Here is a 123,849-nt window from a genome sequence, read left to right as displayed (position 1 = left end):
CAATTAATATTAAAAAAAGCTTTATTTCACACCGTATATAAAATAATTCAATTGAGTTATTGTATAATTTAGTTTCTTAATTCTTTTTGTTTATATTTAGTTCTCATAATTTCTTGGTTGTTGAAATTAAAATTGAAACCACCGTTCTAGATTTGATTTAAAAATTTTACAACAAAATTAATAAATGTGTTATTTATTTATGCAACAAAAGGATCCTAAAATATTTAAATAGAAGTAAAAAAAACATAAATGGGTAAAATTTCAGCATTATTTGTTTAACTTTTAAGTGTTCATTTTATTCTTGTTACTTGAGTTTGAGATAAAACAGTTAAGTTTTACAATTAAGAAATTAAAAAATTATTATAAGTAAATTCTAACGAAATTGACTATATTAATATTTTAAATTATCCAAAATACATTCAATTATCATATAAATAAATAATCAAATATGTTATCTACAAAATTAAAGTAAAATATAGCAACAAAAAAAACTTGCAAGAAAGCATGAGTTTAAGAAAAAAAACTAAAAGAACAATTAAGTGGTATAGAAAAAGTAAAACCATCTGAATATAATTAATGTTCTTCATTAAAGATGTTAATCTCCAATTGTGGTAAAACCAATATTTTGAGGTAATGAAAATTAAAATTATAAAAATGTTTTTCACATTTATAGAAGCTGAATACCAACTATTTTTCTTCAGTCTAGGCATAAAATGGTTTTCAGGAATAATTTTTTTTATAAGAACAATGAACTGAAATATTATTTCCAGGTAAATAAAAAAAGGTAATTAACATTAGTTAATATTTAATATCCTGAGTTTTTAATAAAACAGGGGAAATGTAATTGAAGAAATAAAAAGAGAAAACAAAGATGGAGTTATATGGTAGAAAGTAGTAGGGTTTAAGGTTTGTGGAAGAGTGTTGATGGAGGTTTTAGGTTTGCAGTCGATACTCTCATAATACCAAACACAGCACTGTTGTGATATCTGTAATGGCTTCTGGTTATGGTGCGTTATCTCTTCTACTAACCAGACGCCTCAATCTATACCCTAAACCCTTTTTTTCTCACTCTCACCTTTTCACCAAACCTTTCTCCTCAACTCCACCAGACCCTAACCCTAATCCCAAACCTTCTTCCCTCTCCGCCCGTCTCAGCTTCGTCTTCGATCAGATCGATGCCATCGAAAAAGAGCGTTCTCAAAAGCACGAAACGCTTCAGCGCATTCGAGCCTGGCGCCAATCCAAGGATGAACCCCCTCAAAACGACATCCAACCGGAGCCAGCACTCTCCCTCGCAGATGAAACCCCCCCGGAGCCGCCGCCCAAGAAGGCGGTGGAGCTGGAGCACCCGTGGCCCGAGTGGATCCAGTTGATGGAAATGCTCGTGCACCAGAATTACTTCGACCATAAAAGGAGGGACGAGGATAAAATGGTCCAGGACTCAGGGTTCAATCCGCCTGAGGTTGCTGAAGGATTTGATTTCACCAAGGATTTCAAGAGCGTTCACATGGCGTGTCTCAATCACGGAAGAGACCGTTTTGATATATTGAGGTTTGTGCAGCCAAGTTTGTTGATTCGTTTTAGTGATTGAATGGATTAGGTTATGCAACATAGTGACAGTAGTGAATAAATGTTTTACATTGTTAACCAATAAAAAATTAGAAATGACTTTTAAGATAGTTATTGTAAAAGCCAACGATGATATTGCTATTCAAGGCAATTTCTGATTGATTGACATTTTAAAAACGCATTATGAAATCAGTGATATTGTAGCTGTTAGGGCTTTGTTTTGTTGCGGAATATGTCTATGGGAAGATTCTATGCGCTACAATGATGAAAATTTAGATGATTGATTTCAGGTCCTTGTCGAGGAAGGATATTCAAGTTTTGGTTGGTTATGGATGCCCCTCTATGGACAGAAAGGTGGTTTTCTCTGCAAAACTTTTAAGAAAGCATGTTCACCTTGACGAAGGAGATGTAAGTGTTGCACGATTTGTTTGGTGCCAAACATAACTGTTCATTTTTTTAATGGTTGTGTGAATTGTGAATGTGGAAAGTTTCTTTGTTTGAGTTATTATTCCATCTTCATGTGTAAGTGAAGGGAAGTTATGATCTAGGCCATTCAACGGACACTGCATATTTATATTAGTATCTGTGTGTGCCTGTATTTGTGGTTGGCTGGCAGCAAAGGAACTCTTTTTTTCTGTTAGCATTCTTTTTATCCCTCTCCTACTCATGCATAGATGTCACTTTTTTCTTTGTTAGATCCCCTTTACCATCTCTCTTAGTTGGTCTCATTGTTTAATCCCCAACACATTACTCAATATTTAAATACGTGTTATTTATAATTTTGATGAGAAATTCATTGATATCAGGTCTGTAGTTCCTGCAGCTTGAGAAACAATTGTGAAAGGGCATATCTGCTAACAAACAAAGAGGATGAGGCACGGACTCTTGATGTCATGCGGCTCCTGCTCACTTTTGGTTTTGATCCTGTTGATGGTTCAGTCATCAATAAGTCACTTCTTAAGCAGAAGTCTGTGAAAACAGTGGTTCGTAAATTGCTTCACGAGGTTGTCAAGCTGAGTTCAGTTCCCATTGATCCAAATCTCCCCCCTCCTGTGATTAAAAAAGCACCACCAAAAGTGAAACAACCACCTCCTCCTCCAAAGAGACGAATAGGACGGGATGATGTTGAGATGAAAAAAGGGGACTGGCTCTGTCCTAAGTATGTTCCTTAATCTCTCTGATTTATTTGCTATAACAATAACAGTTTTACCAACTGACCAGTGACCACTGTCAGTTTCAAGTGAAAATTTCATTGTTTTAACAAATTTGTTATGCTTGGTACACTCCTTCTGAACAGAGTGCCTTTATTTTTGGGCATACCCCTGATGGCTGTCGCTAGTCGATTTTTCTTTTTATTTTCCTTCCTCCTTCTAGTAATTGAATATATAGGATTAGGCTGGGAAATAAATTGTGATAAGTCTTGGATGATATCACCAAACTTGATTTTTCCTGATATTGAATTAACATATTACTGAACACTTTTTAGGTGTGAATTCATGAATTTTGCAAAGAATACTGCTTGCTTACAGTGTGATGCCAAGCGTCCCAAGAGACAATTGCTGCCAGGAGAATGGGAGTGTCCTGAGTAAGTTTTGTCCTTCAATTTTAACATTAACCTTCACTGTTTCTGCTCTTCTGCCCCCTGTCTCTTTCTCCCTTTCTCATGTGCGTGCTCATGAATAGCTGCAATTTTAATTAGGGATGAATAAAAAAATCGTTACATATTTTGCAGGTAAAATTCGCTATGGATACCTGGGTACCCATAATGCATTCTAGTATTTTATTTGTTCGTTTGTTAACGGCATGAGTATGGGTATCATGGTATCCAACCTAGGGATACTCACTACACATTGTTGGAGACTTTTTTATGTATATTTTTTTAAGAATCAAGGGACCAAAACAAAGTTATAGGTGAAAAAAGGTTAACAATTGAAGAATTGTTTAAAATTTGATTTTATGGATTTATGTTTTTATTTATTTATACTTTTGGAATTAAATTTATTTAAAGACATTAATTTTGAGTTTATACTTTGTAGTATAACTATCTTGAATTTGTTTTTTTGGAAAGACTAATTTTTGTTTTTATTAATATTTCATTATACAAATTTATTTGGTTTATACTTTAAAGTGTAATTTTTATGAGTTTGTATTTTGAAGAATTATTTTTAAATAATCTTATTTAAAATTAAAAAAAAATCCACAGAAATCTATAAAAAACTAATGGGTAGATATTAGGACGTTGACAGGGTCATCCCAAATGATAGTGATCGTATCTATAGCTTAGGACAGTGTGAAGTGTTGTGATATGATTAATACTAATAGCATGCAGACTTATGTTTGCTGATGTGAGCCCTGTTGCTGATGTTTGCTGAAATGTTTTTTTGCTTGACTTGTGTTTATTTCTCTTCTGGCAGGTGCAACTTCTTGAATTACAGGAGAAACATGGTATGCTTTCATTGTGAATGTAAGCGCCCACCTGATGAATTTCTGGAGAATAAAATGCAAGATAGAATACAGGGATCCAAACCTATGTTAGATAAGATGGGCAGCCGACAAGAGGTTTCCAATGCCTGGAATTTTGACTTTGATGACAATGAATCAGATGGTGCAGATGTAGCTGCTTTTGAGTATGCGGATACTCATGCCATAAATGAAAAATTCTCTTCAGATAATAATGCTCAACATGGAAATCATAGGGGGTGGGAAGATAATCTTGAGAAGAACAACAGAGTACGAGGATCCCCTGATGAAGAATATGCTAATAGTGATTTTCATAAACCTGGAATAGGGTTTGATGATTTTGAGGATGAGGATGAGGATGATGTTGATAGTTATGAGCTAGAAACTACTCATAATAGTGGTAGTAGAATGGAAACATACAAAAGTAATTTCTCGGAAGATGAAAACTTGCCAGAATTAAAAGATATTGAAGGCAGTGATGATAAAAGGTACGCAAGTAACAGAACAACTTCTCAAAGAAATGTACAATCCCGGTCAATTCGCAAGAATACATCATTCTCTGAATCTGAGGATGATGAACTTGATTTTGTTACAAAAGAACAACGGTCCACTCTTTCCAATTTCAAACCTGGTAATGTTTCTGCTGCTGGCAGAAGAAGAAATGGCAGAGGTCCATCTAAGAAATTAAGCTTTGGTTCTGAATCTGAGGGTGACGATGGTGCTGGCTTATACTCTGATGAGGATGATGACATACATGAGGCATATTCATTCAGAAAAAATAAAGGGGACAAATTTAATCCATCCAGACAGAATAATGGGAATAGGCACAATTCTGGGAGAAGAAACTTCACCAAAAACCAGAATTCGGGATTTATGGGTGGTGGCCGAGAAAATATGTTCAGTGATGATGATTTTGATGGATCGTCCCAGCAGTCTTACAGAAATGGTAGGGATTCTAAAGGAAATGGCCGTAATAGAAGGAGTTTTGAAGATTTTGATGGCCCGTCCCGTCGATCATTTGGTGATGGAAGAGGGTCCAGAGGAAACAGCCGATCATTTGGTGATGGAAGAGGGTCCAGAGGAAACAGCCGATCATTTGGTGATGGCAGAGGGTCCAGAGGAAACAGCCGATCATTTGGTGATGGCAGAGGTTCCAGAGGAAACAGCCGATCATTTGGTGATGACAGAGGGTCCAGAGGTAACCGATCATTTGGTGATGACAGAGGGTCCAGAGGAAACAGCCGATCATTTGGTGATGGCAGAGGGTCCAGAGGAAACAGCCGTGGTGGATCATCCCGTCAGTCTTTTGGGAATGATAGAGGGTCTCGAGGAAATGACCGTAGTTGGCAAAGATTTGAAGACAGGGAACATGGCACGGGACAGTTAAATAAATATAGAATGGACGAGAAGGATTCTGGGGAATTTAAAAACAGTAGGCGTGTAATTGAAAGATAGCACACCACAGCTCCATGAATACTGCTAATTGCCAAGCAAATGTGATACAATACAAGCCTTAATAATCAGCCAGTGTTCATGAGATCAGTTCAAATAATGCACAAACTTTCTCCAATTTACAGTACCTGCTCATTGAAAAATAACAGGTCTTGACTTGGTTACGACTATTCAGTTGGGTGGTCAAGTTTGGCTTCATCAAGTTAACTTGCCATATCAGCAGTTTGTGCACTGTTATATTTGTCCCATCGATTGCAGTGTCTTCGCATAATTGTGTGGAATTCTTAAGGCACTCAGCGGCTATTTCTGTTTCGTTGAACTGAACTTGCGACCAGCACATCTGTTCCTTCTCAATTTGCACATTGGAAAGGAAGAAATCTCTGCAACTCAACTGTAATGGGTTTCTAACACTACCCTTAATTGGTGGCATTTTTGGTACTGCAGCTTAATATCATCATTTTCAGCCTGCTAGGGGTGGATTTGTTTTTCACAACATCTAGATTTCATAGGTTACACACCATCACCAAACAAGAAAATGAAAAAGAAACTTAAGGGGCCACAAATTTTGAATAAGCGGAGGTCTTAGTTTGTTTCATGAAATACCAATTTTAATATTTAAGCTGAGTGAGTCTTTCGTGACAAGTCATTGATGTCGATGTTTCTGTAAGTAATGTATTAGACTGAAATCTGATGGGTAAATAAATAACCCGACAAGTATCAATAACTCGAAATTTTCTTTATTTATAAGCTAAGAGTAGAAGAGAAAAAAAATACTAGAAAGCCAAGAGTAACTTAATGTTTTAATAATAATTTTTTTCTTTAATCACAAGGAATTTTACATTCGGGGTTACCTTTTACAAGAAAAAACGTTTGAAAATTTTGGACAGGGATCTTGTGCCCTCGACTAACAAGGTGGTAAACATAACCAACATCGGAACGTGGCATTTGCCAGACAAGCAAGGATATCTGGTTTGTCAAGTACAGACTATACAATAATTGGGCATCATATTGCTTCATCATCAACCCGTGCACCATTTGGAGGTTTGAGTCAGTGAAGTTTACTTCTTTTGCTGTGGATAATATTAGAGTGAAAGAAAATATTTCATCTCCCTTGCATAACCCACTACCCTCTTGTCCTTTTATAGTGGTGAGTTTGAGATAAAAAGAAATTAAATTTGCTATAATACCTCTTTTTACATCTGTATTTATTATTTCGAAACAAAATACAAGTTAATTAGTATTTGAAGTTAAAATAAAAATATAAAAAATGCAATGTATTAAGCATGTAAAAATGGAGTAAAAGAAAGTGAATTAGAAACGCTGAAATGGTATGGAAAAAAAAGACCCTTAAATTACAACGATACAACCAACTCCAACCAAGAGCATGGCATGGTGCTGCATACGGCTATATAGTTCATCTTTTCCTAGTCTCTCTGTTTTTATTTTCTTTTCACAGTTTCTCCTTCATTTCTATTAGCACTGGACACATGTATTGCAGATGTGCCGGCACACAGGAGAAACGATTTAGTTGAGATTTTTTAAAAAGAGAAAAGCGATCCTCAATTTACAGAATTTTCTCTCAGTTTCTTCTTCTATCCTAAAAAAGCATACGAGGACAACAGCACCAAGGAAGGCTGGGATAGCATCTCAGAAAAGCAGTGCAAATACAAAAAAGGAGTCCTTCACATCACAACTAACCTAACAAGAATCTGAACACATCACTTAAAGAAATAATTCCTTCCACGCGCTTGCTGCCAGCCTCCACAACCACAAGTCTCCTAACCCCTGTAAAGTGAAGCAAGTCAGTGAACCAAGAAACTACTGTCATTTTTTACCCTTTCCCTTATAATAATCAATAAAGAAAACAATACCAGGATTAGACAGCCGCTCCATCACTTTGTGCAACGAATCAGATCTCAAACACATGTGACATCTGTGACCGTTGAAAAGCCCATAAGGAGAACTTGCATCTTGCCCCAAAAGCAATGCCTACAACCATGAGTGCAAATATTTAGAGCCAGTTTTTGGTAACAAACAAATGTACTATCTATTACGCAGTAATCACCTGGTGAATACTAATTTCATCGAGAGATGTCCGAGCATATGCTTTATCTTTAGCCAATGCAGTAATATCACTGAGAGGAAAATAATAGGCACATTTCATATAGGCTGGAGGAAACCTTTCAATATACACATGGGACAAAAGGGGGAGAAAAGAAATACTACCTTCTTGAATAAATGTCAAGCAAAGAATCATTGTCATCCACAATAGGTATTGAGCTAACTTCAGCTACAAAGAGAAAGTAGATTTGCTAAAAACAATGTAAATGGGGTAATTATGTGTTATACTTTAATATGATTATGTAATTGGGTAAGGTAACAACTAAATAGTGTAACAATAAACCCTGTGTTCATTGCTTTCAATACATATAAAATTTCTGCTGTATGATAGACACAGATTCCAATACACATCTCTCTCTAATATTCACATAGAATACAGAAAACTAGGCAACAAATGCTATGCGATTACTCTCACTTTTGCAACTTTAGCAATAATATGGTAGGCTCCAATTGCAAGGTATGGAGTTGAGTCCCACATTCGAAGTATGGGATTCTAGTGTGGGGTTTGTAAGGCCTTGGAGTCTCCAACTACAACAGCTAGCCTTTTTCAAAATAGATCAATTCCCATGGCCTCAGTGAAAGCTATTTCCCAAATGTATCCCTCTAGCCAAAAACAAAAATAACAATCACAAATGTGTTATTGAAATGACACTTTATGTGGAGAACTCCTAATGAAACATGGTGAGTACCATTCCATATGGATGAGTAAAGTTTTTTCATATTTTCGGATTTGAGTCCCAACATATAATATTTGCCAAACAAATGAAAGGTGCCCTGTCGGTGCACAAACCTCCCCTTCAATTGTGGTCCATTTCTTAATTGATATAATTATTTTAATTATGAAAAAGTCTTTGAAAGAATACCCTAGGAGTGAATGAGGTTGGAAAATTTAGTGGAAAAAACCATTACTCAGCAACTAACCAGAACCAACACCTTGATAACTTCACACAGAAGAATGATCACCTTGAATAAACATTGACAGAGCAGCACCAAGAGAAGCACTTGGTCTCAGCATTGCTAGTGGCCGTCCATTTGATTCCCCAACTTTAGGCATCCATGCACCCAAATGTATTGAACCTACTTGAAGTTGAAGGATGGGCAAGGAACTCAAGGAGTGCTTAAAATGTCTGCATATACCTGATAATTTGACTCCATACATCAGTTCCAAGTCCAACTTCCATACCATTTATCTATCTATAGCCAATTGACCAGAAGTTTACCTTTCAGTATTCCTGATAGAGACGCAAGATGTAGCAGTTGAGGAAATGAACCATCCTCTGAAGCAGAATGGATGATAGGAATGGTTGACACCTTGTTTTGCAAAATCTTCAAAGCCACATCTTTTAGACATTCATGGGGTCCGGCCTAGCAAAAATATCCAATCATAAAGACTCAAGCTCACCTCCTGCCCTCTTATACATGGAGGGGAAATCTAGAAACATAATCAGAATGAAGTGCTAATGCATTTTCTTCAACATAAAATGTTAAATCACCATCCCGTATATCAAAATAAACCTAAAGATTTATATTAAACAAAAATGATAAATAGTATAGAACAAAAGAAGAAACAGATAACTGAGAGAAGCAATGAACACTATTAACAAATTCATCCCACTAGATGAAGTTGACTATATGGATTACACAAAACCATTGGACTTGGTTAAAAGACCAAATCATTAGGGATATATTCAACATGAGATCACTCTTAACAATTTTCTCCATTGTCCTTCCAGGTCTCGCTCTTCCCCCCATTTTCACAAGGGTAAAACACCATGCAATCAACTTTCCTCACCAGGGCTTCCAGTCTTAACTTGAAAGGGAGAAAAGCTCACTACAGTATAGTCACCTTTTAGCTTCAGCAAAAAGTTCATCCAAAAACTAAACTGGCAGAAAACATCTATTAGTCTAGACAGACTATAAGACCAATGAAAGTCCATAGGTATCAGGACATAATAATATTAAGAAAAAGTCTTAATCTGTCAATGTTTTCACATTCACCTCAGTTTTAGGGTAGCCAATAGCCATCCAAACCTTAATGTAGTCCCACCCTTGACTTCTACTGAAACCTCAGATTCTAAAAAGATTGCATTTCTACTTACGCTTCCTACAGCTAGCTATAAAAAAAAGCATTGCAGCATCCACCACAACACAAGAAATGGATCTAGAAGTACTTGATGGTATTCCATAATAAAAAAGGGGAAATTTCAGTCTAATCATCCTGCTCATAGCCTGATAGTGGACCAGAGTGGGACATAGCCCAAACTGTCAAACCCAGCAAAGAAACTCAAGCTAGGCCCAAAAGAAAGATCACTAAGCCCACATGGATGGAAAATTTCGTTAATTAGTGCCCATATGTAATTGAATACCATTTCCATCTGCAATTATGCATGTTATAGGTGTAGGCTGTAGATTTTCAGATCACTGAGCATTAGTCTTAATAAGGACTGCCCAACTTGTAATAATACATCAATGGTACTTTTCTTTCTCTGTTTATATTTAACCTAGTATAGCCCTAATTAATTACTAAGCACAGTATCCTTCTATCATAACCACAACAGCATCCACCACATATACTACAAAACAAATGTCTTATCTCCCTCTCACTTCCTACATATATCTATTACATACAGATTACAAGCATGACAAGACAAACTTTCAGTTCTAAACTCTAGTATGATTTCTCAAATAAGATCTTGTCTCACTTGTTTTTGAGTATACACACAATCTCAGTTTGGTTCAGTACACAATGTTTGGCTTGAAAGCCCAAGCTATGAACTAAATTGTACGTTTTTTCTTAAAACCAAACCAAATGAAACTCATGCATTAAGAAGAATGTAAATTGAACCAGTGGTATATACCTATATCTAAATGTCTTACAAGATATTCATATTGTCTAGGACTTAAAACTCATCAATTATGTTGCAAATGCATTCCTGAATATGTCTGCTTACAACCCTGAATAAAAAGTTGACAATCTTACACAGTTTGAAATTGGAAGAATAACTTAGAAAACACAGAATTTATCACAACTGCTCATGAGCACTTACATGAACAAATCGCCAGGGATGTGATCCCCCATTACTATCAAGTGTTCTGCGTAGTTGTAATTTTCCCTCTTTCCAGGCTGCTATAGTATGAGTCTCAAGTTGTTCTTGGGTCAAATTTGAACCATGATTTCCCAGCTGAAATTACATTTGCAATAACTACTTAATTAGAAGAACTATACCTCATGAATTCCATTATAACATCATATATTAGATGCTGAGAAGGTAACAACTAACGATCAAGATGACAACACAAGGGTTCTTAAACCACACATATCTTACTTTGGAAGGAATAGAAGATATTTTCCTAAAGACAGACCACCAATGAGGTTCCAGAATGCAAATACTTTCAAGGTTTTTCAAAAAAATGCATCTTTAAATTATTTTATATAAGCCCAAATTATCTTGTAGAGTTAATAAATGATTTATTATTAGCCTAAAATGAAGGTATCAAGATTGTTTTAAAATTTTCATCATTTTTTTTACCAGTTGCTAAGTTTTTGCTTTAATCATTTGTATGTTTTGTAGGACACAGATCATGACGTTTACCAAAAACTGGCACAGGAGAGTTGCATAAATGTTTTATTCCTCACAAACCTCTTTCAGTATTAGAATGAAGTCCATTGCACTAAGAACTCCAACAAACCGGCTCCTGCAAAAATCCCATAGAGGAGCCATAGATACACCCTGAAAGCAAATTGCATTCAAATTCATACAAGGTAAACTCATTTGCACAAACATGGGAATGTGCCTCATTTAAGTTAAAAGGAAAAGAGGGGGCCACAGTAATAAATGGAATAAAGAGGCAGGGAAAACCTGTTCATAAAGAACATGGAATGCTTGCTTAACAGGTAAATTTATATCCAAGGCAATGATCTGCAATTATAATAAACCAATGAAAAAAAAAGTTAAAACAAAGTAAATTTCACGTTCTTATTGAAAAAGGAGGAGGGAATTGAGAAGGTAAAAAATATTCAAACCTTCCCTGACTCAGGAAGCAAATCATAGGCAGTATGTGCAGACAGGAATACAGATATTCGCTGGCGAGAGACCTCCAGATCAGGCATAGGCATCCTGGAATTAGCTTCCTGGTAAATTATGAGATCATGTCAAGTAGCCTTTTTCTATTGCATAAGTCTAAGGCTACAATAAATTAAGAACTAAGGTATGAAATCGGATCCTATTTGAAATGACATTCATATGAAGAAAAAATAAGATATCTAAAGGAAGAAAGAAAATTTAACCACAGAGCCATACATTATGAGTGTGTTTGTTTTAAGATTTACAACTTTATTCTTCGAAATGTAAAGTCAGGAATTCAATATTCCCATGTTTGTAATGAGCTTTCAGAAAATAAAGTAGCAGTACCTTGTTTTATTTTAATTTTATGCCCAAGGTGAGGAGTGGGAATTATATTCCCAAGGAAATACAATTAGTTAGTTCCTGGCTCAACTATAGCTTCCACTTGTTTTTCTTTTTCTTCTAATCATATGAATTTTTAAAAACATTCCTACAAATGTTAATGAAATCCAACAAAATGCATTTTGAATTTATCTAAGAACATTCCTGTTAATAATATTCCCAAGAATGTCACTCCTAGGAATGCAATATTATACCATAAAACGAGCACCACCCAATAAAAAGGGGAAACGGACAATTGGATAATCTCCTAGGCAAAGTAAAAACAAAGTAACCAATAGAACAAGACTCTCCATCTTTTTGTACTTCTAATGAAAAGACTGTATTAAATATATCATGGGGCTAACACCAAAGAGATGCTGGAAAAATGTCACCCATTTTAAGTTATTCCAAAGACACCTGAAGCTAATCCAAAGAAAGATCCAAATAATGGAGGGTGTCTGTGAGCCATTCTAATATACAGTATGATCAAATCCTTCCCGGAAGTAGGAAAATGGTAGGTCCACAAGCAAGTCAAATAATTCAACAAGAATCACATTTTCCTCTTGGTGACTTTATTTGGTATGATGAACAAGGAAAATAAAGTCATTTTAACACAACCAAAAACATCAATATTTCTTCCAAATAGCTGATAAATCTCACTCTACAGTAAACTCTGACTTCAGTAATTCATTAAACTGAGATTTTACAGTCATGTGAATAGGACTACAAATGCATGCAAGTTTTTTCATCACAAAACAAACGGATGTTAATAACATAGCACTAATGCAGAGGAGAATCAACTCCTACAAGCCAGTCCTGTGTCATTCTTGTTGTGTTGTATTGGAAAAAACCCAAATCCAACATCAGTTAGAGATAGTATCAAAATATCGTATGTAAGTGGAAACAAAAATCCTCATCTTGTAAGACACTTTTGTAGGATTAAATAAGACCTAAACCATTTTCAAAGATGGTATATAGTGGAGGCAATCCTATTGGGAAAAATCTAAGTCCCACACTTACTAGAGATAGCGTCAAAATTCAGTATATAGTGGAGGCAATTTTCACCCCTTATAAAGCCGGATTTTTATAGGGTTTAGTTAAGTCTAGACCACTTTGTAAGATATTGCAAAGAGAAGTCCATCCACACAGGTGAAGCTCCAGTCTCAATGAGAATACTACCCAAAAACAAAAATTTAATAACAGCAAGAGGAGGAAAGGAAACTTACCATATTGTCAATCTCCATTTGAGATCTACCAGGTGTTTCGTTACTTAAGATGGAAGGTAAGATATCTGGTTCTCTCATTAAATGAATAGTATTCACTACTCCACAGCTTCCACTTACAGATGGCTGCTGCTCATCGTGCCGCCACTCACCATCTACATTAAATTTGTACTGCACATGAGTGGAAACAAGATTTTCCCTGTCAGTATAAATCAGTTACTCTTTCCATATTGTGTTTACCGGTACTTTAATGTTTCCTAAAACATCAGAGATATTATATAAACTAGATGGATTATATTAAACATACAAACACTATAAGTGGTTGTGAAAGGAAAGAAAGTACCAATAGATAAATCAAATATTAAGTTAATATTTACATACATACAAGTTATGGAACATTTCAAAAAACATGAGATAAACAAATCTGGATGTGCCAAAAAAATGTGCCATGAGTTCTATTTTATTCAACATTTGTTCCATGATAAAGCAAAATACAAACCCGACCTGCCAAACTTCTTCAATCTAACTATCAAAAAATTTTAATATCTCCCACAATAAGAAAACTAATTCCCAAAAGAAGACGGAAAACAATCGTAATGACAACAAATTTTAGTTATACTGAAGAATTGGCAGCATTTACCAGAATATTGCATTGAATGTTTATGCATGAGTTTGAATAATGGTCAAATAACTCTTCCCCTTTTTTTCCCAAATTCCCCCCCACCTCCGTTCTAGTGGTAACCAATACATGGAAATTATAACCATTTGGTTTTTTGACAGAACATTTTCTGTTTTTACTTTTAATTTTAATTTCTAAAATGCCACATTGTTTTCACTTTATTTCTTATTTTTAAAATCTTGTATGAGAAACAATAAAAAAATTACTGTTTTGCTGTTTCCTATAAAAATGGGAAATGAAGTGAAAAACATGGGATTTTTGTGATTAAATGCGGAAAAAAAAGTTTTCACAAACCAAACAGCCGCATAAATTTTTTTTCTTAATATCATTATATAAATTATACGGGGGCAAAGAGAGTAGAAAATTCAATATAACAGAAATTGCTCCTTCAAATATACAAGTAAGGCTTCATTATGTAGTCAGTTGTCCTGATGTTAAATTAAGTGTAGAAAACATATACAGGCTTTCAATTTTACAAATAGGAAATAGCTGCAAGTCAAATTGAGATCATGTAAAATTGATAGGTTGCCAGCTCCAGCAATATGACATGCTTCAAAACTCATGTGTTATAGTTGTTGATAGAGGATAGTCTGATTGGCAATCTAAGATAATAAACTTAAAGAGTTAAATGGTTCTATTGAATACATTAGTCCGATCTACCATACAATTGATCATCCTTCTTCTGAGAAAACAAGCTTGCATGATTTCCTCCATAGTCAAAATGACACAAATTACCCAAAGATTTTATCATTTATCAAACCATCAATATTTACTGTCCACTCTTTACAACAACTCCAACCCAGCAAGATCTACTTCCCTGTCTCCCATGAAGGCCATACCAACTTTTACCCATCAATTACTGGTACAAACTCCTAATGAAAGTTTAAAATTATCATGAGGTTCCTTACCAATTTTCACAAAATCTAAATTTAAAAACAGAACCATGCAAGTTGAAGTTTTAAAGTGATTCATTTACAAGAACACTTCTCTTATTTGGTTTTTATTTTTTCAGGCAACATGAGCAAAAAAAAATTGTCAAGATCATCCCCTCATACTGATCTGTCAAGGAGAAGCAATTGCTTTTGAACCTAGTGGCCGTCAATCACATACATACATGCATGCATGCTTACAAGTAAACAATGTAAAGGTGTCAATCATACTAAAGATTATTTCCTCATGTTTGCCAACCAAATTCAAACAGACAAAACAACCTGATGAAGCCCCGGCAATAAGTTGCAAACAACTTGAAACACAGCAGGGCACCCCTCCATCGGAGACATAGCTATATGATCTGACCATCTGTCAATACAATACAAGTCAACATTAGTAAATCAATTCCCATTCCTAACATCACAAAATGAGAAACCACTAAACAATCCCATATTCACATCTATAACAACCAGTGGCTTTGTAATAAACAAGAGGTATACCTCGTGAAAGAGCCACTCAAAAACACCCTTCTTCCCCCATAAGGCCACACAAAGCGTTGAGGAATCAAAATGGATCCTGAAACTCCACTTCCCTCACATGTCCCATCCGGAACCGGAGCAAACATTTCCCCCAACCAATCCAATACCTAAAATTCAGAGCAACTCCCCCACCTTCGAACAACAAAGCACGAGCACGAATCTGAACAACCAACCACGGGAATCCTCGGAGCAGAGGACCCCCTCTCCTCAGAAATGGAACATGCAGTGCACCTTCCCAATCAACGCCGCACTCGTGATCGATAATTCACCGCCTGAAAAATGAACCAATCACAGTGACGCCAATTAAAAATATATATGTAATAAAAAACAGCATTGAGTTTGCAAAGGTGAGTACAATTTGGGTGTAATCCCTCAGGCAAATGCACGGAATCAGCAGAATATGATTTAGGTCAAAAGGAGAGAGAAACGATTTGTCTCTGTGATGCGAGGGAGCGAAGAGAGCGAGAAAGAAAAAACGAAAAATGAGAATGGAAGAGTGGGAAGCACTAATTAAATAAATAAATTCATAAATAAAAACAAAAATAATAAAAATGGCAGGCAGAGAATAAAGGAGAAGAGAAACATTATGCATGTGATTCAGATTTCATTTCAACAACATCTAATGAAACTCGCTTCATCAAATCACTGCAACTCTAAATATTTATTCCAAAACCTCTTCATTAATTTCACCAATTTTATTTTAAATACCAACTTATAGTGCATTCATACTATTATTTAATTATTGTAGATTATCATAAAAAAGAAACAAAGAAAGAACATTACACTAAAAAGTAATGTTCACTTAATTAGGTGAAAGAATATGGGAAAAGAATATCATTTTATTTATTATTAATAATTGTTTATTGTTTTTAACACATTTAATTATTTATGGTTTTTAGTATAAAAGAGCATTCGTAATTTATTATGATGTCAGTAATCATAATATTTTTTTTTAATATATTTGAAACATAGTTGATTGTACAAACATCATATGAATTATATTGTAGTCACATATTTTTAGCATCTTTTTCTTGAAATGTGGTAGGTGCATTTTTTTCATTAATTATGGATCAAACTAGATATGTGCAATTTTTTACAGCAATTATGACTTGTGACCAATATAGATAATAACTTACATGATCATTTATTTTATTTTATTTTTACATTGATGGGTGAATCATTTTTCTTTGTTGAATTTAATTTTTTAGTTAAAATTTATGTTTTTTTTTTAGTTAAAATTATTTGTTCTTGCAAAGTGGTAATGATAAAAATGATGACAAACTCAAAATAAATGATATCATGTAATTATTAATTTTTCAACATGAATCTCTGTGTTCTCTGTTATACTTGATGAGATTGTACGTATACGTTAAACACGTCAAGTAGTTTTCAATATTGTCCGTATATTACTGAAAGAAATAACATATCAAACAGAATTTGAATTCCATTCAAGTCTTCAAAGATTTTTGCATGTCATGAAGAGATGGCTAATACGTGTTCTACCCTCGTTCAAAAAGGTGTTCTATCCTCATTCACAAAGGTCCCATTTCGGATGTGAAGATGGGTTAATTTCATATAATTAATTCCATTAAAAACAATATAATTAGTATTTAACCATGTTACATTGGAAGTATTATTCAGTTTTCACAATTTTATAGTTAAAATGAAGTTAAGATATAAATTACATTTAGTCATCATTAAGTGGGATAATCTTGAATCACATTGTTTAAATCTTGTCAGACACTAAAAATAAATTTTGTGTTGAGACAATTAATTAAGTAAAATATATAAGTATAAATCTTCCCTTAATCAAAATATTAACTCGAACATTGACTTATTTAGTGTTTTTATAAATACACTTCACAAAATGCAAAATGAGATAAATATGTGTAATTGTCGTAGATCTCACGTTGATTATAAATTATAACATTTTATAGTTTATAAATGGATCACCTTATAAGACTGAACTAAGCTTAAAGTGTACTTCTTAATATGTTATTAAAGTCATTTAAAATCTATTATAACAATAATTTATTGAGTTTATCAAACCATCTGTTATCGGATACTATCAAATAACACATAAATATATTGTCTCATATACAAACTCCAATCATAAAATACTTTTACTTAAGTGTTCGAATATCTTTTACAAATATTTTACATCCGACAAATATCGAAAACAGTAACCACTAACAATTATTCAAACATATAATCCTTTTCCATCATAACAATTATTAGAAGACATTATCCTTCACAATCAGTGTAGGAACATATAGTTTGTCATACTATCAGTTTAAATTTTTTCAATGATTATTTTGCATGATGTCTGTTCTGTGTAATCGATAAGCAATCACTTCTATTTCAGAATGGGACATTTAATTTGCTTAATTTGATGGATCTTGTTAAGCTCCGTTCATGGTTTTGATTTTTTTATGAAAGAGAGGTTGGTGAGTCCTATAAGTTATTTTTAGCTGCATGAATATGCTTTCATGACGTAGTTCTTGATGGTTTTCTTTTTTTTGTTTTTCTCCACTTTACATCAGAGTTAGAATATTCCTAATAACTTGATTAATTAATTAGTTTTACTTGAAAAGAAAAAACATAAAGCTCGTAAAATATATGTTAATATTTTTAGAATATATATATATATATAATATGAATTTATGTTACAAATTTAATTTCTAATTATATTAATATTTAAATGAATTTCAATTTAAAATATAAATATATTTTACTAAATTTTTTATTTATATTAATTCATGAAATAAATAATTTTTTTTAAATTTTTTCTTTGTTTTTTAATTTTCTACGGATAAGATGCGAGATGTAGTAAGTTTTTCACTTTCCTTTCATTATCAGATTAGTCTAATCTAACTAATTTTTTCATCTCAATATAAGTTTTAAAGAATAATATTGTAATAATATAATTGGACTTGAGGAAAGTTTAAATATTTTTTTAGAAGTTCTTATATTTAATGATGGACACTCTGATAATTGTATATGTTTAGTTTAAAAGATTTATTAATAGAATTCAACTTTCTTGTGTATAAGTATTTTAATACTGTGGCTTATAAAGAAACTACTTTAAATGTGTTTTAAAAATAATTAAAAAATCTTCACACTATTTACGTATTTTTAATTAAATTATTAATTGTGCTTAATAGGTTATTATACAAGCTTTTGGATATAATAATTTAAAAGTCGAAACCTGTAAAATTCACGTTTTTTCCTCAAATGGTTTAATAGGAACCAAAATGAATGAAAGAGTAAGAAACAAGTTAAAAACACGACTAATAAAGTAATTTCTCACCTTATATAGTTTAATATATATTGGCTTCTACGTACAGGTTAAGTTGAGAAACAAAATTAAAAGTCAGTTTAAGTCTAATTAAAATTATTATTTTTATGATCGTATTATTTATATTTTTTATTTGAGTTATTGATATAAGTTTATTAAATATTCTATCAAACAATTAATATGACTATTATATTCCTGAGATATAATCCAAAAGATGAAGAAAAGATGTGAGTGATGATGGAATCTAGGTTTAGTTTTTTCATCAATGTAGAAAGTGAAACAGAGACAACAAAAATTTTGGCAAATTTTTCCTGCAACCCCATATTTTTTCCCTTGAACTTTATATTTTTTTAAAAATTTTAACAATGTATTGTTAAGTATGGTGAAGTTTGATGTTATTTTCTTATTTTTTTTAATCGATGGTGATGGTTTACAGTAACTGATAGTGCATTTTGTTTGTCGAGATAAGTTTTCTAATATTTTTACTTATATTTTTTAAAGTCACTAAATTTATAAAAAAAAATTATAAAACTAAAATAAAAATATCTTCAAATTGAGAAATGTTAAATATAATGAATTTTTAAGTCAACACGATCTTAAATGATGTAATTGTTTTTCTAATCACTGTGATTAAATAAGAAAATAATAAAAATAAATTGAAAGAAAGACATAGAGTCTTATTTAAAAATGTGATATTATGGTTGATTTAAAAAAATTAAATGATTTTTCAGAATTATTATGAATGAAGAAAAAAACGTACAAGGTGGAGAAAAAATTTGTTTTTTTTTTCACTTCTTTATGTACTTTTATAGGATGTCGAAAAAGTCTAAAAAAAAAAATATGTTTTAGCTTTTTTTATTTTAGGAATCATATTTTATACATGTGAATTTGAAGATATATATTTTAATGGATAATCTAAAAATTATTCTGAATTGTAATAGTGATATGTTAAAACAATAAATATACTTATTTAACAATTCAAAAAGTTAATATTTTATTTTTATTTTTTTTAATTTCAAATATTATTATATTATTTTAATAATATTATTTCCTTATAATAATATTATTATAAGGGGATCGTATTATAAAAGACAAATAAATGAATAACAAGTTAACAAAATTTAAAATGTATGATTTATATACATTTTTAAAAAGTATAATTAAGATAGAAAATAAATATTAACGTTTCCAATTTAACCAACTGACTACCATCACTCTTAGTAAAAGAAAGAAGATCATCCTTATTAGAAAAATCAAAAGTAGGAAAAATGTGTCGAACCTAACTCCAAATACGCAAAAGCATTAGCAGATTCAAAAAAATAAATGTTGAATAGATTCTTCGTATAGACCTTTATTTTGAATATGTTGATATGTAGGAAGCCGTCCATGAAAAACTTTCCAAAGGACAAGAGTTTTGGAAGGCGGAATATATGAAGACCAAATAGATTTACCCCAACCACAGAAAATCTCTGGTTCTGAGAAAACCAGACTCATCTAGAATCCAATTAGGAATATCCTGTTCCGTCCTAACCTTGATATGACTAAAAAGATGAGGCATCTACTATAAAGACAATGAAATATTCCAATCACCACCTGTCCACAACTGAGAGATTGTATCCGGAATACTAGCATCATCAGATAATCCTGTAATATTTGCTAAAGAAGTAGGAGCACACCATTTATCATTCCAGAAATTAATAAAAGAACTTGTACCAACCGTCCAAGAAGTACAATCAAGTATAGTAGAATAAAATTGCTTAATTCCAGGCCAAAGAGATGAGGATCTATAAACCATTCGAAACTCATATTTTGATTTAAGGACCCTAACTTTAAAGAGCAAAAACCAAGGTTTGTTGCTATAAGCAAAGTTTCAAGCAAGCTTAATAAGATATGCATTATTTTCATAGTGAAGGTTAAATTGGTTAAGCTAGCTGTGATAACTTTTTCTATTTGGATGATATGGCGTATGAGGAATTATGCTCGTTTTTAGGATAAGATTGAGATTTATAGGGCTATTTTGGTTATTAAAGATTTAACTTGTCTAGTGGGTAATTTGTCTAAAGCTTTAATGAAGAATGATATATTCGATTTCAATGTGCTCAAGTTTTTTTATATTAACACTCGTACTGGTAAAGTTCTACATCCTTTTCTTGTTAGATGAGAGTTTCCTTCATCGGGCTGGTTAAAATTAACATTGATGGGGCTGCTAGGGATTATCTAGGTCTTGCCGCTTGTGGAAGTATTTCCCGTGGGAGTATGAGGGAGTTTATTGGAGCTTTATATGCGTTTATTGACGTTCAGACTGCTTTGGTTGCTGAATTTCATGGAGTTATATATGTTTTGGAGGAAGCTCAAAAGTTGGGTCTTACTAATGTTTGGCTAGAATGTGACTCTGCCTTGGTGGTTTGTGCTGCGTTTACTGCTATGACAAATGTTCCTTAGATGCTTTGTAATCGATGAAATACTTGTCTTAATTACTGTGGAAAAATCAGGTTTATGGTTACTCATATTTTTCGTGAAGGGAATGTGTGTGCTGATAAGTTGGCTAATTTATGATTATTCATAGAGAATCATTTCATTGGTATAATAGACTTCCATCTAGTTTGTTCTTAGAATTCTTTATTAATAGGTATAGTCTACCTATGTATTGGTTTTGTTAACATATATGTTTTAGTTTAATCTCCCCATATTTTTGTATTTTCTTTTTCTTTTTTTTAATAATATTTTTTTATGTGACGGCAAATGATTATTGTTATTTGGTGTTATTTGAAGTATCAATCTAAATGAGATGTCAAGTAGCATGGTGATAACTAACATGAAAGCTTTTTATAAAAAAAATATTCACATTTCCACGTATTTATTATCATTCGGAGAGAAATAGTATAATTTTGTCAAATATTTAAAATAAACAACAAAAAGTTGTTATTGTTTTAGATATGAACGACGTGACCCTCTATGTAATTCCAAATACATTTGATAAAATAAAACAAGGTACACATTATATGTAATTAATGTCGTGTAAAAAATATGTCTTTCTTTTTAAATAATACCATGAAAAAATTGTACTATCTAACAATAGTCTTTTATTAAATTATGTGTTTGAATGAATTAGTTGTAATTTAATGTTAACTTTTGCATTATTTGAGTTAAATTAAATTTGGTTAAAATTAATAAATGTTGTCTACATTTTTTTGGCATACAAAATGATGGTAATAAAAAAATATAAATCATACAGGGACTGTTAGAATGAAAGATATTTTGTATTTGGAAAATGATATTAGTAACAAACAAATGAGAATAATATTAACAAAGTTTAATGGGTATCAATGATAAATAAGTGATAATTAAAACAATGTTAAAAATAAAAATAATTTAATACCAATAAGGACTCAAACGAAATTATTTATTTTAAATTCTATTTTATTCAAGTCAAACAACTTTTTGTATCTTTTCTAAAATTGTTTTTAAATCAATCTATATGTGTTGATTATTTTGTTATATCATTAAATTAATTGCAATATTTCTCTAGATTAAAATTTTATTTATTTATTAAATTTCAACTGTCGATGAATGTCATTAAACTATTATAATGAATTATATTGATTTTAAAATTAATTTGTATTTAAAATTTCAAATAATGTATACTGAATGATCGCTTATAACAATAAAAAAAACTATAACTTTTATACACAGTTAAATTAAATCAAAATAATGTGGTTAATACGGTGATTGTTGTTTTTCTAACTTATAGTTTTAACATGTATAAATGGTTGGTTTTTATTTTTAAGTAAGTTGAACAGTGGAGCAGAAATTTTATTTGGATCGGTGATATTATGGAAAAAGACACAATTAGAGTTAATTGGGCTAAGATTTGTTCTCCTATTGAGAATGGAGGATTGAAGATTATTAATTTATATAATGGAAATAATGTGTATCTTTTTAAGTTTACTTGGAATTTTGCTTATAATAACACGCATTTGTCTATTCTCTTGAAAGCCATAGTTCTTAAATTAAAGTAACAATTTAGAATGGTTTGTAGATCCTCCTCTATTTGACATGAGATTAAACAGTTTTATGAAATTATTCTTGAACATACTTTTTGGACTGTTGGTACAAGTACTGGTTTTTGAAATGATAAATGATGTTTCACTCTCTCTTTATCAATCATTGTAGGGGTACCTAATGATTATAGAATCTCGGATACAATTTCTCAATTCTGGACTGGTAGTGATTGGAGTATTCCCTTGCCATTACAGCAGATGCCTCCTTTCTTTGAACATGTCATCATTAGGCAAACACATGATATTCCTAATTGGATTCTGAAATATTATGGGCGTTTCACTTTAAGTCGCTAAGACTTTTTTTTTTGGATATAGGAATTCCCTATGGCTGGGGTAAACTCATTCGGTCTTCATATATACCTCATTCCAAAACTCTAGTTCTCTGAAAAGTTTTTCATGGGCGACCACCTACAAATCAACACATTCAACATAGAGGTTTGCATATATGTTCTATGTGTATGCTTTGTGAAAAAACAGGAGGAATCTATTCACCATTTATTTTTTGAATGTCCTAATGTTATGCATATTTGGAGTTGGAAATGACAAATTTTCCTTCTCATCTCTCTAATGTGGATGATCTCCTTCCTTTTATTAAGAGTGACGGTAGTCCTTTGGTTAATTTGATTAAACTTGTTGTAATAACTTTTTTCTATTAGGACGATATGAGATAAGAGAAATTATGTTAGATTTCATGTTAGAATTGATGTTTTTAGGGCCATAACGGCCATTAAAGATCTCACTTGTCTAGTGGGTAATTCGTCTAAAAGTTTTATGTGAAATAATATGTTTGATTTCAATGTGCTTAATTTTTTTGGTATTAATACTCGTAGTGGTAAAGTTATATCTCCTTTTCCTGTTAGATGAGAGTTTTCTTCTCCAGGTTGGGTTAAAATAAACACTAATGGTGTTGCTAGGTAGGTGTTCTCATGATCTTGCTACTTGTGGTGTGATATTTTCTATGGGAGTATGAGAGAATTTATTGGTGGTTTCTCTGCTTTCCTTGATATTCAGACTGTTTTGATTGTTGAGTTTTATGGAGTTATACATGCTATTAAACAAGCCCAAAAGATGGGTCTTACTAGTTTATGGCTTGAATGTGATTCTGCCTGGTGCTGCATTTACTCTTATGATTAATGTTCCTGTAATGCTTTGTGAAGGGAATGCATGTGCTGATAAGCTTCCTAACTTATGCTTTATTCATAGAGAGTATTATTATTGGTATAATCAACTTCCATCTAGTCTTTTCTTAGAGTTATTTATTAATAGGTATAGATTACATATGTACCATTTTTCTTAATATATAAGTTTTGGTCTAGTCTCCTGTATTTTCTTGTATTTTTTTTAATAATATTTGTTTTCATGTGGTAGTAAATGATTGTTGTCACTTGAAGTGTCAGCATAACTGAAATGTCAAATTTCATAATGATGGCTAACATGAGAGTTTTATATATATATATATATATATATATAATTGAATAAATTTTTAACTATGAAAACTACAATTTCACATAAAATTAGAAAAAATACATTTAATCCAATTTAAAGTCTTTCAAATTATATCAATATAAAAAACAAAACTATAAAAATTAGTTTAATAACACAAAAGTTAATAAATGATTGTGACTTTTTTTTAATGCATTATGGTACATTTAATGAGTTAGAATTATAAAAGCTAGAAGATAATAATTATGTGTTTGATGAAATTGTTCACTTTTTTTACCATCACATCTTAAAAACCACATCCCCTTGAAGCACCCGGTTTTGTTTAATCCCCCACAAGTGTGTCACCTATACTACGTGATAGATTTCACACAATTTTTGTAGACAATCTTAAAACTATGCACTTAGGAATTTTGGATAATTACTTTTTTTTTTACCAACACATTAAAATACCATCAATAAACTAATGATATTTATTGAAAAAGTTATAATATTCACACTTATCTCACTCAATTAAAGAATAATTAATTGTGATAGAAGAACACTTGCACCGAATCAAACAAAACAAAACAAAAACTGATAAAAACAACTGTGGATCAACTAAAAGTCATAACACAACACAGGATTTGCTTTGAAACCACGTCGTCAACTCAACTCAACTCGTTCTGACCAACTCGGACGAGTCAGACAGACTCGGTGTGTTTTAAAAGCCGGACCAAGTAAGTAGCAGTTCATTTCATTCCATGCCCCGCGAATTCACCTTATTGTGTGGTACACTTGAGACATCAAAACCAGGTTCTCTCTCTCTCTCTTTTCTTCAACTACGTTAATGTTTTATTCACTTTTATAGCACATGTATGCAAATCAACAAAGAATATAATCACCACCAATTTTTATTATTATTGTTATTTCAACCTTGTGTGTGTGTGCGTGCACTTACTTGATGTTATTGCTTCCCCTTTCAGGCCTGGCATTTGACGTTTCCACCACCTGCTCAAAGGGTAAGAAATATTCATCTTTTCTTGTTATCAACCTTTAACTCGTCCAATGCGTGTACTCGTGTTTCTTCTGCTTTTGGATTATATAGTTTGTGTGTGTATGATGTACTGTGATATAGGAGATGGAGAAAGATACCTGCAAATATTTTTGGGTCGTTGGTATTTCGATTAATTGTCAGCAGTGTGTACCTGTGTAGTGGGTGTGCTCAATCCTGGTGTCAGTGAATGTACTTGTCAAGTTCTGGTTTCAATGGTTTTTATTTTCTTCTTTTGCTCTTCTGGGTTGTACGTGTGAATCCGTTTGTTTTGTCCTGCAAGGACGTTGCTTATGAACATGTATACAAGTGGATCTGGGGTTGGTTGGTTATTATCTTTTTCTTTGGTAATCAAAATTCTTCGCCTTTATATATCATTCTCCTCACACGGATTTCGTGTTATTCTCTCCCCTCCTTAGGTTGCGTGTATAGTGGTTGTTGCATGGTGTATTTTTTTTGAGGCTGTATCAGCCATTGAGGAATGCAGTGTTTGAGAAGAAATTTGCGAATTTTGCTTTTCTGGTATGGAAAAATGATAGGGTTTACGCTAGTGATTCAGATACCCATGTTGAGGATTTTGATGCTTTGTCATATAAGCAATTTCTGTAGCTTCAGCAATTCTCCAATTTTCTTAGGTACAGGAATAGATTGTTTTAGCAGTTGTAATCCTTTTGGAGTTACTGGTCAATGAAGAGTTACTTGCCCTTTGTTCCTCTTATTTGTACTATAATACTGAGTTTGTGGATAGTTGATTCTCTTAAGAATTTGATAATGGAGAAATAATTGAAAGTAAAAACAACCGGAGATCTAACATTTTGTTACATGTCTGTTAGCTAATTTGGTCTCTATCAAAATTGAAGGTGTCACGTGATCCATGTAGTTGATCTCACTTAGCTGGATAAGACTTTGTTATTGCATAACTATTAGTTAATATCCATTCCCTTATAATATTTCTTCTTAAGATTTGAGTGTTTAGTTACTTAGTATGTTATACTTTGTTTCTACGCAGATGGATACAATGCAGCAGAATTTAACTGAACATGCATCTAATAGTCCTCCAAGTTCACCTTATATAAGCAATGTAGTTGGAGATCCACAGCTGAATCCTCGAGTTGGTCATGAGTACCAGGTGGAAGTTCCTTCCCTAATAAAAAAAATCAGAACGACTTAAGCTTCTAAGGAATCCTGCCGAGTCAGAAGTTGGGTTTGACAACTCACTTTCATATGCAATTGGTTTACCCATCTCTGTCACATGGATACATAATGCAAAGGAGAGTAGAGAAAATGAAGGGTGGGGATATATTGGAGACAATGTAGATGAACTCAAACCAACCACATTTCAATCTGTGATGACAGGAGACAGCAATTCAGCTGAACTGAGTGAAAGCAAAAAACTTGCATTAGCTCCTGGCATATTAAGTAACTCCTGGAGTGACTTTGATGCAGAAGTTTTTCTCCTTGGTTTGTATATTTTTGGTAAAAATTTCATTCAGATGAAAAGTTTCTTAGAGAACAAAGGGATGGGGGAAATACTTGCCTTTTATTATGGAAAGTTTCACAAATCTGATGCATATCGTAGATGGTCAGACTGCCGGAAGATAAAAGGGAGAAAGTCTACAATAGGACATAAACTTTTCACTGGTCGCAGGCAACAAGAACTATTGTCCCGCTTGATTCCCCATGTCTCAGGAGAATCTAAAGATACTCTGCTACAGGTATCAACAGTGTCATTTCATCTTCACTTTCTATTATTGAACTACAACAAGTATATTTCATTTGTCGGACGAGCGGCATAGCCTGTTTAACTGCATTCTATGATTTAGAAATTATTTTATTTTCACTTCTCTGATATAGTGCAATGTTTATTTTTTTGTCTGCAATTTTTAATATAGTATTCTTTTTAAATTTATGAAGTAACAATATAGAAGATGATGATGATTGTCTGTCTATTTTCCTGGGTGTATATTACTCATGTTGAAGAATAGAAGCCATTTGCATTTAGGATTCCATATTTTCTGGAAGTATCTAATTCATTCTGTTTACAGGCTCCAAATAATACTTGTAGCTGATTAAGGTTCAGCTATAAATGCTTTTGGAAATATCACATATCTTTAATATTACATACATTGTACATTAGATACAAGGGCATATTAAGGAGGAATGGCTGATTGTATTATGATCTTATTGTGATGTAATGGTGGTTGATTGATTCATCCTTTATGACCAGTGGACATGTATTTATTTATCATTTCATTTGTATATTTGTATGCTTCACTCTCACTTTACTTTTGCTCTAATCAGGCTTCTAAGTCATATACAGAGGGCAGAGCTTCTTTAGAAGAATACATATCTTCTTTAAAATCCACTGTGGGACTTGGTATTCTTGTGGGAGCATTTGGTATTGGTAAGGAGAAGGATGACCTTACTACTCTTGTTTTGGAACCTGGGAAGAACAATAAGGTGTTTTCACTGCCAACTTGTAAAGCTTGGTCTTCTCTTGGACCAAATGATATAATGAAATTTTTAACAGGATTTCGACTGAGCAAGGCTAAAAGTCATGATCTCTTTTGGGAAGCTGTTTGGCCTCGCTTACTAGGAAGAGGTTGGCACTCTGAGCAACCAAAAAATCGAGGTTATGTCAGCTCCAAAGATTATCTGGTTTTTCTTATCCCAGGTGTTAAGACGTTTTCAAGGAGAAAACTTGTGAAAGGTGATCATTACTTTGATTCTGTTGGTGATGTCTTGAGGAAAGTGGTAGCTGAACCGAATCTTCTTGATGTTGAAGAAGCTAAAGTTGATAGCTTTGATGATGAAGAGCCAGAAAGGGGATCGGATAAGGATGATCATTCTGACTACCATCGTCAATGTTACCTCAAGCCTCGTTCTTCAACTTACAATACAGATCAGATAAAATTCACGGTTATTGATACCAGTTTGGTGCATGGAGGGAAACCATCTGATTTAAGAGAATTTAAACCTGTGCCTGTTAATTCAGTGGGTGAAGTTGAGGTAAATGTTGCTGATACGCATGAAGAGGCCAAACATATGAGTAAAGTAAACCATAACAAGGACATTTCTGAAAACATTGATCAAAAGTTGACTGATACCAGTGCACTTTGTGAAGGAAAGTTATTGAAGGTGAGAGAACTGCAATATCTGCCAATTGAAGAGGAAGATGCTTTTAAGATGCTTGGTATTTTAAGAGAAAGTAAGGGTAGATCCTATGATGATTCACCAAGTGTAATAGAAGCTAGTATGCTGGTATATGACAAAAAGAATATTGGGAATACTGATAACCAAAATAATGCTAAGAAAATGGTGGAAAGCTTGGAGAATCAGAAGACCTCTGTGTCCAAAGATAATCAACTGAAAAGGACCATAAAGCATCAATTTAGTCGAACAGCAAGATCAGGTAATTCCAACCATGCAGTTGTTCCCGTCAAAAAGAGGAGATTGGCTGCTTGTTCCAAGGCAAAGAAAAGCCACATCATCAAGAATTCTTCAGGAGGCTTAGGATCAGAAAAAATAGCTTTCTCCCGCACAAAGGTTGATGATCCTTTTAGCACAAAGCAGAAGAATGGAAGTTTAATTCCTTCTTCGGATGAAAAAAGTCTGGAAGAGAATAACAAAGAAAGTATTCTCAATGAAATTTGTGAGCACAGGTGTGTTTCAGGTGATAAAGTTGAGAATGGTGAATCACAATCTCCAGTCACCTTCAACATACCCCAAGCTCAGTTGAAGTCTGAAATTGGGGTAGTGATGGCAATGGTGGAGGAAGATGAGCAGAGCCTGAAGGCAAATGATCCATGTTTATCATCTGACACTCAGGCAGTAATTGAGGAGCCACTGGGAGCCTCTTCTGATGTTGGTTCTGTGGTGGAGCAGCAACCTAGTATAACTTCCAGGAGGCAGAGCACTAGAAACCGACCTTTGTCCCTTAGAGCGCTGGAATCTCTAGCAAATGATTTCTTGCATGGAGAAAGAAGACAGAAAAGGAAACTCGTCCCAACACAAACTGATGCATTTACTATTTGCCGCAAGGCTCGTACAAGAACCAAAATCATGCCTAACAGTCAGAGTTCAGACAATGGGACTGCAATTTTAGTAGAAGAAAATCAGTTGAATGGCAACAGCACTGCTTAGGAAGTATCTGTGAGCCATTAGATTAAGTTAAGAGCAGTAGTGGTCCATTATACCAGGTATCTTTGAAGCTGCCTTTCATCATCAAGTTTTGACTTCTAGAAACAATTTGATTTCGAAAAGAGCAGATGATTCTCCTGTCTACATTCACATACTGTACAGAATTTTTCCATACTACAAAGAATGTTGATGAGATCAGTTTTTTGTTTGTTTGTTTAAACTAGAAGGATCCCAACCTTATGCTTGGCTATCAAGTTGCAAGTAAATTTCACTCATATTGAGTATCCCATGGAAATTATAATAAAACTTTTTAGCTGATGATAATATTGCCAGAAACTTTGAGTGTGCTTTAGCAATTACAAAATAAAATTGACTCTTGTTTGTGTGCTCTTTCTTGACAAGCAAGGAAGGGGCATACCTGAGATGTGTCCTATTCTTACTGTGAATACTGAATTGATATGGAGTTTTGTGAATCAGATTATTACAACTAACATTTTTTTTCCATAAAAGGATAGACCTTGATGATGTACTAGCCACCCTTTTGTCCAACATTGTTCTGATGTAGTTTATATCAAACTTTCATCCATGTCAATAAGTACTTTTCTATATGGCAAAACAATCTTTTGTCCAACAATCTTCTGGTGTAGTTTGTATCAAACTTTCATCCATGTCAATAAGTACTTTTCTGTAAGGCAAAACAAAGATTTATATTGACTATATATACAGTACAAGGAACCGGTTTCACCTTACTTGACAATTAGCCAATGATGTTTAGGAGAAAATAACGACAGAAACCTTATATGGTGATGGTCTTATTGGCTTCAGCTTCAGTTGTTCTTAGCTAACTTTTTATTTATTTCCATTAGATTTATCCCTAAGCAACCTCATTAACCAAAGATCAAAACATCTATGTAAACATATGCAAGTAAATTTTATTGGTGCCTTTCATACACAAAAAATTCAACCTAAGATGATCAACCCACAAATAGTCAACTTTTACAATGTACGTTGTTTGATAGTCAAACCAATACAAATTATAATATTAAAATCCCTTCAAAACTGAATGTTAAAGATATAAAACATAATGAGAATAAATGTGTCAGAGGTCCAATTATTTAGCTCTATCTTTATGATATATTTTTTTTCTTATTATATTGTTAAATATAATAATTGTTTTTTTATAGTATTCTTTCTTTATTATAAGATTTATTATCACCATAAAGATTATGATAATAAGAAACAAGTCTTTCATAATTTTAATTTAAATTGTTGTTGACCGTGTGATTATTTATAAAAGGATATAATGGTACAAATAAATCAATATAATGTGTGTGATGATATTCATTATTTACATAGATAGATGTTAAACATATGATCATTCAACTTATTCAAATATTTTTTAACAATTTATATTATTTTATAATCTCAATAAAAAAATCTTGGAAAGAATATAAATAAAAAAATTATTTTAATTTATTTAGTTAAAAACATTAATTAATCAAGTGTACTTTTAATGTATATATAACAGAAATCTTTTATCTAAGAATTTTTAAGTGAGAATAGATTGAATTTTGAGAAATAATGTTCGAAGAACTAATTATCAATTAAATGAAATGGATGAATTTAATTTGATCCATTTTATTTATATTTTTGCGATGACAAATAAATTAATTATTTATCACACTGACAGTGAAGTATGAGTATCTTAGGGGTAAAAGTGTATTGAATTACTAGCTTGTCATCATTTTGTTAGTGAGATGGGACCCACTGACTTTTTTTTTTAAATATATGTTTATGTATAAGTTTTTAAAATTTATCTATTAAAATATAATTTAAGGAAATGTAATTTTTGTGTTAGGTTATTTCAATATATAAACACTATAATTTAAATAACGAATAGTTCTAATTTAAATTTCAATGATGAACTGTGATTGAGATCCTTGATTTTGAGAATAAAAAAAATAATTTTCTATCTTAAAAACATATGTTTATGTAAAAAATTAAACCAAATATAGATAAAAAATTAATAAGACTTTTGCATGAGAGTAAAAGTTAGAAAAAAAATCCTAAAAGTTGTGCTTAAATCATGTTAGACTTTGATAAATCTATTCCTAACCTACATTGTTGAATGTTTTTTTTTTCTAAATTTTAGTTTGACCGAATTAAATATATAGTTTAACATCAATATCTATTTATTTTTTATACTGTATTTTATAAAAAATAAAAAAGCTAAGTTAACAAACTTTATGTGCTTAACAAATTAAAAGAGGCCAATATACCTGTAAGTTATATTTTAATTTTTTTATTAATATTAAGAAAATAAGAAAAATATCAACCAAAATATTAATCATTATATTGAAGATAGATAGACATATTGTTCGGATACGTCTAATATAATCTCTTGGCTTCGACGTTTAGAAATTGAGGTAAATAGCCGTTTATATATTCATTACTCCTCTAATTCCATCAAGATATCTTTTAAGGACAAAATTGTAACTGAACATCAACCTTCAAAACGGATAATATTTTAAATGCGATGATTGACCTAACAATACTCACGACTTATAGAGTCAACAATACCTCAAATATACTTGAAGTCCGAAGACATATAAAACTAAATTATTCCATCATATCAAATTTAACTTTTATAAATTAAAATACAAATTTTCAAAACATTAATTATGTGCTATGAACAATACAAATATTTTTTTTTGTTATATATATAAATTCCTTATTTTTTATGGTGATAATCTTAAAAGATATACTTATAATAGTTTAAAATTAAACAGTAGTGTAAAAGTGTGTGTCTGGCCAATTTTTGTCTTTATTATCATTTTATTATTGTAATTTTATTCTTTATTCTTATATATACAGTGAATACTAATAATATTTTTAGGGTGATGATATTTTTACATCCAACTTCATCTTACACTCATAACAAAATATTAATACTTGTAATAAAAATTAAAAATTAAAAAATCTTCTTAATATAAATAAAATGTAAAATGTTAAAATAATTTTCAAAATTAAAAAATTAAAAGTAATTAAAATACTAATATTTGTTGAAATGTAGGATAGAATACGGGTGTTAAAAAATATTTTTGATATTTTTATTACCTATAAGTAACGGAGATATGAGAAAGTAACAATGGATGAATCATGAATTTATATGTCTGATACTTTTAAATATTTTAGTATTAATTTTTGTATAAAAATTTAAATTATACTTTTTTGTTATAACATTTTATTAATAATTATGAGTTTATATCATGTATACAATATTTATTCCGTAAAAAATATATAAATTTATTAGATAAATACAGTGGTCTGTCAAACTAAGCATATTTTTTTAAAGTTTATTGCAGTACGTGATAAATAAATAAATATATAGATAGATTTTGATGTATGAATCTACATAAATTAACTCATTTAAATTTTTTGTTAGAATAAAAGTAATTCTATTAATTGAACCTGTAAAAACAATTTTCTTAGTTATTTAAAAAAAATACTAGATAGTATGTTGAAATTTAGAAATTATATTAAATAAATAGGATACTCAGAGTATAATTTTATAAAGAAATATTATAAAACCTTTATTTTATAAAAGAAGTTGTTTGATCAAATTAGGTTGAATCTAATCCATAAACTATTTTAATTAGTTAAAATAAGTTAAGTTCGAATGTATATAAATAAATATTTTCTATATTTTATTTGACTAAATATTATTTTATTATTATATAGTATTTAACCAAAACAGTGTATCACTTCTGAATAAATGTTCGTAATTTGAGAGTTTTGGGCTCAGAGAGAAGAGGTTGGTGCGAAAATCAAACCCTAAATTCCCAAATCACATTCACAGCATCAAAACAGTGTTTTCTCCGAATAGCGCACTTCACAGTGGGATTTCAGTTTCTTCGTAGTGAGTTTTCTTCACTCTCATATCTAAGTATTTACAAGCATGAAGATGCATTTTTTTTCTTTCTCTTTTATTCGGGGTGTGAATTTATTGTCGGAGTTCGTATTCATTCTCGAAACTGGTGTAGTTGAGTTTGATACATGGATATATTAAGTTTACAGGTTATGCTTTGGATTAATTTGTTCTTTGATTTTTTGTTACTTACTTTGGGTTTTTTGTTTGGAATAATAACAGGACCAGAAGAACTGTTACTTTGAGCTCAATTTGCCGGCGAAAATGGAAGAAGATGATGGTTATGAGGAGTATGTGCCCGTGGCCAAGCGTCGGGCCATTGAAGCTCAGAAGATTCTCCAACGTAAGGGGAAGGCCCTTATCGCCACTGATGATGAATTGGAGAAAATGAGAGTGGCTGAATCCAAGCCTAGTCTGCTGGTTAAAGCTTCACAAATGAAACGAGAACAACCCGAGATCAGTGTGACGGAGCAGATTGTTCAGCAGGAGAAGGAGATGATTGAAAACTTGTCGGATAGGAAAACCCTCATGTCTGTCCGTGAATTGGCTAAGGGAATCACTTACTCGGAACCTTTGCCTACAGGGTGGAAGCCACCTTTGCATGTAAGAAGGATGTCCAAGAAGGAGTGTGATTTGATTCGGAAGCAGTGGCATATAATAGTTGATGGTGGTGAAATCCCACCCCCGATTAAGAATTTTAAGGATATGAGGTTTCCTGAGCCAGTTTTGAAGAAGTTGAAAGCTAAGGGGATTGTGCAACCAACACCTATTCAGGTGCAAGGACTTCCTGTAATCTTATCTGGGCGGGATATGATTGGGATTGCTTTCACGGGCTCTGGAAAAACTCTTGTCTTTGTGCTACCGATGATCATGGTGGCAATGCAAGAGGAAATTATGATGCCTATTGTTCCTGGAGAAGGTCCATTTGGTTTGATTATTTGCCCATCAAGGGAACTGGCTAGGCAGACTTATGAAGTCGTCGAACAATTCTTGATACCTTTGAAGGAAGCCGGATATCCGGAGCTCAGGCCTTTGCTTTGTATTGGTGGAGTGGATATGAGATCGCAGCTTGAGATTGTGAAGAAGGGTGTTCATATTGTTGTTGCCACTCCTGGGAGGTTGAAGGATATGTTGGCCAAGAAGAAAATGAATCTTGATAACTGCAGGTATTTAACATTAGATGAGGCCGATAGGTTGGTGGATCTGGGATTTGAAGATGACATTAGAGAAGTTTTTGATCACTTCAAAGCTCAAAGGCAGACTCTTCTATTTTCTGCCACCATGCCAACCAAAATTCAGAACTTTGCCAGAAGCGCTTTGGTGAAACCTATCATTGTCAATGTGGGACGTGCAGGGGCCGCAAATCTTGATGTAATTCAGGAGGTAGAGTATGTTAAGCAGGAGGCAAAAATAGTTTATCTCCTTGAGTGCCTACAAAAAACCCCACCACCAGTTCTGATATTTTGTGAGAATAAGGCTGACGTTGATGACATCCATGAATACCTTCTCTTGAAAGGAGTGGAAGCAGTGGCGATTCACGGAGGCAAGGATCAGGAAGAGAGAGAGTATGCCATTTCAGCTTTTAAGGCAGGCAAGAAAGATGTGTTGGTGGCAACAGATGTTGCATCCAAAGGTTTGGATTTTCCTGATATTCAGCACGTCATTAACTATGACATGCCAGCTGAAATTGAAAATTATGTCCATAGGATTGGACGGACTGGTAGATGTGGGAAAACTGGTATAGCAACGACATTTATAAACAAGAATCAAAGTGAAACAACATTACTTGATTTGAAACACCTGTTGCAAGAAGCAAAACAAAGGATTCCCCCAGTTTTGGCTGAGTTGAACGATCCAATGGAAGATAATGATGAAATAACAGGCATAAGTGGAGTCAAGGGATGTGCATATTGTGGTGGACTTGGTCATCGTATCCGTGACTGTCCCAAATTAGAACATCAGAAGAGCATGGCAATTGCAAATAATAGAAAGGATTATTTTGGATCTGGAGGTTACAGAGGGGAAATTTGAAAGGCGTTCTTCGTATACTAGTTTTCTTTGAACACTGCTAGGTTATGTACTATTACATCTGCAACTCTAAATTTTGTACCGTGAAATGTGATCACTTTCATTACATCTGAACTGATGCAATAGATATGTTCCGATTTTTCTTTGAATGCAGCTGGTTATGTATTATATTTGCAACTTATAAATTTTGTTCCAAGAATTTTTTTGACATTGTTTAATTGTGGTATAGTTTATGGATTGTATTTACTGAATTGTGGATTTTCACCCGTTTATCCAGTCTAGGTTGATTGATGTTGGAATAGTCAGGTGATTTGTCATGAGCAGATGTCTTCTGCTGTTGTAATTATTTTCCTAGAACATTTATGTTTATGATGAGTGTAAATAAATAATATGTTCATCCCGCATATGCAAGAAATCTTGTGATAGTTGCACTTCTAATTTTATAGAGGACAATGTAAAGAGAACAAATAGACGTAATTCTATTTTAAATTTGTACTTGAATTTTGGAACACTATAATAGCTAATCGGAATCCCCTCCGCTAAACAGTTTTCTTAGACCGCACATTGCAGGGGTCCGGATTCTGCATCTGCATTCATTTTCTACATACATGTGCTATCATTTCCAGCCTGTTTGACTTGCTTTTACAAATGTATGGCAATGTCTGGTCTATTTCGACCAATTCACACTTATGGGCTTCTAGTATTAAGTGTAATGAATAGACCCTGTTGAGTTCACACACATTCATTCTCTTTGGTAACTTCTTTTCCATGAAATTGGCTTATTTGAGTACAGAAAACTTAACTTCTTCATCCTTATCCTTTCCCTGTGCCTTTTCTACTAGAAAAGGGACCTTTGTATACTTTCAAGAGACTGGAAGCTAGTTTAGAATGTCAAGGTTGAATTTCCATGGCTACTATATCCCTTTCTGATGTTTGCTTCTTAGTTCCTTTATTTATGCTGAAACACTTGACTTTGAGCGGGAAAAAAAGAATAATGCGTGCTGTGCATTTTAGCTTGATTCCCCATCTCTCAGGAGAATCTAAAGATACTCTGCTACAGGTATCAACATTGTCATCTCATCTTCAATGCTATTATTGAACTCCAACCAGTATATTTTATTTTCCGGATGAGCGGCTTAGCCTGTTTCACTGCATTTTATGATTTTGAAATTATTTTATTTTCACTTCTCTGATATAGTGCAATGTTTATTTTTTCCCCTGCAGTTTCTGATATAACCTTCTTTAACTTTATGAAGTGACAATGTAGAAGATGATGATGATTGTCTGTCTATTTTCCTGGGTGTATATTAACCATGTTGAGGAGTAGGATTCCATATCTTTTGGAAGAACCTAATTCATTCTGTTTTACGAGCTTCAAATAATACTTGTAGCTGATTAAGGTTCAGCTATAAGCCCTTTTGGAAGTATTACATATCTTTAATATTACATACATTGTACATGTGATACAATGGCAATTAAGTAGGAACGGTTGATTGTATTATGATCTTATTTTGATGTAATGGTCGTTGATTGACTCATCCTTTATGGCCAGTGGCCATGTATTTATTTATCATTTCAGTTGTATAATTATATGTTTCACTCTCACTCTGCATTTGCTCTAATCCGGATTCTAAGTCTTATACCGAGGGCAGACCTACTTTAGAAGAATACATATCTTGTTTAAAATCCACTGTTGGACTTGGTATTCTTGTGGGAGCAGTTGGTATTGGCAAGGAGGAGGGTGACCTTACTACTCTTGTTCTGGAACCTGGGAAGAACAATAAGGTGTTTTCAGCCCAAACTTTCAAAGCTTCTTCTCTTGGACCAAATGATATAATGAAATTTTTAACAGGATTTCGACTGAGCAAGTCCAAAAATAATGATCCCTTATGGGAAACTGTTTGGCCCTGCTTACCCTCATAGCTCCAAAGATTATTTGGTTTTTCTTATCCAGGTGCTAAGTCGTTTTCAAGGAGAAAACTTGTTACTTTGATTCTATTAGTGATGTCTTGAGCAAAGTGGTACCTGAACCGAATCTTCTTGATGTTTGAATAAACTAAAGTTGGGAACTGTGGTGATGAAGAGCCAGAAAGGGGATCGAATAAGGATGACATTCTGTTACCATCGTCAATTTTACCTCAAGCCTCGAGCTCTCCCTACAATACAGATCAGATAAAATTCACGGTTATTGGTACCAGTTTGGTGCATGGAGGGCAACCATCTGATTTAAGAGAATTTAAACCTGTACCTGTTAATTAAGTGGATGAAGTTGAAGTAAATGTTGCTGAAACACACGAAGAGGCCAAACATACGAGGAAAGCACCTGCCATCATGAAGTTTTTGACTTCTAGGAACAAATCAGTTTGTAAAAGTGCAGGTTCTCCCATCTTACCTGCAAATTATATTCTAAAGCTGCCGGAGTGATTAAAAATTCACATACTGTATAGAATTTTTCCATACCCAAAGGAATGTTGATGAAATCAGTTTATTTTTGTTTGAACTAGAAAGATCCCAAGCTTATGCTAGGCTATGAAGTTGCATGTAAAATTCGCTTAACATAGAGTATCCCATCGAAATTATAATAAAACTTTTTAGCTGATGATAATATTAACTAAGTGTGCTTTAGCAATTACAAATTGACTCTTATTTGTGTGCTCTTGCTTGACAAGCAATAAAGGATCATACCTGAGCTGTGTCCTGTTCTTACTGTGAATACTGAATTGATCTTGAGTCTTTTGAATCAGATTATTACAACTAACATTTTTTTTCCATAAAATCAAAGACCTTGATGTACTAGCCACCCTTTTGTCAAACACTGTTCTGTTTTAGTTTATATCAAACTTCTGCCTTTCTTTCAAGCTATGTCCAAGTATTTTTTTTTAAGGAACCCAAAGGAGCTCTTTGGGTTCCACCTTGCAGGAAGTTCTGGTTTGCACAAGTGAAATCATGACAAGATGCAACTAGTCAATGGTGTTTGGGAGAAGATAACGGCTAGGCAACCTCATACACAAAAAAGATTCAACCTAAGACTATCAACCGACAAATACACAAGTTATTTGTCAACTTTTAAATGTGCATTGTTTGATAGTAAAAAACAATACAAATTATAGTAGAAATATCCCTTCTCAAATCAATATGAAAGATACAAGATGCACATTTTAACAAAACATGGTTACCATAAAGCATTTTAACAAATATTTATTGTTTTAAATACAACTATATTTTCCCTGTCACTCTTTCTAAACTAGGAATGACACAGTACACCTCAACCTTAGACAATATCTGCAAATTAATTAAATAAATAATTGTTTTTTTAAGTATCGGTTTTCAACGAATACTTTCCTGCAAATTTTTGAAAAATGAATATTTGTATGAGTAATGTAGTATTTATCCCATGCTACTTAGCATGTTGTAGTACTACTGCATGTCCAATTTTTTTCCCAAAGAACGAACGATAAACCTTCTATTATTAGTAATCATATTTACCTTGTGCTTATGCTGATAAAAAAAAAAAAACCTTGTGCTTATGCTTATCTGTTTGTAATCTTTAGATTGTGTGTACAAATTCTATTACATATCACGTTCCATATTTCATTCAATGAGAAATAAGAATAAGAAAAATAGGAAAAGGAAGAACTTCGGGAAGTCATTTGATTGGTATTGTTGTGTCTAAATATCTCACTTTTTAACATTAAGAAAGTGCTTCAAACAAACAATTGAAAACTTCTCATAATAAAAACTCTAGTTTTTATACTTTATTTTTACATCCTTTTAAAAGATATATAAAAGCATATATGTTTTTTTTACAATAAAGTGTTATATGGGCTTTTTGTTGTGATCCATGGCTCGAGAAAGGGTATTTCTTCCTGCACCGCTACATTTTCTTCTAGCATCCCTACATTCTTTGAAATACCAGAATTATCCTTGATAATTTTAAATAATTACAAAATAAGAGTTCCTAAGAAAAAGTGTTTCTGGAATAAGAGTTCTATAAGTAAACTGTGTTTCTGAAAAAAAATCTGAAAGACAAAAAAATCATTCTAGAATATCATTTTTTAACATATTTTTTTAATTTATTTCAAAAAGAATAATTTGAAAATAATTTTTAAAAGGATAAAATAATCTTTTGAGAAAATGACAGAGTGCAGAAAGCCATTTGTTAAGGTGCAGGGAGAAGCACCCTCAAGAAACTGAGCGCTTTTTAGATGGGTTGAAGTATATAGGACTCTCAATTATTAAATATTTTATTACTAAAGAAATATTAAAAAAACATAATTTGGGTTATTAGTGGAGCTAATTCCTAATTTAATGCTAACATTATGATTAAATAACTTAATGTTCGTAGTATATTACGAGATAATATAGTTTTTGCTCATTGCTAATACCTATTTCACTCAAATATTTTTAATTTAACATCAATTATCCACCTATCATCTTAACATTGAATTACTTACATATATTTTTTATAAATCATCTTTTTATAATTTATCATTGAATTATCCTCGTGTTATTCCTAAAAAAAATTATCACTTTCAAATACTTATTTTGCATCAAAATTTATTAAATATCATATAATACATTCATGCAACTTATGAAATTTAAGGAAAACAATATTAAAGATTTTATAAACAAGGGTGGTTGTTTGAACATAATTTTTTTGGAAGATAGAAAAAAAATTTGCTAGGGGATATTCTGATTTTGCTACTTGTGGAAGTATTTTTTGTGGAAGTATGTGGAAATTTATTAGAGCTTTTTCTGCATTTCTTGAAGTTTAGTCTGTTTTGGTTGCTGAGTTTTATGAGTTTTATGGGGTTATACATGGTATGGAAGAAACTCAAAATATGAGAGACTTATTAATGTTTGGTGGGAATGTGATTTTGCTTTAGTTTGTGTTGCGTTTACTGCTATGACAAATGTTTATTGAATGCTTCGATGGAATACTTATCTTAATTACTGTACAAAAATTAGGTTTAAGGTTACTCATATTTCTCATGAGGGAAATGCGTGAGCTGATAAGTTGGTTAATTTAGAATTTATTCATTGAGAATCTTTTCATTGGTATAATAAGCTTCCATCTTATATGTTCTTATAATTCTTTATGAATAGGTATGGTCTACCTATGTATCGTTTTTGTTAACCTATGAGTTTTGGTCTAGTCTCCCGTATTTTTGTATTTTTTTTAATAATATTTTTTTCATGTGATAACTTCTTCCTCTTTCAAATGTTTATCTAAACGAGATGACAAAAATTTATAAAACACATGTTTTGTTTTAATTAAATAAGAACAAGTGTTTTTTTAATCTAAAACAATTTCTCTTATGGTAGTAATTAAATTGCAAGTGTTTTTATTCAATCAAATCCATAGCATTCAATAAGTTAAATTTCAATTCAACAAAACAGCTACCATATAATCTACAGCTATTTAAGTTTATCATAAGATTTGATCTCACCAAAGTATCATTATCAAAATAATCAACTTCTTTTAAAAGTAGTAAATGAAGCTAATTTCCTTTACCTTTTAACCAGTTAGTGTAATTCATATTCAAAAGAGAGAGAAAAAAAAAAGACAAAATTGAAAATAGTTAATTGGGAGAGTGAGCCTCTAATTTAAGATTCTAATTATATCATGTTAAGTGAACAATTTTTTATTTGTTTAAGTTTAGTTTTGAATCATTTTAATCAATATATTGTTGGTATCTTCGCAGCTAACACTCACCTTTAATGTAAACCTCATCCATCGTAGGATGATAAACTAGTTTTTGAAATTGCAAGCTATGCTGTTGGATTTTTTTTTCTCATTATAAATAATTATTATATTTGTGTATAGATATTGAAATATCTCTGTTTATTTTGATTTATAAATAATTATTTTGTTGATAAAAAATGTCTCTTACCTAATCACCCGTTAATATTTTTTTTGGAACGGAATAGAAGAAACAGTTTTAAATCATCAAATAAATTAATTTTACAATGAATAACTATTTCTGAAAGAAAATAATAAAAAACTTAAAAATATATTACAATATATTTTTTAAATAATTAAAAATCTTATATTCACTTAAACTCAAACAATAAACAATAATAAATAAGTAAAATCTCATTTATAAAAATCTATTATAATAAAATCTATTAAATTTACCATCTCACTCTATGCTTGGATCATAAACATGCAATCTTATGTATTATAATAAATACATGAAAATACTTCCACAAGTAGCAAAACCAAGATATCCCTAACAGTTCCATAATTTTAACCCAACCTGGTGAATGAAACTTCCATATAACAGTAAGAGGACGAAGAACTTTACCAGTACGAGTATTAATATAAAAGAACTTGATCACGTTGAAATCCAACATATCATTCTTCATTGAAGGTTTAAACGAATTTCCTATTAGACGAGTTAAATATTTAATAACCGAAATAACCATATAAACTTCAATCTTATCGTGAAAACGAGTATAATTTCTCATATGTCATATCATCAAAATAGAAAAAGTTATCACAACAAAGTTAATTAACCAAAGGACTATTTATAAATTAAACTCTTTATTTTAGCTGATTTTTTTTATTAAAATAAATTGATAGTCAAATCATTGTTTATACTTTCATCCGCATATGATAACTATTTTAAAAGTTATATACATGGAATATTTTTATTAATTGGTTTATAAAAATGTTACGTTACATATTGTTAAATACTTGTATTTCAAAATTTTAATAACCATTAATAACTTGTAAATATTCTTAAATCCACACACTACATATAATTATTTTTTTATATTAACACAATAATTTAACATTTAAATATGAATAATACAGACAACTTTATGCTAATGTTGAGAATAATATACGTTAATAAATGTGTATAATCAACATTTAGTTTCTTAATTAAGAAAACTTGAGAGGCATAAAAAGTAAGTGTAAGCAAATAATATATTTAATTTTAGTTTTGATACATCTCATAATTTGAACACATTAGTAATATATGGGAGCATATTAAAATAAATAAATAAATGATTAAACTTTAAATAGTTTAAATTTATTATCTACAACAATTAATAAATATGATACAATTTTCTAACTATTTGTTTAATATTTACTTTTTCTTACTATTTTATGCTTAAAATTGTGCTAACTATTTTTTTACCGTGTTAATTTGAAGAAGAAAAATAAAATAAAAAGTAAATAATTTGTAGAAAATAAGATACAATTTAATAACCATTAGGAAAATTATGTTTCTAATTATATTAACTGAATTTTATTACTATAAAAATATTGTGTGCTTTTGTTTCGACTATAGTATTAAAAGTTATATTTAATGATACTATCTTAATAGTTTAATTTTTATATTAAAGAATTATAATAGTAAAATTTACATATACTCTAAAATAGTAACAGTAGTTATCATAATCTGTTGTTAAAAAGTGATGGTCACAGACATCTTTTGTCCACAATCATTACAGTCAAAATTTGGTTATCTTCTTAAGTCTTAATTTTAATAAAATCATTCCTTAGCAGTAGTTAATTACAATCATCAAATTTCAGCTACACAAAAAACACGTACTTGGGTTTATCAAGACAGATAAAAAAAAATACTGGGGTGATTAGGTTTTGCAAAAAAAATATTTTTTTTACTGAATAATGATAGAAGCCACAATGAAAATTTTATAATTAGGAGTAAAAGTATAAAATAAACATAAAAAACGTTTAGTATGTACTAAAATTAAAATTATTTATTCTTGCAAATATATTATTATAATAGTTTAAAAAAATCATTTATTTATTAATAATAAGAAATAAATTTAAATTTAACTCATCTTTAAATAATCGATTTTTAAAATGAGGTTTGTCCCACTTGACTTTATGTTTAATTGATGTATGATTTTAACATATTTTTCATTTACATCAAAGAGCTTTCTCTACGTTTTTTTGAAGTTCAATCTGCTTTGGTTGTCGAGTTTTATGAGGTTATACATGCTATGAAGAAAGTTCAAAAGATGGGCTTATTAATGTTTAACTGGAATGTGATTCTTCTTTGGTTTGTGTTGCGTTTATTGCTATGACTAATCTTCCTTTTATGCTTCATAATTGATGAAATATTTGTCTTAATTACTGTGAGAAAATCATGTTTATAGTTACTCGTATCTTTCGTGAAGGAAATGTGTATGCTGATAAGTTGATTAATTTAAGATTTATTTATAAAGAATATTTTCATTGTATAAGCTACCATCTAGTCTTTTTCTAAAATTCTTTATGAATAGATATAGTCTTTTTTTTTTGTTAACATATGGATTTTGGTCTATTCTCTCCATATTTTTGTATTCTTTTTTTTTAATAATATTGTTTTTTCATGTAATGGTAAATGATTATTGTTATTTAAGGTGTCAGTTGAGATGTCAAGTTACATAATAATACCTAAGATAAAAACTTTTATTTAAAAAAATTTTTTTTCCACAAACATCCAATGAAAAAGTCCAATTAATATCAAATCCTATTAAAATGAGTAAATCCTGATACAAATTGTCAATGGAAATACTTTACACTAACAGTAAATTCAAATAAAATACTATGTTTCTCTATTTAAGGTTATTTAGAGTTTTTTTTTTATAAAATTACAATAATTTTTTTTTGATTTTAACAAAATATTAATAAAATACATATATATATATATATATATATATTACAAATCAAGTAAACAATAAAAATAACACTATTATATTAGAAGTCACAAATTTAAGACATTATTTTTATAAAAAAAAGTATGTTTCAAATTTTTGTTGTTTTTTTATTTGTTACGTGCTTATATTATCTAGGATGAATGGCCCCTTTTTTTATGTAAAAAACGGTTAGAAATTAAAGAAAGCAATGATATTTTTTTTAAAAAAAATTTGTGGAAACAAATTTTCAAAGATCCGATTTTTTTTTCCTAACAAGCAATTAAAAAAATATTATCTTGTAAAATCTTTACACAAAAGACTCAACATAACATAATAAAATTTATAAAAAAAACAAATTAAGATATTAGAACAATAACAATAAAAAAATACAAAACATTTATAGTAAGCAATGTTTTATTATTTTGAAAATAATAATAATTTTTTTTTAAATGAAAAAAAAATTGTTTTCCCCAACCCAAACACACCCTTAAACAACAATAACTTATAAAAAGTTAAAACGTGAGTTGGTGAGTGAATATTAATTGGCGTAGATAGAATAGAATAGGAACCCCAAGTATTCAAATTTTTTATTTATTCAAATATTGTGATTTATTTATATTTAAAAAGAACAAAATGAAAACATTTCCACGAAATTTCGCATGTGGGACCTTTGAATATTATCTTTAGTGTGTGTTTGTTTGGAGTGAAGGTGAAGTGATTAGTGACAAGAGGTGAATATTCCAGTGTGGTGTGCGTTGAAGTTTAGTTAAGGAGGCAATTTCCTTAGGGCCCATCTCATTTTATTCCATTCTTTGTTCTTATCGCTAAAAGGAGATTCATACCTTTTTAAGGAACCAAACACGAACTAACACACTTCTACTTTACCATAACTATACCTCCAAAACAACACTATATAATCATATATTATTATCATGCAAATCATACAGTTTTAACAATATCATTTTTGCCCACTTCACATAATCATTCTAATATTTTACAAATTCACTTTTATCAAATTATTTTCTTTTTCTCGTTATAGTTTTTTATGTGATGATAAATAATTATTGAGATTTTAAAATGTCAATCTAATTAATAAGATTCTTGTACTAGTACGATCAGATGACTCAGTGAGTCGGTCAGCACTTGGTCTGTGCCGACATCTAGGAAATAAAGAGAAGGTCACGTCACTACACGTGACCGACCGACCCATAACGCTCGAGTCAGAGGTTGATCAGGTTAGCAAAGTTAATCTACGATTAAATGTGGCTTAACGCAACCCTAAACACAAACCAACTCATTAATCCGACCCAATAATGAAGGTCCATTAAGGTAATATAAATAGCACGCATTTCAAGGAAAAATGTACGTAATTATCTACAGTACTCTGACACTCAAATACGACACCCCCACTGACTTGAGCAAAATACGACACCCACACTGACTTGAGCGTTGAAATGTCTTCTGCAGGTACCACCCCACATGTGGAACAGAACGACCAAAAGGAACAAAGTACATCAGAAAGCGTGAATGTATTAAGGAGTTCATAGAGCATTAGACCGACCGAATACCGGGATAAGAGCAATCGTTCTCTAGGTCCCCAAACCCGTTCGAGAACAATTCTAAAACTTTATACTGATTCATATAATTTATTAAAAAAATATTTTTTTTTATCTAATGAAATGAGTAGTGATAATCCTCCTCTTACTTATTTTGTGCAAAAGTATATAGTTTTTTTATAAGCGAAAATGTTATTGAGATTGCGACAAGATAAGATTTGATCACTTAACATATTAATAAATGTTGAAGAAGAGACAAAATACTTAAAAATAGAAAATAAAAAAGGATGTAAAATTGAGGACTGTTTATATCACATCTTGACAACAACAGTTAAAATAATCCAACTTAATATGAAGGATAAGAAAATTAAAAAGTGATAATAATGTAAACTTTTTAAAATTGTATATTTCATAATTATGTTAAAATTAATCTACTTAATTTTGAAAATGATAAAACACACCAAACTTAATTTGTTTTGACGCGGTCAACGATTGATCCATCAAGATCATATTGATAAAAATTTCAACCTATCATATCAAAGTAGTGACACACTAATAGATTGATAGACCAAACTCAGTTAATTATATATTTTAATTATATTTATATATAGGTTTTAAAATAAATAATAATCATATATCACTCTTTGAATTTCATCCTTTTGAATACTGTTTTCTCTCAACTCTCACCAAAAATAACAAGATTCATAGGAAAGGATGATACTCTTAACAAATCCCAACCTTCTTCTTTTAAAGTTTCACCTACTCAGCTTTTAGTTTTTTTTTTTTAAAACGAATCTAATAAATTTCATTATTTTATTCATTAACTTTCCAAATAATCATAATTTATAATTTATGTTGAAGATGTAATAAAATCGATTAAAGATAATAACATCTCATGATATATAAGTGAATGCAAACTAAAATCTTATAAGTCTGTTTTATATAGTTGAGTTAGACTTTAATATAATATAAAAGTCTTTTAAAGTCTATTCTATCAAAAATTTGTTGGTCATATCAAGCCACTTATATCGGATCATCAATAATATATCAAATCACCAAGACAAATCTTAAATGAACTTTAAGTTTAAATCAAGGAAATGAAAAAGTAATAGAATAAATAAGTCTAATTATGAAATAAGGTGATATTTTCATCCATAATATTATAAATAAATAATAGAATTTTCAATTTATCATCATACAAGCAAGTGATTGCTTAAAGAAACCAATAACCGAAACAAATATTAACATTTTAAAGGCACTCAATATTCCCAAATCATGATTATTTGTTAATATAGTAATATAAAGTTGAATCCAAAAAGTATGCACCCTTTTCTCCATCATTCATTTTTCTTTTACCCAGTTTATGCTTAAAGTGTGAAAGCAGGGTGATGAAAGAAAAATGTTTTCAAAATTTGAAATGAAAGTGGGACAACAAAAAGACTAAAAAGCTTAACTATCATTGCACATCCAACTCACCCATCTGGTTTTTCTTTTTATCAGTATCTACCAAACGCCAACAAAAATCTCATGATTTCCACGAGGATCTAACCATGTCATCATAGGTGATTATAAATGCAAAATGATGAAGAAAAACCTAATTATTCTTGCCATATATGCAAAAGGAAAAGGAAAGAGTTTTGAATTGAATGAACATGTTAGTTACACTTGTTGTGGCAATTCAAAGTTGAAACAAAGAGGTGTGACATGAAGAGGATCACCCATTGGACAGGTTCATGTAACTTGCTAGGTTTCGGTCCCATAAAAGAATCTCCCAAAGATCACAACATATATGTAGTGAAGGTTTCTCAAGGGCTTGCATTGTAGCCTCATAAATGGCGTGGACCTAAGAACCCTATTAGGGTTTTGAAATTTGTTGCCTCTTGTCGGCAAAAAACACCATTTTAAATGATAAAATCGTGTCACGTTTTTAGGTTTTCTTGCGTGTTTGATTTTCAATGTTACACATAATTAAAGAAAATGATGTGCATCTTAATTTGATACAAAACTATTTATTGACAAGTATGTATCCTTAATAATAATAATCTATTATATTGTAATGATAATAATAAATACATTTTTTTTAAATGAAATGGAATAATAATAGTGTCACAACTTATTTCTACGATTTTGAATTCAATGTATAGCTTAGAATTTAATGATATCAAATAAGGTGTTAGGTCTTTTTAGGCGAAACGGAGAATGGACTTATGTTTTTTCTATATATGTTGTTCAACTTTTTTATTTTTATTTAATGAGATTCAAAATTATATTTAAATTCTTAATATAGGGTATAGTTTCTCTTCTAAAAAGGGAAATATTTAGAAATCTAATTAAAACACATGAGTTCTATTCACAGGTATATACATAATGTTTTGATTTTGTCTATAATAAAGGGAGAAAAAATGTACAACATATTGATAATATTTAACTCTAGTTTTAATATTGTTGAAGTGTGCATGCAAGATTTTACATATAAAAATTAATATGTTTGGTAGAAAGGATAAAAAAAGGAGAAAAGATAAAAAAAAATATATAAAAAAAGACTGAGAAATTATTTTTATTTATTATAATAATAAAAACGAAAAAAAAATACTCTTAATTGATTATAGGTTTAGGATTTATATTATGAAGGGAACTTTAAGCTTTAACTCAATCCCATAAAATCAACTCTAGTCGATGTGAGATCTTCAACAAACATGAACTAGGATAGACTTTAAATGTATATAATAACATATTACGAAGTGAACTTTAAACGTAACTCAACCCCATAGAACTTACTCATGAAATAAGATTTACATCAACTTATATACAATAAAATATTTTTATTTCTAGTGGGGTGGAATCTCCAACCATGTTTATTTATTTTGGCTTTGTTTATAGAAATATATCTGTCATTTTATTCTTTTATTGCTCTATTATTTTTTTCTTTCATAGGTTGGAAAATTTGGAGAATAAACAGTGAAATGAATAAGAAGTAATGACAAAGTAGGAGATGGGCATGAAACTACAAAATGTTGTTGGTTTTCGGTATACATCCATGGCTTCCTCCTTAATTTGTCTCTTTCTCTCCTTTCTGTACTTTCCTTTACCTAATAAAAACAACACAATGGGAAGAACCTACGTCCACTGCAACCACTGCAAAAACTATTACTTATTACAATATTCTTTATTTAAAAGTGTTCTAATCAAAATTAGATAATTAATTCTTTAAATTTTGTACTTTCATTTTGTCAATTTATTTTTTTATTATTTAAGTTTTTTAACTATTAAAATCAGATTAGAAGCATCTTTTTTTTTTCTCTCTTGGTAATTCTTTTATGCACCGAATTTAAATGAATGCTTTATTTAAAGGAAATTAAAGATATATCACTTATTAGTTTAATTTGGTACTTTTGATCTCATTTCATTTGTCTTATAAATTTCCTTTTCAAATTAATATTTTTTTTTCTGTAACTTACATTAAATCATGCAATTAGATGTTTTTTCTATTAAAAAAATAAATAAATAATAAAGATATTTCAGAGACACCTGAATCCTTCTACCAGAGATGTATAGAAAACAAACCAAACTCATACACTTAGAGCTAACACTTTTATCACCATTATATTAAATACAAATAGGAAAAAACATTGAAAATAAAGTATAACTTAAAAACTTTATTGACATGTGTAAAAAAGCTTAAGATTTAAATCATATAAAAATATAAACCAAGTTTAAATTATTCTTAGAGAGTAAATAAATATCATTTTTACCTATGTTATTTACATTTTACTGATAGAGATTGAGATGGACGTTTTGAACATTGAAACTTAGACCTAAATCCAAAATTGGGTATGTCTCTCATGGTTTGCTTAGTGAATGTAGCCGTTACTCGGCACATGAATATTCTATATTAGAATTTCAAGTTAAATATATATTTTGAATGGTTTGCTTTGTAAGTGTGGCCATTGTTCGTTACATGAATATTATATATTAGAATTTCAAGTTAAATATATTTTGAATGAGGTATGGGTGGAATTTTTGAACCATTTGGACTTTTAATTAAAAATTAAGATTTATAGTTTATTTAAGTATTTTTTTTTTATAAATTGTTTCGATCTCATATTTAGAATTAATTATCATATTTTAAATAATGTGTTTTTTATAAGTTGGAATGGAATTAATTTATTTATAAGAATGAACTTGACCTTTATTGGAACCTATTAACAGGAATCTTGTTAATTATTCGTGTTAGTTAGACATTATTTTCTAATCGTATTTAGCATGATAATTACATGAAAAATGTTATATGACTTAAGAATATTTGATTATATACTGTATCATTTAAAAAAAATAAAAACAAATGATTAGCGGTAGGTTGTGTTTGTGATTCTTTATGCAAGTAGGTTGTGAGGGGTTGTTGTTGTTTGGACTGTTGTGGACATTCAGATCAAGTTGTATAAGAGTTAGATTACCTTTAAGTAATTCACATTTATTTATTTTTCCTTGCTAATAAAAATATCATTTTCAAAAAATAAAAGAGAAAAAAATCCCTGATAAAATTCAAAAAGATTGATGGACTTGGGATTATCTATACTTTAGAAATTGACAAATAAGTGTTTAATTCAAATTACTCTTTCTATATTTAAATATAAGCAAAATACCTAATTTCTGTTAATTAATTACGTTTATTTAATTTCTTATTCATATAAAAAATTACATTTCTTGAAATATTTATGTAGTTAGAGATCGTGTTCAAATTTAAATTTAAGAATATTTCCAATTAAATTAGTTCAATTTTGTTTATATTTCAATATATCAAACCTAAACACTTTTTCCTATATTATTTACGTTGTTGAGATAATATCATATAATTTCACATTTATACACATATGTTTTTTATAATTATGTACTAATTTTAAATACAATATCACACCAACAGGTGCATTAATGTAATTTTTTTGTTCTGATTATTGTTTTAATATTCTACTGCAGTGCACATCCTAATATATATAAATGTTGGCTGAGTCGTACTAATCTCCACATCATAAGAAGGAGAGTTTCGTGGGTTTTGTCTATATACCTCACTTCCACCAAACCCATCTTCTTTCTTTCATTTTCCTCTCATTTTCCCTTTGCAAGAACCAGAGAGTGAAAACAAACACTGGTTTGGGAAGAAAGAGAAGAGAATCAATGTCAAACTCAAACATCACAAGTTGTGATAGTTGGAGCTTCTCCACAGAGAACACTGGAGAAGATGCAGGAGCAGTTAAACAGAAATTAGAGATGCTTGGCCAACTCCACAGTCCAAATTCAAACACTTCAACCACAACAAATAACAGCAATGGCTCAAACACAACTTCACAACCACCTCACAAGAAGAAAAGAAACCTACCAGGAAATCCAGGTCATCTCATCACTTCCTTAACCCTTTTCTTTTTCATCTCTACCAGCACCAACATTCTTGAATTTAAGTTCATGGATTATCAAATTAAGTTGTTAGTGATTGAGTTTCCATGTACTAAAAGTTGTTGTGTGTGTATATATTCATCTTCTTCTTCAGCTTTTCTCATTAATTCTATAGCTAGAGTTTACTTTATATGCTACTACCCAAGACTGGTTTAATTGAAACAATCTCTCATCAGAAAACTCTCACAATTTGCTGGATAAAATAACATGGTAATTATACTATGTGTAAGTGTAAAAGTGGAAAGAAGATATGCAGAAGCAAGATTTGATAACATTTAGGTGAATTTGATTGGCTTGAATGCTGTTTGAATTGGGGAAGAAAACTAGGATGTGTGTGTGTTAATTCAAAAAATGAATAGCAAAAAAGGTTGAATTATTGGTGAGTGATGAAGTGTGGTGGAAAGAAGAAGCTCAATTATTGCCTGCAGGGCTTCACAATCATTGTAGTTCACTGTTGACTTTTCTTCACTGCTGGCTTGATCTCCAACTTTTCCTTTATTCTTGTTTCACACTTGTTTCAACCAAAAGCTTCATCATACTTATTTTTTCACTCCTCAATGTGAACAACCATTCCACTAACACAATTTTTTTTTTCTTTTTGAATTGCAAAATTATTTTTATTTTTTTACTTTCTCATATTATAAATTGAATATAATAAGATGTTTATAAAATAAAGATTTTGGGGTTTGCTTTCGGTGCATGTCAAATTAATAATTAATGTTGAAGGTACTATACTTGGACTAGGACAAGGAAACATGTGCATGCACACCTATATTCTATAGTTAAAAAAATAAAATAATAATAATAAATAATAATAATTTTGGTGTGAGTGGCACGTGTGCAGACCCAAATGCCGAAGTGGTAGCTCTGTCGCCGAACACACTGGTAGCCACAAACAGGTTCGTGTGTGAAATATGCAACAAAGGGTTTCAAAGGGATCAGAACCTTCAATTGCACCGTCGAGGGCATAACCTACCGTGGAAGCTGAAACTGAGAACCACGACGGAAGTGAAAAAGCGCGTTTACGTTTGTCCCGAAGCCTCCTGCGTCCACCACAACCCAGCTCGAGCACTGGGCGATCTCACCGGCATTAAAAAGCACTTTAGCAGAAAGCACGGCGAGAAGAAGTGGAAATGTGAAAAGTGTTCAAAGAAATACGCTGTTCATTCTGACTGGAAAGCGCATTCCAAAATATGTGGAACCAAGGAATACAAATGTGACTGCGGCACCATCTTTTCCAGGTTCAAATTAATCTTCTAATTATTTTTTTTTTGTTTACTTTTAAAATGTTCTAGATTAAATAATTGAAAATTCCTTACTTTTTTTCTTTCTTCACAAATCAATCTCATTTTTATGCTGTTTACATCAGCTTTCAATGTTATTTTCACTTTTTTTTTAATATAAAAACTAATTTTAATGATAAAAATAATTATTTCTTATATTAAATAAATTAGTTATTATTTTATATATTAATAAAATTATTAGTATTTAAATTATTTTTTATGATTGATAAATAATTTTTAGTTTGATGTTTATCAATTATTTAAATTCTGATTGTTTAAATCTTGATAATTAAGATATCTATTTAGAAACTATTTATAGATAATAAAATTTAATTAAAATATTAATAATTTTTTTAATTTTTAAAATAGATTTAATTTAATTAATATAAAAATTAATTATTTTTTATTTTTAAAGTTTATTTTTATTTAATGATGTTTTTGTAGTGTAGGTTGAAAATTCCCAAAAAAATCTCATTCTCTAAGCATGTCATTTTAATGAGTGGTATTTTAAATTCACTGAAAAACTTTTAATTTTTATTTTTCATCTTATTATCTTTATTCTTTTCACTCAGATTATATATCCAGTGTGGGTTCATGTTAATTCTGTTAATTTAATTGTATTATAACTGAGTGCATAAATTTAATTATGATCTGCAGAAGAGACAGCTTCATCACACACAGAGCTTTCTGCGATGCACTGAGTGATGAGAACAACAAATTCAACGAAGCAAGTATCATGCATGGTTCAAACCTGCAACCACCAATAATCCCAAACCTAGTAGCATCACTACCAATCAATACCAATAATCACAAGCAACCATTATCACTCCCTCACGACCTCATTGCAACAATTCCACCAAAACCCTTTAACAACAACATCTCAGCATTCACAAGAACCCTTTCATCCACCTCTTCTCCCTCTCAACTCTGCTCAAACTCACCAAACATCAACATGTTTGAGGAAAATGCTCAGACTCACATGTCCGCCACAGCACTGCTTCAAAAAGCTGCGCAAATGGGTGCCACAGTGAATAGTAGCAACAACAGCATGATGACAGAAAAGGGCTTTGCTACAAGCATGGCACCACCATCATATGGGGTCATGAACCACCACCACATTCACAGTCAACAAGACCTCTCTCACTATAATAACTTCCATGCAAATGGGACGATGATGGATGGTGGTGGCAATAGCATGGGATCAGGAATGAGTGGTTTGGATATGTTTAATGCTATATTGGATCAAAGTAAGGCCTTGTCGAAGATCATAGAGCAGAACAACCGAAGCAGTTACAGTGATGTTTTGCATGCAATGAACAATGGTAGGTCAACAACTTCCATTGATGTTGGTGGAGCTAAAGGGGGTGAGAATGTGATGACTTTGGACTTGTTGGGGATAGGAGGAGGTGGTGGTGATGGAAGTTTCTTTGGTGGTGAACAGTCAGAACTAAAGATGGAATATGGAGAAATTAGTCAAATAAGAATTCAAGGCTTGAACCAGTTTCAGCAACAAACAGCAGCATATGAAAATTAAGACATGGTGACCTTGCTGGGGAGGGAAAAATAAAATAATGTGCATGTTTCTGATGTAGGTGGAATTTTCAGCTTTAGTTCTATGAACTAATTTCTTTTCTCCCATAAATAATTTAGTATTACACTGCAGAAATCAGTGTGTGGATCTTTTGGTCCCTTTAAGTTAGTGTTCATTGTTCTGTGTCTTGAAATGGAATAATGGTCCATATATAAAGTTCAATACTGAGCAAAAAAATAGTTAATTCAATGTGTACACTGCAACTCTCAAATTCACTCACATTCCCTTTTTAGCTATATATGCTGGAAATTTGTTGGGACATTTTATTTGAAGTTTCATTATATATATTATCACTTTGCTTTGTTTTATCATATGTTTTTCAAAATACAAGTAAAAATTATGATATACATGTGTTATGTATTGACAATTTAGACATTTTTACATTATTTCCTTTGTCCTATTGTAATTTAAGTTTTCTCACACATATTAAAAATAATAATAAATACATCATTTTTTAAGATAGTTCTACTAAAATATATATATATTTTTTAAATTCATTACTTTGATTAAATAATGTAATAATAAATCGGTAAAAATAAAACTTTATTGAAAGGTAAAAATAAAATTTAATTTTTTGGTTAGTCAATTATAAAATAGGAAGTACATTATCTAATCATAAACTATTATATATGATAAATTTATTGATTTCAAAGTAATCATATTAAATGTCATACGACTAATGGTTAGTGCTTAAATGATGAGTGTAAAATCATTTTATATTAATATTGAATAATCATAGATGCCAACAATTAATTACCTATTTGATCAAATAAGAGATATATTGACAACATATTTTATAGTTGAAGCTTACTGAATTTTCAACTAATATATATATATATATATATATATATATATATATATATATATATAGTAAGGGAATATTTCATAAATAACTTAATTTCAAAATCAATGTTACTTTTGTAAATATATATTTAGTTAATTAACATAAAAATTAAATATCATCAATACATTGATAATTAGTTAGTAAATAGAAATGGAAATATGATATTGAAAAGTTAAACATTACTAAATAATAAAGAGATTTTTTTAATAATATATGTATATACATATATTATTTTTTCATAAAATATTTAGGTGTCAAATATCTATTATTGTTTATAAACTCATGTAATTTTGTATTTACATATCGTTATTTTAATTGTATTATTTAATTTCAGTCATTATATTTTATATTATGCATTTTATCTATTATTACTAAGTATTTTTAATAAATCTTAAAAATAAAATGTCAATAGCATACATTTAGTGTTTTAGGAAGGGGTTAAAATAATAATAAAGAGAAGTGGTAATAATAGAGAAATAGATAAAGTAATAATTTTCCTTTTTGGAAAGTACTTAAATTATACTACATTCTCCTTTAATGTTAAAAAAAATACTTTGTTTTCTTTAAATAATAAATACATGTTACAGATATTTTATTTAACTGACATTTTTAAACTCAAAAACATTATTAATTTTTATTTATTTATTTATGTCCTTATATCTTGTCTAGTTTTTAATTCGTTTGCATATAATGTAAAAATGAAAAGAATAAAATAGAAACATGTTGTCAATATTTTTCTAAAATTTGAAAAGTTATAATATTAAAAAAAATTAAACAGCATTTCTAAAAAGAAATAGAGAATAATGATAATAATAATAATTTAAAAATATATATTTATAATTTTTTTTAACTAGAGTGTATTAACTTCACACTGTTTCACTTATCAATTAAATTCATTTAAAATTTTAAAATTAAAATAACAAAAAACTACAACCATCTAATATTTTTTTAAAAATTTAATTTTAAAATTTTTCATTCCTGTATCACCGACACAAGCTAATTCATCTGTCTACATAATTTTCTTTCATTTTTATCAATAAATGTAACTATTCCCGTTGGCAAAAAATCCAAAACAATGACGCAAGCATAATTTAATTCACATTAAATTATGTCTCCACAACAAAAAGATGCTCAAATATACTTCTACTCTTCAATTTCATACAATTATATTTTCAATAAGAAAAAAAATACTTTTATACGCCTAAAAAAACCTAGACTACCAATTTTAATAATACAATAATATATATTAAAATTTTAAATTAAAATATGAATAAATATTTTTATCTTTTAGTAATATAAAACAAAAGGGTTTTGTCTTTTAGTGTCTGAAAGTTTTACCACATTAAATAAATATACAGAAATTAGTTCTTACAAAGTTTACAATTACTTTTAAAAAATAAAAATATCACAAGTTAACCTTTGTTTTGTAATAAGATTTTCCAATATTTAAGTTAGTTTTTTTAAAATAAAAAATAAAAAATACGTATTTTGGAAATAAATTGTATTAGACATGAGTCTATAAATTAGTACAGAAATCATGATTAATCTCTGTATTAGTGTGCATTATGTGGAGTTTAATTATCATATATAACCATTATTTTAGGTCATTGAAGTGTATTATTTATACATTTAGCTGTTGCAGGAGTAATTGTTTTTTCGTCCACAATAATTTAATTGTCTAGAGAAAAAAATTAATAAAAAATATTGATAATATTATTATTTAATAAAGATTTATGAATAATAAAAGCTAATATATGTGGATATATAGTCTTACATTACAGTAAATTCATTTATTACATGGATAATTAGCGAAGACATTTAGCAAAGTAAATGTAAAAGGATAAATATGTTTTTCTTCAACTAATTTACGAAAAGACTGAAAATTTTATATTAGAAAAAAAAAATCCTACAATTTTTTAAGGAAAAAAACATAGTCCTTTAATAAAAATAAAAGAAAGTGTTGAACCCTTTTTAGAAAAACGTGCATGCAAATTAAGAAAAAGCGAAGGGGTATGTGGCTATTTCCGAAAGTTGAAGAATGAGTGTGGATCTGCGAAGAAGAGTGCGTCCGCAGAAAGAAGAAGTTGATATATATAAGCCAGTGGCACCTTCCTATTGCATCTGCATCCTCAATCTGAAGCCATTTATGCAATTGTGTGGTTGAATCTATGTTATAGGAGTTAATTTTGTTCCAAGTGAAGCGAATTGGTGGATCTGAAGCTGCGATGTCGATGGGGATGGCGAGAGCAAGTTCTGGTCTGCAATACCCAGAGCGGTTCTACGCTGCGGCCTCTTACGTGGGATTTGATGGATCCACCTCTCCAACCAAAACCCTCACTTCCAAATTCGCTAAGTCTACCTCTCTTCTTCTATACAGCTTATACCAGCAGGTACCACCTCAATAACCTTAACCATCTGCACTGCATTATGCCTCTTGCACGCTCTTTCAATATGGATTTCGCTTTTGGTTTTTGGATTTCGCTTCATTGTCTTCTTGTCGGTGATGCCATTCTATATTGATTGATTAGATCTGGTTTCGTTGGTGAATGGGATTGATGGATTGGATTGAAATGGAGAGGATTTGTATGACTCCATGGTAACCTCGTTAGTAGTTTATGGAAATGTTCTTTCGTGCTGATTGATCTTGTGGGGTGTGGGACAAGTAATTTGGCTATGGCATGTGAGTGGTGTGTGAATTAGATTTATTGTTGAATGTTTTAGATGTTACGTTTTGGCGATGATTTTGTTGTTTGGGGGACTGGCCGTGGAAACATTGGATGTTGTGTTGATCTATGTGGGTGTTTTTGTTTTTTTGATTGGTGTTAAGTCAATGGAATTGTTGGCTACGAAATAATAGAGTTGGATAAGGCTTGGTTGTTGTTTTTTCTGGGTTTCCTTTGGATAAACATATGTTTAGATAAAATGCGTGATCAAAATGTTGCTTGTATTTGGCACACTAGAGGTTGATGAAGCTAGAGATGTCATAGTTTGAACATGAAGGAATGGAATGATGATTTACTAGTGATTACTACCTCTTCAGCCAATGGTTTAATTAGTTTTTTTTTTCTGAAATGTGCTGATATTGCTGGAGTGAAAATAACAACTTTCGTATTAATTTATTGGAACATTTGCTATTTCAGGCTAGTGTAGGACCTTGTAACGTCCCAGAACCCAGTACATGGAAAATGGTGGAGCATGGCAAATGGGCCAGGTTTGTTTGCTTAAAACACACTTGCTGCTTTTAACTTTCTGTATGCTCTTGCTCTGTGCATCTGCTTGACGTCATTAAGGTTTTACCTTGCTTTTCTTGCATTTTCATTTTGCAGATATTTTGTCATGAATACTGCTCTGTCTTTTATCAATTATATTTTTTAATGGTATTATACTAGCAATATGCACTATTGCATTCCTAATCTTATTTTATCAAGAATATTATTAAAGATAGTAATTATTGATGCAGTTGGAACCAGCTTGGAACCATGTCTTCCACTGAAGCCATGCGTCTTTTTGTGAAAATATTGGAGGTCATGCAAATAATTTACATAATCACTCTTCCTTGGTATATTGTAGCTGTTAGCTGATTACCTTTTTTTGTAATTTCTTTTGTTGCGTAGGAAGAAGATCCTGGTTGGTATTCAAGAGCATCTAACTCTGTTGTAGAACCTGTTATAGAACCTGTTATAGACGTGCAAATGAATGTGAGTGTTGTTAAGAGTATAAGCTATATATAATACAGAGTCCTGTTAATGCTATGATGTTTTTCTCAAATGTTATTCATAAGTTTCGTCTGTAGTAGTAGTTATGCTGTTGGCTTGCAGTGAGCTTTACTTGTTATATGTTTATATTCGTGTATTATAACTTTATAGAGTAAGTACCGAGTGATCAGAATGTTGTTTGTATTCGTGGTGGTCAAATAATTTAAAAAAAGAAAGACGTTCTTTGGAAAATAAAATTTGATATAATTTATAATTTCAATAATGTGTTTTTACTACCTTTCACCCTGGTAGGATATGAAATAATAAAAATAGAAATAGGGAGAGGTTTTATTAATAAAGGAAGAACGATCTCGGCTGAGATTTTCCCAAGAGCTCAACTCTTTATAGAGAAGTCTCTCTACAATGGCTCCAACCCAAAACCAAAACCCGCCAAAATGATGCCCCCTTCCCATGATTACCAACTTATCTATAACTTACTCATACCTCTACACAATCAATTCCACCCACATAACCAGCTCCGTGCTCCAAAAATCTCTCCTTCCATCTTATTACACTTACTCAATACATAAAACTATATATGAGCTCTTTGCATCAACTTTGTGCCTCATGTTGTAAACTTTTGATTTATTGGGTCCTTAAGACAATTGGTCAATGGCAGTATTCAGTTCATATCATACCTAATAGACATGCACGCAATTCTTATGCAACTTAATTGAGTCAGTGATTTTGTTGCAAGTCATTTACAAGATTCCATGATTTGACATTTAGGATTTGATAGTTAGGTTTAAAATTTAGATTAATGTAAGAGGCATGTCAACTTAAGTGGTGTCAAGTTGTCAATACCATTGTAATAAGAACACCTTCCTCTATATTCTTATCCACTTTTGTTGCCACCGTCAAAGTAGTGATTTATTTTTCTTTTTTTCCTGCTTTCCAATTCCATCTTGCTGGTTTGACAGCATAATTCCAAAGTTGAACCAGTAATTGAGAATGGAAACTCTTATCCAGAGACAAAGACTATTTCCACTCAAAATGGAAGTGAAGTTGGAACAGAGGATAAAGATATTGTTGTGGAAGGCTTTAGTTCAGTTGGAGTATACGATCAATGGATTGCGCCTCCAGTATCTGGACAATGTCCAAAAGCCCGATATGAGGTACTGGCTCTTGTGAAATATGAAAATTATAAAATTCCATTCTAAACTAGTTTTTTTTTCTGCCATTTTTTGAGTTTATGATCTATTCTCTATTGGTTTTTCCTTCCCTAAGTCTAGTTGTTTGTATGTTTAGCATGGAGCTGCAGTTGTGCAAGATAAATTGTACATATATGGTGGAAATCACAATGGTCGTTACCTTAATGATCTTCATGTAAGCATACATTCAATATACATATTCCAGAAGCCATCTATTTTGACTGTGTTACAATTTGTCTTCTGAGGTTGACTGAAACCACCAATTTATATACTGTGTCTTGACCAAAAGGATTTTTGTTATCTGTCTCTCAGGTTGACTTAGTTACGTTTTGTTTACTTGATCTATATGGAAACAAATACAGGTTTTGGATTTGAGAAGTTGGACTTGGTCAAAGATTGAAGCTAAGGCTGGAGATGAGTCCCCAACAACTTCAATCCCTTGCGCTGGTCATTCTTTGGTTTGTATTGAACATAAAACTGCATAATCTAAGCCGTGTTCAATCTGCTTGTAGTTGGCTGCTAGTACTAATTCTGAAATTTTGTGGGATTTGGTGATGGAATTTTTTTCAATTACAGATTCCATGGGGAAATAAGCTTCTGTCTGTTGCAGGGCACTCAAAAGATCCTTCTGAAAGTATCCAAGGTATAATAATGATGTCATACTATGTTATCATGAATTTGGGTTGGATCTAACTCAGCCCCCGAATCTAGCTTTATAAGATGAGCATTCTCCAAGCCTTTATATAAGCTCTATTTTAGCCAGTATTGTCGATATGAGTTCTCTTCATCTATCATTCTGTGCATAAATACATGAGGAAATGAGATACATTAAGAAGTTTCATCAGGATTTATTTTTTTGGATTGGCCTATAAACTTCATTAATTTTAGTGACAACAATAAGCATAACTAAGGCATACTTACTCAAATTGTGTTCTGTATTCTATTCTATTCAGTAAACTAAAGCATGATACCGTCTCTTCATTCACTTTTAAGGAAAAAACCAATCAAAATTGCTGGTAGTGATAAATTTTGTATGCATATTTAAGTTGAACATTTAGGCCCATGTTTTGCTTTGTAATATAATTTTTTTTGCCTTCAAATATTTTTTCTAATTTTGAATTAGGCTTAAAGGCCCCTTTCTAAGAGTAACATTCTCCTTAGTTTATTGATTTGATCCATGACTGTTAATTATGCTCCCCTCCCTACCCCATTTGTGACTCTTCTCCAACTCCTATGTTTGTTGTTTTTTCTATTGAGGTTAAAACTAAGTATCCTTATTACTATTATGTATTGTGCCAGTGAAAGTGCTTGATCTTCAAACTGCTACATGGTCAACTCTAAAGACTTTTGGGAAAGCTCCGGTATGTATCTGTTGTTATCTTATGTTTATTGATCCCAAAATCCTAGAATTATATATTATCTCTCATTAGAAGTGTGTGACATATCACATTTGTACTGTGGAGGTTCTATGATTTTTGAATAGTGGAGGACAGTAGTTCCCCCTCTTTTTCTATTTTTTTTTATATTTTGAAATAAAAGTACATTAAAGGTCTGTTTAGTTCTCTTCAATCATATATACTTTGTAGGCATCACGTGGAGGCCAATCAGTGACCCTTGTAGGGGGAACCTTGGTAATTTTTGGTGGGCAAGATGCAAAGAGGACTCTTTTGAACGATCTGCATATTCTTGACTTGGAAACCATGACCTGGGATGAAATTGATGCTGTGTAAGTAGTTTTTCTGAAACACTCCTTTGTATCTAATTTTACCTTTTCTATGGGGATGAGAAGGTTGTATGGTTTGGGGAATGTAAAGGGTTTTATGTTGTAAAAGGAGAGAACTTGTCATAAAAAGTGTTCAGTGGGGTCATCTTTGTTTATGCCACGATGTGGGTATTATACATTGTAAATTATGTTACTCCTTTCATTAGTTGTGAATGTGTTGTTTTTCTCCCCATGCCAATATAAAGAGAAAAGGAAAATGAAAAAATAACATTGATGTTTGGTGCTAACTAAGTCTTAACTGGCAGTGGGGTGCCGCCTTCTCCAAGGTCCGATCATACTGCTGCTGTTCATGTGGAGCGATACTTACTTATCTTTGGTGGGGGTTCACATGCAACATGCTTCAATGATTTACATGTTCTTGATTTGCAAACTGTAAGGCCATTGCTTGTTCTATAAGATGATGGAGTGGAAAATCTGTCTCCATCTAATCATTTGTGTGAACTCTACAGATGGAATGGTCTCACCCCACACAGCTGGGTGAAATACCAACACCACGTGCTGGACATGCTGGTGTGACAGTAGGGGAGAACTGGTTCATTGTTGGTGGTGGTGACAACAAGAGTGGTATGCCTTTTTGCCTCTTAGAACTATACTTTCTACAATTGAGGAATGATTTTGCACTCTGCATAATGTTGCTTAAGTGAGAAAAAGATAGCTACCTCAACGTGGCACATCACTTTTATTTAGTTTTTATTTTAGTCTCGCTAAATATACTCTGCTTTTATCTTGTCTGGGGTTGTTCACTTATAATTTTAGATTAGTTAATATTGCTCGAGTGTGAAATTGTTAAAATAATATAAAATACACGGCTTTCTGTGTAAATACATTTTTAGTAAGGACAATTACATCAATTACATTCAAAATGCATTTGGGTATTAAAGAAGTTGCTTCTGTCGAAATAGTGGCTTCGTAATGTATTTTGGCCTTTCAGCAAAATGATCTAGCCCCCTACCTATTCCCCAAAGTGGTTTCTTGGAGGCCCCTTCAGAATGCTTTCTGGAAAATAGAGATAGTAAATAAATCAAACTTACAATTGCCACATGTGCCAATTTGCTATAGTTTTCACCTTCTATTCTTTAGTTTCTCTCCGGTTTTGTATATTTCCTGCATAGATGGAGGTTAGTTGACACATTTTTTCTCTTGATCCTTGCAACATACTTTGAAGATAGGGTAACAGATATGAGTTTATGGCACTGAAAGGACAGTAAAGAGTGTAAAAGCGTAAAGAGTGTAAAAGCTTTGATTAAGCATGCATTGACGCAATGACAAAAGTGCTTATTTATGCGAAAGTTAATGCACTGTTTCATTGTGAAAGAAAGTTATAGAGGAAAGCATTGCCATTTTATTGGGATCACTGAAGAGTAATAAATTCTGGGCTGGTTTTTATGCATCTACATGGCTTAGTTGGTTACCTTGGTTGTAAATTTACGTATTATTATGTTATGGATTTCAGGACACTTATGTTGCAGTCTTGTTTCACTATATATTATATATTCCATGTTATTCTGCAGGGGTCTCTGAAACAGCTGTACTGAATATGTCTACACTGGCTTGGTCAGTGGTAACTTCTGTTCAAGGACGAGTTCCTGTTGCCAGTGAGGTATTTTATCTATGTATTTTAACAATGCTGTATGTGATACAAAATCTAACTAGAGTACTGATCCTTGTTAACTGCATGCTGTGCTTTCATAACATAAGGTTATGTTTCTATTGCCATTGGATTAAGGTAATTAAGATGGTTCCTGTTGCAGGGATTGAGTTTGGTTGTAAGCTCGAATAATGGCGAAGATGTACTTATATCTTTTGGAGGGTATAATGGACGTTACAACAATGAAGTAAATATTATTTCAAACCTTTGCCTCTGTTTCTGTTCTCCTTTGCTTTTGCTTTTATATTTTCTTCCTCATCTGATTTGGTTTACTGCATTCAGGTATATGTTCTTAAACCAAGCCACAAATCAACACTGCAATCCACAATAATTGAAAATTCAGTACCAGATAGTGTTTCAGCTATCCCAAATGCCACAAATGCTACCCGAGATGCGGAGTCTGAATTTGAAGTTGGCCATGAAGGGAAAAATTGGGAAGTTGTCTTGGACAGTGTAGGTCCAGCTGTATGTATTACTGCAAAGGATTACATTATTTATTTCTGGTTTTAAGAAGCTCCTTGTTCCTGCATTCATGTTTGTTTGAAATTTCAATTGTGGTTCTCTACTTTATAAATATTATTATCTTTTGAATTTGGTTTAACAAGATATCTATTTTTCTGTTTGCATGTGTTTGGCTCACAATCCAATATCTAAACACTTGTCATATTGTTCTCTTTTTTTTTCTCTTCTATTTATAACCTTGCACGAATCTAGACTTCTATTAAAGGGTTTTTTTAACAAAGTTCTAATTGTATAATTGGCCAAATTCAGTTAGACATGCCTTTCAGTTTGCTTTTTACGGCACCAACACTTCTCACTTTGTGGACTTTTATCATCATCGTAAGGTTTTGAACCAATCATTTCCCTGCCCTACCCTAAAGAAACCTTCAACCCAACTCAACCCATGTAGTTCCTTAGCCTTGACTTTGTCATAAAACCCTGACCCTAGCCTGCTAAATTATAAATCCATTTGTTTCTTTGTCACTTTGAATTTCACAAAGTAACAACACAGTATAGTATGCTCATGTTATTGTGGCAGTGCGTGATTTTTCTCTTATTGCCAACATAATGAAGAAGGAAATATTAGTTCGTAACAAACTCCAAAGTTCAAACTACACTAATGCATACAATTATATATATGTATTCTCTTTCCCTCCTCAAGTAGCTAATGGACTTGAAATTTATGCTCATTTTTGCATTATAAGTCCGAATTGCTTAGACTGCCCCCCTCCAATCTGTGGTATGCATTTCATGATTTAACACACTTGGCCTCTTCCATGTTATTCCTGTCTAGTTCTTGCCTAAGCCCCTCATTTATATCCCCAAAAAGCATATCATATTCTAATTTATGCCATTTCATCTTTTTTCCTGTCAGTAACTGCTTTCATATGTTGCTGTCATACAGAAATCCAAAGGTGATGTTATATCAGTCCTGAAGGCTGAGAAAGAAGAGTTGGAATCATCACTCGGCAAGGAGAAGCAGCATGCTCTTCAATTAAAGCAAGAGCTGGCAGAAGCTGAGTCTCGTAACACCGACCTTTACAAGGTAAACTACCTTAGTGGTTGAAGTTCCTTTTCTAGTTTGGATTAGTCAGGAATGGATTCAGTTGAGGAATCAAGCACTGAAGTGGCTAATGATTAACAGCAAATAAAAATTAGAATTCTAGAGAAACTATTCCATTGCCCTTTTTCTTTCCAGAGCTATGAGTTACTGGGCAACACTCCCTCCATTATCTGTTAACTATACTGCTTTATTTTGTCTCTTGGTCTCTAGGATCAGTCGGTTGGGTCAGAGACCCAAGCAGAATGGGGTGTATGATTGAACTGGTTGATTCAGAGTAGAAAGGGAAAAATTGAAAGGAAACCCTACTTCCCTACTCTCCGATCCAGTATAAAACAGTAAAAAATCAGGTAATAAATAGATCGAATAAAGATTTTCCTGGATATTTTTGAAAGATCCAGGCCTCTCCCACATTTGTCCACAATGTGATATGATACTCAATCTTCTCCTCTTCTCCTATTTATTTCTTCCTATCACTAACTAAAATAATAGACAGTTAGTCATCGCTCATCATTCTGTTTCAACCTGTCTTTCTACTAACTTCTGAGGTTATTATCCTCTGCCCTTCTCCTAGCTCTCCTTTGATAGATCCTACTAATTAAGGGTCTTAGCCTATCATTGTATAAGCCAAAATTAAATGTTTTCTATCAATAAGGTTCAGGTCCATTATTTATTCATGATAGAATATTATGGTGTTGTTTGATTCAGATTTTTGAGCTCCACTGAATGGGAAAATTCTTGGCTGTTATATTTATTAATGAAGTCTGAACTATATCATTGAACTTAAAAGGTGCTAGTTAGATAAATTTATTACGGTAACTTTTGCATATTGTTAGATATCCTTAGTTATGGAAATTATTTTTCTGTAATTATTAGCCACTTAATAGTAATACATTTTGTAGTGTGCATTTACAAACGGATTTAGTCATGCTTCTTGGTTTCTTTCGCAACATGGTATTAGAGTTTCACCTGCCATCTTTGGAATAGAGACAGAGACAAATATAGGGGGGAGGCAACAGAAAATGATAGCTTAATGTGACATGATGGGGGTGAGGGATTACAAGTAGAACAAATATCATTCCAAAAAGCAATAGGAAGATTAGTGTTGTGTAAGAGGGCTGGAGGCCTGGGGTGAGTCAAAAGTTTTCCCAACATCAAGTAGAGGAGGAGGAGGATGAAGTCGACAGTAACACACTTGCAATGTAGGTGAAAGAGATGGATTCTCCTGTGGATCAGGTGGACCAATAGATATATATGGTTGGGTAGAGATGATTCAAATAAGAAAAGGAAGATTAGGAAGTAAGGCTTTAAAACAGACTCAAACTCAGGTGGAAACCTGTGAAAGAAATAGATTAAAATAAATTAATATTTGTTGAGACTAGGTAACAACTATGTGAAGGAGAGTAATTCTAACCATTGTGAGAACAAGTAGCAATTTTAGCAGGATCAGGACTATGATTATGACAAACTTGTGAACCCAAAGAGCGAGGAATTAGAGAGTGAAGATTTTAATGGGAAAATAAAATAGAGGTATTTTATTGTTGAACATCAAAGAGGGTATCCGGTTAGTGAGTGAGATAACAAGCAAAAAGAACATCACCCCAAAACTGATGAGAAACATTACCACAATTGACCTCGATGGGGCAATTGATTGCTCACTTGGTGACAAAGGTTATTGGTGTCCAAACTTGATTATGTTATTACTTTTTCTCCTGTAGATAAAATGTCTCTTGTCAAGTTTGTTCTTGTACATAACTGATATTTGTCATCCACCTTTATACCAACTTAGTCAATAATGTCTTTTTCCATGGTGACCCCTTTGAAGTTTGTGGTACAACCTCCAAGATTTGTTATTCTGGGGAGTCTATAGGTCAAATTCCTAAATTTGACTCAAATATTCTCTCAAAGCATGATTTGGTAGATTCAGTACTATGGTTTCGTAGTTGAGCATGCATGTCTCGGTATCTCTTATCACTCAGCCTTCTATCACCATTTCACTGCAAGATGTATCTATCTACTTGTTGTTTAAGTTGACAACATTGTTATTATAGGTAATGATCAGGTCCACCTAATTAAAGTATGTCACCATTTTCAACAAAAGATCCTAGTACTCCATTACTTTCTTGGGGATATAGGTAGCAGCACAAACCGAAAGTAGCATTATTATCAATTACCAAAGTATGCAATGGATACTCTGGTGAAAACAAAACTGGTGAAGCTAAGGCTATTGACATGGCCATGGATTCCAATTCCAAACTTCTACCACATCACAGGAGCCACTTTTAAATCCAGAGAAGTACAAGTGACTACTTTGGAACCTGAATTATGTCATTGCCACCTGACCAGATATTTCCTTTGCAGTCAATGAATATGTTGATTTTTTTACTTCTGTTGTGAAAGACTTTGTGATAGATATCATTTAGTTGTGAAATAAATTAGAGGAGCAAACCATAGGAAAAAAAGTTTTATACTCAAGTTATGTAATATAAGGGTTAGTTGATTTCTTGAAAGATATAAGAAAAATAATGTTGCTCAATCTAGTGCAGAAGTTGAGTATTGAGTAAAAACTTCATTCAATTGGAGAGATGTTGCATAAATAATGCCCATTTGTAATAATTAGTCTGTGTATGTAGCACATAGTTTGAAATCTATTATTCCACGAGACAAATAAAGACATTGAAGTAGATTTCTCTTCAATAGAGAGATGATCTTATCATGTGATATCATTGATTTTGTCAACACCAGTCGTTAAATGTCTTCAAATATTTTACTGGTCCTTTAATTGATTGTATGTTGCATCAAGCTCAGTACATACAATTTATATACTCAAACTTCTAAGGAAATGTTGATATGTTTAATGATAATAATTAGGCAGTTATTAGATATTGTTAGGTATTTTAATTGATATAAATAGACAAGTTAGGATTACATAATTTGGTATTTTCTTTGTAATTATTACCCACACCATAGAATAATACACTCTACTGTATATATATACTGATACATAGATTCAGTCATATCTCTTGCTTTCTATTTTCCTCCATAGTCTCCTTAAACTTTTATTTTGTGCTGATAATGTAGGAGCTCCAGTCAGTTCGTGGTCAGCTTGCTTCTGAGCAATCGAGGTGTTTCAAACTGGAGGTATGCATAGTGCTTTTGAGTCTTGTCCATGTTGGTCTTCAAGTGTTTTAGAATTGGATTGTATTTAGGTAGGTGATTGAATGAAAGTTATTGGACAAACATGGTGCACCATTTAATCTGATGGATAAAACATTAATGTAAACTATTCATGTGACAAAAATTTGATTTTCAAAAAAATTCATATTGTCTACAAAACTAGGTGACAGTTTCAAGTGTTTAATAACATATGATAACACTGATTATGGGCAAATATTTTTTTGAAGTGATCTAATTACCACCTAGTCTGCTTTAAAATTTTGTTATTTGTCACTTTTTTTTATATGAACGAATTTGTACTTGTTATTATTGTTGGACTGAAAAATAATATTTGAGAATGTAGGTGGAGGTTGCTGAATTAGGTCAGAAGCTCCAGACCATTGGGACATTACAGAAGGAGCTGGAGCTCCTCCAGAGGCAGAAGGCTGCATCAGAGCAAGCTGCCTTAAATGCAAAACAGAGGGAGAGTTCAGGTGGTGTGTGGGGTTGGCTTGCGGGTACTCCTCCTCCTGACCAGAGAGCAGATGATGCGTGAACCTCTTAGTTGAATAGCAGTGCTGCATTACTTTTGGTTTCATTTAACCAATTTTATTTCCAATACTTACTGTGTATTGATTCAGTTCTTCTTTTTAGTGATGTAAACAAGATTTAGCTTCTGTTTGACCAAAAAATTTCCTACACCTGAGGATGAGGACGATGGTATAAATAGTAGATGTTACTTTTGCCGCCATTTTTGCTGATGATTGTATTCAAAGTGACATACATTATTGAATGAAAAATATAGAAATTCTTTTGATTTAGCATTTTCTCATTCAACCAACAAAGAGCTGTTGGGGACCACTTTTGCATTACATAGTTAATTGAATTTTTTTTTGCCTAATCTTGCACTGTAATTTCATTAGAAATTATTTCAAGATTATTTCAAGAATAATCTCCAAATTAGCTGGTAATACAATTTTTATGTGATTATTTTATTAAAAAAAGTACAAAGTATTTTCTAACACTATTTAACTGGATTATAATTGTAATTACAAATTCACACCCAACAATTAAAGTAAAATCAATGCAATAACTTGTAGTTTTTCATACATATTATGTTATACTTTATAAATTTTATATATTGTCATCATTCTTAATATATTTAGTATTGTTTTTCAATGTTATAAAAAGTATGTTGGTGTTTTGTTTTCATTTAAAAAGAAATTGCAAGTTTTCATGAAGTACATGTTAGTATTCTTTTTTTTATCAGCAGTAGATGTTACTAATAGTATATATGCATGTGAATTCTTATATAAAAAATAATTATAAACATCAACATGTAATTAAGCAATTGACTTTAGGTACAAATTTTTATCCATTAAGTATCATGGTTTCTGTTAATTACAATGTCAGATAAGTATATAATATAGAAGACTACAGGGAGCTTAATCACATAATTTCAATAATAGAAGGATTTGTGCAACTGAAACAAGTATATAACTAAAGCTTGAAGGATCAAAAGTAAAAATAAACATATATAACTTTAACAAGTATATAAGTGTATATTTTAAGAAGTATTAGTTATAAGTATATTTGAATTCATATATATACATGATTATAATTATAAGTTTGAATCACATACTTACATATAAATAATCAAAAGTATAAGTTAATTAGTGATTAAATAATCACATAAAAATGCACATTATTCTTAATTTTGCTAATTTAAATTAAAGTTTTCATTTCTCATCATTAGAAAATATTTACTCTCCCCTCCCCCTAAACCATTTAATAAAGTCTATTTAATTTGCATCTGTACATGTAAAGTTGCTTGAATTTTATTTTTCACCCTTATGTAAAACAACAATCATTTATAGTCCATAATAAATATTATAATTAATTTTTTAACTTTTTTTTTTCAATTCAACATATTCTACTTCTACTTTATTTCTTTCTTTTTTATTTTTACTCTATCAAACTTAATTTATTTATACTTTATCTAAGTTATTTCTATGTATTAGTCTCTCTCAAGCTAAACATTAAGTACTTGGTCATAATAACATGTCATCAAGCATTAATAAATTCCTTTTAAAAATCTATTCCTTAAATTTGAGTTAAGTAAGTCTTACAAAAAATGTGATTTAAATTTTTTTAAAATTCTTTTTAATATCTATTTGAAGAAGAAGAAACTTGCTGTAATCCTATAATCAAAATAAATGTGGTGAAATATGAGGGAGATGGTCATAAAAATAATCTGAAATTGTTAGAAGTATAATCAGGATCATTGATTATTTTTCAAACTACATAACTTAAAGATGATTGATTTTGAAAAGGAAAAACTAAAAAAAAAACTTAATTATTAGGGTTTTAATTATCTATTTAGCACTATATTTTTCATTTATCTATTTTTCTGAGGATGCCATAGAAATGGCGAGCTCTCTCCCATGCAGGTGCAACCTTTAACTCTGGCCAACGTTGGTAGAGTTTTGTTGCGTGAAATTCTCATTTTCTGCAATAACGAAGCCACTAATGACCGAATTGCACTCTCAAGACAATGCCGTTACCGATTCTCCAAGGGTTTCGCGAAACCACAGACTGGAAGGCGCTTCATCGGAAGAGTTCAGCGTTAGGGTATGCTCCGACGGTAGCGCATCGTCCACGTTCGATCGATTCACCTCGGAAAATGACGGCGACAAATTTCCTGGTTCCGACAGCAGATCGCTGCTGTCAGAATTCGATGAGTACGTGGCAGCTGAGAGACACGTGTCGCGGGATCTAGGGTTTGGGTTCGAGGTCGGTGACATGGTGTGGGGGAAGGTGAAATCTCACCCGTGGTGGCCCGGGCAAATATACAACGAAGTGTTTGCGTCCCCTTCGGTGCGTCGCTTGAAGCGGGAGGGACACGTGTTGGTGGCGTTCTTCGGGGATAGCAGCTACGGCTGGTTTGAACCGGTGGAGCTTATTCCATTCGATGCAAATTTCGCTGAGAAATCGCAGCAGACGAATTCGAGGACGTTTGTGAGGGCCGTGGAGGAGGCGGTTGACGAGGCCTGCAGGAGGCGTGGGCTTGGTTTAGCTTGTAGGTGTAGGAATACTGAAAATTTTAGGCCTACAAATGTTGAAGGGTATTTTTGTGTTGATGTGGAAGATTATGAGCCTGGTGGGTTGTATTCTGATAGCCAGATTACGAAGGCAAGGGATAGTTTTAATCCCAGTGAGACTATTGCTTTCGTGAAGCAATTGGCGATTGCTCCGCATGATGGTGGCCGCGGGAGCATTGAATTCTCTAACAATAAGGCTACCCTTTCGGCTTATCGGAAGGCGGTGTTTGAGCAGTTTGATGAGACTTATGCCCAGGCTTTCGGTGTGCAGCCTGTGCGCGCTACTCATCCTCGTATAGGTCCACTCGATCAGCCTGGGACCGTGAGGCACGCTCCTAGAGGTATATATACATATATAGTGCTTCCTTTCAGGTTTATTTGTTATTGGAGACATATTGTATTTCATTTTTTTTCTTCTATGTATTGTCTGTGTCATTGTTGACAATGAATTTAATGACCAAATCTTTCTAGATCTTTGTGGTTTTGGGATAAAGAAGTTGAGTTGTTAGGAATATACAAGTCTTGGGACTTAATGCGTACTCTTAGATGTTTAAGCACTAGACTCTGAAATGAAGATACGAGTGTTGAGATCTTTATTGCATAAACTATGCTGTGGTTAATTATCTGCTGGTCGTTGTTGTGGTGGAGATTTTTAGTCAACATTCTTAAACTACAGAGGGTTGAATAGTTGTGATGTTTTTTGTTTTGGTGGCTGAAATGTTTGTTATTTGTGTTTTTGAGTCTCTAACTAACTTTAGGTTGAAAGAGAGAGAAATAGATGGAAGTGATGCTCAAAACTGTGTATGGACTACACACACAAAGTCCATTTTATGTATGTTGTTGATTCAATAAATACAAATATAAAAATAGATGTTATTCTATATACATGGTATGGTATGCGTATAAATCATATTGTAAATAATCTGAATCTGTTTAGGTATCTTAAAACTATAAAGATCCTAATTAAATAAGGAAACAAGTCATAAAACATTACAGAAGAATAATTATTAAGATACTCTAAAATATTCTGGGATAATATCTGATATTTCTCATATTTCTAACTCTCCCTCGAGTTGAAGCTTACTAATTTTTCCTTCTTACAAGAAATAAATTACTTTCCCGCAAATTTAAAAGACAGAACATAAAAATTGACCATTATTAGCCTTTTAATTATATTTTAAGCTCTTGTAGTTTATCCCCTGGCTTGTATAAGAATGCTAATTTATGCTAAATGAACATTCAAAGCCACTTCAAAGTTAATGCTAATTTTTTTTCTGTTTTCTTTTTTTTCAGCTCCTTTGAGTGGTCCACTGGTGATTGCAGAAGCTTTGGGTGGTGGGAAGAGCTCTACCAAATCTCTTAAAGTTAAGGAGGCTTCAAAGAAGGATAGATACCTGCTTAAGCGGAGAGATGATTCAAATAACTCTGTCCAGTTAGCATACGAGGAGGACAATTTCGATGCCGCAAATAGTTATGTATTTCAGAAGAGGGCACCAGCTGTGCCTCTGACACCTCATAAATTAGAAAAACAAGCAGACACAGGGTTTATTAGTCATGACAGTGCTGCTTCAATTTCAGATGCTAAAGAACATTTAAAAGGTCAGGTTCAAGCAGATGGCTCTGGTCATTCTTCTGCCATTTCTGCAGATGCAAAGCCTCTTCTTGACAAGGGAAAGGAATCTTTTGAAGAAATGACCCACAACTTTGAACATGATAATGCTTTTAGTAAAAGCATGGTCCGGTCTGATTTATCTGGAGAGTTGGTCGCAGTTGATGAGATGTCTCGACTATCACATTTGGATAACCAAGTTTCTGTTGATGTTAAATATGAAGGGAATGCAACTGGACCATGTGATGATTTTAACCAAGTAGTGTTGGGACCCCTGACTGTCGCTGTTGGAGCAAATGACATGCATCAGCTTAAGAGCGAAAATAATGTATATGGTTCACCTGTTGAAGCAAAGCATAACAAAATTAGTGTGGTGAAGAAGATTAAAGTTAACAAGAGATCTGCAGCTGAGTTGAACTCCGAGACTTCTGCTATTAGAGAGAGAAAGAAGAACAAGAAAAAGGACATGAATTTAAGGCCTGTGGCTGAGTTGAAGTCTAAGATTTCTGCTGCTGGAGTGAGAAAGAAGAAAAAGAAAAAGGACTTAAATTTACAACCTACCTTAGGCTTTCCCGAGAAGCATTCTACGTTTGGGGAATCAGTTTCTGTAAAATCAACAGGAAAAACTGTCTCAATTGGTTTGACTCCAAGAGAGGATTTTCCTTCAGATCATGTGCTGGTGGATGCTAATGCCCGTAATTTGCTGCCCATGGATACCATAGGAAATGCTAATGTGGAATTGCCACAACTTTTGGGTGATCTGCAGGCCCTTGCTTTGAACCCTTTTCATGGCATGGAAAGAAAGATCCCTGGAGCTGCTCAGCTATTCTTTCTGCGTTTCAGGTCTCTTGTTTACCAGAAAAGCTTGTCTGTGTCTCTACCAACAGAGAATGACATTCCTGAAGTCCGCCTCACTAAATCTCCTTCCAGTCTCAGGACATCTGACAATCCTGATGAGTATGTCAAAGCTTCTCAGATTGTAAAACCTGTGAAACATATTGTTCGGCCTGATGATCCTACAAAAGCTGGGAGGAAAAGGGCACCTTCTGATCGGCAAGATGAAATTGCTGTCAAGAGGTTGAAGAAAATCAAGGATTTAAAGGCCCTGGCTTCAGAAAAAGCAGTGACCAATCAGAAAACTTCTGAAGCCCCACGAGAAGATGGGATAGAATCCATGTCCCAGGCTCCATCCAAGTTAGTGAAACTAGACTCGGTCAAGAAGACGAACTCTCCGGCTAAGGCAGTTGAGCCCACAATGTTGATGATCAAATTTCCTCCTGAAACAACACTTCCGTCTATTCCAGAGCTGAAAGCAAGGTTTGCTCGCTTTGGCCCGATGGATCAATCAGGTTTCCGTCAATTTTGGAACTCATCAACTTGTCGAGTTGTTTTCTTGCACAAGGCTGATGCACAAGCTGCATATAAATACTCTGGAGGAAATCAGTCCTTATTTGGCAGTGCGGGTGTAAGGTGTTTCCTCAGGGAATTTGGGGATTCTGCTCCTGAAGTCTCCGAAGCGGCAAAGGGTAGGGCAGATGATGGTGGCAGTGAACTACCTCGGATGAAGGATCCCACAGTGGTTCATCGCCTGGCATCAGCATCATCTATGCAACCTCTTCCTCAGCCCATCCAGCTGAAGTCATGCCTGAAGAAATCTACAGGTGATGAGTCGGGTGTGGTTACGGGTAATGGAAGTAGTAGTAAAGGAAACTCTCGTGTAAAATTCATGTTAGGTGGGGAGGAAAGTAGTAAGGGAGACCAAATAATGGTGGGTAATAGAAACAAGTTCAACAATGCTAGCTTTGCTGATGCTGGCTCACCTCCTGTTGCAACGGATTTTAATAGTAAGAACATTCAAAAGATGACATTACAACCCCCGTTGCCTATTCTTCCCCTTCCTACTTCTCAGTTTTCGAAACCCCCTCAACATAATTTGCGTAATTCTGAATTGGCAATGGCAACCCGAAACACTCCAAATTTTATTAACGCCACAGCATCAGCTACTGCAAGCACGGTTGATATATCACAGCAGATGATACACCTTTTGACGAGGTGCAGCGATGTTGTGACTAACTTGACGGGTTTATTGGGTTATGTGCCTTACCATCCGCTTTGACAAAATTTACTCTGCACTGCTTCCTTTTCCATATCATTCATACATACACAAGAAAAATTATCGAGTGGAATAATGTGGATGACTTGCTCCTAGAATTGCTAGGTAATGTTTGGGCGAGTCTATCTGAGATTTTGGGCTCCATAAATGTAAATGCACTCATTGTCAGTAGCATTTTATTAGCTACCATTTTTCTTTATATTTAATAGATCAGTTTCTGGGGTGGGATGGGGGGTTACTCGGTTGATATATATATGTATATATCTTGTGTACGCCCTTTCTTGAATTTTGTCTACGCTGGTATTGGCTGGCTGCATTCTTACCTTCCGTCCTGGATTCCTTCCCCATCCCTATTGGGTAATTAAGAAGGAAAATGATTCTTTTACTATCGGTTTATACCTACTTATAGTTTAAGTTCGCTCGGTCCGAAAAAGTTTTTTTTTGTGTTTGAATTTGTAAAACAAGAAAAGAAAGGCGTGGAAGGGTCTGGAATGTTGCAATGGCTCACTAAAAGCTAGCTAAACTTTTCATATATTAAATTAAAAATTAATTTAAATTTTTTATTAAATAATAAAAATTATATTAAGTATCAATAATTTTGTTAATGTTTAAAATAATATTTAATGTAATTAATATAGTAATTAATTATTTTTTGTTTTTATAATTTTTTTTAAATAATTAAAAAAGAAAAAAATTTCTTTAACTTCCAAAAATAAAACACATATATTTAATAACCATTTATAATAAAATAATAACATTTTAAGTTAAAAAAATTAAATATAATTAAAATATATTATTGGATTGTTAAGTAAACATTTATTGCATTTATATTTCTTTTCTACAAATTTTCATTTTATTTTTTTCAGTCTTCACTTTCTAGATTGATTTACTCACTCTTTTGTTTCAACATCTTAAAGTTTCATTATTTACTTGCTTTCCAACTTTTTTGTTTTTACATATTCCATTTTTTTTCCTTTCTTCATTTAGCATTTTCTTTATTCATTTTTCTTAAACAAAACTTTAATCACACCAATTATCTTAATCTCAAAATTGATTTTATATACAAGTGCAGTTTAATCACTCAAATATTATTTATTTGAACCAACGAGATTTATATTGTCATGTTTGTAAAAGGAGCTTTTGAATAACTACAAACTCTAGAGTTCATTCGATCTTCGTGTACTTGTCACACTTTTTGAAAAAAACAACATTAATTACTCTGTAATAAACTCATTTTAAACTTTTGCTAGTAAGAAAATGAAGGACTTGATAAAAGAAATGGTCACAGATGGAATCAAGAACACTGTGTGTTTATAATAATTAGGGTTTTGAATGTCTTTTTGGTACCATAATTTCTGCTCTCATTTCTCTCTTTTCTTAACTTTCTTTGGAAAGGTAAAGCTCACTGCTCTGTGAGTGAAGCCTCTAAGCCTCGCCCGAGCTCGTTCTTAGGGTTTCGTTTCTTGAATTTCTCATCTTTTTCAACAGCGACGCCCCTAATGACCCAATTGCACTCTCAAGACAATGCGCCGGTTGTTGCCGATTCTCCTAGGGTTTCGCGGGACCAGAAACTCGGCGACTCTTCAATGCAAGACTGTAGGGTTAGGGTTTTCTCCGACGGTAACGCATCGTCCACCGTCGATAGTTTCACGGAGGAAAATGATGACGGCGACAAATTTCTCGGTTCCGATAGTGGATCTCTGTTGTCGGAATTCGACGACTACGTGGCAGCTGAGAGGCACGTGTCGCGGGATCTAGGGTTTGGGTTCGAGGTCGGTGATATGGTGTGGGGGAAGGTGAAGTCTCACCCGTGGTGGCCTGGGCACGTATACACCGAAGCGTTTGCGTCCCCTTCGGTGCGTCGCTTGAAGCGGGAGGGGCATGTGTTGGTGGCGTTCTTCGGCGATAGCAGCTATGGCTGGTTCGAACCGACCGAGCTCATTCCGTTCGACGAGAATTTCGCGGAGAAATCGCAACAGACGAGTTCAAGGACGTTTGTGAGGGCCGTGGAGGAGGCGGTTGATGAGGCCTGCAGGCGGCGTGGGCTTGGGTTATGTTGTAGGTGTAGGAACGCTGATAATTTTAGACCCATAAATGTTGAAGGGTATTTTTGTGTTGATGTGGAAGAGTATGAGCCTGGAGGGTTGTATTCTGATGGCCAGATTAGGAAGGCGAGGGATAGTTTTAAACCGACTGAGACGCTTGCATTCGTGAAACAATTGGCGATATCTCCACATGATGGTGGCCGTGGAAGCATTGGATTCACTAACAATAAGGCTACCCTTTCTGCTTACCGGAAGGCGGTGTTTGAGCAGTTTGATGAGACTTATGCTCAGGCTTTTGGGGTACAGCCCGTGCGCACCACTCATCCTCAGAATAATAAACTCGATCAGCCTGGGATTGTTAGGCACACTCCTAGAGGTATATATACATATAGTTTATTCCTTTCAGTTTTATTGGTTAATGGAGACCTGTTGTATTTCAGTAACTTTGTCTATGCGTTGTTTGTGTCTGCTGACAATGAATTTGATGACCAAATCTATCTGGGTTTTTGGGTTTTGGAATAAAGTTGTTGTGTTGTTAGGAATATACACGTCTTGGATAATAATACCTACTCTTAGATGTTTAAGCACTTGACTCAGAAGGGGAGATACGAGCCTCTGATATTCTTTATTGCATAAATGTGTTTTGGTTTTGGTAAGTCTCTTACGGTTGTTGTTGTGGAGCTCGTTTGTTAACATTCTAATTGAGGTTTGAATCGCTGTGATGTTTGTGCTTGGTAGCTGAAATGCTTGTTGTTTGTGTTTTAGTCTCCGACAAAAGTTTACTTAGCTTACAGTCTAGAACATGATTGGTTAATGATCTTGATGGATATATAATCATTACAAACACGACTAGTTTAGGTTATGATGAAAACCGAGGTGAAAGAGTGGGCATGCATGACGAAGACAAGTTTAATAAGATATATTTGGGAGAAGTTAGAGTAGCTCCTATTAAGAAGATGACGACAGAAACTTGCTTAAGGATAAGGTGGATTTGTTGACCGAGTAGACTACTAGAGGCTCTAATGGAATGAAAGAAAAGGATCAAATGGAAGATAATTAGATTAAAAACGGCAGGAAGACCATATATGGAGAAACCTAGGCCTTAGTCTACTGTAGCATTTGGTATGTAAAATCTATTGTTTTATACTTGTGAAAATTATTTTTCCTGCAAATCATGATTTTTAGGAATGTTGTTAATGCATTTGTTATGCTTAAAACTACCCTATGAAAGATAAAGTTTCATGAATCTTAGACTTCCCCACCTTTGTGGTAATCTTGGATATACACCCCTTCCCTTGAATGTTTTGTTGGGAAACATTAAAACGAGTTTCTAGAAATGCTTCGTTATTATTTTAACTTTTAGCAAACATGAGAATCTAAAATTTCTAATCTAAGTTTATTGGGAAACTTGGAAGAACCCCCTAACGAACTCCCCAAATGGTTTTATTGAAATTTTCATTATAGAGCCCAGTAGCATAACTTGATCCTTGTAATCAACCAACATTAGTGCGGTTAGCCTTAGTTGTTATTACTGTAATTTCTCTCAATTAATTTAATACAAACTTTTGGTCTTCACGGAGCCTCGCTAATGTGATTTAAGTTTTCTTTGTATCCGTGCAAAAAGTTTCATCAGAGGTGAAGTTTTCTATGATAATACTAGTATAAGTGGATTGTCTGGTTTTATTATTAGCCTTTTAATTTGACCATTAGTTTAATTTGAGTGTGATCTTTTGTATTTTTATCCCCTTATTTCCATAAGGGTTCTAGATTGAATATGTTGTCTCAAGCTAGTCAAAGCCACTTGAAATAGTAATGCTACTTTCTCTCTGTTTTCAAATTTTTTCAGCTCCCTTGAGTGGTCCACTGGTGATTGCAGAGCCTTTGGGTGGTGGGAATAGCAAATCTGTTAAAGTAAAGGAGGCTTTGAAGAAAGATAGATACCTTCTTAAGCGAAGAGATGATTCAAATAGTACTGTCCAATTAGCACACACGGAGGACAAATCTAATGCAGCAAATAGTTATCTATTCCAGAAGAAGGGTCCAGCTGTTCCTCTGTCACTTCATAATTTGGAAAAAAAAACAGACACAGGATTTTTTAGTCATGACGTTGCAGCTTCAACTTCAGATGTCAAAGAAGATTTGATGGGTCAGGCTCAAGCAGATGAATGTGGTCTTGCATCCCTTTCCATTTCCTCAGATGCAAAGGCTCTCCTCAACAAGGGAAAGGAATCCTCTGATGAAGTAACGCAAAGCTTTGAACTGGATAATGCTTCAAGTAAAAGTGGGGTTAGGTCTGATTTGTCTGGGGGGTCGGTAGTACCAAGCATAGTTGATGGCATGTCTCAACCATTACATCTGGAAAACAAAGTTATTGATGCAAAACATGATGGAAATGCAAAATTGTCAGGACAACATGAAGATTTTAACCAAACAGAGCAGGTACTCATGATGAATGCTGATGGAGTAAATGACATGCATCAAGTTAAAAGCGAAAATAATGTATCTGGTTCACCAGTTGAATTAAAGCATCACAAAATTAGTGTGGTGAAGAAGATTAAAGGTCATAAGAGACCTGCGGATGAGTTGAATTCTGAGGCTTCTGCTGTTGGGGAGGAAAAGAAGAAAAAGAAAAAGAAAAAGGACTTAAATTTACATCCTACCTTAGGCTTTCCAGATAGACATTCTACATTTGGGAAATCAGTTTCTGTAAAACCAACAGGAAAACCTGTCTCAGTTGGTTTGGCTTCTAAAGAAGATTTTCCTGCAGAACAAGTGGAGGTGGATGTGAATGCCTGTAATTCAATGCCCATGGATACCATAGGAAATTCTAATTTGGCTTTACCGCAACTTTTGGGTGATTTGCACGCCCTTGCTTTGAACCCTTTTCATGGCATCGAAAGAAAGATCCCTGGAGTAGTTCAGCTTTTCTTTCTGCGATTCAGGTCTCTTGTTTACCGGAAAAGCTTGTCTGTGTCTCTACCAACTGAGAATGAAGGTCCTGAAGTCCGCATCACTAAATCTCCTTCCAGTCTCAGGACATCTGACAGTCCTGATGACTATGTCAAAGCTTCTCAGATTGTAAAACCTGTGAAACATGTTATTCGGCCTGGTGATCCTACAAAAGCTGGGCGGAAAAGGGCCCCCTCTGATCGGCAAGAGGAAATTGCTGCCAAGAGGTTGAAGAAAATCAAAGATATAAAAGCACTAGCTTTAGAAAAGGCAGTGAGCAGTCAGAAAACATCTGAAGCACGGCGAGAAGATGGGATAGAATCCATGTCTCAGGCTCCATCCAAGTTAGTGAAACTAGACTCGGTCAAGAAAGTGAACTCTCAGGCTAAGGCAGTTGAGCCTACAATGTTAATGATCAAATTTCCTCCTGAAACAACACTTCCGTCTATTCCAGAGTTGAAGGCAAGGTTTGCTCGCTTTGGCCCAATGGATCAATCAGGTTTCCGTCAATTTTGGAACTCATCAACTTGTCGAGTTGTTTTCTTGCACAAGGCTGATGCACAAGCTGCATATAAATACTCTGGAGGAAATCAGTCCTTATTTGGCAGTGCGGGAGTAAGGTGTTTCCTTAGGGAATTTGGGGATTCTGCTCCTGAAGTTTCTGAAGCGGCAAAGGGTAGGACAGATGATGGTGGCAGTGAACTACCTCGGATGAAGGATCCCACAGTGGTTCATCGCCTGGCATCAGCATCATCTATGCAACCTCTTCCTCAGCCCATCCAGCTGAAGTCATGCCTGAAGAAATCTACAGGTGATGAGTCGGGTGTGGTTACGGGTAATGGAAGTAGTAGTAAAGGAAACTCTCGTGTAAAATTCATGTTAGGTGGGGAGGAAAGTAGTAAGGGAGACCAAATAATGGTGGGTAATAGAAACAAGTTCAACAATGCTAGCTTTGCTGATGCTGGCTCACCTCCTGTTGCAACGGATTTTAATAGTAAGAACATTCAAAAGATGACATTACAACCCCCGTTGCCTATTCTTCCCCTTCCTACTTCTCAGTTTTCGAAACCCCCTCAACATAATTTGCGTAATTCTGAAATGGCAATGGCAACCCGAAACACTCCAAATTTTATTAACGCCACGGCATCAGCTACTGCAAGCACGGTTGATATATCACAGCAGATGATACACCTTTTGACGAGGTGCAGCGATGTTGTGACTAACTTGACGGGTTTATTAGGCTATGTGCCTTACCATCCGCTTTGACAAAATTTACTCTTCACTGCTCCCTTTTCCATATCATTCATACGTACACAAGAAAAATTATCGAATGGGGTCATGTTTGGGTGAGTGATCTGATTGGGCTTAGTTGTAGATTTTGGGCTCCAAAAAATATAAATGCACATAATGTCTGTATTAGGATTGGGGTGTACTCAGTTGATCGGTGGATTTGTACTTGTGTAAATTGTATCATGTGACTTATTTTTTAAAGTTAGAATGTTTTAAGTTGGAATATTATATTGTTGTGCGCGAGTTAGATAAGGTTTTTGTTTTTCTTTCTTGGCATATACTATTAGATATACACGAACATGAAGCATGCAGGGCGAACTTGCACATGTTAAACTTCAACGATTTTCTACTCAGTTTTGACGTTAATTTTTTGTATGTATTTTAAGATGGACCTTGATGTAATATTTTCTTTCCGTCAAAAGATATTATACGGTTAAATTGATTTTTCTCACTTTTACAGAGTAGATAATTTTTTATTTTTTTTTTCAAAAAGTAGGAAATAGTCATTTCATAAATTGCAGAATTGAAGTTTGGATAAATTTGACATTAATAATTAAATTTTTGTCATGTCCTACTAATGCTAGTATTATCATGGTTTTAAAAAGAGTAAAACGCATTTCGAATAAAAAATTATAATTAATTGATGGTTATTCTCCGCCAACTGCTGTTTCTCACTCACGCATCTTAAAGGGGCGAAGAGTGTTGCTATTATCGAATTGCAATGTGACATCACTACCAAACAGCATCAGAGTCAACATTTAATTAGAGATTATCAAATTGTTGACAAGGTAAAAACTGCTTGATATCAAAAACTGAAAAAATTGCTCGAAATTAAAAAAATTGAAATCGCAAATGGACACTCTTTAAGGAAACTAAGAATTCAATTAAACATAAGATAAAGTAGTAGTAGTAGTAAAGAAAACAATGGAGACAAAATGGCCTCGAATTCACCATCGTCGCCTGCATTGGTTGCCGTCAAAATTGTGCTGACAAGCAAGCACACACAAACGGATCACCAAATTAAAAAGGGAAAAAAAAAACAAGGGTAGAGCACACCCAAGGTGGAAACACTGTGTAGCTACATCCTTCTAAATATCGAGATTGGCTTCCTCAGGGATCACAGTTAAAGTCACCAATTTATCACCCCTTCTTTTTACTACTACCTTCACCGGTACCCCAACTTTGTCTCCCAAGATTTCAATGACCTGCCATAATCAAGAATTCATTCAAGCGTCATATAAAATCCAACTGCAACCAATTTATATGTTTTTTAAAACTCGAGTCCCCACACCAGTAGCACCAGTTACTCGTCCACAATACATTACACGCTGTAACATATATTTATCTCTTCTTAAGTTGATACCAACTTAACTACACAGCCAAGCTTGACAAACTCGACCAACACTTTCAATACAAGACTCCCAAGAGACAAAAACCATAGTTATATTTTGGTTACCAAATCTTCTTACCTCAATAACAATATCAGAATAAAAACTAAAATAACAATTAAACACACACGCATATATAATAGGTCATTACCTCCTTTAATCTTTCGACAGGCTTCCCATCAAATTCAATGACAACATCACCAGGACAAAACCCAGCACGCTCTGCAGGGGACCTAGGAGTTACCTAGCCAAAAACATTGAAGTTCACTTTAGACAAATAGGTGATTTCAAATATTCTAATGCTTGTCCGGCACTGATGAGTGCAGAGCAAATTATCCCAGAAAAGAATCAATTGCATAACAAGTAAAACTACAACAGATATCAATTCATATAGAGAAACTACAGATTTGTCATATTATTGCGTCATTAGAAAGTGCAATTATGATTTTGTAGTCTCTCCATTTAACATTGTTAGACCCTTATGGTCCAATCGTTTTAGTGTCTCAGTTTTCTAGTTTGACAATGTACTATTTAATTATCTTTCACTAATACACAAATTCCACCCAACCTTTTACCTCAACAGCCATCCCTAATTTGAAGCCCCAAAATACATACAAGAGCCATAGCTCAAAAATGCAGCCTCATACAAGTAACAACCTTGTGGCAGCGTGAACTATGACAAAACACTATGATAGTTCTAAGTAAAGCTGACATCCCCCTAAAAACCTTTGGGGATGAATCCAACCATGGCCAACTTATTTATGTTTTCCCTAAAAAGGCCGCTCACGAGCCCATTTGCATTGTAGAAAGTCTATTTAAATGTACACTTCACATGAGAATAGATGTGGAAGAAAAGAGAGTTTTTGTCTCAAGATAAGATATTGCATTACCCCTAACCTAACAGCATCCATTCCGTAGAAAGACTGAACACACAAGAACCCGAAGGACCACAGAAGTGGGATATCCAAAATGATCAATTAGCAACATACCATTGGTACAAGAATACCCTTAGTGACATTAGGGAATGAATCATCTTGCTTTTTAAGCTGAGCAATAATCATCTCATTGAGATCAAGCATCTTTAGCCCAAGCCAAGGCCGTATTACTCTCCTGAACAAACGTTAAGCAATGCTTATTCATTTAATCTACAATATGCAAGAGCTCAACTAAACTACACAATTATGATTGACAAAAAAAAAATATTTAAATCAATGTTTATGGAATATCAAATTTTAAAATGTGAAAAATGTAAAAGATTTTTCCAACACAAACGAAAACCTAACATTTTACAAGAAAATAACTTCCTGCTTGCCAATGTGTATGCAATAAAATAGATAAAACAAAAACATACCCATTTCTCTTGAAATGCTCTAGAATTTTACACACAGAATCAATTGGTACAGAAAAACTCAGACCATCAGCAGCAGCCACTTTCATCATGTTCACCCCAATAATTTCTCCATCCATGTTCACAAGAGGCCCTCCAGAATTTCCCTATACAACAGAAGCAAATAAAGCATACAACCAGACTGAACAGATATTCATGTTAAGATTCAGTTATTACACCACATGCATATCTGGTTAAATAAAGTGGAGAAAAAGAGAAGACATACCATATTAATTGCACAATCGGTCTGTAAATACTCTCTCGGGGTGTCACTAAATCCCAAATCACTACTTTTGCGGTCAACACAACTAGGAAAAATATAGTAAAAAATTAATTTCATTATTTCAGAAGACAATCAGGAGCCTCTTACATTAAAAAACCACAAGCTTAGTCAATTAACATGTTAGCCCCCTAAAAAGCCATATATCTTTAGCTTCCAAATCTATCTATCATGTGAACTGGGCAAATCTTAAACAAAATTACAATAGCTTAATATAGGGCGACAACTGTTATTGCCTGAATTTTTTCTTCACACCTTACAATTCCAGCAGTGACTGTATTCTGAAGAGAAAGTGGACAGCCCACGGCTATTACCCAATCTCCAGGACGTAGCCTACTTGACGAACCAAGTTTAGCTTCCGGCAGTGGAGTTTCAGAATTGATCTTCACAGTGGCAATATCTGAATGCAGGTCAGCATTCACAACTTTCCCCTCAAATGTTCTTCCATCTTGCAATGTAACTTCAATCTATAGTATAGTTGATATGTTAAGATCATCATTAGTTAAACTTGTAAGACCAGACAGGAGTGTCTAGAGACTCCAGAGTCATGATTATTTAGATACATGTCTGATGTCTCCCTGGAGACTAAACCTTACGAGAATAGAAAAATAATATGTCATATACACAATAGCCGACACTATATAGTCTTAAAATGATCTGAAGGGAGAAGTATTTTAATAACAGATTTACACATTCATGTTAAGAATATCAAGAACCAATAATTAAGCCAAGCAACTACATTCTATAACTTAAATGCATTATACTTGAGTAATAATTCATCATGTATTTAATGTAATTTACCTGAAGTGTTTGTGCAATACCAACTTAGTGCAAATAAATGATGGAATCATATTTCCATTCAGTTGTGTACCCTATCAAAACACTAAGTGAGCTACAATTTAGAAATGTCCATATTTTAGCTTCAAGCTGGCTTCCAGTAAATACACTTAAGATGTGTTTGAAAATATCCAAATTCGACACTATATCACATTTTGCATCATAGAAAGCAATACCAAAATCTACCAACATTTTACGACAAGGTTTGAGAGATATGCCCAGGCATGTAGACAAACCTTCCCTTTGGAGGAACCTCTTGTGCCCAGAAAATCAACCACAACATGAGCGGATGTCAAGATCGTTCCATCCTTGTTGATGATTGTTCCCGAACCTATACTCCGTCCGCTAGCAATACCAAAGAAATCTGTGTGGTGGATGGCTCTACTCCTCAGAGTCAACTCAAAGGACATAATTCAAATGTTCAAGGTTGAAAGATACCAGAACATATACCTTGATGAATTGCAATATTAACAACAGCAGGCCCAACTTTAGCAGCTGCATTTGCAATAGTATCTTTACCAAAACAATCACTTGGCTTGGATTTATCATCAACAGCCCCAGAAGCTTCCTTAGTTACATCAGACGAAGGAACGGGACTGACTCTATAAGAATACAGCGCAACAATTCCTACACGTTTTCAGCTATATATGTAATACAGACATCCTCTCAGAAAAATCTGTGCATATACCAAGTACGAAAAAAAAAGGACAGACCAGATTTATTGGAAAAAGGAAAATGTCGAGAATACAAATCAAACAGCACTGGACATGTCAACCATAGGGAATCCGGTAATGGCTCAGGGACTCGAACTGCAATCGAAGCTCCTATATTTGATGTTGAAGCCACGTTAGCAGAACAGCAATGTTACTTCCATTTAAATAATAAAACGGCATTTTATTTCAATGTACTTAGCTACCCACTAAAGAAAGCGTGGAAGCTTGTTTATGGTTAAACAGAAATGTTGTCGACAGTCACCATTATAGACACTACCTTAGGTTAATGTTGGGAGAGCATAAGGTCCTATTACCCTTGTAATGAATTTAATACTTTAAAGATTAACTAACATAATACTATTTCTCTATTCAGCTACTTCTATTTACCACTACATTCTGCACAGTTAACCCATTCATAGGTAACATGCTCAAAAGTTAGCTGGAACCGGAAAACCATGAATAGCAAATCTGACTAAAATGGAATCTACCACTCCTAAAACACAGTAGAACTAAATTATTTTATCTTCAAGGAACCGCAAAGGGACTACGTGACAAAACTTCATCCTCTTCACTACTACTGCTCCATAATTTAGAACGATCGCATAATTAAGAAAATGTTAGAAACTCACTGAAACGATCATATTCACGGCAGCAAAAAAGAGTTGCACCCGCCATCGCGGCAGTTCTGATAAGCCCCAACCTTCTCTGCCACATACAATTCATCTTCCATTAAGAAATTACAACTTCAATTGCCAAGATTCAATCAGAGAAATAGCAAAAACAAACACTCATACCAAAATACCACTCATGACAGGCAACACCGTTCACACCCTTCGCAAAGCAGATACACAAAATTATTGTAAATAAAATCTTACAACAAAGAATAAAGACAAACCTAGGGTAACAATAAAATACAGGCCCACAACTAGCGAGATGGCCCAAACGAAAATGGCCCAACAATAACGGCGCGTCGCATAAACTCCCACGTTCACATTTTCTCTTACGTAACTTCCAAAGAACGCTTAAAGAACGGAGAACAATAACTACCATGTTCAAATCCAAAATCAAGCGAGATTGCAAGATTAACGTTACAAATTATACTTCAATTCTACTAATTAGATAACCATGACTAATTTTTCAGAAACGAAATCAAGGCAAACGATATTCTTAAACGGACTTTAATGAATTGTAACAAACAGATTAGGTTAAAAAATTAACAAAATTAAGGTAATAAAAGAGCATCTTCCATGTATGATGTAACTTAACAACGGCCTACATTTAAACCAGTATCATATTCAGCCATGAAAGCTGACCACAACCGTACAAAATCAGATGCTAGGCCACAACATCAAACTTCACCTAAACTAAAACTATATAAATGATCTTAGCAAAACAAAAACCCAATCTAAACAAAAGAAAAAGAAAATCTATCGGCAAGATTTACAAAAGGCATCATCTATGTGTTCTTAGGAGTAGAGGGCTTTTCAGCAGCACTGGTAGTTTTCTTGGGCAACAAAACCGGGTTAACATTAGGCAACACTCCACCACTGGCAATCGTCACACCTTGAAGCAATTTTCCCAACTCATCATCATTCCTCACCGCAAGAAGCACGTGCCTAGGGATAATCCTGTTCTTCTTGTTGTCACGTGCAGCATTTCCAGCCAACTCCAATACCTGCATTGTGAAATCCACATTGAAATCTTTCGAACAAGAATTAATTAATTTTATAATGAGGTGAACACGAATCGTTGAGTATGTACCTCAGCGGCGAGGTACTCGAGGACGGCGGCAAGGTAGATTGGAGCGCCAGTGCCTAGGCGGCGGGAGTAACGGCCTTTCTTTAAATACCTAGCGACACGGCCGACGGGGAATTGGAGACCGGCCTTTGTGGATTTGGAAACGGCTTTCTTCCTTTCGCCTCTTCTTCCAGCAGCACCTTTGGGAGCGGCTTCCATTGCTGTGTGATCCGATATACCAGCAAAACGGTTCGTTTCAAGGGAACGAGAGAGAGAAAGCTTTTTCTATTTCTTTGAAGTTTCGGAATTCTGGGCACTGGGCCGAGCGAGAGGGAACGCCGTATATATACTGCACGCAAACGACAAATGCTGCCGATTCGGTCTTGCCACGCTGGCGATCCGTGGCTTAAGTTCCCCTGAGGATTTTAAGGCTGCTTTAATTGTATCATTGGGGTTAATTCATCGGACGGTTAATTGTGTTGACACGCTGGCCATCCATGTAGTTTCTCTCGTCCGATCCAACGGCTTTCTCTCGTCCGATCATAGTTTTAGAGATTGTTGATATATATAACTTATGACAATATCTTTATTTAATCTATATATTTAGTGCTGGTGTTTTATTCTTCAATTTATATTAATATTATATCATACATTTTCTGGTTAGCTAAATTGTAACATTTACAAAATTTGCATACGTTTGTAAATTATATTTAAATATAAGTTACCATATTAATAAATATTTAATTTCAATTAAGATACAATTCAAAATATAAACACATGTTTAAGTCCGATTTGGATGATTTCAACTACTTTGTTTTCAAAAAGTTATGCTTTTCCATTAAAAAAGACTTATGCGTGAGTAATTGATATTTAAAAAATTTATTTATTTTTTGAGAAAAATATAAAAATTGTAATATAGAATAATTTTTTAATTTTTTAAATAATTTTTTAAAATTATTATTAAAGTTATATGGTTTTCAAATGAATTATTTTATTGTATTATGTTTTTATGATTGTTAGATATTTATGAATTGTGTGTTTTATTTTATTAAAAATTAAAAAATGGAATATTAAATGATATTGAATTTAACAATAATAAAATTTGTTTTTAAATATTTTGCAATTAGTTACTCTTTTATAATGTTTAATTATTTTTATTGTATCATATTTTTTTAATTATTATTATTATTATTTGCTAATTATGTGATTGATTTTATTAAAAATACAAATTGGTACAGTGATAAATGATAATTTATTGAGTTAGAAAAAAAGTTAAATTTAATTATTAGGATTTGTTTCAATTTTCGGATTTAAAAAATGATATACTTATTTTTAAATATTTTATACCAATTACTTTATTATAGTAATAGATTATTTTATTGTATCATATTTTTTAATTATTATTATTTATTATTATTATTATTATTTTGAATTGTGTATTTGATTTTTATTATAAATTAAAAAAAATTATTAGAGTATTAATTATAATTTATTGAGTTACAACAATGTCATGTTTATTTATTATTTTTAATTGTTAAAGTATATTCTAATATTTGAATTTTAAAAAATAAACAAATATTTTTAAATATCTTTGTATCAATTGTCTTTTTACAACATTTAGTCATTTTAAACCATACTAAGTTAACATAGAGTTGTTTTGCAATATTTTTGCATTAATAAATACTCATATTATAATTTAATCATAGTATATTTACTATTATGAGATCTCGGGGATAAAAAACACAAAGAAAGATAATATCTTAAAAGTGAAATTACGAAAGAAAAAAAATTATAAAAATAAAACAAGGGAACTGAAAACTTCTCAAACTCAACTTTAATATAATAAGATTGGTAAGTCTTTCAAGAGGATTTTTCTTCGTAACTTTTTTTTTTTTTTTATCCACAAATTTTTTCTTATTCTACCCTGATTTAATATATCTTTCATATAAATTACTTAAAAAATAAAAGTAGTTTTTAATTTTTTAAATTAATTTTAAGGGACAGTTTTTATATGCAAATTAACTTCTTTCTATTTTTTTAATTTTTTATTTGAAGCCAACAAGAGAAAGAAAGAAAGAAAGAGGATATTCTCACCCTCATCCGTTTCTTACACCAAATCTCTCGTTAAATAAAATAACATTAACTTTCAATCATTCTCTCCACTCCATTCCAAGCAACTATATTTTTTTGGTAGAACCATCATTGTTTTGTATTTATCACCAAGTAAATCCTAAATCTTAACTGAACATCATCAAAATCCCCAATCTCAAAACCACCAATGGAAGAAGAGAAAAAACTTGAAGAAGAAGAAGAGAAACTCAAACAAGAAGAAAAGAAAAAAGAGTTTTGCTTTTCAATTTCGACCCATCCAAAATTATTTATGTATGTTAAATTTCTATCCGCTAGTATATATAATATTTTTTATGTATCTTTTCTCTACTGAATGTGAATCCACACTTAAAAATTTTGGTATAATTACCTTATTTGTCCCTGCATTAGGGTTAATATTCAATTTAGCACACTGGAAAAAAAATCAATTTGATCCCTATATTTTTAGAATGTATCCAAATTAGTTATTTCGGTTAAGTTGCACCTTACGGCGTCAAGTGTTGCTTATGTGACATAGAGAGATGAGATTAAGAGATGTGAGGTATCAAATGGCATGGATTGAAAGATTATGTTAGTGAAAAATCAATTGGAGGTTAGTATCTTCAAAGCCTTTAGGGTTGCATCTTCTCAATCCACGCCACTTGATACCTCACATCTCTCAATCTCATCTCTCTCTGCCACATGAGCAGCACTTTGACGTCGTAAGGTACGACTTGACGGAAATGACCATTTTGAATACATTTTAAAAAACATAAGAATCAAATTGAATTTTTTAAATACCACTGTACTAAATTGAATATTAATCCTAAATATAGAGACAATTATACCAAAAAAAATTCTTAAGAAGTAATTTTCTTAGTATAACATTCATTGACTATACAACTTTCTTTGATAAAAAATTATATTTTCCCCATTTCATATAGGAAAACTTTTATTTGACACTCCAAACATTAAAAAACACTTGACAACTACTTATAATAATATAATAATTTAGTAAAAAATAAAATAAAAACAATTAAAATATTAATTTAGATGTTAGATGTATGCATTAGATGGTGTCAATATCAACTTCCTTTCATATAAGCATAATGTTGTGATCTCTTTTTTTTACTCATTTATTTTTGTGTATGTCTTGTACCCCGATTCGAATACAATATTTTTACAAGAAAAGTTATCTTTTGACAAAGATGCCATACATAGATACTTCCTTAACAATTCTCATTTTCTTCACAATTTCTCTCTAATTTATGTCATCATACCTTGTCATATTTATAATTGTATCCTTCCACGTGTCATCTATCTACAGTTGTGTAGTGCATTGATGATTTTGGAACAAATATACATTCAATCCCAAACATAATGTTCACAGTAACCATGATTCCAAAGCTTATAAACACACAACAAGATTTCTACTCAATGCAATGAGTGCGAGGAGATTTCATAGACCTTTTAAGCCCATTACACACGTTGTTTACCATCTCCAGAAAGTCCCTCACGATTACAAAGATTTGAAGTGGATTCGACTCTTCGTCATTCACATCCCCATGAAAATACTCGGTTACTTCTTTTACACCACCCATCACTCTATCTTCGTCTCCATGCAACTCTTGCACCTTTCTTTCTGCATAATTAAGAAACCACTTCATAGAAATGACAAAGCTCTTGTTTTTTTCATCTTCATACAACAGCCCTTTAACTAGGTTCTGCATGTTAGCCAACCCATTTGATAGGTTCGACACAGAACTTGCAAGCACGTTTAAGTCAATGGTGGCAGTCTTTTTAACGTTGCATAACTCAGCACTAAGACCAGAGACAAGGTTTAGTCCCATTCTTCTATAATCTTCTTCCTTCTCTTCCTCCGTTCTGTTTTCACTCTTCTGTCCCATGATGCTCTTTGAAGCTTTGGTTCCTTCTGAGCGAACTATCTCCTGAACAAAGAAATGGAGCAAGGTGGTTTTACCATCTGTTCCTTTCACATCAGCCAGCTTCAGAAGGGCATCAAGTTTGAAGGCTCTAGCACCTCCCCTGATTGTCCCCACGTTCATGCGGTTTCCTGTTTTGAGTACTGCTTCGAGCAATTTCAAAAAGAACTTGCTTGACCTTAGTTCCTTGCATGCTTCCTGGTGTCACAAAAAACGCACTCATAAACAAAAACAGAAGAGTGTCAACAATAACTCTTCAACATGATCATGATGTGTCCCCTAGAAATACAAATATTTCATAGTATATACTGAGTCCACTCTGACCTTGCCCTTATCAAGTTATCATTATAAATATATAGTTTCAGTTGAAAGTATGAATGTGTTGTGTTGGAGATCTCACTTAAAATTTTATAATTTATGAGTGGGGATCTTTTAAATAAGAAGTAATACATACATGCCTTCATAGTTTCATGATTCTTAACAAATTTCAAGATTATTTCAATGAACTACTTTAAAAGGGTCTTAATTACTCTGCCGCTACCTCTAGCATTGTGAAAGAGTTACTGATGTGAGTCACTTCATCTTCGAAAGTTTCTCTGTAAAGCATGGCTTCCACTCGTTTAAAGGCAAATGGTATGCTAAGCATTACTCTCACAAAATTTTCAGCGAACCCAAGTTCATTGACACGTCCCTTGTAGTTCAAGAGCTTATCCTCTTCTTCCTTCGTTGGCACCATTTTTACCAGTGCCTCCAGTTGTTGCAAAGACAAACCCTTCCCTGCATTTATTTCACTACTCAATAAGACTTTCCACTTAGCATCATTAATTTTATCTTCAGCATATGGTGTAAATGCAAAGGTGCATGCATGTTGTGTTGGTTGAAACTTTAATGGTCAAAGCATAAATTATTATGCATGTTTGTAAAATAGGATCCTTTACCTAGTATCAGGGCCTCGCATACTTCTGCTGCTGTGATATTTAGAGCCTTAGAGAGTATTGCTATGTTTTGCAACCGTTTTGGCTCAAGTACATGCTCTTTAGGAGACGGGGTTTTACTCTTTGCTTCGTTGTTCTTTATTGAATTTTGTAAATTGTAGCCAAAGAGTGACTCGATCATTACCTCATCCAACCTGATTAAATTTCATCACTTTCTCAAACGATGAAACTAAAAACAGATAGAATGCATTAAATGGTCAATTGGAGGAAGAACTTACTCAAACGAGTTTGTTCGTAGCGTATCCCACACCATGGTTCGATCTGGAGTGGCTCTTACTTTGTCCCAATGAAGTGGTTTGAGTTTTGGCAGTTGTTGAGAAGGTGGGGTTTTGATCACACTGTTAATGTTTTCTTTCAAAAACGGAGGTGGGCTTGGTGGGGGAGGAATGCTAGGTTGAGAAGTTTCACTCCTCTTTTGCTCTTCATGCTTTGGAATGGATGGTGATTGGTTAGATTCTACCTTTGAAGTTGAATTGTGAGAAGAACAAGGAAATTGAGCTGTCGCGGAAATTACATTTGTAGGACAGAGAAACAGTGGTTCTGTTTCAACACATGAATGAAAACTTTCGTAATCTGATGATGAATGACTTTCTTCAGGGACAGTTTTTTCTCCAGAGGAAGCTTTGCCACCATCATATACCAAATCCTCGTGAACAGAGAGAGTTTCCTTGGTGGAAGAACTGCCAGTGCTGGCATTGTCATGTTCTTCTTGACTCAACGCTTTCTTCTCATAAATTGCACGTTTTAGGGAACTATGGCTTGAAGTGATACTTTGTGTCTCACAAGTTTGTTCCAGGTAAAGCAAATCAGGGTCAGAGTTTAAACTCACATTGCTTGATGAATGATGGTACGTACCTCCTGTTCTTCCGTTTTTGCTAAAGAGTGGCATTGTCCTATTGGGTTTCCGTTTCTGATTCCTAAATCTCTTGCAAACACAGACACACCCGAGTGCACAGATTAAGGTAGCAACTCCACCAGATACTACAAGAGCCACCAGTGTTGTTCTATCTGAGCTACCTCTATCTTGTTGTTGAATCTTGCGAAGTGGCATGCTCCTATGTGACTGATAGGAACCAAGGTGCACGTGCAGCTCCGAATTCGGAGCTTCAGCTTCGGTTTTGGATGGCAGAGAAGCTGAGAGGGAGACAAAGTCAGAGTCAAAAACGCCGCAGCATGACCTTCTTGTGTGAAACCTGTTGAGTGACTTGAGTCCAAGCAAAGTTCTGAAGTTTTCAAGTCTAGGAGTTTCCTTGTTTTCGTTCTCATCCACCCCTAAGCTTTTCTTGATTTGATTTTCATTTCCTACTGCACTCCACGCGGCATCCACAGTCAAAATGTTGGCTCTTTGTAACGATAGGAACACCAACAAGGTAATGATGAACCTCATGTTGAGTCTCAAAAAAAGACTCTTTTTTTTTCTGGCAATCAAGAGTTCTGGAGAGATGAATGCACCTTTTCACCCTTTAAAATCTGTTTTTCTTTTTGTTCCATATACCTTCTGAAGGAGGGAAAACAAGACTTGTTATTTGGGTGAAGAAGATCAAGAACTATGTCTTTAATGCTACTCCAAGGAATCGCTGAGCCTGGCAGTTGTTGTTGTATTTTTCCTTCTTAGGGAACTCCAAAACTCTTCTCAGTTATCACCGTAATCAATTCTATCTACCCTATATTCATAACATAATAGTACTGTTAGTGCATAAGAGTGGAAAAATCCTGTTTACTAGGCCACTACCTTGACTTAATGCTTTTGTCTTGTTTTTTAAAGCTATTTTGTCATAAGGTAAATGGGAGCTACTCACTAATGCTCTCGTTTGTCGTGATCAAACACCTCTCCTTTTCTTATTGATAAATTTAGGATCAAAAAGTACAGAATCTGATAATTTGAGTCACCATCGTTGCAGTTGGATAAAGATTTTCAGTGGTTAAAGAGTCACGTAATGCAAACGACGTTGAAGTTGACAGTAGGTCCCGTTTGTTGAACTTGGCTAACTCTCTACGGGTGATTCAACAAGATTTCTCCATCCAAACCCATTAGAGAAGAGATGGGCCACCTGGGGGGACCATAGTCCCAACTTTCTGATGTGAATTTCACTATGTTTCAGAGGGAGACTCCTGTAGACTTTGCAGGTTTTTTAACCCTCATCTTACACCCTCCATTTATTGATGTCAAGTTTATCTTTGTTAGTTTACATTTAGGTTTTGTTCTTACAAAATAGTGTTGTAGAAACGGAACTTTCCTCACTTGCTGTATTCTTCCAGTCTCTGGTCCTCTTGTCCTATTGTTTTTGCTAGAGATACCTGTGATGACACTTCTTTTAAGTCAATTTTAAGGATATGAGTGTTCTAAGTTTTGGATTAGAGTTACATTACTCTTTTCATGAGGAATGACTTCCTATTTATAACTATGATTTTGGAATTTATGGTACTAGTAATAATGCGGTCCAATTAAGTTCAATTTGACTCCTAATCGTGATTTTAGTGTGATTACCGCATGATATTTGTTTAATGATATTGCTAATTAATCTGTAGGATGTGGAATGGAATGACCGAGAGACCGACTAGTCGGATACTTACGTTTACGCGGTTGCTCAGCCTACCGGATGAACATGTTTGATGTTCTGCAGTCTATGTATAAGTTATGTTGATTGGGTGTAAATGTTCGAAATTTTATAAAAAATGCATAGTATACATCATGCATGTTGCTTCTCAAAATTCTCTGGTGCAATTATCTAATGAAATGACAGTATAAATGTCACATTATTATAGGCACTATACTTATCTTTTTAGCATTTGTGAGGTAATTATCAGATGTTCATGGTTGGCAAGCAGAAGCTTGACAGAATTTACATGGATGCATTCACTGTGATTGGCTAAAAAGAACACTTTATTATTAACTGTGTTCTTCCTGTTGGTTTCACAATACATCGAGTGAGGACTTTGCAATTCACATGCTCTTTTTTGGTATTCCTGTTTTTTCATGATGGTATGTAGTCAGCAATTAGAACATTGTTGCCAAATAACTGCAACTTAGTGTAGTCATTCAAAGGATAAAAATAACCTCAAATAACATATGCAAGCAGACAAATAAGCAAAATAAACACAAAAGAATTTAAGTTAATGTACCAAAAACTTTCCAATGCATGTCTAACACTCTCTGGTGTGTATTTATGTTAATTTATCGTTGTATACAGAAATACATTTTATTTTATGTATGAAATCATATATTTATAAGTGATAAATTTTAATATTATATAAAAAGGATATTTAATTTTAAATTATCTTAACAAAATTTGCTTATAAAATATGATTTCTTTTATTTATATACTTAATAAAAAGTGATCTTATCTGAATCTAATCTATAATCTCCCACACAATAATGGTAGAAAGTGAAATTTTTGATTCTGCAGTGTTTGTTTTCTTCGAAAATCACTTTCACTTTGAAGAATGAAAAGTGCGAAAAGGTTTCATGTTCTATATAGGTCGCTATTACATAACATGCTCTCCATCAGAATTAATTATGAAAACATCAAGCACATTGGAGAACGCTTTCAGTACCAAGTTAAATAAATCAATGACACTTGTCAACATCATTGTCTGCAGAAACAATAAATGTATATGGCATCTCATTAAGCAAAGTAATGAAAACAAATAAACTAATTTGATTGTTAATCCAAAAGTTATAATTTACTGTCCAGAACCTGGGGTTATAATATGAAAAAAGTACACTTAATATTTATACTTATCAGCAACCTAATAAGTGATTAAGAACATTTTGAACAGTTTTCTGCCAACCAAAATTAATTTATATATAAATTAGTCATAAATCATTAATTAATTTATATATACTAGTTTGTGTATTCATATCTTCATTATATTAAAAAAATATATATGTATATTTTTTATGGTTTTATAATTTTATTTTTTATATAAATAATTAATTAAAAAAATAAAAAAAAATCATATAATTTAATATATATGTATAATTTTTGTAAATAGTATTAAAAAAATTATGTAGTTTTTATTTTTAAAAGGAGAATATTTTCAAATAAAGAGGAGTTATTCAATTCTTTGCTATTAGATAAATAAATAATTTTATTTATTTATTAGAGGATAAAATTATCTAATTGGGAGAGCAAGAAAAGAAGATTTTGGATGTTTTTCCTTAAAGGTGGCCTCCTCTAGGGTTTCTAACACCTCTTATTCTTCCAATTGGATTACAATTTACTCAATGATGTTTTCTTCTCAATCACTGATATCTAGGGTTGTGTCTCAAGTCTCTTATTTAACCTAATTTGCTTGGGCTTAAGTGACTTCTCGCTTGGACGATAATGGACTCGCCTGGACGAGAAGCACGTGAAAAGGCTCAAAGTTACTAGAGCAACCTCGCTCAAGCGAGAATGAGCTTGCTTGAGCGAGATCCACTGGCGTCTTGGTTTTTTGGGAGTTTAGGGTAGCTTTGGTGACGCTGGTATATTCCAATTTTCCATTTTTAGCTTTGTATATTCTCCTTTTGCCCAATTATCTCTATTATTGCCAAGAATCTTGAAATTAACACAAATTTGGGAATAAATCATTCTTATTTAAATTAAAATCACAAAATATGTAAAAAATAAGTATAATTTCATAAACTAGGGATTATTTTATGCTTATTTTTAGTAATTAATACCCATAAGCGGAATTATTTTATACTTATTTTAGCAATTAATTTCATAAGCGGGGTTATTTAATACTTATTTTAGCAATTAATACCCATAAGTATCTGTATTTTAATATGCAATATTACTAAAATCTGACATTTATCACTTGTTAATCTAAATATTAGATTAGATCAGATATTAGTTTCTTATAACATACTTAATACAAGTCTTCTGGGAGACATTAGTTGATTTTCCATTTGTTGAGTGTCTTTTGATGTATAGATTCACATGTAATTTATATGATTTTAATCATATGTAATCTTTTGTTTGCATATTGCCAAATTTAATGTTTTCTTTTACATACATTTATGTTACGTTGAAGAAATAATTTCAATAGTTTATTGTTATATATGTTGTTTGTATGGTGATCTTTTATGACTATAATATGTACATATACATATGCACATGGAAGTTCTATACAAGCTCTTTATTAAACTTATAATAAAGTATATAGTTTTGTGAGGACTTAAAGAAACTCATATTAATACTAAACATATAAAATTTAGGTATATAATTGAGAAGAAGTAATAACTATTACAATATCTATCTTTATGACAATTTTCCATCCATAGTCCAAGGTGACTGAGGTAGGCATAGGCTGACAAAATACTCATTAGAACATCCTATGACCAATTAACATAAGGTTATGCTTAAAAGTCAACAACATCACCCAAAGATGACTAAGGATTAAAAGGTGCAACTTCTTGAATAAGTTAAGGAGAATTTCAGACGATTAACAAATATAACAAAACGAAACAACCTATCACTACTGGAAAATAATTAAATAAAAACTAGATTTAGATAAAAAAAAAATAATTAATTGTTGTATTGACTAAATTATATATTATTTTAGAGACTAATTTTTTTATATTTAAATTAATTTCTATTATTGATAAATAGTTTTTAAATTATTATCTAATTAGCTAGTAAGGTGTTTACTTCTAATTATTTATATTATAAAGTTGGTAACTAAAATATTTTTAATTAATTAAATATTAATTTAAAAATTATTTATTAATAATATAAACTAATTTATATACCAAAATCTCAAATAATTTCATAATAAATCACAACCCATTACAAATATATAGAGTTTCATAACGATCAAGTGACATTAAACAGCAATGCACTATAAATACTACAAAAGAAGAACATTCCTTTAGTCATTTCTTAACATTTAAAAAACATAAAAAAATATATCTTCAACTATAAATATAATTATAGATTAGTTTGATTTATATAGTTTAAATAGGAATACGCACAGTTGTATATGAGTCGTATCCGGTTGTATATAAATATACGTGGCAGGGTACTATTAGCTTTCGTCATCAAAAAACGTGTATTTTATTTTAGAATGAAATAATGATATATTTATTGATAATTCTATTTTTTTCTACAACTACAATACAATCTCAATATTGTTATTTTAATATTTTTTATATAATTTAATTACAAATTTATTCTTTATTATATATTTATATTTAAATCTAAATCAATGACATTAAAAGTTATATACCATTGTCATACTTCAAACTTTCATTTCTTTAGAATGTGCATTGTTATTCAAAAAGTGGTAGGTTTTGATTTATGACAAGAAAACATCTGCGCTTCCATAATTCGACTTTTTCGCCAAAATCACACAGAAGAATACAAAAAAAATAAAATAAAATAAACAGAAGTATTCTAGAACGTAGATACGAGAGCTGCTTAGGCTTTTCTTTTTGTCTACTAGCAATAAGAAAAATAAATATGTGCTTCTATAATTCAAATTTTGATCCATAGAAGAAGTCCGAATATGTTATCTCTATTTAATTTTGTTGGGATAGTTGTTGAAAGTTATTTATGTTAAGTTGATCCAATGAGAACGATTCATAATATTGTTTTCCAACAATAATTATTCTGGTCAAGAGCATGTTTGGTGTAATAAATAAACTCACCTTCATTATGCAGAGATGAAAACTAAAAAAACTTTAACACGAATTCAATTTTTGTTGCTTATACAAATACTAATGCTAGCATACCAACTCTTTCAGGGATGTTAGAACAATCTTGGTATTGTTCTCGATACCTGCGTTGAAACATGTTCGTCGTTTTCTGTTCAAAATTTACCAATCAATATATGGTACAATTAATCTAAAACATTCCGTACAAGTCAGTTATTTGTGGAAACCTAGTTCTTGTGTCTTTCCTAACTAGGCATGTGTTATGTTTATGGATGAACACCTACACATTCCATTCTCTTCTTCTCTTCCGTAACCAACACTTGCTCCTTCTCTATTTTCCATGGTCTTAGATAACTCTTTGACATTTTCTTTTCGACAAGTTCAGTTTAACTCGTTTCAATTTCATCCACTTTCACATGTGTCTGCAAATGTTTGCTGCATAGACTAATTCAATTAAGAAAATGTTAAATTTTTGACAAATTACTATTCACTTTTAGTTCTGCATCAAATATGAGTGTCTTTTTCGTGGTGTTGTGGTGGATAATACGGTTTGTTGTTTTTGTAAGGAGAAAAATGAGATTATAACTCATTTTATTAAGGAAATAATAATTATAAAATTATATGCAATTAATTTAATAATTATAGAATCTCATGATTAGTATCCTATCTAATTAGATTGTAATTTGGGAGAGAGAAACTCCCTATGTATTTCCTATACCTGAGTGATGTAATATACACATAATAAGAAACATCTTTTCTTCTTATCATTTTTATCATTTTCTTATATGCTATCAGAGCACCGATCTTTGTACCCTGACAGCCTCTCCATTTTTATCCCCTAAATAAAAAATCATGTCTGGCAAAGAAGGCACCAGTAACAAGTCCGATAGAAACCTCGTACAACACTTCAGTGCCGAACAAATTCAACCATTGGCAAGGGCTATTTACTTGCTCAACAATAACGATTGACACGTTTGTTAGCTCTGCAGGTCTGCTTGCCCATAACTCCTCTTCTAATTCTGCTTTTACGAAACCATGGATTTTGGATAGCGGAGCAACCCATCACATTGCATCTGATTCACAATTTTTCACACACACTTCATCATCATTTATTTCAAATGTTAATCTGCCCACAAGCTCAACTGCGCCCATCTCATCTACAGGCACAATTAAATTCAATGACAAAATCACTCTCAAAGATGTTCTTTGTGTTCCTTCTTTTAATTTAAATCTCATGTCCATTAGTAAGATAACCCGTTCATTGTTGTATCGTTTTTACTCCACATGGTTGCGTTTTACAGGACTTGGCTACGGGGAGGATGATTGGCTCGGGTAAACAACACGCAGGCTTATACTACATGTCCCCTCTTCCAAACCAAGCCCACGCATCTCAAATATCGACCGATCCTAACTTATGGCACAAGCGCCTTGGACATCCTTCTCCAGCGTGTCTACAACTTGTATCTTCCCTACTACATATCCCTATCAGTAAAAATCTCATTCCCATTCATAATCATTGTAGTATTTGTCCCAAAGCTAAAATCTCATTCTCCATTTAATCTATTGCATTGTGACATTTGGGGTCCTCATAAAACCCCAACTCATTTTGGAAAACGTTTTTTTCTCACTATAGTCGATGACTATACTATATGTACTTGGTTATTTCTTATGAATCACAAATTTGAAACCCAACATCTCTTAGAGTCATTCATTACATTTGCACAAAATCAATTTCAGGCATCTATTAAAACCATCCGCGTTGACAACAGACTGGAATTTATTTCAATGTATGATTTTTTTCTCAAAAAAGGTATTGAATGTCAACGCACTTGCGTTTACACGGTAGTAGAACGCAAACATAGACATGTTTTAAACACAGCACGAGCCCTCCTATTTCAGTCCAATTTACCATTAGAATTTTGGGGAGAATGCGTTTTAACCGCCACATATATCATTAATCGCTTGCCATCACCAAAAAATAAATCACCTTTTGAGTTACTATATAATCAACCACCTTCACTTTCTCACCTAAAAACTTTTGGTTGCCTTTGTTACGCAACTGTTGTTTCACCTAAGCAAAAATTTGATTCGCGTGCCCGACAATGCATCTTCATTGGTTATCCTCACAGTCAAAAGGCATACAAATTATTTGATATAGATGCAGACACTTTTTTTACAAGTCGGGATGTCATCTTCCATGAAAGTGTTTTCCCATTCTGCCAACAGTCACAGACACAATCCTCACCTCCATTACAAGGTATTTTGCCTACTATTGACATTGACTTACCCACTCCTGTCCAACATTCACTCGATCAACCTTCTTCTCTTACTCATCACAATGCACTTGAACCTCCATCAAACCAACCTTTTTCTCCTACTCGTCACAATACACCTGAACCTCCATCAAACCAACCCTCTTCTCGTTTTTTTTTTTTTTTTTTTTTTTTTTTTTTTTATTATCAGCAAACCAACCCTCTTCTCGTACTCGTCACAATGCACCTGAACCTCCATCAAACCAACCTTCTTCTCCTACTCGTCAAAATACACCTGAACCTCCAGTAGACCAACCTTCTTCTCCCATGCCAAGAAGTTTAGCACCCATTACCAAACCTTCTCCAACCGACCTTCCTGTTCGACGATCCAGTCGCACATCAACCCAACCTTCCTGGCTTCAAGACTACGTAACGGGATCCCAAGCCAATCATTCGACCACTGCCCAAGACCGACCGAATGGAACTATGCATCATTTTCTTTCTAATTCACGATTTTCTTCTACACATAGTGCATATCTTGCTAACATCACAGCCACCAAAGAACCTCACACTTATGCTCAAGCTATCCTTGATCCAAATTGGCAAAAAGCAATGGACGAAGAGCTTTCCGCCTTGCAGCTAAATCAAACGTGGACCTTGACATCGTTACCCGCTGGACAGAAACCCATCGGATGCAAATGGGTCTATAAAATAAAGTACAACTCAGATGGTAGCGTCGACAGATATAAGGCGCGCCTTGTCGCAAAGGGGTACACTCAGATTGAAGGTGTCGACTATTCTGAAACTTTTTCACCAACAGCAAAATTAACAACTTTGAGGTGTCTCCTCACCATTGCAGCAGCCAGAAATTGGTTTACTCACCAGCTAGATGTGCAAAATGCCTTCTTACATGGCACATTGCATGAAATCATTTACATGGACTTGCCACCCGGACATCATCGACAGGGGAGAACATTGTATGTCGACTCAACAAATCCCTTTATGGTCTCAAACAAGCATCTCGAACATGGTTTTCAACATTTTCTCATGTGATTAAATCGGTAGGATTTCAACCGTCCAAGACAGATTACTCTCTATTCACAAGACAAAATAACTCATCATTTATTGCCCTTTTGATTTATGTGGATGATATTCTTCTGACAGGAAATGATTTGACAGAAATTCAGCGTGTTAAAGATTGTTTATTACAACAATTTCGCATTAAAGATCTTGGAGACCTAAAATATTTTCTAGGGATTGAATTTTCCCGTTCCAAAGCTGATATTTACATGTCCCAAAGAAAATATGCGCTTGATATTTTGCAGGATACGAGACTCACAGGTGCTCGTCCAGACAAATTTCCAATGGAACAATACCTAAAACTCACACCAGACGATGGAGAGTTATTAAAGGATCCAGTCAAATACAGGCGACTCGTGGGACGACTGATATACCTCACGGTTACTCGGCCTGACATAGCATTTTCGGTTCGGACCCTAAGTCAATATATACAGGATCCACGGAAACCTCATTGGGATGCCGCAATTAGAGTCCTAAAGTACATCAAAGGATCACCAGGACAAGGATTGTTATTGCCATCCGAAAACAATCTGACATTGACAGCTTATTGCGACTCAGACTGGGGAGGTTGTCAGACAACTCGGAGATCTGGATATTGCATTTTTCTTGGTTCATCTATTATCTCATGGAAGTCAAAAAAACAGACAAACGTATCAAGATCATCAGCGGACCGCGCAATGGCCAATACTTGTTTGGAGATAGTTTGGTTGCGATATCTGTTGCAGGATTTAAAGGTGTCATGTAACTTGCCAGCTCAACTTTTTCTGTGACAATCAAGCGACATTACATATAGCAGCAAACCCAGTATTTCATGAACGCACAAAACACATTGAGATAGACTGCCACATTGTGCGCGAAAAATTACAAGCTGGGATAATCAGTCCTTCATATGTACCGACACAGTATCAGCTCACAGATATTTTTACGAAGGCATTGGGCAAGGAACGATTTTTGACGCTACGACACAAGTTGGGGGTTCTTGATCTTCACCTACCAACTTGAGGGGGAGTATTAAGGAAATAATAATTATAAAATTATATGCAATATTTGACGATATTGTACCTAATTATATGCAATTAATTTAATAATTATAGAATCTCAGGATTAGTATCCTACCTAATTAGATTGTAATTTGGGAGAGAGAAACTCCCTATATATTTCCTATACACGAGTGATGTAATATACACATAAGAGAATAAGAAACATCTTTTCTTCTTACCATTTTTTATCATTTTCTTATACATTTGTTTTTTTGAATGTATATTTGTTTGACTAGTGTGAAATCTTTGTTATGTTTGGGTAGGGGTGAAGTCGGCCGATCATCTTGAGTATGTTTTACATTTTTTGCATTTTAATTTAATTGGCGTTACTGCTGTTGTTGTCAACCTAGCTTTTGAAAATATTTAGATTGCTTTGGGTAGTAAGTTTTGACGTCATATGAATAAGCATATTTTCAAAAGATAAGTGATTGATCATTTTGAAATTTTCTCTTTGGTTAAAGTGAAAGTATGATTTTGAGTTACTTCTAAAGTTCCTTCTGCTTGTTTTTCCTTTTTTAATTGGTATCTTGATCCATTGATTTGTATGTGTTTTATTAAAAACATGTGATTAGTGTGGTAGGTTGAATTGGTGATTCTTTTTGTTGTTTGTGAGAGATGGTTGTTATTTGGACTGTTATGGGCATTCAGTTCAAGATGTATAAGGATTGAATCAGTTCTGAAGTAATTCATATTTTTTTTTACTATAAAAAATGAGTTTTTTTTGTTGGAAAATAAGAAATATTAATCTTATAAAAATTGTTGTGATAATAATAAAAATGAATAAAATACTAAGTTGATTATCTAAGGATACTAAAAGTGAGAAGGCTAAAGTTGAAAAGCGATCAAAGTATACCGACAAAGTTTCTTATTATGGTCAACCATAGTTATGTGCATTTTATCAAACAACCATCTCCACTATAATATATATGTATCTTAAATCATTTTTTTTTCTTGTTGAATTGTACACAACAACTATTCTAAGCATTTTTTTCCATAGATTTATAAAAGTATGCATACAAATTGTCGCTGTTGAATCTCTGACTTCAAACCTATTTCGTGGAAGACAAAAGTACTTAAGATTTTAATCTAATTGGTTAACCAGAAGTCTACGCGGGTAAATGTCGTAGTGGGACAGATTGATCCTCATAATCCATAATAGAAAAAATTAATATATTTTAATATTGAAATAAAACAATAATAATATTTTTAAAATTAAGACACATTATTATAGTTTTTTTCTAAATAGATGTTTCCTTGTTTATAAAAATCTAATTTTGACGTATTTACTTGATATAAAATATTAACATTATATGTTTATTTAACTTATTTAAATTTTATTCTTAATGACAAACTTATAAAACATTAAAATAAATTATTGTTACAACATTTGGATGTAGTTTTTTTTTAAGATTTTGTTTATGGAAGTTAACTCGTAAGTCCAACCCAAATATTATATGAAATGAACTAACAAAATTAACTCGTAAATTTTATATGAAATGAACGGGTCCAATCTGCTTTTTATGGACTAAATACAAGGCAGACAAATTATCATCCCTAATAAAGCTAAGTTTCAATAAGGTTTAACATGATAGAAAGTTGCACGTGATTATTAATATATCTTATACAATATTTAAAACTCGGACTTGTTCTAAATGGGGAACTTTTAAAACCATACAATTTTCACAACTCATTGAAAATTATTATTTAATAAAAATAATAAATGTCCCTTGTTTTTAATAAAAATAATAATATCTCTTGTCATTTTCACAATACCATTTTATATTAATAGCGAAATCCCATAAGACAGTAAGATAAAATAAAAATTAGACAACAAAAATACAATTGAAAATATAAATATATATTTTAAGTGATTGATAGAACAATTTTTTTAATTGAAACTTAATTAAAAATACTTAAATTTATAATACATTTAAAATTTAATTAAACTTTTTTATTAAATAATAATATAATATTTTTATCCAAGATGCATATAAATAAAACGTTATTCACATTTGAAATATTTTTATAAAAATAAAAGAAAGACCAGTAAATGGCCATCCAAAATTGAAAAGGTTCGTCAAATCTATTTAAATTCATAGTCATAAATTATAATTCAGTACATTTATAATTTTGGTAGTTACTCTCCTTCAACTACCATCGCATATTTCATGAGTTTTGTTAATTATAAAATGTCCACTTGTGAAGCATAAAAAAAAATAAAAAATATACCCATTTGTCTTTGTCAGAAATAATAGTATTCACAACATGTGTTTATAATACCTCTCCCCTCCCGAATTGACATTTTTCTTATACGATAATAGTTATAAAAAATATTAAATATTACGATTATAGTCTTACATCACTCGATGTTAATGGTAGTTTATATATATTCTCTTACTCTAATCCATTGAGGTGCCTTTTCAGAACAAAATTATGACGCAACACTAACTTCCTAAACGAACAGTACATTGATAATTTCTGGATGAGTTTTTTTTTTAAATATAATTTAATATAAATAAGATAATATACCCATAGGGTACAAAGTAAGTAATAATAATTTCAATCTCACTAGTAGGTGTCTCAAGACTCTCGCAATTAAATAATTTTGACTATACTTTACGAACTAGGTTTAAATAATTTTTATATTCTATTTATCAGAGTGAAAAATATTTTTAATATTTTTTTTCTTCTTAAATGATATCTTTAAGACATTAATTAGCGTTTTGTCATATTAATCAAAACTTACATTTATTAGATAACATTTAGAGTTTTTTCCTTTCAAGAAATTTGACTTTAATCAAATATTTATAAAATGTTATATTTTTCTCTTTTCATTTTCATATCACAGTAAGCACATATCTATACACATATATAATTGAAGATTAAGTACAAATACTATAAATAAATAAATAAAATTAATATTTTTTTTAACTTTGAAAATGATATTAAATAGAAAGCAAAACATTTAAAAAATGTCAGGCTAAAAAAAGCAATGTCATTAAACATAAGTTTTTCCTTTATAACAGTCCTTTAAGGGATTTTTTATTACTTAAACTAACAAAATGTTTACTTGCTTATTTTTTATATTTTTCATGCTATTTTAAGTAAGTTTCTTATTTTAGTTTATTTTATTTTATTTTAGTATAAGTTTATGAGTCAATATACTTCATATTACCATAACTACTTTTTTCAATATCATTTAAATTAAGGGCATAATTGAATATATATATATATGTGTGTTATCTTAAAATTTAAAAAGTAAAAAATAAAAAGGAACATTGTTTTGCTAAACATTCATAATTAAAAAAAGAATAGGAAAGTAAGTACGCTGTTTACTTTTATGAATATCTTTAAAATAAAATTAATACGATATTATCAATTAAAACTAATTAGTTTATTTTTTTAGCCTTAGAAATTAGCTATTTGTTTCTTATACAAGAAGATACACCAGTATTGATATTTAGGTGGATTAGATATTTATCCCAACAAAACGGATGAATACGGTGAGTTTTTATTAAATGGACCAATACAAGTATTTTTAAAGTAAGTTTTTAACAAATAAAAATAAATTAATAATTTATTTTTATTTAACCCATTGTAATCCGAAACTAAAATTTATATTTCATATATTTTCCCACCCTAACTTAAATATAAACATATTTTGAATACTTTAAGTCAATGATATAATTATTTCTAGCACGCTTTTTCAATTATTTGATAATTTATTTTATTGACTTTTTTTAGCTTGATATCAAATACTAATAAAGAGGACTTCAAAATTCTTTTAAATTATTAAATATGTTTTTAATTAACATAAAACTAATTATTTTAACTTAAATATAGAGAAAAGACACTCCAAGAAAACCACTAGAAACTAATTTTTAGAGATAAAAAATAATTAGTTGTTATAGAGACTAAATTATAAATTATTTTAGAGACTAAACAAATTTTGGTTTATAAATTAGTTTCTATTGATAAATGATTTCTAAATTGGTGTATAATTAGCAACCAAGATTTTTGCTACCAAATTTAGAATCTAAATAATTAGTAGAAAAACCTTGGTTACTAATTAGATAACCATTTAACAATAATAAAAATTAATTTAAAAATAAAAAAAATTTAATCTTTAAAATGATTTTTAATTTAGTTACTTTAGTAACTAATTATTTTTTATTTATAAAAATTAATTTTTATTTTATGATTTTCTTTTGAATCAAAATACAATTTTTTTTTTCAATTTCCACACTTTCCAAATCCGAACAACATTCCTTTTCACTCTTTTCCTACCATTTTCACTTCATCATTTATAATTGAAAAGAATATTTATAAGAGCTTTTAGTAACTTATTTTTCTGTTAATCCACTTTCTACAAATTCTTTTCTTTTTCTCAAAAAAATTCAAAGGAAAAAATATCTTTTGTTGTTAGATTTTTCTTCTTCTTAATATTCTTTGCAAATTTGTTTGGACATCTTTCTTTTTTCCTTTTTTAAAAAATCCAGCTCAAACAAAAAGACTTTAGATAGAGTTCTCTCTTAGCCTTACACTATCTCTATGACGTTAACTTCCACATATAAATCATTCATTTTTAACTTATATCAGACCGACGCAAATCGTTCATTTTTGCTCTTTAAGATAATCATCAGCGCATTCTAACTTAAAAATTTCTTGTAGCAAAATCACACTCACAAAAAACAAACAATACGGAATGTTTATGCAACGGTATACTTTTGGTCAAATTTCTCACAGTGTGAAGGCAATTAGTAGTTGATTAGTTTCATATCCATACACTGTATACCATTTCTAATCTATATCCAAAATACAAAACTTTATATTGTGAATTTTGAAATAACATGTAACTGCTAGTGTAAAAGCAGAAGTGAAGAAGTGTGTGAAAATAATGAATTTTGAGGAGGAGAGTGTAAGTAGAAGAATAAAAAATGTAGACGGTTGATTACGTAAGAAAGAAGAAGACAAAATAAGTGCGTCTAGAGAAGCATCGAGGAGGAGTAGGAGGCTTTGAATCTCAACAACTATGCACCCTCGTCAACCAACGCGCCCAAACACCAAAATAATTGTCCACATGCAACTTTTGATTTTTGTTCAAGTCCCCTCCATTTTTGACTTCTCTTTCCCTTCACGCGTTATTTTGCCTTTTTACATCACTCTCCACTTCCTCTCCCTATATATATATATACATATTTCCCAAACACTTTTATTTTCACAACGCAACTTCATCATCAACCCCTCCCATTCCACGTTAGTACCAATAGAAGTAAGCCATTTTTGATTTGCTTTGGTGGCCAGAAGCAGGGTTAACTGAAGAGCTTTTAAGGCGATGGAGATTGAAGAGCACCAAATAGAGTCATGGTCGGAGGCGGGGAGCTCCGGGAGCCGGAGCACGCGCGTGGGCTTCAGCGGGCCCATGAGCGGCCCATTGGTCACCAACAAGAAGACCAGCAAGAAGAGCGCCAGGTTCAAGGACGACGAGGAGTTGGTGGAGATCACACTGGACGTACGCGACGATGTCGTTTCCGTCCAAAACATCAGGGGCGGGGACCCCGAGACCGCCCTCCTCGCCTCCCGCCTCGAGAAGCGGCCCTCCTCGCTGTCGGTGCGGCTCCGACAGGTCTCGCAGGAGCTCAAGCGCATGACCTCGTCCAAGAAGTTCGACAGGGTCGATAGGACCAAGTCCGGTGCCGCTCGAGCTCTCCGAGGTTTCAAGTTCATGACCAAAAACGTCGGAAGCGAAGGTTGGTCGCAGGTGGAGAAGCGCTTTCTTGACTTGGCCGTTGAGGGCAAATTGCCCAAAACGCGCTTCGGTCAGTGCATTGGTACGTATTCTTTCTCTTTTTTCTTACTTTCGCAATCATTACTATTATTTTTCTCCAAAACCAATCATACTTTCACAAAGTGGCGTTTGCACTCTATATAATACAACAACCCACTCTTATCGTTTTATTCATAACATTTTTTGTCCTATATAAATATATATCATGAAAAAGTTTGGAGGGTAAGATTTGAATAAAGAATGTCACTGCCACAGCCACTCTTATAGACTATAGTTGCTTCGGCAGAATTGGTCAATATTGTATAATATTTCCTCTTCAATTTTACAAGTTAAACACATGCATGCATCTATAAGTTTTTATAAAATAATGCATTTTTTAAATTTATCCCTCTACGTACACCATGCTTAATTATTTAGTTGAAGTAATATAAAAATGTGTTATTAGCAAATTTTAATAAATTTTGAACTTGGAAATGAATAAAAAAAAGTAAAATATAGTAGTAGTGTGGATAGTAAAAAAGTTTGAGTCCAGTGTTGAAGAATAGAGGTTTACTAAAAGACAAAATGATGTGTAGGTATGCAAGAATCGAAGGAGTTTGCTGGGGAATTATTTGACGCATTATCTCGTCGTCGAGGCATAACATCAGCTTCCATAACAAAAGATGAGTTGCGTGAATTTTGGGAACAAATTACCGACCAGAGCTTTGATTCAAGGCTTCAGACCTTCTTTGATATGTAAGCTATTATTTCCTCACTGTTGTTTTTTTTTTTCATCATTCACAAATATCTAATTTCCTAAACCCTGTAAACTATAAAACATCCTCGGAGATTGTGGAACATTGCTCCGCTATCAAACAGAGAAAAAAACACGCCGCATTCCATGCATTTGCATATGAAACATGCGTCGTAATGCAGTTATTGACTCTCTAAATATGATCATTTCAAACGAATGACCCCGGAAGCAACATGAATGAGATTTTTTTAAGTAATTGAAAGTGACGTTTTTTTTTATAATTAAGGCTGCTGCGTAGTTGAAGTAACACTGAACAATTTAATTAATGGAAACAAGTTGAGATTAATTATATTTGTTTATGACACAATTAATCAGGTTAATTATCCACTTTTTTGTTGCAAAATAGTTGTATATAGGTCAAAAAGATAAACATGGGAAACAATTTTTCTTTGAGCATTTCTTTAACAAATTGATATTTTTTAATCTAATCTAAGAAGTGTTTCTACACTTTTTTTACACTTTTTTAGTGTGGAGTTATAGTTTCACGAAGAGGTGAATAATGGAACTCTACATTACTACTAAAATCTTCGAGAATGTCAAATCGTTATATGATCGGCTACAGGCTAAATAAAATAATGAGTTGTTGTAAATAGTGACTTTTAAACACTTTTAGGAAGAAAAATTCGTTTATTCTTTATGGATGTTAGTTGTGTTTATTCGTTGTTCAAACCTAAACATATTGTATTATATGATTAGGTGTGGAATATAGTCCTGGGTAGGGTACAAAGTAAGGAGAAATCAGCCTATTAAATAACAATTGAATATACTGAAGGAAAAGAAAAAAAAAATGAATTAATCAAAGGTTGGCATGCATATTTCTAAAAGAAGGAAAAATCGGGGAAAACAATATCAAAGCTTTGCTATTTAAAGAAAAAGAAGGAGTCAACTAATGGTTGGGTTGACTATTGAAAAATCTATGTGAAATCAGCAGCTATTTGAGAAACATTATGTGTACGCATAGTATACATATCCAAGTTAAAAAGAAAAACAAAACAAGTATTACTTCAATGTCAACATTATTGAATTTTGATTGGACCTTCACCCATTTCCAGCCAATTGTCGCTAAATAATTTTAATTTATTTCAGGGTGGACAAAAATGCCGACGGAAGAATCACCCAAGAAGAAGTCCAAGAGGTGAGTTTTTTACTGTGGTAAAAATAATTGATTCTTTCATTTTGTCACTAAATGAGGTGATTTTACAAGAAACTTGTGGAAATGTGAACATTGTTGTGTGTCTGGTTTTACAGATTATCGGCTTAAGCGCTTCAGCTAATAAGCTGTCAAAACTACAAGAACGTTCAGATGAATATGCAGCTCTTATCATGGAGGAGTTGGATCCAGACAACCTTGGATACATTGAGGTTTGTGTTCTATCAATCACTGAAAACTAAGAGTTCACTAGAAATTGAGTTGGCTTATTTTTTTGTTGTTGTTCAACTATCCTAATAGATAGTAACATACTTAAAGTCTTAAATTTTATTTCATTTTCCCTTCAAAATTTTCAAATCACCCACTGCATATGCTTGACAATGCCACTAAACAGCCTAATACTTCAGCTTATTAGTGAAGTATGAATCACAAGCTGCTTTTCCCAACTTTTTTTATAATCACAAGATTTGAAACTTAATTGAAACATGTCATGTTTGTGTTTGGTTGCAGCTACACAACTTGGAAATGCTTCTTTTGCAAGCACCAGCACAATCAACTCACATAACCACGGATAGTCGTGTGATGAGTCAAATGCTGAGCCAGAAACTGGTCCCGACCAAAGAGTACAACCCTATAAAGCGTGGCTTCCGGGCACTGGCTTACTTTGTTGAGGACAATTGGAAGAGAATCTGGGTTATTGCTCTTTGGCTTGCAATTTGTGCTGCCCTTTTCACTTGGAAGTTCATCGAATACAAGCACCGTGCCGTGTTCAAAGTCATGGGCTATTGTGTTACATCAGCCAAAGGTGCTGCTGAGACCCTCAAGTTCAACATGGCCTTAATCCTCTTACCCGTTTGCAGAAACACCATCACTTGGCTCAGAAGTAAGACCAAGTTAGGCATGGCTGTTCCCTTCGATGACAACATCAACTTTCACAAGGTAATAATAACATGCATGAATGGAGAAAAACATTAGAATAATTGAGTTTTATTAACTTTGTGTCCTAACTGATATGTCTCACATGAAGATTGATCAGAAACAATGGTCCATTATCACATTTATTTGCTAATAATGGTTTTGATTTGATACAGGTGATAGCTTTTGGCATTGCAGTTGGGGTTGGGATACATGCAATTGCTCATTTAACATGTGACTTCCCGAGGTTGTTACATACAACAGAGGAGGAATATGAGCCTATGAAGCCATTTTTTGGAGAAGACAGGCCCAATGATTACTGGTGGTTCGTGAAAGGGACAGAGGGTTGGACCGGGATAACCATTGTGGTGCTCATGGCCATAGCCTTCACTTTGGCTCAACCCTGGTTCCGACGAAACAGGCTGAAGCTCCCCAAGCCTCTCAAAAAGCTCACTGGTTTCAACGCCTTTTGGTACTCTCACCATCTTTTTGTCATCGTCTATGGCCTTCTCATCGTCCACGGATACTACTTGTACCTCACCAAGAAATGGTACAAGAAAACGGTATGTACACATGCATGCACTATTACCCTTTAAGTTTGCTTCATATGAAATATTTTTCTTAATTCTGTCAAATTTATTTCCACAGACTTGGATGTATATTGCAATTCCTGTGATACTATACGCATGCGAGCGATTGCTTCGTGCTTTCAGGTCTGGCAACAAAAGTGTCAAGATTTTGAAGGTACAATATTAATACCAAAGAATTCACCTTCTCCCTTGAAGTTTTAATTCAATCAATTTTGCGATTTTAATGCTTTTTTTTCTTAAATTCAGGTGGCAGTGTACCCAGGAAATGTGTTGGCCTTACACGTGTCTAAACCACAAGGATTCAAGTACTCTAGTGGACAGTATATTTTCGTTAACTGCTCAGATGTTTCTCCATTTCAATGGTAATGAACATTCCTTTTTTGAATATAACTATTTTATTACTATTTAAACTTGGAAAGTGGTGTTGACAAAGGTGACAATGGTGTTGTGTAGGCATCCTTTCTCTATTACATCAGCCCCAGGAGATGACTATGTAAGCGTTCACATTCGGACTTTGGGTGATTGGACATCACAACTTAAGAATGTTTTTGCCAAGGTAAACTTTGCTCAAGACACAACAACTTTTCCTCAAAAGTGTTGCGTAATATAACTCACCTTGTTATTCCCTTCATGTGATTGATGCAGGCATGTCAACCAGCAAGTGGTGACCAGAGTGGTCTTCTGCGAGCTGATATGTTGCAAGGCAACAACATACCAAGGTAAGTTGAACTATAGGCAATGATTTTACTACTGAAAACACCAAAACTGAGTCTTAGTTTACTGATTGTGGTGAAATTGAAATTACTTTTGTAGGATGCCGAAGCTTTTGATTGATGGCCCTTATGGAGCTCCAGCACAAGACTACAAAAACTACGAAGTAATCCTTCTAGTGGGTCTTGGAATTGGAGCCACCCCTTTGATTAGTATCCTCAAAGACGTGCTAAACAACATGAAACAACAGAAAGACTTAGAAGAAGGGATTGTAGAAAGTGGAGTTAAGAACAAGAGGAAACCTTTTGCCACCAACAGGGCTTATTTCTACTGGGTTACTCGTGAGCAAGGTTCCTTCGAATGGTTCAAGGGTGTGATGGATGAGGTGGCAGAGTATGACAAGGATGGAATAATCGAGCTTCACAACTATTGCACAAGTGTGTATGAGGAAGGAGATGCTCGATCTGCTTTGATCACCATGCTTCAATCTCTCCACCATGCCAAAAGTGGTGTGGATATTGTTTCAGGGACAAGGGTGAAGACTCATTTTGCTAGACCAAATTGGCGCAGTGTTTTTAAACACACTGCACTCAAACACCCTGGAAAAAGAGTTGGTAAGTACTAATTAATGTTGCTCAAGTTCAATTTTTCCAATTCAATTTATATGTTCTTAGCTCATTTTCAATACAATTCGATTATTTTCAGGTGTCTTCTACTGTGGGGCGCACACATTGGTTGGAGAACTCAAAAGGCTCTCTCTTGACTTTTCCAGAAAAACCAACACTAAGTTCGATTTTCATAAAGAGAACTTCTAAATTCTTTTATCATAATTCGTTATTTTTTTTAACTGTAATAACGTGTGTAGTTAAAGGAAATATGCAAGTTATATATAGTTTGCTGGGTTTTTTTGTACTGGGTAGATAAGCAGCTAGCTGCAGTCGATTGGAGTTTAGACATACATGTATAAAAGAAATTGTACCATTTTGATGTAAAATGAAACGATGTAGTTGTTAACAATTAAGCATACCATCGATGAAATCATTAAATGATTATCGCAACACATAACAAACTGTTTGATTGTTAAAGCTAACAACATATTACACCAACTTTTATTCTAGAAAGAACCTTGTACTAAATAGATACTTAGAACATCTTGACACTTCGAGACATCTTTGACGAACATCTAGTAAGCAAATATTACAAAATAAACATCATAAATTACAGTTACCAAAGTCTATAAGTCAATTTTACCATGATATGAAATGAATCTTATTACTTTTTTTAGAAAATTATTTTTTTAATTACAAATGGCTTGAAAACTAGACTAAACCATGAACATGTACTTGTGATAGTCCAGAAACCATAAAGTAAATCCTGTCAAAACATGGGTTGTTTCTGCAGCAAGTGGTTACATGCATTGCCCTTTATTTATGTATATATTTATATCAAAAGAATTGTAAAAGAAACAAAAATTCACCTTCAAAAGGGTATCTGGGGCTGATTATGAAATTCACAAAAAGAGAAAAGATCAAGAGGCATCAAATGCTATATTCATAAGTATCCACTACACAAACCACATTCCTATTCAGTTTTTAATAACACTGAATTAAGAAGAAATTAATTTATACACAACAGTTCCGTGCTCAGTGTCCTCATTAATTTCTATTATATTATTCTACTTTATTTATTAAATTAAAAGGTTAACGTTTATATTAATATTTTATTAAACAATATTTATGCATAATTTTTTTCTTGAGAAAACTTGCAATGATAATTTGCGTAATGTTTATCCAATAAAAAATTATATAAATTGTATATTGTTGTAAAAGATAGAAAAAAAAATGAAATTTTGTAATGTGAGATTACGTTTAAGAAAAGTTACTGTTAGATAAAATCAGTTAAAAATATTGACCGACAATTAATTTTTTTTTATAATATTAATATTTATTGAAGAAGAATCCAGAAAAATAAAAGTGTAGACGGGGAGATATTGTTATAGATTATTAAAACAATAACAATAATAAGGAATTTCACCAAAAATAAATATATAAAATTAAAGATAGTAAAATAAATTTCTCTTTACCTCCATAAGATCTAAGAATTTGCTAATAGGTCCCTTTCCTCGCGATATTTCTCATCTCTCTAGCAGGTTCTTTGGTTTTTGTTAGTTCCTTAATTTATATATATTTGATGCCAAAGTCATAGAGCATCGTTTCCTTGCTTTTTGAGCATTTCCACCAGTTTCAAAGCAACCTTCTGCAACACAACTGAAGCATCTCAATTAGTTTTTCCAATGGCTGCAACAGAAACAAGAGTCGAAGATAGAGAACCAGAAGAAGTTTTAGAACATCTCACGTGCAAGGTAAACCATTCATTCTTCTCCCTTTTTCTCTCATTATTTCTCGACTCCACCAGATTCTAACCCTCTTTTTAACGCCTCTGTTTTCCAGAGCTGTGTGTTGAAAGTCTCCATTCATTGCCAAGGCTGCACAAGGAAAGTAAAGAAAATTCTACACAGCATAGACGGTAACCATGTTTAAACCTAACATCCTCATAAATTTCCTTCATATGTTGATGAATGGTTGTTTGTTTTTCTGAAAGTCTAAGGTTGTCGTATCATTATCCTTAATTACTACGAATTCCTCGTTGAGGCAGGTGTTTATTGCACATCGATTGATTTGAAGCAACAAAAGGTGGTGGTAAAGGGGAACGTGGACAGCGAGACTCTGATTAAGAAATTAACGGAAACAGGGAAACACGCAGAACTGTGGCCTGACCAACCCGAGCTGAAGAAGAAGAAGAAGAAAAAGAAAAAGAAGAAGAAGAAGGCAAACACAGAGAACAAAGAGAGGCCGAGCGAGCAAGAAAGCAGCGAAGAAAGTAACCAAAGCGGCGACGAAAAAAACAACATGAACAACGAACAGGAAGCTGTTAAGGTTGTTGTTCAAGACATGGGCAAAAACATGGAAGGTGGCAACATGATGAGAAACAGCGAAGGGTTTTTCAACGTTAACAGAATGGGTGAAGGAAGCGCAACTGGCTTAGCCGGTGCGCAGTTCCAAGAGCCAAGGATGGAGCTGAGGCAAGCGATGCCTATGCCACCCGGTTACCAGTCATCGATGGGAGAGAGAAGGGTTACTATCAATATCCCGGGAATGGACGATAACGGAGGAGCGAACGAGGGTCGGAGTGGAGGGAAAATGTCGAAAAGCAAGGGGCAAAAAGGGAATGTTGTCATCAACGGTGGTGACGAGGGTTTTACGGTGGTGGAGCACCAGAACCAGATGCCTGGTGGTCATGGACATGGGCCGCGCCCAGGCCTGGTTACTATTTTGGGCCCACCCAATGAGAGTCCCCCACGGCATCAGTTCCCACCGCACTATCATGCACCCGCATCTCCGATGTATGGTGGAACCCACCACCCAACAGCGTATCCCTCTGTCACCCGCTACGGTGCTGCGTATTATACGTCATCGCAACCGTATTCGTATTCTCACGTGTATCGTTCCGTTGGGTCCGAGTCAGACTCAGAAACTTATACTTCACCTTCACCACCCTCCTATTCCTTCGAATTGTTCAGCGATGAAAATCCCAATGCATGTTTTATCATGTGAGGGATAATGTCACAACTGCCATAACTAACTTTCTTTTCCTGTTAGTTACTTCAAATTGGTTTCACTTCTTAAATCTCGTTTAGAGGACTATTATTCATGATAATTAACTATTGTTGGTGTGCGGAATTAATTACGATTTTACGTTGGTATTTGTGAATCAAACTTTTTGGGGGATTTTTTAAATCAAGATGTTGAAGCCGCTGATAATGTCTTCTTTAAATCTATGAAAAGCTCTTTATTGCTGCGATTCCCCGTCAACTTGATTATGCTTTTTGGACATTCCCTTATTATCTCTTAGCCAAACAGAATTTAAGCGAATTTATTCTTTTTCTTTCACCATCCAAAGTGCTGCAAATTTTAAAAATTAACCTTCTTATGAAGTATGATGTCGTTTGCTTTACCTTTTACCCTCCCTTTTCCTGTTTGCTCTCTTATTCCTTTCTGTACAAGAGATTCATCTGCGCTCATTGCATATCATAAATTTGAAGAAAATCTTGATTGCTGCAACTCACAAAATGCCATACTGGGATAAGTTTAAGTTTTCTGTAAGCACCTTAAGGAATAACTATAGAACACTGAAACAGCAGAAAATAAAGTCTATTGTGTCAAACTAAGCTTTTATTTCAATAATATTATTAATGTCTGTGTTGGAGCTAACTTTTACGTTGCAAAAAAACTAGTTTAAGCTTATTAACATTTAGGAGCAACCAAACACAACACAGTGGTAGATTTTAACTATTCACACTCAACTTTCTATCCATTCCTATGGGTCCGATCAATATTCTGAGGAACCGGTTCTTTCTGTGTATCTTTTTCTTTGTTGGGTATTCCTTCTGTGTTCTATACAACTCTGAACCATCTTTATATTTAAAAGTAGTTGAACTTACAATAATGTTGGCTTCAACTGTAACTCTATTCATCTTCTCAGTTACGATTAATCTTTTTTTGGCTGATAATATGAAATGCATAAAATAGTTGCATGATTTCTTGAAGAAGGTCTAATGCATGCATAGCAAGTATAGCTTTCATGTATTTAATTGTACTTTTTTTGCCCATTCAATTCATTACAAATCTACACACACATTAAATAATCATACCAAAGAAAAATTTAGAAACGTCCATGATTACATAACATGTTAATTTCGAGTGTATATATTACAATGTTCTAATAAATTAAAGCTTATATGCTCAAAAATATTATTTTAAAATAATTAACAGCAATGTCTAGTCTTTTCAATAAAATTATCATGTTAACAATTCGTTTAACAAGTTTAACTTTTAGTATATATACGTATACAGACTAATTATTATATCTTTTTTATAATGCTAAAAAATATATTAGACAAAAAAATAATAAAGACAAAATTAGAGTTTATCGTATAATTAAGTGTAAAATTCGTTTAATTTTAGATCAATCTTTTATTTTGGAGGAAAAAAATATTAAATATGACTTTTTTTTTACAAATATGTTAGGTTGGAAATTCCTTATACATAAAAACTACTAGTTTTCTTTACAATTCAGATTGCTCTTATGAAAGATTACTTGAATGTTTGGAATGTAATTCTTAATTAGTTTTTCAAGATTTTTTTTTTTAAAATAACTACTATCACTTAAAGAGTGGCAATTGAATGACTTAATTGTATGAAATACACAAAACACATTAAAATTCATTTAACTTTTTAGGAAAAAATAACTATTGCTCTGATAAATTAGCAATTTTTAATATTAGCTTGCATTATACGGTGAGATAATATATTTTATTGCTCGGATAAATTACCCATTTTTAATATTAGCTTGCATTATACGGTGAGATAATATATTTTATTGCTCGGATAAATTACCCATTTTTAATATTAGCTTGCATTAATATATGGTGAGATAATATATTTTGTTTTGTAAACTTTTTTTAAGATAAATTTCTACTTCTTTCATACAGGTAATTTATTTAGTTCCACTTTTGTTTTCTCTCTCTCTCTTATTCCATGGTTGATGTTGCATGCAGATGCCTGTTATATTGAAATAAAATATTTAGATATATTATTTATTATATGTTGTATTGAAGTTATGCTATTATAAAAAAATAATTATATGAAATGAAGCATTTTAGATATTTATAATTTAATTATACTTATGTGAGTAGTTAGTTTTCTTAATCTATGGAAAGGTTTTCTTTTACAATTATAAGTTTTTTTTTTTCAAGAGCTGTCTTTGTAATTTTATATTATAATTTTAAAATATGAGTAAAGATAAAATAAACAAATAATTTGTAGACACTAAATTGGAAAATTCCATTATAATACATTATTATAGATGTATAAAGTTCAACTATTAAAATCATTAAATATTGTCAGGCTCATTTGACATATTTACTTTAATCACAAATGTTTATATTTTTTTCATAATTTCACGATAATTAACTATAATAATAAACTTTACATATGGGAATTGATATCTGCGGGTTATGGGCCCACCATCTTCCCATAGGATAGTAGTTAATACTGAAAATATTATAATTAAAAAAAAAATCAAATAAAAACTTTGGCTTAAAAAACTATTAATAGTTTCTGTAAAAAATGGAGAACTAGATGAAGTGATTTGACTTAAAAAATATAGATTACGACATTATGTACAAATTTTTAAGAGGCTGAAAACAAATAACTTTACATTTCTAAAAAAACTAAAACAATATAACAATTTGACAAAATTATTGAAAATATTTTTAAAAAATATGAAAAATAATTCTCACAGAAATTAAAATTATTTTATACATAAATTAGTTTTAATTTATAAAAAATATATTTTTCTATTTTTAAAAAACAAAACTAATGTACTCAACTTTCCCGCCAACAAATTATCCATTACTAATTAAATTTTACAGTAAAAGACAGAGTAAGCATTTGTGTACAAACACATGATACAACTGTTAATCCTGGCCTTCTTCCCGCCAAGGCGCGAACCCTAAATAAGCGCGTTCCGCATTGTGGTGTGTCGAACGAACTATGGAATTCACGTTAAGCGATAACGCTCTCAAAACCTTTGCGCGATGCATCACTTGTCTCGCACGCATCGGAAACGAGCTCGCGATTCAAGCCTCTTCCTCTCAGGTAACAATAACGTTTCTCTGCAACTCCAATTCTTGCTTTCTTCGTTTCCGTTTTTCACCACTTCTCAATCCAAACGGAATTTCGTTTAATGATAATTTCGAACCAGATTAAGAGATATGGGAATCGCGCTTTGATTATGGCGCCACAACTATTTCTGTTTTCTCACGTGATTTGCTCCTTACACTTTAGTTTGGGTTTTGCGGGCATAATTAGTGCTTTAAAGCGAACTGGAGAATGTTGAATGTTGATTGTTTAGGACTGTTATGCACTTACGTACTACTAATTTTTGTTTCTTGATTTGTTATTACAGCTTCTTTTCCACACTATTAATTCGTCACGTTCTGCCTATGAATGCATTTCTTTCAAGCCTGGTTTCTTTGACGCGTATACTGTTTCTGGTAATTCCGTGCAATGTAGTGTGCTTCTGAAGGTGCGCAGCGGTCTTTTCTCACTTTAAATTAAATGAGTTTTGCAAATAATAAATTCATTCTCACATACTTTGATTAGGCTGTTTGTGCTGTTCTAAGGACACCTATTGCGAATATTGATCATTTGACTGTGAGACTGCCTGATCCAGATGCTCCCAAAGTGCGGTGGATTTTGGACTGCTATAATGGTAAATTGCTTATTTAGTGTATACACCATCTCTGGTGGTTGCTCGACAAGGGAAAGTTATAGTACAAGAATTGCTATTGGATTTAATTTGGTTACCATGGGAGACCAATCATGTAGTTGATTTCTTAATTAAAACTAGCCACATTTTGAACTTGGCCAATGTTAAGGAAACATGCTTTTAATACTGATGGCATGACCCCCTTTTTTTCACGCGGGTTAGGTGTAACATTGAATGTTAGCTTCTGCATGTCAACTGCGTCTTTTATCTTGGTGAGCAGCTAAGGTATTTGTTACTGCCCCTCACTATACGTCACTTCCTCTGCATATTTTGAAATTTGCTGCGTATAAATGTTCTAAAAGTCTGTAGTAGTAATTTTTTTCTTAAATGAGCTTAAGAACATTGCTGTAACTTCAATTCATTATACTTAAATATCCATTAATGATTGGATTTACTGTGTAAATGGTGCTAGGCATCCCATCATTTATGCTGCTATTTTCTCACCATTTAACAATGTGTGTGTTCCAACACACGTCTGACTCTAATGTGGATTAAAAAGGATACGCTTTTCATTGACTGCAGGTATGAGAAAAAGCTATTGGATTACTTGCAATGTAGAACCTGACATACAACACTTGTCTCTTGATAGGCAAAAATTTCCCAGCAACTTTGTTGTGAGGCCTCGAGATCTGAACAGGCTACTTGCTAATTTTCAGTCCTCTCTTCAAGAGATTACTATCATTGCAACAGAACCTTCTTCTCTACCTCTTGATGCTGCAAATGAAATTGGTGGAAAGGCGGTTGAACTTCGAAGTTATATGGACCCAACCAAAGGTAAAGAGGATTCTTTTGTTGGTAGCTTTATTGCAAACTGTATTTATTTATGTGTGTGGATGTCATGGCAGACAGTGATACATTGCTGCACACCCAACTGTGGATAGATCCTAAAGAAGAATTTTTGCAGTATGTTCATACTGGAGATCCAATAGATGTGACTTTCAGTGTAAAAGAACTGAAGGTAATGGTAAGCCTAGGGTTTTGTTTGTGAATTTTTTGTTGACATAGGTAAGTTTAGCAAATGTTGTTAGGGATTTCAGTCAAATGATATCATGTTTTTTAAATTTTATTATGTTATCTTTCAGAATTTGTTATTCTTTCTTTCTTCCATTCTACGATGAATTAGCGTATTAAAATACACTTGGTCTTTTTCTCATCAAACTGCAGGCATTTCTTTCATTTTGTGAGGGCTGTGAAGTTGACATCCATTTGCTTTTTGAGAAAGCTGGCGAGTAAGATGTATTTAGTATCTTACACAGTTTATCCTCAATGGCATGGTTGTCTTTTGAGTGCAAATGCATACCTTCTCTTTTTAAGTTATGGCATCGTACATATTGCTTTGATAAGTGTACTTATCATAGATTAAACCCCAAATAGAACTAAGGAAATGTGTAAAGATGTAAAGACAAATTGTCCTGGATTTTATTGTGGAGAAATAAGCTACACACTCTCAAATAAATAGACCTATTTTCTTGCATTCTGGATTTTACTTTTATGTTTGTCTTTTGTAGTTACTAGTTGTTATTTACTTTAATTCTTGTATGATACTGTGTTTGGCAAGCAGACCTGTTCTTTTGGCACCTAAGTTCGGTTTGGAAGATGGGTCTCACTCAAATTTTGATGCCACCCTTGTGCTGGCAACCATGTTAATATCTCAGCTTCATGAAGGGGCTGTCTCAGAACCTCCTGCGGGGGCCACCAGAGCACACCCTAATACTGAAGAAAGAAATGCATCTTACATGGAGCAAGAGAACTGCAGAGCAGATGCATCATCAGAGCTTCCATCTGATCACACCCGAATTTGGTCGGACCTCTCAGGTAGTTTCAATATTTGGATTGGATAATTTTTTGTTGATCAAAATTCTCATACTTTTTCATTTTGCAGCAAGTGCATTTAAAAGCATTACTCCTCAAGCAGAGCGGCAGGCACAAGGAGAAACAGTTTTGAATGGTGATGGTGGAAGAGAAATTCAAAGAATTAGCACAATGCAAATTTCAAGATCAGGTGCAGGAAATAATCCCATTGACTCCAATTTGTATCCTTGATGCTTCTATTTGCGCCAATATCTTAGGACTTCTATCATGATTTACTTTACCCCATGATGCTGCGGCCTCAAATGTTATTCTCATTTCTTTCTTATATCCATTACCTGGTTGAATTTTCAGAACAGATAAAAAGTATGGGATGCTCAAACCAGACACTAGGAATGGAACCTTATTTGAATTTTACACTTATTTGTCTGTTTGAAACCCTTTAATTTAAAGCAAATTGCTATCTTCATCCTCTGTTAGTCTCTCTACCTTAACTGATATCTCAGACCAACTGAAATGAATCATGGATTAGAGCCTCAAGGTTAGTTAGTTTGGCTTGTTAACGAGCTTGCCAAATGCTGTTGTAGTTCCATCAGCAACTAATATAATTGGTACATTTTATTCAGATGTGCTGCGAGATAATGTTCAAGCAATTTCACAACATCATCGCAGTAATTGGATAGCGGCTGAAGAGGATGATGAAGACGAAGAGGAGGAAAATGAGCAGTACATTCAGGCAACACCGCCATACTATGAAGAGCATTAATTCTGAGAACTCTACTGTAATGGTTTTCCTTTATCTCGACAACCTGCATGTGGTGATTCTCCTAGGTTGCCTTGTCTCTTAATTTTTTTTCTAATTGATCCTGTAATCCATCATTTAAAGTGATTGAATAGCCGTATATTGCTGAGTTTCTTGTACATATTTATACTATTAAATCTGCAAGTTAGAAACACCATTTCTTATCTTCTGCAGTAATTTCGTAGAGCATATAAACACTATTAATTTGGTATATCATATATATCTTCCCATATTTATGCACAAAAGCCTAGTTTCTAACCCATAATTAGTCTACCTGATTACCTTCCCTTAAAACAGGGATACAGAATATGTTCTTACAAGCTTCTGTATTCCCCTATTAGTCTGTTCTTGACCTTACTATGTACCCAGAACTAATCAATGGACAAATGGACGATGATTGCATTGTCAAGGGTTCATCGATCCAAGTCTTGACCGTTTATATCTCCTGATAATACAGAGAACAAGTTAAAGAAACGTGATATAATGAAAAGTTAAATGTTGTGATCCGACCATGAAGACACTGTCGGGAAATTAGATGAATCCGATGTTTAGTTTTAACTTAAAATTAAAGGAAGCAGACCAATGATATAATTTCCTTTCATTATGGACTGGCTGATTAATTGTTTATATTT

General features: G+C 32.7%; 14 protein-coding genes across 35 annotated transcripts; 10 read left to right on the top strand and 4 right to left on the bottom strand.

Moving 5' to 3' along the window:
* Positions 1-832: 832 nt before the first annotated feature.
* LOC137831693 (zinc finger (Ran-binding) family protein) lies at positions 833-6,123 on the top strand. 4 transcript variants are annotated; one of them, XM_068639475.2, is made up of 5 exons: positions 833-1,551; positions 1,860-1,977; positions 2,376-2,728; positions 3,056-3,154; positions 3,984-6,123. In XM_068639475.2, exons 1-5 carry the CDS (start codon positions 992-994, stop codon positions 5,482-5,484), a joined length of 2,631 nt encoding a protein of 876 aa, XP_068495576.1. In that variant the 5' UTR covers positions 833-991; the 3' UTR covers positions 5,485-6,123. The 4 variants fall into 4 exon arrangements, with proteins under 4 accessions (XP_068495576.1, XP_090159884.1, XP_090159885.1 ...); XM_090303758.1 differs by having other exon boundaries at positions 868-1,551; positions 1,846-1,977; XM_090303759.1 differs by having other exon boundaries at positions 882-1,551; positions 2,384-2,728.
* A 684-nt stretch (positions 6,124-6,807) lies between these two features.
* On the bottom strand, positions 6,808-16,111 carry SNF4 (sucrose nonfermenting-like protein). Of its 6 annotated transcripts, XR_016521724.1 has the most exons (16): positions 16,002-16,081; positions 15,774-15,855; positions 15,380-15,690; positions 15,161-15,248; positions 13,274-13,441; positions 11,627-11,734; positions 11,463-11,522; positions 11,244-11,333; positions 10,650-10,784; positions 10,461-10,557; positions 8,823-8,967; positions 8,566-8,739; positions 7,708-7,771; positions 7,547-7,616; positions 7,353-7,470; positions 6,808-7,266 (listed from the first exon to the last, which is right to left on the bottom strand). XR_016521724.1 is itself a non-coding variant. In XM_068639476.2 (15 exons), the coding sequence occupies exons 3-15, from the start codon at positions 15,502-15,504 to the stop codon at positions 7,175-7,177; spliced, it is 1,437 nt and encodes a 478-aa protein (XP_068495577.1). In that variant the 5' UTR covers positions 15,505-15,690; positions 15,774-15,855; positions 16,002-16,111; the 3' UTR covers positions 6,808-7,174. The 6 variants fall into 6 exon arrangements, 1 of the variants encoding a protein (XP_068495577.1); XR_016521723.1 differs by lacking the exon at positions 16,002-16,081 and having other exon boundaries at positions 15,774-15,913; XR_016521722.1 differs by lacking the exons at positions 10,461-10,557; positions 16,002-16,081 and adding an exon at positions 8,018-8,205 and having other exon boundaries at positions 8,823-9,034; positions 15,774-15,913.
* Positions 16,112-24,892: 8,781 nt separating this feature from the next.
* LOC137831691 (uncharacterized) lies at positions 24,893-29,754 on the top strand. Its single transcript, XM_068639470.2, has 4 exons — positions 24,893-25,012; positions 25,183-25,218; positions 26,260-26,965; positions 27,552-29,754. Exons 3-4 carry the CDS (start codon positions 26,600-26,602, stop codon positions 29,391-29,393), a joined length of 2,208 nt encoding a protein of 735 aa, XP_068495571.1. The 5' UTR covers positions 24,893-25,012; positions 25,183-25,218; positions 26,260-26,599; the 3' UTR covers positions 29,394-29,754.
* Positions 29,755-33,153: 3,399 nt separating this feature from the next.
* On the top strand, positions 33,154-35,495 carry LOC137831689 (DEAD-box protein abstrakt). Its single transcript, XM_068639469.1, has 2 exons — positions 33,154-33,309; positions 33,541-35,495. Exon 2 carries the CDS (start codon positions 33,583-33,585, stop codon positions 35,347-35,349), a length of 1,767 nt encoding a protein of 588 aa, XP_068495570.1. The 5' UTR covers positions 33,154-33,309; positions 33,541-33,582; the 3' UTR covers positions 35,350-35,495.
* Positions 35,496-50,549: 15,054 nt separating this feature from the next.
* Positions 50,550-54,141, top strand: LOC137831688 (zinc finger protein GAI-ASSOCIATED FACTOR 1). The gene is made up of 3 exons (XM_068639468.2): positions 50,550-50,946; positions 51,853-52,249; positions 52,949-54,141. Exons 1-3 carry the CDS (start codon positions 50,733-50,735, stop codon positions 53,823-53,825), a joined length of 1,488 nt encoding a protein of 495 aa, XP_068495569.1. The 5' UTR covers positions 50,550-50,732; the 3' UTR covers positions 53,826-54,141.
* Positions 54,142-56,699: 2,558 nt separating this feature from the next.
* On the top strand, positions 56,700-68,601 carry ACBP4 (acyl-CoA binding protein 4). Of its 2 annotated transcripts, none has more exons than XM_068639467.1 (18): positions 56,700-57,116; positions 57,867-57,937; positions 58,187-58,250; positions 58,341-58,424; positions 59,402-59,596; positions 59,730-59,807; positions 59,995-60,090; positions 60,209-60,275; positions 60,932-60,993; positions 61,219-61,358; positions 61,661-61,787; positions 61,865-61,979; positions 62,927-63,015; positions 63,167-63,250; positions 63,346-63,516; positions 64,469-64,609; positions 67,706-67,765; positions 68,145-68,601. In XM_068639467.1, exons 1-18 carry the CDS (start codon positions 56,952-56,954, stop codon positions 68,334-68,336), a joined length of 2,001 nt encoding a protein of 666 aa, XP_068495568.1. In that variant the 5' UTR covers positions 56,700-56,951; the 3' UTR covers positions 68,337-68,601. The 2 variants fall into 2 exon arrangements, with proteins under 2 accessions (XP_068495568.1, XP_068495567.1); XM_068639466.1 differs by having other exon boundaries at positions 56,708-57,116; positions 63,346-63,528.
* A 1,575-nt stretch (positions 68,602-70,176) lies between these two features.
* On the top strand, positions 70,177-74,809 carry LOC137831686 (PWWP domain-containing protein 1). Its single transcript, XM_068639465.2, has 2 exons — positions 70,177-71,222; positions 72,175-74,809. Exons 1-2 carry the CDS (start codon positions 70,310-70,312, stop codon positions 74,604-74,606), a joined length of 3,345 nt encoding a protein of 1,114 aa, XP_068495566.1. The 5' UTR covers positions 70,177-70,309; the 3' UTR covers positions 74,607-74,809.
* Positions 74,810-75,724: 915 nt separating this feature from the next.
* On the top strand, positions 75,725-81,115 carry LOC137831685 (PWWP domain-containing protein 1). The gene is made up of 2 exons (XM_068639464.1): positions 75,725-77,024; positions 78,495-81,115. Exons 1-2 carry the CDS (start codon positions 76,103-76,105, stop codon positions 80,861-80,863), a joined length of 3,291 nt encoding a protein of 1,096 aa, XP_068495565.1. The 5' UTR covers positions 75,725-76,102; the 3' UTR covers positions 80,864-81,115.
* Positions 81,116-81,749: 634 nt separating this feature from the next.
* Positions 81,750-86,372, bottom strand: DEG14 (Trypsin family protein with PDZ domain-containing protein). 6 transcript variants are annotated; one of them, XM_068639459.1, is made up of 11 exons: positions 86,287-86,372; positions 86,122-86,197; positions 85,493-85,603; positions 85,230-85,406; positions 85,016-85,143; positions 84,198-84,409; positions 83,889-83,970; positions 83,627-83,769; positions 83,265-83,385; positions 82,427-82,519; positions 81,750-82,092 (listed from the first exon to the last, which is right to left on the bottom strand). In XM_068639459.1, exons 1-11 carry the CDS (start codon positions 86,299-86,301, stop codon positions 81,976-81,978), a joined length of 1,275 nt encoding a protein of 424 aa, XP_068495560.1. In that variant the 5' UTR covers positions 86,302-86,372; the 3' UTR covers positions 81,750-81,975. The 6 variants fall into 6 exon arrangements, with proteins under 6 accessions (XP_068495560.1, XP_068495558.1, XP_090159407.1 ...); XM_068639457.2 differs by having other exon boundaries at positions 86,122-86,215; positions 86,287-86,356; XM_090303281.1 differs by having other exon boundaries at positions 86,122-86,215; positions 86,295-86,327.
* A 348-nt stretch (positions 86,373-86,720) lies between these two features.
* On the bottom strand, positions 86,721-87,608 carry LOC137831683 (putative histone H2A.4). The gene is made up of 2 exons (XM_068639460.2): positions 87,254-87,608; positions 86,721-87,167 (listed from the first exon to the last, which is right to left on the bottom strand). The coding sequence occupies exons 1-2, from the start codon at positions 87,446-87,448 to the stop codon at positions 86,949-86,951; spliced, it is 414 nt and encodes a 137-aa protein (XP_068495561.1). The 5' UTR covers positions 87,449-87,608; the 3' UTR covers positions 86,721-86,948.
* Positions 87,609-90,660: 3,052 nt separating this feature from the next.
* LOC137831680 (formin-like protein 11) lies at positions 90,661-93,969 on the bottom strand. The gene is made up of 4 exons (XM_068639456.1): positions 92,474-93,969; positions 92,199-92,389; positions 91,802-92,037; positions 90,661-91,458 (listed from the first exon to the last, which is right to left on the bottom strand). The coding sequence occupies exons 1-4, from the start codon at positions 93,640-93,642 to the stop codon at positions 90,748-90,750; spliced, it is 2,307 nt and encodes a 768-aa protein (XP_068495557.1). The 5' UTR covers positions 93,643-93,969; the 3' UTR covers positions 90,661-90,747.
* A 14,076-nt stretch (positions 93,970-108,045) lies between these two features.
* Positions 108,046-114,231, top strand: RBOHB (respiratory burst oxidase-like protein). Its single transcript, XM_068639455.2, has 12 exons — positions 108,046-109,098; positions 109,631-109,790; positions 110,935-110,983; positions 111,097-111,210; positions 111,509-111,937; positions 112,090-112,476; positions 112,562-112,657; positions 112,750-112,865; positions 112,957-113,059; positions 113,149-113,222; positions 113,317-113,828; positions 113,920-114,231. The coding sequence occupies exons 1-12, from the start codon at positions 108,603-108,605 to the stop codon at positions 114,027-114,029; spliced, it is 2,646 nt and encodes an 881-aa protein (XP_068495556.1). The 5' UTR covers positions 108,046-108,602; the 3' UTR covers positions 114,030-114,231.
* A 1,165-nt stretch (positions 114,232-115,396) lies between these two features.
* Positions 115,397-117,075, top strand: LOC137831684 (heavy metal-associated isoprenylated plant protein 35). The gene is made up of 3 exons (XM_068639463.2): positions 115,397-115,576; positions 115,665-115,740; positions 115,870-117,075. The coding sequence occupies exons 1-3, from the start codon at positions 115,508-115,510 to the stop codon at positions 116,826-116,828; spliced, it is 1,104 nt and encodes a 367-aa protein (XP_068495564.1). The 5' UTR covers positions 115,397-115,507; the 3' UTR covers positions 116,829-117,075.
* A 2,643-nt stretch (positions 117,076-119,718) lies between these two features.
* On the top strand, positions 119,719-123,374 carry RAD9 (cell cycle checkpoint control protein family). Of its 8 annotated transcripts, none has more exons than XR_011084467.2 (10): positions 119,719-119,933; positions 120,244-120,363; positions 120,441-120,549; positions 121,129-121,380; positions 121,452-121,570; positions 121,771-121,835; positions 122,168-122,421; positions 122,489-122,608; positions 122,770-122,956; positions 123,042-123,374. XR_011084467.2 is itself a non-coding variant. In XM_068639452.2 (10 exons), exons 1-10 carry the CDS (start codon positions 119,829-119,831, stop codon positions 123,179-123,181), a joined length of 1,344 nt encoding a protein of 447 aa, XP_068495553.1. In that variant the 5' UTR covers positions 119,719-119,828; the 3' UTR covers positions 123,182-123,374. The 8 variants fall into 8 exon arrangements, 7 of the variants coding, with proteins under 7 accessions (XP_068495553.1, XP_068495552.1, XP_068495555.1 ...); XM_068639452.2 differs by having other exon boundaries at positions 121,452-121,564; positions 122,489-122,639; positions 122,922-122,956; XM_068639451.2 differs by having other exon boundaries at positions 122,489-122,639; positions 122,922-122,956.
* The last annotated feature ends 475 nt before the right edge of the window (positions 123,375-123,849 follow it).

Source organism: Phaseolus vulgaris, chromosome 6, assembly GCF_051622355.1.
Source record: "Phaseolus vulgaris cultivar YP4 chromosome 6, ASM5162235v1, whole genome shotgun sequence".
Lineage (NCBI taxonomy): Eukaryota > Viridiplantae > Streptophyta > Magnoliopsida > Fabales > Fabaceae > Phaseolus > Phaseolus vulgaris.
Note: the sequence above shows the minus strand (reverse complement) of the source record. Positions and strands in the feature narration are given on the sequence as shown.

Excerpts from the sequence above, each read along its gene's own strand:
- LOC137831693 (XM_068639475.2), top strand. The coding sequence starts at position 992 with ATGGCTTCTGGTTATGGTGCGTTATCTCTTCTACTAACCAGACGCCTC. Across the intron at positions 1,978-2,375 it reads TTCACCTTGACGAAGGAGAT|GTCTGTAGTTCCTGCAGCTT; the intron begins GTAAGTGTTGCA and ends CATTGATATCAG. Across the intron at positions 2,729-3,055 it reads GGGGACTGGCTCTGTCCTAA|GTGTGAATTCATGAATTTTG; the intron begins GTATGTTCCTTA and ends AACACTTTTTAG.
- SNF4 (XM_068639476.2), bottom strand. The coding sequence starts at position 15,504 with ATGTTTGCTCCGGTTCCGGATGGGACATGTGAGGGAAGTGGAGTTTCA. Across the intron at positions 11,334-11,462 it reads TCCATGTTCTTTATGAACAG|GGTGTATCTATGGCTCCTCT; the intron begins GTTTTCCCTGCC and ends ATTTGCTTTCAG. Across the intron at positions 7,471-7,546 it reads ATGAAATTAGTATTCACCAG|GCATTGCTTTTGGGGCAAGA; the intron begins GTGATTACTGCG and ends TCATGGTTGTAG.
- LOC137831691 (XM_068639470.2), top strand. The coding sequence starts at position 26,600 with ATGACAGGAGACAGCAATTCAGCTGAACTGAGTGAAAGCAAAAAACTT. Across the intron at positions 26,966-27,551 it reads CTAAAGATACTCTGCTACAG|GCTTCTAAGTCATATACAGA; the intron begins GTATCAACAGTG and ends TGCTCTAATCAG.
- LOC137831689 (XM_068639469.1), top strand. The coding sequence starts at position 33,583 with ATGGAAGAAGATGATGGTTATGAGGAGTATGTGCCCGTGGCCAAGCGT.
- LOC137831688 (XM_068639468.2), top strand. The coding sequence starts at position 50,733 with ATGTCAAACTCAAACATCACAAGTTGTGATAGTTGGAGCTTCTCCACA. Across the intron at positions 50,947-51,852 it reads AAACCTACCAGGAAATCCAG|ACCCAAATGCCGAAGTGGTA; the intron begins GTCATCTCATCA and ends GCACGTGTGCAG. Across the intron at positions 52,250-52,948 it reads TGCGGCACCATCTTTTCCAG|AAGAGACAGCTTCATCACAC; the intron begins GTTCAAATTAAT and ends TATGATCTGCAG.
- ACBP4 (XM_068639466.1), top strand. The coding sequence starts at position 56,952 with ATGTCGATGGGGATGGCGAGAGCAAGTTCTGGTCTGCAATACCCAGAG. Across the intron at positions 57,938-58,186 it reads GAGCATGGCAAATGGGCCAG|TTGGAACCAGCTTGGAACCA; the intron begins GTTTGTTTGCTT and ends TTATTGATGCAG. Across the intron at positions 63,529-64,468 it reads TGGACAGTGTAGGTCCAGCT|AAATCCAAAGGTGATGTTAT; the intron begins GTATGTATTACT and ends GCTGTCATACAG.
- LOC137831686 (XM_068639465.2), top strand. The coding sequence starts at position 70,310 with ATGACCGAATTGCACTCTCAAGACAATGCCGTTACCGATTCTCCAAGG. Across the intron at positions 71,223-72,174 it reads CGTGAGGCACGCTCCTAGAG|CTCCTTTGAGTGGTCCACTG; the intron begins GTATATATACAT and ends CTTTTTTTTCAG.
- LOC137831685 (XM_068639464.1), top strand. The coding sequence starts at position 76,103 with ATGACCCAATTGCACTCTCAAGACAATGCGCCGGTTGTTGCCGATTCT. Across the intron at positions 77,025-78,494 it reads TGTTAGGCACACTCCTAGAG|CTCCCTTGAGTGGTCCACTG; the intron begins GTATATATACAT and ends AAATTTTTTCAG.
- DEG14 (XM_068639457.2), bottom strand. Across the intron at positions 85,407-85,492 it reads TCCTTTTTCCAATAAATCTG|GAATTGTTGCGCTGTATTCT; the intron begins GTCTGTCCTTTT and ends GAAAACGTGTAG. Across the intron at positions 82,520-83,264 it reads AGGGTATTCTTGTACCAATG|GTAACTCCTAGGTCCCCTGC; the intron begins GTATGTTGCTAA and ends GTTTTTGGCTAG.
- LOC137831683 (XM_068639460.2), bottom strand. The coding sequence starts at position 87,448 with ATGGAAGCCGCTCCCAAAGGTGCTGCTGGAAGAAGAGGCGAAAGGAAG. Across the intron at positions 87,168-87,253 it reads TCGAGTACCTCGCCGCTGAG|GTATTGGAGTTGGCTGGAAA; the intron begins GTACATACTCAA and ends TTCACAATGCAG.
- LOC137831680 (XM_068639456.1), bottom strand. The coding sequence starts at position 93,642 with ATGAGGTTCATCATTACCTTGTTGGTGTTCCTATCGTTACAAAGAGCC. Across the intron at positions 92,390-92,473 it reads CTACGAACAAACTCGTTTGA|GTTGGATGAGGTAATGATCG; the intron begins GTAAGTTCTTCC and ends AAATTTAATCAG. Across the intron at positions 91,459-91,801 it reads ACTCTTTCACAATGCTAGAG|GAAGCATGCAAGGAACTAAG; the intron begins GTAGCGGCAGAG and ends TTGTGACACCAG.
- RBOHB (XM_068639455.2), top strand. The coding sequence starts at position 108,603 with ATGGAGATTGAAGAGCACCAAATAGAGTCATGGTCGGAGGCGGGGAGC. Across the intron at positions 111,211-111,508 it reads ACAACCTTGGATACATTGAG|CTACACAACTTGGAAATGCT; the intron begins GTTTGTGTTCTA and ends GTTTGGTTGCAG. Across the intron at positions 112,866-112,956 it reads GATGTTTCTCCATTTCAATG|GCATCCTTTCTCTATTACAT; the intron begins GTAATGAACATT and ends GGTGTTGTGTAG.
- LOC137831684 (XM_068639463.2), top strand. The coding sequence starts at position 115,508 with ATGGCTGCAACAGAAACAAGAGTCGAAGATAGAGAACCAGAAGAAGTT. Across the intron at positions 115,577-115,664 it reads TAGAACATCTCACGTGCAAG|AGCTGTGTGTTGAAAGTCTC; the intron begins GTAAACCATTCA and ends TCTGTTTTCCAG. Across the intron at positions 115,741-115,869 it reads AATTCTACACAGCATAGACG|GTGTTTATTGCACATCGATT; the intron begins GTAACCATGTTT and ends TCGTTGAGGCAG.
- RAD9 (XM_068639451.2), top strand. The coding sequence starts at position 119,829 with ATGGAATTCACGTTAAGCGATAACGCTCTCAAAACCTTTGCGCGATGC. Across the intron at positions 121,571-121,770 it reads TAAAAGAACTGAAGGTAATG|GCATTTCTTTCATTTTGTGA; the intron begins GTAAGCCTAGGG and ends ATCAAACTGCAG. Across the intron at positions 121,836-122,167 it reads CTTTTTGAGAAAGCTGGCGA|ACCTGTTCTTTTGGCACCTA; the intron begins GTAAGATGTATT and ends TTTGGCAAGCAG.